This window comes from Felis catus, chromosome A1, assembly GCF_018350175.1.
Source record: "Felis catus isolate Fca126 chromosome A1, F.catus_Fca126_mat1.0, whole genome shotgun sequence".
Lineage (NCBI taxonomy): Eukaryota > Metazoa > Chordata > Mammalia > Carnivora > Felidae > Felis > Felis catus.
In genome coordinates this window covers 153,365,960-153,510,138 of record NC_058368.1, presented here as the reverse complement: position 1 = coordinate 153,510,138, position 144,179 = coordinate 153,365,960, and the positions used below count along the sequence as shown (strand labels likewise).

The 144,179-nt window shown below is 37.6% G+C and overlaps 1 protein-coding gene, 3 long non-coding RNA genes and 1 pseudogene across 10 annotated transcripts in view; 2 read left to right on the top strand and 3 right to left on the bottom strand.

Annotated features, from left to right (window-relative positions):
- The window catches only part of LOC123379097, a 256,416-nt gene extending 254,398 nt beyond the window's left edge, over positions 1 to 2,018 (bottom strand). Inside the window, exon 1 of the long non-coding RNA XR_006583085.1 lies at positions 601 to 2,018. This is a non-coding gene — a long non-coding RNA (uncharacterized LOC123379097). The remainder of the gene's footprint in view (positions 1 to 600) is intronic.
- An 18,278-nt stretch (positions 2,019 to 20,296) lies between these two features.
- On the top strand, positions 20,297 to 21,292 carry LOC111557767 (annotated as a pseudogene).
- Positions 21,293 to 50,309: 29,017 nt separating this feature from the next.
- LOC102899515 lies at positions 50,310 to 107,439 on the bottom strand. 4 transcript variants are annotated; one of them, XR_006583079.1, is made up of 7 exons: positions 107,372 to 107,439; positions 101,472 to 101,591; positions 101,248 to 101,359; positions 98,491 to 98,619; positions 52,510 to 52,555; positions 51,567 to 51,954; positions 50,310 to 50,799 (listed from the first exon to the last, which is right to left on the bottom strand). It is a non-coding gene; the product is annotated as an uncharacterized LOC102899515 (long non-coding RNA). The 4 variants fall into 4 exon arrangements; XR_002744382.2 differs by having other exon boundaries at positions 50,310 to 51,655; positions 51,753 to 51,954; XR_002744375.2 differs by having other exon boundaries at positions 50,310 to 51,954.
- A 145-nt stretch (positions 107,440 to 107,584) lies between these two features.
- ARRDC3 (arrestin domain containing 3) lies at positions 107,585 to 122,179 on the top strand. Of its 4 annotated transcripts, none has more exons than XR_006583077.1 (8): positions 107,585 to 108,103; positions 112,071 to 112,152; positions 114,066 to 114,213; positions 115,200 to 115,302; positions 115,644 to 115,900; positions 116,237 to 116,399; positions 116,634 to 116,826; positions 119,408 to 122,179. XR_006583077.1 is itself a non-coding variant. In XM_011284590.4 (8 exons), the coding sequence occupies exons 1-8, from the start codon at positions 107,824 to 107,826 to the stop codon at positions 119,462 to 119,464; spliced, it is 1,245 nt and encodes a 414-aa protein (XP_011282892.1). In that variant the 5' UTR covers positions 107,586 to 107,823; the 3' UTR covers positions 119,465 to 122,179. The 4 variants fall into 4 exon arrangements, 3 of the variants coding, with proteins under 3 accessions (XP_011282892.1, XP_019692427.1, XP_019692425.1); XM_011284590.4 differs by having other exon boundaries at positions 107,586 to 108,103; positions 116,672 to 116,826; XM_019836866.3 differs by lacking the exon at positions 107,585 to 108,103 and adding an exon at positions 108,132 to 111,181 and having other exon boundaries at positions 116,672 to 116,826.
- LOC123379100 lies at positions 118,941 to 134,003 on the bottom strand. Its single transcript, XR_006583088.1, has 3 exons — positions 132,382 to 134,003; positions 123,638 to 123,821; positions 118,941 to 119,022 (listed from the first exon to the last, which is right to left on the bottom strand). It is a non-coding gene; the product is annotated as an uncharacterized LOC123379100 (long non-coding RNA).
- Between the last annotated feature and the right edge of the window lie 10,176 nt (positions 134,004 to 144,179).

The window sequence follows — 144,179 nt, the reverse complement described above, 5'->3', positions numbered from 1 at the left end:
AATTAAATACACTGCATTTGGGATGAAACTGGATTATATTAGATTCGAACCATGAAAATGTTTTTATCCTTCTTTCCTGAGTTGATGATCTGAACAATGTAGGTTTTTTAAACAAAGAAAAAAATTGCTTTCAACTAATTATGCTGCAATTTTTAAATTTTAATATGTAAAATGTTATTTTTTATCTTTTTAATTCAAGTATAATTAACATACAGCTTTATATTAGTTTCAGGTGTACAACAGAATGATTCCACAATTCCATGCTTTACTCTTAATGTTATATTTTAAAATGCTATTTTTAAACTCTAAAACATCGACTGCCAAACTAAAAGATCCTAATCTAGTTAGACAATTTTAAACAATATGTTGGTATGATAAAACTGGAGAAAAAGTTTTTCTATTTTTCTTTGTCGTAAATTCTAAAATGTGTCACTTGTTAAAAATAAAGGTTATAATATTCATCCCCTATGCCTGACTATACTAAATTTTCAAATACTATCAGAACCCTGTGATGCCATGTCTAGCCCAGTAACAATTTTAAATAAATTTTAAAATTGTCCTAATTATTTGACTAGAAGCAGAATAGTTCTAATTACTTACCCAGCCAGCAACACGGCATCATGGGAAGAGACGTCTATAGTTGTACAGCTTCCTGTAGTGTGAGAAGGTACAGGTTCGGCACGTCCCAGATTTTCCCTCCCCGTCAAGGGTTTATAGTAAAATAGTCCTGACATTGACGTCTCAAAGACCCAACAGCTGAAACCACCCTAACAAGGTATTAACACAGCAACATGCTCCATAAACTGTTACCACCTGGAACGGGGGGGGGGGAGAGAGGTGAGGCATGGGAGCAAGAGACTGAAGAAGTCATTTCACAGTTGGAAGGGACAGGAAACACAATAAGAAGTTAAAGAATATGAATTTAATGGGAGTTTTTTGTCTAATTGTTTTATTTGGGGAACGAAGTCAGATACAGAACAATGTTCAAGCAATGTATTAGCTACTCAAAGCACTTGGAGCTATTTTATATTTTCCCTTTCAGTGAATCACAATCTAGACCTGGGAAAAGTGCCTTTTTTTTTCTGTTGTCTCAAAAAAATTTTGAAACTTCTTTCTTTAACAATATTCTCCAAAATGTTTTATGAAAACAAATAAAAAGGAGGAGGAGGAGAAAGAAGAAGGACTCCAGTATTCAAAACTTGAAGCAAATGAATTAAACAGATAAGGCAGTCTTAATTCTAACCATGACCTACACCAGTGTTTCTCAAACCGTAATAGAATCACCAGGTATGAGAATCACCTGGATATCTTGCTGCACTGCTACTTAGGATTCAGTAGGTCTGGAATGGGGTTTGAGAGTCTACATTTCTCAAAGGGTCCTCAGTGACGCTGATGCTGCTGGTCTGTGGGCCACGCTTTGAGCCACAATGACCTAGAGTTCCCTGAATGTTGACAGGAGTCTCTACTAGATGGATTCATTCCAACAGAAATTGTAATTGGTCTGTTTTACTCTAAGGTGTCTAAAGAAGACTTAATAACAGGCTCAGGCAATTAAGCGTCTGAGTGTTGATTTGGGCTCAGGTCATGATCTCAACGTGAGATTGAGCCTCGTGTTGGGCTCCATGCTGGACGTGGAGGCTGCTTAAGCTTCTCTCTCCCTCTCCCTCTCCCTCCCCCACTCTCTCTCTCAAAAAAATAAAATAGCTGGCTGACTTTACTGTGTGATTTCTTAATTATTTCTCTTTTGTATACTATTGGTCATAGCTTTCATGTTTCCTGTATATTCTGCATATTGGTTATTTGATTATTGATAAAACATTCAAAACTTATTCCCTCTTATTTTAGAAGAAAGAAGGCAGTTTCAAGCTGACTGGTCAGATAATCAGGCTCGCTAACAAGCCAGCACTGGCCACACCTAAAAAAAGCAAAATGTTAGGGGGTGCCTGGGTGGCTCAGTCAGTTAAGCCTCCGACTTCAGCTCAGGTCATGATCTCACAGTTCATGAGTCCGAGCCCCACATCAGGCTCTGTGCTGACAGCTTGGAGCCTGCTTCGAATTCTGTGTCTCCCTCTCGTCTCTGTTCCTCCCCCACTCATGCTCTGTCTCTCTCTCTCCCTCTCTCTCCTTCAAAAATAAAAACATAAAAAAAAAGCAAAATGTTAGGTGAAATGACGTCTCTAGGACTAAGAAAAAAAAGTGTGTACTTATATGGCAGAAATCATATTTGGGGTACTGATTCTTGTTCCTGCTAAATATCCCTGGGGTAAAAATACTGACAACAGCTAAATGCCAACATTCATTTACTCCAACCTTAAAAAAAAAAAAAGAGAGAAGTTGCATAATTTGTATGTGTCATCTCTGTAGAACTTCTGCATGTAGACTATATGGAAGGAAAATTTTTAATGTAGCCTTTTGGCACAAAGTGAGGTTTTGCAAAAAGAGGGGAGAGATTAATCTGTATCTATATTAATCTATATTAATCTATTAATCTATATCTATAACTATACTAACCGATATCTAGATCTCAGGTATATTGGTTTCTTCCTATGTATGCTTGCAAAAAAGAAAACTCTGTGTAATAGCAAACTTGAACAATAGCCTTGATGAGAAGCCCTATTCTCATGTCCTGTGCAGTCCTAAAAATTCAGAACCGTAAGAAAGAAACTCCCCTACAGGCAGTAGGAAATGGATGGAACAACCAGCAGGTAGTAACAATTAAAAATTAGGAAACTTTCAAAAAAGGCTAATTCCACATGAATCCAAATATTCAGTCTTTTCACTGGGAATAAGTATCAACCCATGTGTTTGACCAGAAGTTGTAAAAACTAGCAGCTGGCCTAAATTAGTTTGTCAGCCAGTCATTTTGGTGTCACGTAGGCACAAATATGATATGAAAGGTAAATAGATGAAATAAACTATTGTTGTGTTTATCTTCTTTATTGTTATCAAAGGTTAATGAAAGATGCTATGAAAGAAAACCGATAAGAAAAGGATAAGACCACATGACAAACTAAATTTACAAGAGTGAATAAGAAGAAAGCACTCACACTACTCATGTGGGCAGAGTAGAGAGGCCACTGCAATGGAAGTGTTCCACCAGCGAGCCAGACAGGTGAAGAGCAAAGAATAGCAGGAAATGGAAGGAAGGAGAGAAGGGATTCGTGTATCTGAGCAGGGACAGAGCGATATTAACATTTTGAAATATTAAAAAGTCAAATCAGGGAGCGCCTGGGTGGCTCGGTCGGTTAAGCCTCCGACTTCGGTTCAGGTCATGATCTCACAGTCCGTGAGTTCGAGCCCCGCGTTGGGCTCTGTGCTGACGGCTCAGAGCCTGGAGCCTGTTTCAGATTCTGTGTCTCCCTCTCTCTCTGCTCCTCCCCTGTTCATGCTGTGTCTCTGTCTCAAAAATAAATAAACGTTAAAAAAAAAAAGTAACTGCTTTCTAAAAAAAAAAAAAATCAAATCAGAAATCCAAAATCCTTAATATTTTACCCTAAGTAAAATCTGTGTATTAATGCAAGGGCTATCGCAGGGAAGGGGAAAAAATGAAGTTGGAGTCTTTTGAAAAATCTTCATCACATAATTTAGGCAATGAAATTCTGTGAAATTTAACAAAGCAAGTTATCTTTGAATAGCTGAGTTCCCTTTATTAAACTCACTGAAACTACAGAATCAAAAGAACATCTCATGTATGTAAGTGATGAATCACTGAATTCTACTTATGAAACCAATATTGCACTGTATGTTAACTAACTAAAATATAGGCGGGGGAAGCGCACATCTCACAAACACCATATCACACTGAAGATATGCTGTTCTCATAAATGTGGACAGCACTAGTCACAGGACATGTCTAACATCTGCTTTCTTTTGATTAAAACCACAATTTAAAATACCATCTCAAATGGACAACCCAAAGTCTAGGTCTAAAACTAAAATCCTACTTTGGGGTGAATGAATACATTTTTAAACCAAAATTAATTTAAAATATTAGCCCCAAACAGATACTTATTGAGAATCACTTTCTTTTTCTGCAATATAATGTTCTCCAAAGTAATGCAGTAGAATAAAAGATGTACTTAGGATAATATCATTCATTTTTTAACACCCCCCCTTTTAAATGTACCCCTTCTTAATACTTTTTAATCCACTTATTCGCTGAAAAATAAATGGGTGGAGGGTGCCGCAGGGGAGCACCAAGCAGTAATTTAATTTTAGTCTTACAGTGACATCTAGTGGTGAACACTGGGTAATCTATTGCAATTAAGTGTAAAAATAGAAATTGCTGTGTTGTAAATGAGAGGTTATTTCAATGAGTATCTCCCTATTTCTCCTATTTCTATGTAAGCATCCAAAGCCCTCACCTGACTCTGCTTCTACCAGCCTGTGTGTGTGGGTTTTTTTTAATTTTTTTTAAAAAAATTTTTTAACATTTATTTATTTTTGACACAGAGAAAGACAGAGCATGAACGGGGAAGGCGCAGAGAGAGAGGGAGACACAGAATCGGAAGCAGGCTCCAGGCTCTGAGCCATCAGCCCAGACCCCGACGCGGGGCTCAAACTCACGGACCGCGAGATCGTGACCTGAGCTGAAATCGGACGCTCAACCGACTGAGCCACCCAGGCGCCCCACCCTGTGTGTTCTTTTGAAGACTTAGTTTTATATTGTGTTTAGTACCTGACGATTGGTTCGTCTCTCTTGCCTCTATGAGACAAATACAAATCAAGGCTTGTGTTTGCTCTATTCACGTTCTTTACCCATACCTTATGTTACAAATGTACAACGTGGGTGATTCATAATAAATATTCAACGTGCAGGAAAATTTTTTAAACACACAAGTGCACCAATCCTGCATAATAACAATCTCCTTTTGCTTTCTCCCTCCTTGTGAGCAACTGAGCAAACCTAAGGACAGATTCCTTAGCCTGTCTCTATTCAGCCTTTCTCTCCTTGGCTTCACCACACTGCAGAAGTTAAGAGCATGAAAACTGAAGTCAAGTAGATCTGCATGTTATTCCTATGTCTTAAATATTACCTGTGTGGTCAGAAAACACTGTTTAACCTTCATAGGTTTCAGCTTCCTCATTGAAGAAACAAGCTAGTCCCAACCTCATAGAGATTAAATTAAATGACGTATGAAAAGCACCATAAAGTTTGTGTTATATAAAGTGTTTAATATGTTTGGTAATTTGCTTTGGTAACCTTCTTCTACTAGATACACAACCAGCCAAATGTCTTCCCAATTCCCAAATATTCTGTGTATACTCCACACCATGTAACTTTACCCATGCTGTTCCCTTTGCTTTTGGAATACTCCTTCAAGGGATAACTCAAGTGTATCTCCTTCATGAAGATTCCCTCAGTACGCCTCTTCTGCTCTAATGTCTCCTTTCTCTGCTTTGGAGCAATGATTGAGTTCATGAAATGACTCATCTGGTTTCACTAATAACCCCTCCCCACCGGACTTTAAGATACTTTGAACAAGACTCCAAATCAAAGTAAGTCACTGAACAATTTCATGGAATAGGCACTCAGTAGTCACCAGCCTTTACAACCTTGACAATAGCTGGGAAGTGGATAAGTTCAGATGTGTAGCATCTCCTTAAGCAGAAATATAAATGCTAGCCTTCACTCCAGAGTCAACTCACAGAGCCAGTTTTATTTGATGAAAATGGGATTTTCAAATAGTTGAAGGTAAATGAAGAATAGGGGCCTTCAAGTCATTATTCATGGAAGCTGGTCTCCCTGACTCCTCGTATCAGGTAGAGACCTCTGGTAGCACACCTCATCTCTTGCCCCATTCTCTTTCCATGAATCAGGAGTAACTGAAGCACTTGGTGGGTGGTGTTAATTTATGAAGATCTGTAAGGGATGAAGATCAGAGATTTTGGTTCCTGATGCCGCAAATCAATGCAAACCAGGGATCCAGGCAAATGGAACTCCCGTAAACACCGCCACTTTCCTCCCTTGAAGTGTGCTGTCCCACATGCTATAATCCAAAGCGTGAAGGCAGATGTGGAGAAGTGTCAATGGATCATTTCTAAAGCACTTTCTCCAGGGGCGCCTGCGTGGCTCAGTCAATTAAGTGTCAGACTTTGGCTCAGGTCATGATCTCCTGGCTTGTGACTTCGAGCCCCCCACTGGGCTCTGTGCTGACAGCTCAGAGCCTGAAGCCTGCTTCAGATTCTGTGTCTCCTCTCTCTCTGCCCCTTCCCCGCTCGCTCTCTCTCAATCTCTCTCTCTCTCTCTCAACAATAAACATTTAAAAAATTTAAACCACTTTCTCCAAAAGCTTCATCTGGAGTTGGGGGTGAGGGGGGAAGCAATGTTTTTAAGTCTGTACTTTCTACCCAGTATCGAGCTCTCAACTAAACTCAGGCAAAGGAAGAGTATCAAATTAGCCTTTTTAAACCCTACCAAGTTGCATCCATGACTTTTACTCTTCTATTTTCCGCTTGCCCCAGACTTTTGAACAAAGTACGATGATTTTGAAGAAAGACAGTATCTGTCCCTGTAATTGCATGACCCTGCCTTGCTCTCCTCACCCTATTCCCAGCCTCTCTGAATTCTAACAATTATAACCTGTCACACTGTAGTGCCCCCTCGCTCTGGCAAGAGAAAAGGTTTTGGTGCCAGCATTTAAGCAGGATGTAAGGAAGACCAGAGTCCTTTCTTAGAACTGGACTGGCAGAAAGGGGTTCTTACTAGGCTAAGTCTAGGAGGTAGGACTCTGGGGCTGCCAGCGGGCGTCTTCTCCATTATTTGAAAAGGGTTTCTATGCAGAACAAAGCCTATCAGAGACCAGCAGAGATAAAAGCTGGGTAGGAAAAGAGAGTCCAGAGGTTCTAAGACCCATTCCAGGATGTGGGGTTCTAGTTCCTTTCGCTATTCCTTCAGGCATGTGAGCTATTCCAGCTGTAAGAGCTATGACATTTCCTTCCTGCTCCAAGTAATTTGAATTGAACTTTTTTCACAGATCCAAAAGAACCTTTAACAATTTTAGGATCTCATCATTAAAGGTTCTTTAAGGTCTATTATTATCACACACACACACACACACACACACACACCCTTTTCCTGAATTAGTTCAGCTGGTCTAATGCTTCAAACCTTCAGTTCCAGGAAGGCAGATGTTCTTACCTATAGAGGTAACTATTGTCCCATGACAAATGGAAGAGTATTTAATAGAGTGACACATGAGGAATTGCTACAAACTATCACAACTTTCCATTTAAAAACAGCCCCAAGAAAAGTTGGGAAACACATGATGTTTGTCATTAGTGTCCTAAAACTTCTTTCCAAATTCCTTTTTGTACTTTCAACAACGTGTCCTAGACATTGTGCCTCGACACATTCCTTAATATGTCTGGTTTTAGGAGCAGCTGTGGAATAACAAAATGACTACAAGACGTCTAGAACTCTCATCCTCAAAGTGTCCAGGAAGCTTAATAAAGCGAAAAGCAGAGAAATCCTACTTTGAGTGAACCCTATCAAGAAAATTTGTCTTCATAAAATGTCAGACACTTACTTTATTCAGGGAAACTGGAAGTCAGAGTTAATGGGGATACAGAGAAATTCTTCCTCCAAAGGTTCCTGGCCATGTCTGGGTTCCTTAGGCCTACACAGATGATAACAGGGCACTTGGCCTTGATTCCTCATAGAATATTGAAGCCTCATTTATTTTTTAATTACCATAAACTAAGATTGCTTGTAATGGCTTTTAAATCTGTAAATTTTTATTTAAAAATGCTTAAATTTTGTTTAAAGATAGTAGTTTTGTATTGCCACCCACAGATCTCAGCAGAACAGGGTCCAGAGGGTTTATTCTGTTCTCAATGCTAGACTAGGCCCTTGGGAACTTCAAAAGACACAGGTCTCCCTCTGGTGGCTCAGAGTATGGAACAAATAAAGTCTAAGGCAGAGGTGAGAAACATGGGAGTCAGTCTATAGAAAATGCCAGGAGGCTGCCGTGTACAGGCTATACCCTGGGGAGGTGGTGCTGAAATCTGTCCTTTATTTCCCAAACAACCTGTGCATCCTGGCATCACTTTCTAATTGTCCCACCCAGTGGAGGATTCCTTTTGCAATCTGTCCAGGACAAAACGGGATATACTAAAGGACACCCTAGAAAATGACAGACCCAGTGTTTGAAGTTTCTGCTCTTAACGGTGCAAAGTTGCTGATGGAAGTGATTTGCTCATCAGCTGACCTTAAAATAGGGACAGTCTCCTGGATTATCACAAAGATCCTTTCAGAATAGCCCTGGTAAAAAAGAATCCTAGAGTTAAAAAGTCAATGGGGAAAGTGGGAAATAACTTAGGTAAGTATAAGTAAGGTCATTAAAAATTTACATCTAGAAAATTCCAATGATCATATTTTCAATCAAGAGAAATTAGAAAAATATATATTATTTTCTAACTTGTGAAAACTTCATAGGCATGCATCATGTTTAGAAGGTTTTTTCCTATGTATAAAATAATATACATTAGACATGCCATGGCTCAAATCTTACCATATATTAGCCAGTTTCTATGGTTAAAAAATCGACAAACGTATAAATCAGGGTTCTGTTTAGACGTTTATAGAGGACTAGCATGAACTCAATGAAGAACAAAGTATACACTGAACCTAAGTAGTAGAAATCCAAGGTGTATGAACTTAACCTATAGAACTGGGTCTATAGTTTTCTACACGTATAGCTACTAATGTCTTCAATAAGTCTTACAAATTTAGTGAAAACACTGACACCATTACTATACATTATGTTTAGCCTCTTCTAATACATTTTGTATAGGATAGAGCTTAGTCTGTCAACTATTTCACAGTAGTATAATACAGCTACCTTCCCACCCATCCAGAAGTGACTACAGTAATGCACAGAGGGCTCTGAATTAACTCAGAACACTTGCTTCCTGACCCTATCCCCAGCTCAGCCCTGGATTGTTATACTATGATGAAAACAATATTCCTATACTCGTCTTCAGAATAGAATGTGGCATAGGAGAATTAAAACATTAAAATCATTACAGATGGGAGTCTACAGTGACAATTAGGAAAAATATCATTCCCTTTCACTCAGGAAAATGTTTATAAAACTAAATATGCACCTTTGCTATGACCAGCCAGCCATTCCACTCCATAGTATATATGCAAGAGAAATGAAAACATACAACCACACAAAGACTTGTAGCGACTTCATTCATAATGGTCAAAAACTGGAAACAGGTGTCCTTCAACAAAGGACAAACAAATTAGTCATTACATTTGAGGTAGTACTCAACAATAAAAATAAATGAGCCACAGATACTTACAACAATATGATGAAGTCTCAAAAACATGCTCAGTGAAAATCTTACAAAGAGTGTAGATATGAATGATGCCATTTTTATGAAGTTCTAGAACAACACAATTAATCCATCCTGACAAAAATCAGAACAAGGTGGGTGGCTTGGGTGAGCCTGGGTGGCTCAGTCAGTCAAGCGTCCAACTTCAGCACAGAGCCCACTTCAGATCCTCTGTCCCCCCTCTGCCCCTCTACCATGCTCTTTCTCTCGCTCTCTCTCTCTCTCTCTCTCTCTCTCTCTCAAAAGTAAACATCTAAAAAAAATCAGAACAGCGGGGTACAAGCAGGGATTGCCTGGGAAAGGGTGCAAAGGAAATTTCTGCTGGGGTTACAAGGGAGTATACATTTGCCAAAATCATCAAATCGTAAACTTCAGAAGAGAATTCCACTATCTTTAATCATAACTGAAAAAAAAAACAAATACTAAATTCTAGCATGCATTATGTTAAAGTGCTTGGTTGATGAGGGATACTGATTGGAATCTATACCAGAAAATTTAATTTTGAAATGCATCAAAACATATAGGGTGGATTGATGTATGGATATAGTCTCAATTTTTAAAAGCAACAATTAATGGATATCAAGCATCCACATAAGTAAGCAATTAAAGAGGCAATTTTTAGTTCGAATTTCAGTATTCACCAATCCTATTTGCCCTGTACTGTTGACTGTTGGAACTGGGGAAGGTCTCAAATCATAGCCCACATCTTGTGTGAATACTAACATCCTCTCAAGAAGCTTCATACAGCATGTAAGTCGGTCCCCCAACACTCAAGAATAACCCTAGGTCAAGGAGAATGAAAACTTCCTCAGCTAATGCAGAATGAGAATTTATCAAACTAGAAAGAGCCTTTTTCAAATTCCAGACTTCTTTTAAGTTAGGATAAGATAGCCAAAGTCCCCAGAGTCCTTTAGAACTGATTCTTAAAACAAAGGTCTGGCTCATAAAAAATTATGAGCATATTAAGATGATCTTATTTATCTCCTTGGGAAGGCATAAGACTTCCCTCACAAATGCTAGCAATCCTGAACATTGGAAGGGCAATTTTAAGATCTCCTTTAGCATACACATCTCAACATCTGAAATTGTTTTTGTACACAGTGCATGATACAAAGTTCACATAGTTACAGGATCATCAGCTAACTCTCTTATTCTTTCTTTCATCTCACACAAATAAGGACTCCAAACTTTTCTTGACTTTGCCTTCTTTAGGATTTATTTTGTTCTAGAATTTAAAGAAGGACTGCTCAGAGAAAGACAAATATATGACTTCACTCATATGAGGACTTTAAGATACAAAACAGATGAACATAAGGGAAGAGAAGCAAAAATAATATAAAAACAGGGAGGGGGACAAAACAGAAGATACTCATAAATATGGAGAACAAACAGAGGGTTACTGGAGGGGTTGTGGGAGGGGGGATGGGCTAAATGGGTAAGGGCATGAAGGAACCTACTCCCAAAATCATTGTTGCACTATATGCTAACTTGGATGTAAATAAAAAATAATTAAATTTTAAAAATAATAAATAAGTAAATAAATAAAAACTTAAAAAATAAAAAGTAAATAAGGAAGGACTGCTGTGTCATACAGAATCCAAACAACCCCATCTGGTACTGTGAGTAAAATAATTTTGTGAACGAATAGAATTTGCCCTTGCATATGCCCTTGACCTGGAGTATTTCCCGCTTCTCCAAGGCAGAGCAGTATGGAAATGGCTGGGTTTTTCTCTATGCTAAACCCAAGTCCTTAATAATGTGTCATAAGTCATCTCAATTCTCAGCAGTCCTTTTGTATGAAATGTGGACTAGGAAAGCTTCTTATCAAAAGGAACACAACCCTCCAATACAGACCACAATTCAGAATTTGTCCAAAAATAAGGATTTATTTTTGTAACTCCTAAGATGAACCCCAGATGAAGATCAGAAATAGAATTCTTTCTTTGCTACATGTTATTTTGCAGAATTGTTTATTCTCGCTCTGAAGGCTTTATCTCAAGGGAAAACAAAACCGAAAGTTAAAACAAAGTGGCAGGTGTGACTTTGATCGCTCTCACTGTTGGTCCTTCAGAGGTGGCTAAAATTGAAGAAGTGTCCCTGGCTTCAACTAATTGTCTCCTTCTTAACCTGCTCAACAGATATGTAATATTTCTCAGAGACTTCTTTTAAGATTTGATTTATTCAAAATACTCTTTAGCCTTTGATATTCAAGAAAATGACACTGATACAGAAAGCTCCATGTAAATCATCAGAGGGTCAGAGAACCTAGCTTCACACTAACCTTCCTTATCCTTGAATCAGAAAATGTTCCAAACATAAAACCTTTTTCACTTTTAATCCATGAATCTAGGCAAATGTGCATACCTAACTGTAAATTACTTGGATGCTGTCAGTGCCCCATTGCCCATGCAATTTTGAACCCCAAATGCTAGCCTTCTGCAATGAATTTTCCAGGACCAATTTTGATGGATATAAAACCTCCTTAATCAGATAACAAGGCTAATAACCCCTTTATTTAAGCATGAGTCTGAGAGCCTTATGGGTGGGGTGCAGAAGAGAAAGTTTCAGCAAAATAGAGTAGCCAGGGGCAAATAAAAGTCTATTCCCTCTTTTTTTTCACCATATCCCTTCTTTTAACTATTTAGAACTAACCAGCTCTGCAATCAAATCAAAACTCTCAAATGCCATAAGATTTTGCTGACTTGCTCTTCAAAAAGCACTTATTGAGCTCCTACTTTGTACCAGGGTTGGAAGAAACAATCACTTAAAATATGTATATGGCCTTAAGAAATTATGATCACAGTGTCTGATTAGCCGGTAGAGCAAAACAAGGGACTTTGTTATTATCCTCTCTTGTGCTGAAATCTTCATGGTAAAAATAAATAGAAAAACATTTTGGTAAGACATCTCTAAATTCCCCTCTAGAGCTGAAATTCTGTGATCTTATAAATTTATTATATTTTCTTAGCTGTGTTAGATTTTTTGAAGTTGGAGGAAGAGTGAGAAGCCCAATTTAATATAGTTGAAGTTAGTTTGCCGTATGAAGAATAACTAATAATAATAATCTCAACAGCTTTACTGTAGCAACCCAGCCCACTTTTAGTCTTCTGAAATGTCAAGTTCTAAATTCCTGATGGCTCCACTACTTTCTATTTCAGCTTCTGTAATATCTACTGCTCAATGACTTTGTTCTTATTTCAGTGGTTGGCTTTTGCATATGGCAGCTTTGGCAACATTATAGAGTCTACTAATCGCTTTCCTTTTGGGAGTCTCTATGCTTCTGAGTTGCTTTACCATTTGTGCATCTCACCTTTGAATGCCTTCAGAAAGTCTAACAAGGTCCAGTCTCCTATCTCTTAGGCAGAATATCTCTCTTTCCTGAGGTTCTCATGCCTGACATACCTCCACACAGATCACTAGCCAGGAGAGTGCTGCCTTTCTCTGCTGCAGGTGCTAATCCCTGGTCCAGTTCAGCCGTGCTCCCAAACAAGGTCTCCCCTATGCCGGGCATAAGAAACTGGCTGTGCCTGTGTCCTTCAGAAACAAAATATGGAGACAGGTGGCGTTAAAACAATTACCTAATATACCTGGATGCTATAAATTTTCTCTGACTACACCTAGACCATCATCAATGTAATTCTCATCTGGTATATACATCAGGATAAAATTCAGAAAATTTGGCTGAGCCATCTCTATAGCAATGGCAAAATAAGGAAGTCTTCATCTATAACTTAGAATACTGCCTCAAAAATGTTACATTTAAAAGCAAAAGTTAAAGGAAATAAAATTTTTAAACTCACATATTGCCTTTTCAAATTATAAGCTCAAAGTTATTAAGATAATAAAAATATAGACATGGCTTCTGATGAAAAACCTAAATGTTAAAAAAAATCTAGCCACAAAGATCAGAAACATTTATCAGAGGGGCTTATGTTTCTGATAAATATTTAAGTGTGTAAGGCAGAACCACTGAGAACAATAAATACTTTATAGCTGGCACTTTGTCAAACCTATAAGTGGCTCTGCCTTAGAATTTTACATCATCACTGAATTTACAGTCATTTGATAAGTGGAACAGGACAAGAATTACTTCTTTCTAAATCTAAACCAGGTAATAAATCTAACATCAGGATTCTTCTTATTGTCTGTTATCATCTGATGACAATGCCTTTTACCTTCATTGTCTTGGCAGAAATATGCTATGTAAAATTATAATGTCATATCACTCATAGTGATTTAACACTATCCAGCCCATACCATTTTAATCAATCAAAATTGTCGCTTTTTAGTGTAATGATTTTGTGGTGAATTCCCTGTGTTTAATATGATATATGGTCCTATCTACCCGTTGATTTACTATTCTCTTCCAAAGTCTAACAGCTCGGGAAGCTGTTCTTGCTTTTGGACATCTTTGGAATTAGCAAACAAGAATAATTTGTGGTAATAAAAATGCTAATTTACATGGCAATGAAAGCTGAAAAAAATATCTTAAGTGTTAGTAGCTGCAGCTACTTTTAAGTGCAAATAAAAGATGGCGTTGTGAAATAAAATCACAGAAGACCTGGAGTTTTCCCCTCTGTATCCACATATGATCAAGGCATCTGTAATACCAAAACAACATACCTCAGTACATGATCATTCCTTCCATACAACCATGAAAAATCCGGAATACACAAAGTATTCCCCTTTATTAAATGCAAGCATACATTGCACAAATTTCTTTGTTCTTTAAAAAAAAATGGCAAGGTAGTTTAAAGTGATTTTATTAATATTTATAAATCTTTTCAACTCGATATAAGCTAATAAAAATCAACCCCAGCTCCTACTCCTCAACTATATTATGCATTTAGGATTGGCTACAATGCAGTAACAATCAACCACCAAATCTCAGTGGACAAAACTATAATTTCTGGCTCATGCTATGTTTCCCAAACAGATCCACAGACAGTCATTTAGGGACTCAGTGACTCAGGGACCCATGCTACAGACTCCACATAGGTCACCAGAGAGTCACTGAGGGAGCCCGGTTTATAGAGGTTCTCCCATCTTATGTGTGCACCATCTGGAATGTGTAGCCTCCTGAGACGCCACGGAAGGGAAAGAGAGAGCTGCAGGTCCCGAGCCAGTGATTACATGACAAAATTACAAGTCTCTTGTGCTCATAGCCCATTGGCCAGAACTAGTTACATGGCCCTTCCCAATTGCAAGGCTGAGGGAAAACATAATCCTTCTGTGTGCCTGGAAGGAGAAAAATATGATATGGATGAGCTTAAGAAGTCTAAAACTTACATAGTTTTAAAGAACGAAAAATGTCCAAATTTATTACAGGCAACTCTCCTTGATTCTCCTTGTAGAATCTTGAATCCCACATTGCTTCCTCTGGAACTTATAATGCTATGCATTTACAGAGAAAGTGACCTGTATGACAATAAATAAGTTAAGGTTAACAACTGATTCCATTATTTAAGCTGCAATACGTATTTAAATAAGAGAAAGCAGATATTCTGCCTATAGATTAAGCTAATGAAAGTGCTTGTCTTTAAATTTTTTAAACCTTATTCCATTTGGCAAAGTAATTAAAATAATTTAAAATAAAATGTTTCATTTTGGTGCCCAGTCATTCCAATTCTGGCTTGTTGAAGCATAAACACAGATTTTAAGCACAAAAATATTAATAAGTCTAAGATTCCAATATTTCCATTTAATAGCAGAGTGAGTTGAGCTTTTTTAAACTTGTTAAAGCTCCACACTGTTACCATGTCCACCAGCCAGACCAGGTGCTGTTATTGTAGTTCCCAGTGGGCAGGATCAAGAGCTCCTGGGTTGAGCTGGTTGCCCAAGGCCCACCCAATGCTGATGGGGAGAGGAATATGAGAGCTCATTCATTCATTCAACAAAAAAACTATTGAATGTCTATGATGCACCAGGCATTTGCCATACTCTGAGAATACAGCAATAACTGAAATAAGCTAACCCCCCCCCAAAAAAAAATCTTCTTTCTTAGACTTCACATACTAGTGAGAGAGGAGGACAACAAGATTAAGGGGAGCCATAGAACAAGCAAGCAAACAAATGAGAAAGATAATTCCATGTAATGATAAATGCTATGAAAATAAGTCAAATAAAAGAATAGAGACAGGAGTGGAGTTTGGAGTACTTTGGAGTAGATGGTCAGAAAAGATCTCTGAGGATATGACATTTGAGCTGAGAGAAGGAAGGTATGAAGGAGCCAGGACAGAGAACTTTGGGTTGAAGAAAACCTAAAGGCAAATCTTAAGGCAAGAAAAAGCTTGGCATAAGACAAGAAAACCACCAGCATCACAGGGGTAGGAAATGAAGAAGACTGGTAGATGGGCCAAATCAAGACAGGATCAGAGAAAAATAAGAAAAGAGTCCCCAGATTTTCAAACCATTAATGTAGTGTAGAACAGAAATTTTCATGCAGTGATTAACAGTTGTTATTAAACAAGTTCAGTAGGGTTGCTAGGACAACCCTATAAGTGATGGGGATTAAGGAGTGCACTTGTAATGGGCACTGGATATTATATGGAAGTGTTGAATCACCATATTGTACACCTGAAACTTATATTATACTGTATGTTAACTAAATGGAATTTAAATTTTAAAAAGAGGAAGAAGGGAAGGGAAGGGAAGGGAAGGGAAGGGAAGGGAAGGGAAGGGAAGGGAAGGGAAGGGAAGGGAGGAAGGAAGGCAGGAAGGCAGAATGAATGAATGAAAGAAAGAAAGAAAGAAAGAAAGAAAGAAAGAAAGAAAGAAAGAAAGAAAGAAAGAAAGAAAGAAAAGGAAGAAGGAAGGAAGGAAAAAGGAAAGAAATGAAAATAAAGGAAAAGAGAAAAGGAAAAGAAAAGAGAAGAAAAGAAGGGAGGGAAGAAGGAAATCTCACCAACTTAACTGGTAGAAGGTAGAAAATTAACTTATTTCAATGAATTTGTAATGCATAAATCCTTACTCCTGTTGGGTTTTGTATCTTGTATATGATAAAAGGAATAAAGAGCCCATTTTTACACTCTTCCAAATGAATAGCTAATTGTATGAAAACTACTTACTACATAAAAAATTTGTTCCCATAAAATTTCCATATATTAAATCCCTTATATACTAACTTGAGCTTCTTTTTTTTCCTTCCAGTATATATTTCTGGTACTATACTAATACCGTATTGTTTATTAATAATATATTAATATTTTAATATCTGTTAAAACAAATTTATTCCCACTGTTCATCTTTTACTAACATTTTTGGCTAACCATGTTGTTCATTCTTTCACATTTAAATGGTATAATTTTGTCCAAAGTGTTTTAAAAATATTGGGATTCTAGCTGGAGTTGTATCAAGTGTATGTATGAATCTGGTATTACTGACATTTTATATTATTGAGTCTTCCCAGCCAAGAGAATGCTGTCTTTCAGATTGGTTAAAGGATTTCAACAGATTTTATAGTTTTCTTCATGTAGGTATAGCTTCCTTCTTTATAAGTTTATCTCTAATATTTCACAGTTTTCCTACTTAATGTGGTAATGAAGAGCAAACAAGTCTAAGTCTTAAACTGAATTTTTTAGCTCTTGGATAATTACCATGAGCCATGACCAAGTTCTTAAATGAGAATTATATTAAAGACCTAAGCTAGTGAGATCCCTGCATTAACAAAGACAAGATGACAGGACAATCCCAATTGTTGACCCATTGCAACATCAGGCCAGCAAAAGGTACGAGCGAACCATAGCAAATCCACGGCCACTAACAGATACACACACACACACACACACACACACACACACACAAAGAGTATAGTATTTACCCCATGGGTTTGATTGGAACATTTTACAAGGAGTAATTTTATTTAAAAAAAAAATATTACTTACATAGTTTAATGGTTTAAAATGAAAGGCTGACTATAAAATTTACGTATTTACATTTCACACAATCTTCAGCAAACTGCCTCTGTCTTAATTAGAAATCACAAGTAACTTTAATAATAAAAGAAAATGTTGGTTCTCCACCTTGGATATCAACTTCACAATTTTTAAAAATCTCATTCTAAAAGTCAAAAATGCAATCATTTTCATTTGGAAGATTCTATAATCAAGGATTAATACTAATCTTTTGAGAGACAGTCCAAATGGGAAGAACAGTGCATAAATTTTACTGCCTGTTCTTTCTGGTAATTAGTCTGTAGCTATAATCATTTTGTCTTAATTTCAAGACACATACAAAAACAGATCAATTGGCTAGCTGAATAGTTTCAATCAAGATGTTTTTGATTTTCATGGTATCCAAATACCATCTTTTCTTTTGATATTTTATTATAGCATTTTAGAGTTAGGATGAACTTAAGAGTCTGTATCCCAGGCATTTAAGTTCTACTTGATTTTATTATGTAGTTTTCCAATAAACATGCCATCCAACCAAAGTTGTATTAAGGAGCAGGAGCAGGTAGGCGCTGGACAGCCAGAATGCCAGTCTATAATGAACACCAACAGTTCTTTAAATAAATTGAAAATATGGCACCAGTCAACAGAAGTTTTATACATTACTCCTTACATAACTGTCAAATTATTAGTGAATCCTGCTTCCATTTAGTTCCTCGTTCCAAAAACATATTTTTTCTGGAATATATGTATATATTCTAAGTATTTTTTCTGTATACTTCTATTCAGAAAAAATATATTAACATTATTCATAATCCCTCCTGCCTTTAATGGAGAACGGATCCTTTCAATTGACAGATCTTTTAGTAGCTCTGTGAAAAAAAAAAAATCTCCCTCATTATAATAGCCTCAGACACACTTGAGGGAAATCTCATGTGGTAGACAGAGGCAGTGGTGAAATTCAGAATTTTTACTAACCAGTATAGCAAAGACATCAGCTAACCAGAGTGTCTGTCTCAGGGAAAAAAAAAAAAAAATTAAGACGACTACACATCCGTCTATACCTTTCTCTCTCTAGATTAAACATTCTGGTGACTTTCAAAATGGACTTCATTATCATGGTTTCAAATCCTCTCCTAGTGCGGGTCATTCTCTCCCTCTCCCCAAAGCCACAGCCCTCACTGGTGAAGACACATGTGCTCCCACCAACAGGAAACACAACTGCACTACCACCTCTCCCCCATTCTCTATACCATAATTTTTTTTTTAATTTTTTTTCAACGTTTATTTAGTTTTGGGACAGAGAGAGACAGAGCATGAAGGGGGAGGGGCAGAGAGAGAGGGAGACACAGAATCGGAAACAGGCTCCAGGCTCCGAGCCATCAGCCCAGAGCCCGACGCGGGGCTCGAACTCACAGACCGCGATCGTGACCTGGCTGAAGTCGGATGCTTAACCGACTGCGCCACCCAGGCACCCCTATACCATAATTTTTAAAGGGTTAAAAATTATCCCTTTTTGGCAGCTCATCATCCTGTGGCTTTATGAGTTATATTTCTGTAAACAGTCTTTTAATATTACCTTATTACATTCAAAGTTTGTGTCAAAATACTTAATTAGAAAAACAGACACCTATTTGATGACTCTAAGAGGGAACCTGCCAAAGTCATTTTTCCCTCTATCCCGAAATACATGAATCAGAATACCCTTATGTGTAATATATTTATAACTGCTTAAATTAAAAATTGCTCAAAAGAAGCGTTTTTATACTTACCAATTTAATGAACATTTCCATAACTGTGAGAAGCATCTTTTATACCAATGTTTAATTCACACATCAGTAAGCACTAATGATAAGTGTATCACCATATCAACTTCTGGCAGTTAGGTATGTCAGTGACAGGCATCATAAAATTAAATAGATAACTAATATTCAAAGAGACTGCAATAAAAATATATTGTGGTAATTACCCATGTCGAAAGTGAAGAGTTTTAATCAAACCATTTTCTTGAGTGACCATATTTTCATTTAAATATGAGTTTAAGAAATCACAGAGAAAGTTGCTGCTTTCAACACCAAATTCAAGTCCAATTAGTGCCTTTTTACTGCAATTAATACTGCAGTTATACTCAGCATTCTTTACATCAGCAAAGATAAGTTCTTTCTGGTTTTTCTCTCTCCACCTCACTCTTTCCCTGTTAGGTTTCTGACTAATGTTTGGCAACAGAGAAGAGTGTTTATTTTGCTTGAAAACAAAACCGTTACCATTCCTAATGTCCCAGAGATTTCCTCATGACTGGACAGAATGGATATCTGAAGAGACTTCCAATTCCCTCTATTACTTATGTTGTTGCTTTTAACAGATTCCGAAAGATGCCATCAGTTTTGTATGATAGTAGCTTCCTACTGCAGGCTCATTGAAAACTTGCTCTCCATTAGAGCTCTATTTATGTGAGAATATAAACCTCCTTTTGTCCTCCTATTGAAACTGGATTTTCAGAAACAAACAGTTTTCTTTGAATAGTCTTCATAATTTTCTGGCTACATTTATATCCTCTGGTATTTGCGAGAGGTGATAATTATGAGCATTAAATCAATATGTGCTAGTTTATTGAATTAACCAAGATGATAAAGAAGAATCTTTACTCATGCCCTAATACCATAAAATAGTATAACAAAAAGTATATTAGGGGTGCTTGGCTGGCTAACTTGGTTAAGCATCCGACTTTCAGTTTCACCTCAGGTCATGATCTGGTGGTTCATGAGTTTGAGCCCCACAATGGGCTCCATGCTGATAACTCAGAGTGTGCTTGTGATTTTCTTTCTCCCTCTCTCTCTCTCTCTCTCTCTCTCTGCCTCTCCCCTGCTCGCTCGCTCTCTCTGTCTCTCTCTCAAAATAAATAAATAAACTTTTAAAAAATACATAATATTAAAATGAAATAGCAATGGACTGGAAATGAGAAGACTTGAATTTGAATTCTGATGTCCCTACTTATTTTACAAGCTGTGGGATCATGTACACAATTCTTAAACTCTATAAGCCTTCCTTTCATTATTTACAAAATGGTGGTGAATCTGTTGGCAAAACTGGATGTAGCATGTGAGAGAAAACAGGAGGTCAAGGATGAGTAAACAAATTAAAGGATGATTTTGCTATTTATGAAGATAAGGACGATGGCAGGAAAACAAGGAAAAAAATGGGGTTATTTTGATGTGTTAAATTTGAAATATCTATATTATACAAGCCAAGAGAGCAAGTAGGCAGTTCAATATACAAATCTACAGTTCCAGGAAAGTATCTGAACCAAAGATACAAACATTACTCATATATTAATAGTTACTTCCACTTACTATGCACCAAACAATGCAACAGATCTTATAGTAAGTAATTTATTCCTCGAGACAAACTTGAGTTCACAGTGAGTATTATTATCATAATTATTGTTATTTTCTAACACTTAACACATTATCTGGCTATGTATGTAAGCTACCAAAATGTTTTTTGAATGAATGTTCAGCTTACGGGTGAGGAATTCAAGACTCGGAAAAGAAACTTAACCACATCTAGTAAGTGGCAGAACCAGAATTTGAAATTAAATTTGTCTTGAGTAGACAGTGGGACGTCCAGCTTACAAGCCGTCACCTTCATTTCACACACGTCAAAAGAGCAAATTTTAATGGGCGATGTTGAGAAGGCAAGATGATTTTTGTTCAGAAGTGTGCCCAGTGCCATACCACGGAAAAGGGAGAGAAGCACAGTCTGGGCCAAACCTCCATGGTTTATTTGGGCAAAAGACAGGTCAGACCCCTAGATTTTCGTACACAGGTGCCAACAAGAACAAAGGCATCACCTGGAGAGAGGAGACACTGATGGAGTATTTGGATAATCCCAGAAAGTACATCTCTGGAATAAAAATGATCTTTGCTGTCATTAAGAAGGCAAGGGAAAGAGCAGACTTGATAGCTTATCTCAAAAAAAAAAAAAAAAAAGCTACTAAGGAGCAACAGTTGGCCTCTGCCTTATTTATTATAAAACAACAGCAACAAAAAAATGTCTGATGACTTCTTTCATGTGTCCTGTATTTAAATTGATCTCATACACCAGAATTCAGACCATGAACGGCTGAGAGAATACTTTTTTTGGACAGTGCTGATTTAAGTAATATTGGCTTGTAGTTAAAACATATGATCAGCTTTTTGAACTCTGATAGTAATTCTGGTTCAGCAGGTGCTGTCACTGTTTTCCCCTTCTGAAGATATGACTGGAATTGATAAGCAACGTTCAGCTTTTCACACAGACGGTAAATGTCATCTCTAAACCTATAGGAGATTAGTTTTATATTTAGATTTATATAAGTGGTTATATTAATGTATTTAAATACTGAGGAAATCCCTTCACTGTCTCAGAGAACAGCAAGACTCCGTTGTGTTTCAAGTTGCGTTTGAAAGGCAAGGGCTGATGATAAGCTGCCAATGTCCACTTTATCTTTTTGGTATTAACTATACCAGTTTAATTAAAATTCCCTACATCTAAAGAGTTGTCTTTTGCTTAACGAAAGGCATTTTAGTATGGTTTATGTACAGTATTAAATACAGAATACTTAACATTTCTCACATTTTTATAGGTGATCTATAAGGTCAGATGTTTTTAAGATTCAGTGTGACAAGATACAGCAGCAAACTTGGCTTCCAAATGCTTTACTTAATCAGACCAAGTTATAATTCAGGATTGTCTTCTAAACACCTATTCAAAAACCCAATGGTAGAATGACCATATATGTATGACTGATAATAATGCTTTTGCCAACTCATCAGAAGGATTAAAATACAAAAGATACATCATCAGCACAAATTTGTAAATTATGTGAAAAGGCTTAGGATAATTAAAAACAAAATCACAGATCATTTAAAAAAAAGTTGTCTTCAATTCCAAATGACTATTCTTACCCTTACTGCAGAGGTCATATCAGCCACCAAGCAACTTCAGACTCACTAGTTTATTTAATGCACACAATAAACATTTCAGGTAGGGGCAGATGAGAGACCAACACTCAGAAGCTGAGTAGCTTGACAATGTTATGCATCTGTTCACTATGCCAGGACTCTCTATCACCCATAGCTAAAGATAATCACATAAGTTGACCATGAAAAACCTTCCAATATAAGGATACTTTGGCACACTGATTATAGAAAACCTTCTACTCCTTGCCTTTTTGAAGGCTGGTTCTGAGGTTTTAGTACGCACTATAGTCAATGAGACTTTAAAACATTTTATCATGTAAAATGTAGCAAAATAATCTATTACAATAACCATCTGTGATTTCTTTTGGCTTCTTTGAAGACCCAAAAAGAATGAGAGATGTTTTTCTCTTCCACCTACCAGACAGCAAATGGACATTAGAGTGCTGGAGGTCTGGAGATTCTCTTGCCAAAGGGGAAAGTTAATGGGCTCCATTCAGAAATGCTTCTGCATAGGGGAGCTTGGGTGGCTCAGTCACTTAAGCTTCTGACTTCAGCTCAGGTCATGATCTCATGGCTCATGAGTTTGAGCTCCATGTCCAGTTCTCTGGGCTGACAGCTCAGAGCCTGGAGCCTGCTTTGGATTCTGTGTCTCCTTCTCTCTCTGTTCCTCCCCGGCTTGTACTCTGTCTCTCTCTCATTCTCTATAAATTAAACATACATTAAAAAAAAATTTTTCTGGAACAAAAACAGACACATGGACCAATGGAATAAAATAGAAACCCCAAAACTAGACCCACAAACGTATGGCCAACTAATCTTTGACAAAGCAGGAAAGAACATCCAATGGAAAAAAGACAGTCTCTTTAACAAATAGTGCTGGGAGAACTGGACAGCAACATGCAGAAGGTTGAAACTAGACCACTTTCTCACACCATTCACAAAAATAAACTCAAAATGGATAAAGGACCTGAATGTGAGACAGGAAACCATCAAAACCCTAGAGGAGAAAGCAGGAAAAGACCTCTCTGACCTCAGCCATAGCAATCTCTTACTCGACACATCCCCAAAGGCAAGGGAATTAAAAGCAAAAATGAATTGCTGGGACCTTATGAAGATAAAAAGCTTCTGCACAGCAAAGGAAGCAACCAACGGAATGGGAAAAGATATTTGCAAATGACATATTGGACAAAGGGCTAGTATCCCAAATCTATAAAGAGCTCACCAAACTCCACACCCGAAAAACAAATAACCCAGTGAAGAGATGGGCAGAAAACATGAATAGACACTTCTCTAAAGAAGACATCCAGATGGCCAACAGGCACATGAAAAGATGCTCAACGTCGCTCCTCATCAGGGAAATACAAATCAAAACCACACTCAGATATCACCTCACGCCAGTCAGAGTGGCCAAAATGAACAAATCAGGAGACTATAGATGCTGGCGAGGATGTGGAGAAACGGGAACCCTCTTGCACTGTTGGTGGGAATGCAAACTGGTGCAGCCACTCTGGAAAACATTGTGGAGGTTCCTCAGAAAATTAAAAATAGACCTACCCTATGACCCAGCAATAGCACTGCTAGGAATTTACCCAAGGGATACAGGAGTACTGATGCATAGGGGCACTTGTACCCCAATGTTCATAGCAGCACTCTCAACAATAGCCAAATTATGGAAAGAGCCTAAATGTCCATCAACTGATGAATGGATAAAGAAATTGTGGTTTATATACACAAGGGAGTATTACATGGCAATGAGGAAGAACGAAATATGGCCCTTTGTAGCAACGTGGATGGAACTGGAGAGTGTGATGCTAAGTGAAATAAGCCATACAGAGAAAGACAGATACCATATGGTTTCACTCTTATGTGGATCCTGAGAAACTTAACAGAAACCCATGGGGGAGGGGAAGGAAAAAAAAAAGGGGGGTTAGAGTGGTAGAGAGCCAAAGCATAAGAGACTCTTAAAAACTGAGAACAAACTGAGGGTTGATGGGGGGTGGGAGGGAAGGGAGGGTGGGTGATGGGTATTGAGGAGGGCACCTTTTGGGATGAGCACTGGGTGTTGTATGGAAACCAATTTGACAATAAATTTCATATATTGAAAAAAAATTTTTTTTCAAAGAAATGCTTCTGCTTACAGAGGCCACAGACTCTGGTGAGGGGCCTAGGGATGACAGCTCTATCTGAGAGCATGAGGATATTTTCTCTGATCCTGGAAAAATAAAAGGTATTGGGGATGTATGAGGTGTAGAGACCTCTCGTTTTTTGCACATAGTGCCTTGGATGAAGTGGAAGGTTTTGGAATGGACTTTGGGAGCTAAGTTAGTGGCTCTTCACTCTGCCTAGAACCTTCTCCCCCCAAATATTCATGTGGCTGGTTCCTCACTTTATCCAGGACTCTAATCACAGGTCATGAGCTTCTGAAAGGCCTTCCTGATCATTCAAAATTAGTCCCTCCTGACCTTCTCTCTTTTTTGTCCTTTATTACTTTCCATTTCTAACGTCAACCTGAAATTTTATAACATACATGTTGTACCTATGTATTTATATATTTATTTATGTAGAGGCTTATTGTTCTTCTCCCCCACCAAAATTTATGGCCTTTGAAGGCAGGGATTTGGGGTTTTTTTTTTTCAACATTACATAATACACGGTAAGGTATCAATAAATACTTGTTATGTGATAAATTTACCATATACCTTGAAAGGACATGAAGCATTAAAATGTAATTTTTAGGGCCCCCCAAAATTTAACTTTTTGTAATTTTCAAATTTTTTATTAAATATTGTGTGTGTGTGTGTGTGTGTGTGTGTGTGTGTGTGTGTGTGTGTTTCTTATACATGTTAGGTACAAAGAATAAAAAGAGCAACCATGTATCACTGAAGAATTGGCTGAAGACTTGGAACACTTCAATCTCTTCAAGGCCCCTTGTGAGCCCCTTCCTTATTCCACAGGGAATCACTGCCATGAATTTTTGTGTACTTTTCACCCACTTGCTTTTCTTTATAATTTTGAATGTTTATATCCCTTTAAAAATATTTTATTTTGTCTATTTTTAAATTTATATAAATGAATCATACCCTATGTATTTCCAACTTGTTTCTTTGCCTCAATGTATTTGAAATGAACTCAGACTGCTGCTTTTAGCCATGGTCCCTTCAATTGTTTCTTCATTCCATTGTATGAAAAACACAGCATAGTCTTCGAGTGTTCTGTTGCAGGATGTTCACGTTTTTCCCAATTTTTTGTTATTACAGACAACATGACTATGAAATGCTTGTACACATCTCCCATACACATGTTCAAGAGTTTCTCTAATCTATATGCCATAGAGATGAATTTTGGCATTATAGGTATGTGTTTACTGAACTTCCTAAGATAACACCAAATTATCTTCCAAAGTAGGTATATGCAGAGCTATTGTTCAGCTAGTACACACCAATGTGAATTCGCCATTAGAATATTGAAATAATTTCCACCCTTAAGAAATACTTGCTCCCCTGAGGGCCCCCTATAATTTCCATGACCATAGGATGACTAAACTATCTTGGTTTGCCTGGAGCTGAGAGAGTTTCTGAGACAAAGGATGTTCAGGGTTTTGTGTGTGTGTGTGTGTGTGTGTGTGTGTGTGTGTGTGTGTGTTTATTTGTTTGATTTTATGTTTATTTATTCTTAAGAGAGAGAGAGAGACAGAGTGAGCAGGGGAGGGGCAGAGAGAGAGGGAGACACAGAATCCGAAGCAGGCTCCAGGCTCTGAGCTGTCAGCACAGAACCCGACGCAGGGCTTGAACTCATTAGCTGTGAGATCATGACCTAGGCCAAAGTCGGACGCTTAACACCTAGGTGTCTCAAGGATGTTCAGTTTTAAACCAGAAAAGTTCCCAGCAAACCGGGACAAGCTGGTTACCCTACCTAGGCCTCCTAACCATCAAAGACCATCCTTCAATTCAGTAACTAAAGGGTAATAATGCCTGACATTGGTTAAATATTATGACTGTTGTTTGTTGTTGCACCTGCTTATACTCCCAATAACAGATTATGTGTTTCATTTCTCCCTCTCTTTGCCATCACCTGTTATAGTCCTAATGTTTCATTTTTATTATCCAGCAGTAGAAAATATATTCTCATTTTAATATTTTCATTTTCTTAATGTGATGGATCATCTTTTCATAGGATAACTGGCTATTCATGTGTGTTTACAAAAGTGTTTCACCATGGCAGAGAGAGGCTGATATGACCAGGCTAAGTAAATGGCTCCAGGCTGTTCAAAAATTTCATTTTCAATAGTCTTTTAAAAACCAAAGCTTTGGAGGGGCTCCTGGGTGGCTCATGTAGTTGAGACCTCTAGATTTCAGCTCAGGTCATGATCTCAGGATCATGGAATCAAGCCCCACATCAAGTTCCATGCTGAGCATGGATCCTGCTTGAGATTCTCTCTCTTTCTCTCTCTCTCTCTCTCTCTCTCTCTCTCTCTCTCTCTAAAAATAAAAACAAAATAAGAAATAAAAACCAAAGTTTTAGAAAAATTCTCTGTCCCAGCCTTACTTAGAATGACATGGCTCTGCATCTCCAAATTGGCCATAGTTTGCACCCTAAGCAACTATCACAATGGCAAAAAAAGGTAAACTGATAACCAAAAGCCCTTTCTTCCTTTTTTCACATTGTGTAGGCCACCTGAGCATCCTGTACCATAGTAAAAAAGCAGAGAGTGACAAATTATGGCTAATATTAAATACCTAGCCAAAGCAAGGTGGATAATTAATACATGGATTTTATTTTACTTAGAAACATACAGCAGTATGGTACTATTGCTCCTTCATCTTGTGAGCCATATTTATACTCCCCGCACTAGACTCCTGTGACCACCAAAATAAACACAGTAGAGTCTGCTCTAAATGTGTAATCCATACAATTATATGTCCAAAGTCAGGATGATAACTAGTACAGTCTTGAAAGGAAAAGCAAATGTAAAGGCAGAGACTGAAAATGAAATACCATAGTTGGTCCTCTCATCTTTTAAAATGTTTTATGTCTTGAGGAAAGAGTTAGGCTCAAAGAAGGTAACTGAGAAGGCACCATAGAATTACTGCAACCCATGTGTGGTCTGAAAACAGTGACAAAACCTGGTTTAAAAAAATTTTGCCCAAGTTCCATGGCTGAGAGGAATAAAGCATGATTTTAACCTTGACAAACAATATTTCTGTGGCTTTTACATCCTCTCAAATCATACATTCATGATCTGTTATACAGATCTCATATGTGACTTGTATAATAACAGATTTTTTGCTTGCTTTCATGATGTCCTATTTAAAAGAAAAAGAATTCCTTAGGCAATGTTTATAGTGCATTATTCACAATATTTTGGTACGTAGATAGCGAGGGTGGAGGCAGTAACAGAGCTGGAGTAAGAGAATAAGTGGCTCACAAAACTACTTAGAATAAGCTTACTCCTGAGTAACATAATTTAAGCTTGGAAAAGAACCATCCAACCCCAAATACCTCCTAACTCTTTGTTGCAATGCCTGGACCTCCATCATTTGATCCTAATCATTAGGCCTTGAAATTTTTCAACAAGAGTACCCTACATGTTTCTTTTTAAAGGCAACTATTTTCAGAATATGTAACTCAACAATAATATAGCAGGTGAGAAGGAAATGCCAAAGAAGCTGCATCATTCAACACAGAAGTAAAGTTCTTATAATTCCTATAAATGTTCCTTCTGCCCCTACTCAATGACCAAAGAAGTATGAAGGAATCAAAGGCAAGACCTATCTTCTTTACAGCCCACCCTGATCAATACTAATAATGAGTCATTTCCCTACCAGCCCCATTGCCACTTGTCATAGCCAAGTAATGATCTGTTCTTCACCACTGCATCTTAAGACCCCCAGAGGAGCCCTACCAGCATCCGACCATTCATTCACCAAGCCATGAAGATGGAACATCTGGCCTGCATGTTCTAGTTTGTAGGAAATCTTACACTGACTGTCTCATTTCATAAACACAACAAATGTGGGGTTGTTTTACTTTTTAAATATTATTTTTAAAATATAACCTATTAACAGAAACAAAATATAAGGAAACAGTTAAGAATCAGAAAACTAGAGGGGTGCCTGGGTGGCTCAGTTGGTTAAGCTACCGACTTCAGCTCAGGTCATGATCTCACAGTTTGTAAGTTCGAGCCCCGTGTCAGGCTCTGTGCTGACAGCTCAGAGCCTGGAGCCTACTTCAGATTCTATGTCTCCCCCTCTCTCTATGCCTCCCCTGCTCACACTCTGTGTCTCTCTGTCTCTCAATAATAAACATTAAAAATTTAAAAAAAAAAAGAATCAGAAAACTAGAATCAGAAAACGGTTAAGTGTCTGACTCTTGGTTTAGGCTCATGTCATGATCTCACGGCTTCATGGGTTTGAGCCCCGCATTGGGCTTTGCACTGGCAGCTTGGGATTCTCTCTCTTTCCCTGTCTTCCTGCACCTCCACCACTCATGCTGTCTCTGCCTCTCTCAAAATAAATAAACTTTAAAAAAAATACAAAGGAAAGAAAGAATTAGAAAACTACTTTTTCATTAAAACCTGAATTACTATTCATGCTGAACATCTGAAGAATTTTCATGACTAGCATGTAGCTCATTTACTATTCTGTTATTTTTATATGCCACATCTTTTCATTTAAAGAGCGAAATCCAAAGTCACTTGGAGCAGTAAGAAAAATAAGACAAATTTCTACACACATGTAGACATGGAAACTCATGTCTCAAAAGGAAACTCCTTTTCTCTTTACATGGGCTTTAGATGAGCTGATATTTGGGGGTGGGGCCGAGGCCTTTGGGAGGTAATTAAGTTTAGATGAGGTCATGAGGGTAGTGTCCTCATAATAGAATTAATGCTCATAGAAGAGGAAGAGCTCTCTCTCTGTGTCTTTCCATGTGCACACACTAAGGAGAAGCCGGGTAAGGACATAACCAGAAGACAGACATGTGCAAACCAGAAAGGGGTCTCTAATCAGACACTGAATCTGCTGGTACCTTGACCTTGGACTTCTCAGCCCCAGACCTGTGAGAAATAATGCTTGTTGTTTCAGCCACCCAGTCTATGATATCTTGTTACAGCAGCCCAAGCTAACTAAGACACCATGTTATACAAAGGCAGGAGAATCGTGCAGTTACTAATATCTGTGGTTATACACACAGAGACACCTACACACACATAGGAAAATAAATGTCCCTCTATTTGAAGGGAAGAGATAAGTCAGGCAATTTATATTTTTTTAAAATCAAAAGAATAAACAAAATCACATACATAGGATGAACACTGGGGTGGGGAGGGGGGGGATAAAGGATTTGGCATAAATATAATTAGTCATATCAGCAGAGAGAGGTACAGGTTGGTTTTAGTAAACACAGGGTGGTTTTTTAGTGGAAAGTAAATAAGTGCACTGAGGTACTGTACTAATCACATTTGTTCTAACATTGACCTTATAATAATTAAAAATTGATGCTTGCAACATAATACAGCTGTGCAATCATATTTAAACCTAATCATTTCATAGAGAGAGGAAAGTTGTACAAAAAGGTCAAAAACACTTTAATTTCATGACAGTAAATTTACTCTTTATTCCCAAAGTGAAAATGTCTAATTTCTAAAAGAGCAAACCAATAATTACTTATTATAAAGCTATTTTAGTCAATACTTAATTTCTCTATATTGATTAGTGTTTAGACATTTAAAATGTACCCTACAGCAAGAATATGTGTTTACAATACTATTCTCTCTACTGATGTTTGTAAGTATTACAGGTATCGATTTAAGACATGTCTCAAAAATGCCAAACTTAATAGAATCATATAAAATGGAGTTTGATTCTTTCAAAACTGGAATTTAATTTTTAAATGTTTGAATAATAGTGTCCTTAAAGGTCTCTGTATCATGATCATTGTTTCTTCCATTACATATTTTAATGACGAGTGCTCGATTAAACTGTGCGTTATAAATTCTGCCCCTCTCCCAAAAGTAATATGGAAAGAAAATATAAAAATGATCAACTCTACCACTCACAACTGGAACAAAATGTTTTCTCTTTATTTTATGTACTTCTGATTATAAAATAAGGACTGGGATATTATTCCCCCTTAACTTGCATTCTGTGTAACTTAGAGCTCTTTGCAATAAAACGAAATGATGCTTCATCAGGATGTTACTGGGAGTACCAAGGCAATTTACAAACTTTCTATCATTAAGTCTGAGAACATCACTGTGAGGCAGGTATTAATATAACACTTCTCTCTTGAGGAGTTCAATGCACTTTACATAACTTTACTTTATTAACTCTTCCTCGAGCTGGGCTAAAAGGCTAAGTAAGATACCTAACCATGCACCTCATATCCAATGTGTGCATAAAAATAGAGAAGACTCTATCTGGCAACATACTTTAAATTCGCTTTTACTTCTAATCTGAAATTAAAATTTAAGATAAGGCCAATAGGATCACTCAATATATTTGGCTTTTGTTAATACTGATTTTTTTAACAGGTTTCAATTTCATAAATTTGAAGTCAGAGTTAAACACTTAAAAGATGATTAATCCTATTAATTGTTAAGCAGTAATTGTTTTGGAAGATGGATGAAATTCAAGGGTAACAGTCAACTTTTCCCTCTACTAAAATACATCAGAAATTACAAAAGCAGAATATGATCCTGCGGACAGTCATCACAACGTCTGTAAGTAAATCTATGCCTTTCTTAGCAAGAGTGCAATGATGCACAAATACAGACACCCAGAAGACAGATATAAAGTGAAGGGTGGGGCGCCTGGGTGACTCAGTCGGTTGAGCGTCCGACTTCGGCTCAGGTCATCTCACAGTTCGTGGGTTCGAGCCCCGCGTCCGGCTCTGTGCTGACAGCCCAGAGCCCGGAGCCTGCTTCCGATTCTGTGTCTCCCTCTCTCTCTGTCCCTCCCCCACCCACACTCTGTCTCTCTCTCCTTCAAAAATAAATAAACATTAAAAAAAAATTTTAGGTGAAGGGTACAGAAATACTAATAATAGCTAATAGTGTTTACCCAGTGTCAGCCACTACTTTAATGAATTAACCCATGTAATTCTCATAACAATTCCCTGAGGAAGGTAATTTTATGCCCATTTGATAGATGAGGAAACTGAGGCTCAGAAAGCTGTGGCTGCCCAAGATTACAAAGTTACTAAGTAGCAGAGCTGGGATACAACCCAGGAAATATGAAATACAGCCAATTATCTAGAAAGGAAGAAAGTTGTTCCCAGCAACCCAATCCATGGTATACCCTATCATAGTGTTCCAAGTCCATAATCTTTTTCCATCCAATTGCAACACTTCCCACCTTGAGGTCAACCTCACAATCAACACAGAACAACTGTTCAAGTTTGTGTATTGTGCTTTCAAAATAAGACACTGAGTATTTAGAAAAGGAGACAGTATAGTATGATCAGGTGTACAGGACTTTAACAAGCTGCCATTAGATAATTTATTTCTACCCAAGCTTCATAAAATGGAGATCATGGAATTCACTTCCTGATGCTGTAGTCAGAATCAAACAGGTTAATATTAAGGGTTCAAAACAGAGGCTCACATGTAGTAAGCACTAAGTAAGTGGTTGCTATTATATAAGTTAATATAAAATTATTCATGCCATTCTCAAAACCCTGAAATTCAGAACAATGAAATTTAGCCCATCACAATACTGGTGATAAATTGAACTTAAATGATTGTTTTATCAAATATATGTTCTAGGTATTATGAATGATCTTATTTAATCCTCAGAATAAACCTAAAATTGACATTGGTTATGTCCACTTTTTTAAAAAATTTTTCTTTTATGAGAGGGAGAGCATGAGCAGGGTAGAGAGGCAGAGAGAGAAGAGAGAGAATCTTAAGCAGGCTCCACATCCAGTGCAGTGCCCGATCTTATGACGGTGAGATCATGACCTGAGCCAAAATCAAGAGTCAGACACTTAACTGGATGAGCCACCCAGGTGGCCCATATGCCCACTTTAGATAGGAAAATAAGCTTAGAGATTTTACTTGCCAACTATCCTGACAGTAGTAATTAAATGATCAATCAATTACCTAGATGTTTCCCACAAAGCAGGATGAAAACAAATAAGCAGGGAGATTATTTGACAAACCCTTTCCTCTCAAAAACTAATGGAACTGAAAAAGTTCCTGGACTAAAGTTTCACCTTGTTTAGCTTTTCTATAATCAGAGTAAAGCTGCGCCCAAAGAGTAGTCAGAACAGAGATGATAAAGAGAAAAAACACTGCCCCAAAATATATCCTCCATGCCCAGCACATACAAGGTGCTTCTGCTCCTTCCATCAGAGCCACCAAGGAAAACAGCAGGGGCCAAGGTTAGGGCTTTCACGGGGGACAGTGTTAGGGGAAGGCAGGCAAGAACTCTGTGCTCAAGGGCTCAGGCCCCAGCCAAAGGGACTGGGACACTGTAAAGCAGATTTGCCGCAAATTAGCTTCCCCTGGACCCAAAGATCCTGTAGAAGTCTGCTTTTGGTCTAACTCATAGAAATCTGCAGAAAAAGAGAAGATACATTACATCAGTCTTTTTCTAACCTCCCTGAACCTTAACCTACCACTATTCTTTAAATTGGAAATGTCTTAGTTATGCAAAACAAAAATACCTCCTGCTGAATTAGGATACTATTCCCTTTCCCTTAATGCAAATAAAAAAGTTTTGTCATTTCCATAATATCTACTGTATACAGAAAGAAAATTATCATTTTCATTTAAAGAATATGATTCAGAACTGATTATAATATATAATTTATTACTACAATGACTGAAAAAAGCTTGAAGTGAAAGAATGGAATTTCTTCTTTCATTGGCTAACATACAAGCCAATATGGAGGATGTGGTACATATAATGTAATCATTTATAAAAACAGTCACAAGCATAATGACACAGGATTCTCTTACACAAGTGTGAAAAAAAGTGAAAAATAATCAACCCATTGTCAGCAAAACTTTAACTGAAAATATATCCATATTGGGGCACCTGGGTGGCTTGGTCAGTTGAGCGTCTGACTTCAGCTCAGGTCATGATATCACGGTCCGTGAGTTCAAGCCCCGCGTCGGGCTCTGTGCTGACCGCTCAGAGCCTGGAGCCTGTTTCAGATTCTGTGTCTCCCTCTCTCTCTGCCCCTCCCCTGTTCATGCTCTGTCTCTCTCTGTCTCAAAAATAAATAAACATTAAAAAAAATTAAAAATAAAAAAAAGAAAATATATCCATATTATCTCAAGAATCTCAAAGACCTTGTGTTCCATTACTAACAGGGAGCATGCAACTTAACCATTTCTGCCACATTTAGAATATATGACCTCTCTCGATAACTCAATCAAACTTTTAATAATTGTCATATAAAAGTCAACCTTTTTTTTTTTTTACCTATTTTCAGTCACTCATATGATATGACTGAAACACCTAGAATGATTGTGAGCGCAAACAAGGTACTCCAGAAACCCCTTGTTGATGCAATGGTGATTTTAGTCTATTTTCCTGTCCTCCGACCTTAGCGGAGACAGGAGAAATGCTTAGACAGAAACACTGTAGAGATAAGAGGAAGTTGATGAGGGACAAATGCAGAGTAGAACTGAGGAAAACAATGTGGAATGACTCACTGTGCCCTAGTACAGTATGATCCATTTCAGAAGACGCAGTCAGCCACCAACAAAATACGCATTGTAAAACAAAACTTGCTAAAGCATACACTCAGAAAATCAACTACTTCACTGCTTTCCCACTCAATTCCATGCAAATAATTTCCAAACTATCAATCCCTTTCTAACCCTGACCACTTATGTAACTGTAGAGGTGTATTGGGTGATAAGATGGGATATTCTTTCTCCCCAATTCACTCTGTCCTTCCTCCATGGCTTTACTGCTAGCATGGAAGGCATCTTTGGTACAACCTAGTGAAAACAATTGTTATGGGCTGCCGTCGTGACCCACTGTCACTTTAGTAGGAGAAGTAATCAAAATTAACAAGGAAAACTGTTTACTTGTCTTACAGATTCTTCAGTCTTTTGAATCTAACAATGTATAGAAAAGACCTGACAATGCTCACGCTGGAAGAAGTTAAAGAAGCCTGGGGGAGAGAGGAGAGAACCCACTGGAAAAAGTGAAGTAAGCAACTGGGTAATAGTAGGACTCTCTGGTAATGGAACAGACTTGCCTGTTACCCCCTGCAACAAAGGATCCAACAAAGGGATTAAATTTGGATACCCTGAAAGCACCTCATACTTAAAATTTCTAAAATTAAATTTCCCCGAGAACCAGTTTCTGCTGACTTCCTTGTTTGTTAAGGGTACACTTGTTCTCTCAGGCTCCAAACATGAGTCATCCTGCCTCATTCCTCACCCACCCCCACCATATCTAATTAAACACTAACTTGGGTCTGTTTTTCTCTTCGGCACTTTTTTGCAACTTTCTGCTGCTTTCTTTTCCCATTGCTTCAACTCTAATTTAGTTTTGACCTCACACCTGACTCCCTGACTCTTCCAAACATTCTATCCAGCAGGTGGCTTCAGCTTTGAATTTGAGCTCTGCCTTGATTGGGTCACTATTCTTATCCCAAATATTCGGGGGGCTCCTGGGGGGTTTAGTCAGTTAGGCATCTGACTTTTGATTTCGGCTCAGTTATGATCTCATGATTCATTGGCTCCAGCCCCTTAACAGGCTCCCTGCTGACAGTGTGGAGCCTGCTTGGGATTCTCTCTCTCTCTCTCTCTCTCTCTCTCTCTCTCTCTCTCCCCCTGTCTCTCTTCCCCTCAGCTCTCTGTCTCTCAAAATAAAGAATTAAACTTATTTTCTTGAAAAAAGTATTCCAGATCCCCCCTTGTCTGCTGTACAGATACTGCAAGCTACTTCCAAATACACCTCAAACTGCCTTTCAGTCTTACTTTCTCCTGACTTCCTGGGCACCAGCCATGCTGGCTATAATTCTGTTCCCTACCACACTCTCCTGCCCTGACGCCCCACCGCCATTGCCTTCTCCTGTAATACAGTCTCCCAGCCCCAGCACATTCCAACCACACACACACACACACACACACACACACACACACACACACTTGTTTTGGTGTCAGCTCAGATGTCTTCCATCCCTGTTAAGTCTCACTTCACCTTCCCACAGATCCCCCAACAGAAGTTTTTCCTGCTGCCTTCATTTTACAGCAAAACATATTGCTTCATACCATCATTATTATTTTTATTCAAGGATCTCACTTTCCCTACTAGGCTACCTGCCCTTGAAAGGAAGAATCATGTCTTGCTTGTCTTCTTGTATCTCTCAGTGAATGGCATACTGCCCCTCACAGACAGAGGGTTCAGGAGCTATTGTATGTGAACAAATGCAGAAACAAAATGATTGCTCCATGTATTGTTTTCAAATAGTGCTTTTCAAGCTTTAGAGTGCCATGGAACTACCTGTGATGCTTATTCAGATATTCTAATTCAAAAGATCTGGTCTGAGAAGCAAGGATGTATATTTTAAATGCTTTTTAAACTAAAACTCCATTTGTTTCCATGGAAAAGGTGCTGTTTGTGCAATTTATAGTGTGAGATATTGAGATAGATCCCACACTAAACTATCATTCTAAAAACAAAAAAGCTTTGTAAAACTGCACACCCCAAATCAACAAAACAACTGATGTGAAATAGTAGTAATAAACACAGATATCATCTGGGGTTAGTATTGTTTTAAGGACCAATAATTAGGTCAAATAAATCAAGCAGGGTAATATTTCAGTTGATAGTTTCTACCGAAGATAATTTTCATTCCAAGCAAAAAACTGTTCACAAATATTTACTATAATGCATTACCAAAAATTGTACAAAAATAACCTCTTTCCTTACAGAAAGGGTTTTGGTTGGCAAAGAAATTTCGTTTCCCAAAAATTGAAAAAAAAGTGACTTTAAGACTATAGGATAATAAATAGAAAGGAAAAACCAAAATGATTATCCTTCTGTTTACAATAGAACAGAACCTTTACTTTGTCTATCTTCAGTCTAGCCTCATCTTGCTTTTTTGCAACCATTTCCCACGTGTGCCAAGTTTACTTGCACCTTGGATCCCCACCACAGAATCAGAGTTCTTTAGCCTAGTTCAAGTTCTTAGGGAACTCCCTAGATCTTAGGGAAGACACCGTCCATGCAAGGTGAGTAAGTAAACAAAGAGAAAATTGGAATTTTTCCTTAAGAAGCCCAGGAATTCAGGAGCACCTGGGTGGCTCAGTCAGTTAAACGTCTGACTCTTGATTTCAGTTCAGGTCATGATCTCAAGGTTACTTCCTGAGATCAAGCTCCACATCCGGCTCTGCACTGACAGTGTGGAAACTGCTTAGGATTCTTTCCCTCCCTATCTCTCTGCACCTCCCCCTGTCGCGCGCGCGCTCTCTCTCTCTCTCTCTCTCAAAATAAAGTAAAAGAAAAGAAGAAGAAGAAGAAGAAGAAGAAGAAGAAGAAGAAGAAGAAGAAGAGGAAGAAGAAGAAGAAGCCGCCGACACGGCCATCCATGAATTCAGAAAAAACTATCTTTTCCGTAGAACTTAAGAGAGGGCACCTGGGTGGCTAAGTTGGTTAAGTCTCCCACTCTTCATCTTAGCTCAGGTCATGATCTCCTAGTCGTGAGTTTGAACTACAAATTGAACCCCAAGTCCAGCTCCACATTGGGCTCTGTGCTGACAGTGCACAGCCTGATTGGGATTCTCTTTCCCTCCATCTCTTTGCCACTCCCCTGCTTGTGCTCTCTGCCTCTCAAAATAAACAAATAAAAAAAAGAGAGAGAGAACTTAGACAATATAAATTATATCTAATTATAAATTCTGACAATTTATATCCTATTACAGAAATTTTTTACAACTAACATAAAAAATGAATATTTTACCTTTAAAGCATTAATTCTAGTTCTAGAAATATAGCCAAAATAAATAATCATGCATGTAAAAATTTGTGTATAAACTTTAATTATGATTTTTAATAGCAAAATAACTATAAATGTTAAAAAATTTTTAAATGATTAAATATACTATATTAATAAATCAGAATAGTATATAATCACTAATAGTGCTGCTGTATAAATCTGCTCTATAAAATAATATATAAAAATTAGAAGCCAATTACAAAATACTATATAAAATATTATACCATTTTACAAGACCCATCCAATCATGGAAAATAAACACTAGAAAGACACTCACCAAAATGTCAGTCGTGGTTGTTTCTGGCTTTGCAGTTATTGTTTTTTTTATTTTGTTCTTAACACTTTATTTTATACACCATAATAAATGCAGTATTTTTGTAACCAGTACACAAAGAAAGAAAAGTCTGGATTGTAGTGATAGCTGGGTCACCTTGACCAAATTGCTTAAGCTCACTCAGCCAGAGTTAGTTACTTCATCTAAAAAAGTGGGCCAATAATTGTACCAACTTTACAGGGTTGGGTAAAAATTGAAATAAATGATATAATACATGTAAAATTCTTAGTACTGGAACATGAATAAATAGGAGTTTGAAAATACCAGTTAAAGGGGTTGTATAGTAATTTCAAGTTTCCCCTCTTTTTTATTCTTAATCATTTTAACTATCAAGCCAATCTACCCTTGAGTTCAAACTCTCCTATATCAAATAATTGTCTCACTAACTTGTGGTGGTTTGTTGATCCAAAGAACATAACTATGGCTGTGGCCCAAGCTGGTATTTTCCACTAGCTGCATTACACACTGGTGATTTTAATAAATGGCCATAACAGCCAACAGGGGAAAGAAAAAAATTATCTTCCGAATCCATGCTCTTCGGGAATTCTATGAAGGAAACGCATAATTGCTAGAATTTGGCTGGCGTATTGAACCTGGCACGTTAAGAAAAGGCATGGGACTTCTAATGACAGAAAATGGTCCAGACTTCAGGTTTGTATGTCATCAAATAAAAATAAATCCTTTAAGCAAAGTACTCTAATGAACCCATGTTTTACTTCTGGGTACACTTCAGTCATTTTAACTGGAAAAATATATTGTTATTCTGCATAATTATTATACTTTCATTTTTCTTGGATGTATGTATCACTGTTAATCAGGTAATAATCTGACTGAAAACATTCACAAGATCAGGCATACACTCAGGCATACACTCCCTCCTTCCTTCCTCCATTCATTCACCCAACAAATACTTATCGGTTACTTACTATGAGACATTCATAATGTAGATAGTGAGGGCAGAAGGAAGATCTCTTCTCACAGAGCACAGAACACAGTGCGAAAAGATTATTCAAATGATTTCATGAAAATATGTCATAATAATGTAACTGATGCTACAAAGGAGAGGTGGTCCAGTACCAGGTGAAGAGTACAGGGTGTGGAATTAGAAGCATCAAGCTGTTAAGATGCTGAGAGTTTTAGACCATGTAAGGAGGTTTCTCTCGTATCTCTCTCCTTCCCTCCCCTCCTTCCCTACCTCTCACTCTTGCCCTATGTGTGTGTGTGTGTGTTGCCCATCATCCTGAATGCCCATCATAGACTATCTGTATGAACGCTTTAACTTTGTAAGTTGAAAATGTCAGAGGTGCACATTAGTTTGCCAGAGCTGTCATAGCAAAATGCCACAGACGGGGCACCTTAAACAGAATTTTTCTTCTCATAGTTTCAGAATGCTGGATGTCCAAGATCAAGGTGCTGGCAGGAATGGTTTCCTCTGAGGCCTCTCTCATTAGCTTACAGAAATGGCTGGTTTTTTGCTGCCTCTTCACATGGTTTTCCTCCTATGCCTGCCACCCCTCATGTCACTGTCTCTTTTTGTGAGGACACTTGGGGTGGATTAGGGCCCCACCCAAACACCTTCATTTTAACTCAATCACTTCTTTAGAAACCTTCCTTCTTTTTTTTTTCATTTTTTTTAACGTTTATTCATTTTTGAGAGACAGAGAAAGACAGACTATGAGCAGGGAAGGGGAAGAAAGAGAGGGAGACACAGAATCTGAAGCAGGCTCCAGGCTCTGAGCTGTCAGCACAGAGCCCAACATGGGGCTTGAACTCATGGACAGTGAGATCATAACCTGAGCCAAAGTTGGACGCTCAACCGACTAAGCCACCCAGGGGCCCCTAGAAACCTTCTTTCTAAATACCATTATGCTCTGAGGAATTGGGAGTTGGGATTTCAAAGTATGAATTTTACAGAGACATGATTCAGCCCATAACAGGGTATTAAGGGACAGAGTTGCCACATACAGTTATGACAGTTATATATACTGCACAACTCCAGGATGTGTCACCCACATCACAATTATAAATTTTTGTGTTTTTTATGGAAAATTTTCTCTCAGAAAGCTTTTTAATTGAAAACTTCCTGGAGGAAGATTTACCTTTTTCTGACTTTTGCAAAGGACCTCTTGGGCTAGCAGTGTTGCTCTGTGCTGGGAAACCCTTTTCTGGCCCCCGTTTGGCCCTCCCTCCATGCCTTCCTTGAAGCGTGATTTATTCTGAACGATTAATATAGAAGGAGTTCCATGAAGGTCCTATGTCTGCATTCCCATAATAGAGGCAATGTGGGGTAAGATTAAACAGACAACTTCTAGAATAACATGACCTGGGCTTAAAGACCAGTCCTACCAATGTACGACCATAGGCCTTATTTAACATTTGTGTGCTTATGATTCCTCATGCATAAAAGTGGGAAATGTCTCTACTTTTTCGAGTTAGTGTAAGATTCCAACAAGATTACACCTATTTACAAAGTGTAAGTGATTTATGAGAAGTGCTCCATGATTACAAATGCTTACAGTGGAGTTCTGGGCAGTGGTGATGGCTCCAAACAACATGACTGTAGTTAATGCCACTGAACTGCACCTTTAAAAACCAGTTAAAACGGAAACTTTTCAGGTTATGCATATTTTACCACGACTTCTTTTTTTATGTCCACTGTGATTGTATGGTGAGAAAAAAGGGAAATTTTGCTACTGAAATACAAGGTTGTTTTGAGAATCAAGTAAGATACTGGAGTGCCTGGCACGTGGCAGAAACTTGATAAAAGTTAGTTTCCTTCTCTGTTAGTTCTGGATCGCAACTGCCCCTAATGGTGACAAGTCACCCAGAACGCTCTCTGTAGTTTCTACTTCCAGATAAAAAGGTTCTTCTGAGGGGAGAAAAAATTCTCCAACCCTTGTGATGTTTCTTGTCCTGATACTGCAGATGGTGGCAACGATCCCTCTGGAAGAAACCTTGCGGCTTAGCCTCTGTTATACTCAAATCTAATATACATTGTAAAGTATCATAGGAAATGCTTGACACTATTCAAAGAAGACATGCCATTTACTGTCCATTTTGGATAGGCAACTGTAACATTGGTTTCAAAGTAACAGATTTTTTTCAATGACAGCTCTAGGGAATTTATGTGACTCATGACAAAGTAATTCTGCAGGAGTTGAGGGATTAGAAAGTAAAGTCATTAACTCTTTCTTCAGAGGAAAACCACAATAACCTACAAAGAAGGCACGAAAGATATAAATATGAATTTCATATTTAATATACAGCCAATAGTTTATTTTAAAAGATATATTCATCTTCACCTACTAATCATTCTCCTTGAATTTGACTATTTTTAAAAAAAAAATCAACATATTCTTGATTGCCTGAGTTTAAATAAATCATGCCATGATCCTGAGAACTTGGCAAGAACATCAATGATTTTACATCTGGTATCACACACCAGCTGCATGTTGAGGGAATGAAAAGCTTTTCTATTTCTTTACCTTGCTTCATTAGTGAGTATGTGGTGATGCATGCATTACCGCATGTATTCAGGCTCAGCTCCCCATATGGAGAGGCATCCAGCAAAGCCACAGAACCCAGGCATCATTTGCTATGATGTTGAATTTTCAAAAATACAAAGGTGGTATTTTTACTGAAATATTTTGATCTATAAATGGACATATGCTTTTTATCAATAGGGCTACATAGTTAATGGATATTGGTAGAACCTGTTGCAAAAGTCTCTAATGGAGAAATAACTTTAGCTGTCACAGCTGAACATATGTACAGTATGGTACCCATCTTCAAATCATCATACAGCAAAAAAACAATAATTTCCTTGCCAAATCTACGTCCAACACATTTTCTACTTAGTTCTTGACAACTATACTACTTACTGGAAAAATATCTGCACTGCAAGCTCTGTGGTTATCCAATTAAAGAAATCTTTATGTGTCCTTATCCTCACCACAGTTACTTGCCTTATGTTTGCATATTGTAAGTTTAACAAACACTTGTTCTTATTATTTATCTATTGCTGTGCAACAAATTGCCCCAAAGTTTAATAGCTTAAAACAACAATAATAGTTTATTATCTTTGGGTCAGGATGTTAAGAGTGGCATGGCTGGGCAGTTATGGCTCAGAGTTTCACATGAGGTTACAGTCTAGGTGCCAGAACTGCATTTGTCCTAAGGTTTGACTGTGGCTGATGGATCAACTTCCAAGATGGCTCACTCAGGTGATTGGTAAGTTGTCGCTGACTCTTTTGGCAAGAGGCTATCAGTCCTTTCAACGTGGAACTCTCTAGAAAGTTCCTTAAATGTCCTCATGACATGACAGCTGAATTTGTCCAGAGTGACTGATCTGAGACCACATGGCAGAAGAGGCACTGTCTTTTACAACCTAGCTGTAAAAGTCACAATGCTGGCACTTCCATCACAGTCCATCACAGTCCATCACAGACAAACCAAACCCGGCACAGTATAGAAGGGGACTACACAAGGTCATGAATATCGAAAGTAAAAATCACTGAGGGCCATCTTGAAGGCTGGCTCCCACACCCCTAAATATTTTTTTTCAAATTTGTAAGTTTTCATTGTACATATACTTTTGTTTGGCTGAAATCTGATTTTGCGTATGTCCACTTTTCTGTCTTGTCAGAACATTAAAATAAAAGTATATAAGTAAAAATAGAGGTTCTCAACCATAATAACAATCTAAATATTACAAACACATCCATATTTAAATAAAGAAAAAAACTGAGACATGCCTGGATGGCTCAGTTGGTTAAGCATCCGACGTCAGCTCAGGTCATGATTTCATGGTTTGTGAGTCTAGGCCCCATGTTGGGCTCTGTGCTGAAAGCTTAGAGTCTGGAGCCTACTTCAGATTCTGTGTCTCCCTCTCTCTCTGCCCCTCCCCCACTCACACTGTGTCTCTCTCTTTCAAAAATAAAAACATTAAAAAAATTTTTAAGAAAAAAAAAGTGATCTCATCTAACAGCGAAACTATTTGTAATCCATTGAAAGCATTTACCTAAGAGTAAAACAAAAATCACTTTAAGTCATTGGTTAAAATTAGAGATCAGGAAATTATTTGGAGAGATTTTTCTGTTTTATCTTACTCGATATTCTGAGGTAATACCAATCATTAATCTCAAACTATTTTTTTAAATAAGATAAAGCTTCTGCATATGTTTTATCTTCTGAAAGTTTTTAATTAATGATACATTAAGGGAAGGGAATTATTTGTTTGGCTTTTTAAAGCAATGAAAAGGAAATATTCACGCAGAACTTATCACTAAGTTACTTGCAGAATCTTTAACTTGGTACCGACCTTATTCATTCAACAAATACGTCTGAGCACCTTTTGCTTTGAGATACTCTGGGGATATATAGAAATCTAAACCACAGCCATTGCCCTCAAGAAGTTATACCTTGTTAGGTTGACAAGGTAGGTTTGCAACCTTTTAATGCTAAACATTGTACAGTAATTTTCATAAGAGAGGGGGAAAGTGCAGTATGAGTTAGAAGAGGGAGAAATCAATTCTAGTTGGCAAATCCAGAAAAGCATATGGAATATCGGCATTCGAGGCAACTCTTGAAGGATGAGCAGCTTTTAACAGTGGGAGATAGTAGAGTGGTTACTACAATGAAACGAGAAGCAAAATCAAAGTGTACATGGAGGAAATCATTAAGTTACTAACACACCTCGCCCTCCCCATTATAGGCAAATTCTCCCATTAGTCCCATATTCCACATTCCCACATTTTCCATATTTCAACTTGAGAAGCAAAGTAGATTCTGTTGCTCTAATGACTACTTCCTAGTCCTCTTCGTCCTTCATCCAGTACAACATCATCATTACCTTCCACTGGCCTTTTGGTTCACATTTTCTGAGTCTAGTTTTCCTGACATTCCATCAGCACTATAATTTACATACTATACTTTCAATAAGTTCTTTTTTTGTTTGTTTGTTTGTTTCAATAAACCAGAGAAGGCTTCTATGTAAGATTTAAAATTTAAACTATTCTGATACAGCTATTGTGTCAGATTGTATTTTCCAACAAGACCACAAAAATAGCCCAAGCTAAGGTCCCAGTCTTAGCCAGCATCTGAATGCCACCAAAAGACTGATCTCCAGTGGGAACTCCCTGGCTAAGCCCAGTCCACACCAGGTAATAATGAATGGACTGTTGTTGTTTTAAACCATTATGGCTTCGAGTGGTTTGCTTCAGAACAGTAAATATTAAGGAAAGATTCTGATACCCGGAAGCAGAGCACCGCTAAAATAAAGTCCTAAGACATGTAGCATTATCTGTAGGACCAGATTGTGAGCAGAAAGTGGGATGACATTGAGAAGACTGTTAGTGGAAACCTAAAGAGCCTCCACGGAAGTATTATGGAAGCCTAGAGGGCTTCACGAGGGCTGTCAGCAAGGGCTCAGGCAAAGTAAGAAAAATGTCATTGGAAGCAGAAAAGGCTCACTTGTTAAGCAGAGGCCCAAAGTATGGCAACACTGTTGCCTGTGGTCATGTGGAAGATGAGAAATGTACCTAATGAATTCCAAGATCTAGCTAAGGAGATTTTCAGGAAGTATAACAAAATCACCACCTGGCTTCTTCTCACTGCCGATGATAAAATGCCAAAGAAAGATAAGCTAAAGAATGAACTATTAAACAGAGGAGCCAAGACTTGCTACGCTTGAAAATAAAACTATTTCATACTCTCAGCCTATCTACACAGCAAATGATTCTAAAATTAAAAATAGTTTCATAAAAGCAGGGGCGGCACACACCTGGGTGGCTCAGTCGTTTAAGTGTCCGGACTCTTGATTTCAGCTCAGGTCATGATCTAGTGGTTTGTGAGATTGAGCCCCGCCTGCAGGCTCCATGCTGACAAGGCAGAGCCTGCTTGGGATTCTCTCTCTCTGTCTCTCTCTCTCTTTCTGGCTCTCTCTCTCTCTCTCTTTCTCTCTCTCTCTCTCTCAAAAATAAATAAAATAAACTTAAAAAAATAGTTTTGGGGCAGAGATGAAATCTAGTGCACTATCAGAAAAACAGTGTCTAAAAATGAAACTGAAGGCTTGATAAATTATTTGGTAGGATTTTAGAAAGATCTAATATAGTGCCTCACAGAACCTTCCAATCAGACCAGAAGCTCTTTAAGGATCTTCTCAGTAAAATAATAAGCCTTTAAGAATCTTACGGATGGTCATCCCACAGCAGTGTCATACTGAGCCCAAGTTAGAGAAGTGCTTAGCTTGAAGAAATAAGATTACAAAGTGATACATTTATTTTTTTAATGTTTAGTTATTTATTTTGAGAGAGACTGAGTAGGGAAGAGGAAGGAAGAGAGGGAGAGACAGAATCCTAAGCTGTCAGCACAGAGCTGTCAGCGCAGAGCCTGACGTGGGTCTTGAACTCACAAACTAGGAGATCACGACCTGAGCCAAAACCAAGAGTCAGATGCTTAACTGACTGAGCCATCCAGGTGCCCCAAGTCATACATTTAAATACACACAAACACATTGTTTTTAAAAGAGTTATTCTGGTGGAACCACAGCCAACCTGTACTAAAAAAGGACAAATACCAAATATTAAATAAAAAGAGGACTTTTTACTACTCTCTATATTACATGCAAAAAGCGGGCTGAGAAAGCTGCTTCATTGCAAACTCAGGATTTCTTTTTGGGAAAAAGACAAGGATGACTTGGAGGGCAGAACCAAAGGTCCAAAGGGCAGAGTCAATAGCCATGACAAACACCCACCAAGCAGGTGGACTGAGCCCTAAGCCAAGCTCTGGAAACATAATTAGGGGAAAAAGAAGATTACCCACTCTCATTTAACAGTCCAGACATGAGCATTTCAAGGCCGACAAAGTGGCTCTGCTTAAAAGGTTATCCAGGGATACAATCTTTTCATGCTGTTCCTCTTCCAGAAACCTCCTAGGGTTATCTTCATTGACAGAGTCAACACCACCATATTTACATTGTCACTTGCAGGTAGGGGGAGATAGAGCAGAATGGATGACAAAAAAATTCCTTATTAAAATAGATTACAGAACTTCCACCCATTATTTCTCCTGTCCTCCCATTGGCCCAAACTTAGAGCCACCCTAGCTACAAGGAAGCCTAAGAAATATAAACTGTACTTGAGCAGATATATACTTAATTTTGGCACAAAAATTCTAAACATGCCCTGTGATCCCTCCTTCTTGGTATTCGCACCCTTATAAAATCTCCTCCTCTTGAGTGTGGGTGGGACCTGTAACTTGTAACTATTGGTTAGAAGCATCTAACCAATAAAATATGGTAAAGATAATGGGATGCACATGACCACATTATTTAAACCCATTAAGGCCATTCTGATAGGAGAATCTTTCCCTTGCTATCTTCCAAGATGCAAGTGGCCATGTTGTGAGCTTCCATATAGAGAGGGCCACACAACAAGGAAGTGAGAGCAGTGCTTGTCCAACAGCCAGCAAGGAAATGAATGCTGCCAACAACCCCAAAATCCTACAGGTCAAAAAAACAGAGAGTAGTTCCACCCTTCAACAAGAGAGTAACAAAACATTGGTACCCAACAGCAAACTTAAGGCAGTTAGTAAAAGACCACAATCACAGGGAACCAGCCACTCAGTCTGCCCAGTGAGCCCTAGTCATAGAAGTCAAATTACAATTAGCAGGTGAGCATGTAATCAATATAAAAAAGCTATAGTATGAATCAAATGCTAACCAATGCCACAGTAACTTGTTGTGATGTGACCATGGCACAGTATGGACAGATAAACCCGCAAATCTGACTCCCCAGAACAAGGACTGGATAAACAATGTTAACGTTTTTTTCAGTGACTCTCTTCTGTTTGCCAGGTAAGCTGACCAACCTCTTTCTTTTCTGGATATTCTTGTAATCCGAACATGCCAGGTAAGACCACGATGCAGTTATACACATTGTACGGACTGCACCGTATAGAGTGACCACATATAACCTGACAACATTGACTCTCATGTGAATTTAATATATTTGCATATTTATTATGAAATTTATCTGACCAGATGGAAATCATGTGTTTTGAGGAAAAGGTACCATTTTTGGTAGTTCACATAGAACTCTACAGAGGGTCTGAGCAATTGACTAATGAGAACATTTTCTAAAATGCATTCAAAATTTACTAAGTAGACATACTCTATCCAACAAAAAAGTATACTTACAACATTAAGGGAGGGGAACGAAGACAAGCTTTTAGAGACGTGTCCCAATTGGATATTTTCTTGCTTTCTAACTCTGAATCATATACTTTCTCATCAACCCTCAGCCTCAACTTGGGACTCCGCTCTGGTCCAGGGTCTCAAATACCCTCCTGAAGAATTTCTATCTATCCCCAAATATGAAAAGTCCCACACTACTGTCCCTGTGAGCTCTGATACCTCCAGTTTCCACCTGATTTTAATGTTCATTTTTCTCTGCTCCCGTTTCTGCCTTCTCTGAAAAGAGCAGTGGACTTTGACCCCATCAGCACAAGGAAGAAAGTAGATGCCATGATTCCGTATCAATCTTTCTATACATAATAGCTGCAATACATTTCCTCTTGAATTATCTAAAGGCATACACACTACCTCCAACACCAAGCATATCAGTTCCCTAGGGTTTCCATGACAAATTACCACAAACTTAGATGACTTAAAACAACAGAAATTTATGGTCTCACAGTTCTGGAGGCTAAAAGAAATTAAGGCAGCAGCATAGCCATGCTCTCTCTGAAAGTTCTGGGGAAGGATCCTTTCTTACGTCTTCCTAGAAATCACTCCAATTTCTGCTTCTATAATCACATGGCATTGTTCTGTGTCTGTGTCCTAATTTCCAACTTCTTATAAGGTCATCGGTCATTTGATTACGGCCCAATGTAATCCATCTTAACTTGATCACATCTGCAAAGACTCTACTTCCAAATCAAGTCACATTCACGGATACTGGGAGTAAAGACTTGAACATCTTTGTGGGGACACAATTCAACCCATAACATCATCAAGGACTGATTTTCTTACATAGACAATGTAATCTAGTTTACCTGAGGAAGGTATACTCCTGCTATCAATGCGACTTAGACCCAACACCCAGCTAAATAATAACTTCAATTGATGATGCTACAAAATTTACACCTTTTATAGGACTTGAGATGTTTTTTTGTCTGTATGTTTTTAACTGTCTAGCTCTCTGGAGCTGTTGAGTTTGCAACCTCTTGGATAGAGTCCAGTTTGTAGGCCTGGAACCAATCACACTTTTAAGGTGGCTATATACATATCTGAAATATCCTCTTTTGTGTTGTTCTTAAATTTTAACTCTTAAAGGATAAATTTTATTTCAAACTTCTAAAGGAAATTACCTCATAATAACTGCCACATACTGACAACATGAGCTTTGTGTTGCTTTTTAGATTAATATATAATGGTTCAGTGGTGGAGGTTAATAGAGATGTAGATTTTACCAATTATGAAACAAATTTTTAACGATTAAAGTAATCTGAGGGGTGCCTGGGTGGCCAGTCAGTTAAGCATCTGACTCTTGACTTTGGCTCAGGTGATGATCTCATGGTTCATGAGTTCAAGCCCCACATCGGGTTTGCGCTGATAGTGTAGAGTCTGCTTGGGATTCTCTTTCTCTCTCCTTTTCTCTCTGCCTCTCTCTCTCTCTCTCTCTCTCTCAAAGTTAAAAAAAAAAAAGTAATCTGAAAAGGTACTGGAGACTGGTCTACAGTAGTGAGTAGTCTGCCCCATAGGTGTTTAGTCAGAGGGTCAACATGCTGTAGATTAAAGAGTGCACAGTGACCAGCATATAGCAAGTACTCAATAAATAACAGCTGAAGCAGTAACAGAGAGAAGGTTCATCTGAGATCTCATCCAAATCTGAGACTGTCAGATTGTCTATTTAGAAGAAAGTTATAGTTGCATGTCTCAAGTAAATACCAATGCAAGGTAGCTATTATCATTCTCAATTTACAAGTGAAGAAATGAAGGCTCAGCCAGTTTATGTGATATATGGAAGGTCACACAGCTAATAAAATACAAAACCAAGACTCAATCCAAATCTGACTATCTCTAAAGTCATATTTACCACTCATTACATTATTTCAAAGAACAAAATAACTGATTACCCTTCAGAGACATAATATTAAAAGGATAATAATTTTCAAGTAAGGCCTAGACAAAGATGTCATCAAAGATACATATTTACATTTTTTACTTAAATCAAGGAGGTACTATTTCTCCTCCTTTGAAGAGTTCTCATGAAGGAAAGGCATCAGATGGCTAGATCAGAAGGGTATTTTACCTTTGCTGAGCTCCATCCTTCGGAACAAACCCCAAGAAAAAGTCTCACTGAGGCTTCCAGTGATCACTTTAAAGGAAGTTTGGAGCTATATACCAGAGATTACTGCTGGGAGAATTTGCAAACTTTGGAAAATTGTTCAGTTTATTTATCTCATTGAACTCCTTTTTCCAAAATGATTACTTGAAAACTCATAAAGAGAAAAGGACCGGGGTGCCTGTCTTCAGGCATATTAAAGAAAAGGGAGCTATGTTTTTGTTTTTTTGTTTTTTGTTTTTTTACCAACCATGCCACATGGAGAGAATAAAGACCTTTGATGACCCAGTTGGCAGTGGGAGGGTCTAAAAGAAAAGTTCAGTGTTAAGGGAACAAGTTAACTAAGGTAAGTGGCCAAACTATGTGGCAAAATAAAATTGAAACGACCTGGAGCTGATTGGAGCCTGTCTCAACAAACAGTAGAACACTGCACCGTCTCCAGTGGGACACAGAGATGATTGACCAAAGGACATGCACTCCAGTTGCTCCGTAGGAGTGGTTCTCAAAATGTGGTTCCCAGGCCAAAACATTATCATCACCAGGGAGCTCATTTGATGTGCAAATGATGCAGCCCCATTCCGGACCTACTGAACCAAAAACTCTGGGGAGGAGGCCCAGCCATCTGTATTTTAACAAGCCTCCAGGTGATTACGGTATCCGCTAAAGTTTGCAAACCACTAAGGAAGAAGGTTTGGCTCATTATGGAATTTCACCTCAGGAGGTACTGTTCTGATGCAAGGTAAAAACAAAAACAAGTTTATTAGGAAGTCACTGTGCTGAGAGAGCTAGACAAAATGATTCATTTCCTCAATATTCACCAACAGAAAGTATCACCAAAGAAGGAAGGCAAATAATTCATTGAACAATCATGAGTCATCACTCTCAATAACATCTATACCCTATGTATATTGCTGCACAATCCACATTTGTTTGCTGACAGTTTTACTTGTTAACCAAAACTCACTATAAATGATATAAAAATAGGACTTAAAATTAGTGAAACTTACCATATCAGTTAGCAATGAATTTGGCTGAAAACAACATATGCCTAAGATAAACACATATTATTCATTCCAGTCAGGCACATTAAAGAATAAAAAAAGAAAATTAAGAAAAAGAATCCAGACTCTGGTTATCAGTGAAGTATAAGGCACTGATGTCCTAAAATGAAAGGTTAAGTATTCAAATATACTCATGAACTTATTTCAAATGTGACAAATGCTACTGCTCAAGACACTGGTAAACATGTGTACATTCTAATGAGATGGAAAAATAAAGAAAAAACAGTACACATGTTCACACCCAAAACCATCTGAAACCGTGATGTTTTGTTACCCAGATTGTGTTACATGAATTTTTTATTTAAATTTTTCATAACAAATAACCAATGTCCTTATCATTATATCATATAGAGCCCAATTTCAAACTTTTTTCTTTCTTCAGACATTGAGTACCTCAGAAAAGGAAGAAATATTTTTAAACAAACATTTTTATTGAAGAAAAAGAAACACAAGGCCTCTCTCCATTAGTAGAAATAAATCCCATGAGGCTGCATAAAGGTAGCTAAGCCATAGATAAAAGCAGACTCCCGGCTGCAAAACATTACACAAATGTCAATGATGCTGGATTAATGCCAAAACTCCTCAGCAAGAGGTACTGACAGCATGAGTCACATAGCTTTGCACAGTGAGAGGGAAGAAGAGGCAGTCCTGGAATTCTATCTGCTATAACCATGGTAGGTGACAGCAGACATTCCTCATATTCAAGTGCTTAAAATTTTTCTTTATTACAACAGTGATAACTCAGAGAAGATACTAATGTTGGTGGGGAAGGTGGGGGGTGACACCAGAGCAGCAAATGGTTTCAATTTCGTTCAAACATTTCTCTTTCCAACCTTGCTGTGTTCAGAGACACCTAATTACATCACCATATGTTTCGAAAAGAACATTTTTTCACTGCATCTAAAACAAACATATGGTGAAATGTTTTTTCAGTGTCATCTTTTAAATAAAGTGAAGAAGAATTGACATAGTATATAATACTTCTAATATACAAGAAGTTTGAAAACCTTTGAGATCTGACATCAGAATAGAAGGATTAATAATTTTCTTGACATATTTTTGCATGTTTGATTAATTAATTGGTGTCTTGAGACTATGTCATTTTATATCAAGATCTGAATGTACATGGGTTAATTTAGTAATGGAGATCATTTTAATTGGATTCAAAATTGGGGTATATGTCTCTGAGGATCTTAACTGGTCAGGGTAGTCAAAAGTATTAATTAATGCACTTCAGAATATTAACTTATTTTCTAACTGCTTTATGGTCCTCAGAAGTTCATAAAGTTTTCCTCTCAGCACCAACTTATTATGCCCATACATTTGGGTGTTATAAAAGGTTAGTCAAATGTAAAATGACAAAAAAAAAAGCAAAAAAATGTTCATCATAGGCCTTCTGTTACTGATTTTTAAATTAGTTTACTAAAAATGTACTTGCAGCATCTGGAAGAAAGTCAACTGTGTGTTTCTTGGATAGCTAAATCTACTTTCTATCAAATAGCAATGCATCAGCCAGCATTATCAAATTAAGCCATTTAAACAATGATTTTTGTCAATCTGTTTTGGAAATATATGTGTCAAAACACATGTCACGTGGTTTGGAGGTCAGAAAACATGACAATTAGTTGTGGCTCTTCGAATGATTTTTGCAACTCTGACCAAGTTACCTGGTCTTTTTGTGTCAGGTGCCCTTATCTGTAAAACGCTGCTGCATTCTGACGCTGCCATGGTTCATTAGAGTCTGGGTCTGTGAAGCCTGCAGAGAGAAGAGATTGGGCCTATTTGCTAACTCTCTTGTGCTTATTGAGATACTACCAATCACTTAAGGACACCAAGTACAAGGTATTGCACACCCTGCAGTTTGCAGATGTGAGGTTTGGAGAAATTCTGTAGCCATGTCAGTCCTAACAATAACCGGAAGCCAGCCTCACAGTGCTCCAATACGCATCAGTGAATTCCAATCTATTCCAAGAAACCTCCTGAGGTAAGGCAAGTGGTCCAGGAATACTTTCCAGGCAACATGCAAGGGATGCTGGGCATACCATGAGTCCTGCTCTATGAGAAAACAAAGCATAGTCCTTTATGCACATTGTCCTCTGTTTTATATTCTTGTTGCATGGGTGAGTAAAGGCTCTTCATTATTATCTAGAACTAGAGGGAGACAAAGCCTCACCAGTATTTGACGTGGCCTATAAGGCCCTACATTGTTTGACCACCTGCTTACTTCTAATATCACCTACCTTGGCTAGCATTGGGGATCCCCTCACCCTCCATGCTCCAGTCAGAACAGCCATCTTGCCCTCTGCTTCAGGACCTTGGTACCTGAGGCTTCCTCTAGAAGGCTCCAATTACATGCTCCACACGCTCCCACACAGAATTGATCTAGTAAGTCACTCAAATCTATTAAAGTATCACTTTCTCAGAGAACCCTTCCATGATCCCCAAGTCTAGATCAGATTTGTTTGTGATGGACGCTAAACAATGTGATCCTTTCCTTGACTTACCTACATTTGTAATTATGATTCATTGATGGGATTATTTCAGTAATGTGTGTCTCTACAACCCAATGGTAACATCCATGAGAGTGTATAGTTTGAGCCTTCTACTTACCAGTTCTGTCATTTAAGGTCACAGTTGCAAACATCGGAAACCAATTCTGAAAGATTTACAAGATGGTAGAGGTAGAGGTTAAAAACGTATGTCTAGCACCAAGCTCCCTGGGTTTGAATCCTGACTCTGCCATTTATTACTCTATGGCCTTGGACTCGTTCCTTAACCTCTGTGTGCTTCAGCTTTTTCATATGTAAAATGGGGATAATAAGAGAATCTACCTATTAGAACTGTAGTGAGGATTGGATGAGTTTATTCAGATAAAATGCTCAGTAAGAAGAGAACAAAGCAAATATTAAATACCCAATAAATTTAAGCCATTACTGTATAAGCAGAAAATAAAATGCATTAGTATTTATTTTAAGGGTTATTAATATAATAATTAAATACTGTCAAAAGGTTATTGGGTAATAGTCTATGATTCTGGAAAAGACAAAACCCTAGGAATAGAAGACAGATTAGGGCTTGGGGTAGATGAAGAGTAACTACAAAGAAGTGGTATGAGGAATCTGAGACATGATGGAACTGTTCGATAGCATGACTGTGGTGGTGAGTCCATACTTCACACGTCAGAATCCAGAGAAATGTCTACCATGAAGAGTGAATTTGTTGCATATGAATTTAAAAAATGAAGTTACTTAACAGCTCATATTTTTATCACTGCAATATTAGAGAACCAGACCTAGAGACTGAGCAAAAATTATTAAAAAGCAAGTCCACACCGAGAATCACAGCCCAAAGTAGTTCCATGGGGACAAAGCACCACCACTGCTAGATGCTGGACACCAGAGGACACACTACCACTATCAAGTAGAGCAGGGAATATGCTAAGCTCCACTGGGTCTCACTGCCCCCGTGTCCCTAACTGCCCTTGAAGACTGGATACTAAAACTTCCATGGCAACCACCGGCCAGCTGAGAGGATTTTCTGCCCTTACTTCTTGGGCCACTAGCTGCCGAATGAAAGTCAATGTGGGTGCAAAAAAATTAGCCAAGCCTAGATCACACAGACATATCTTAGCTGCAAGGGAGGATGGATACACGAGTGTCAGTTTCAGTTCTATAATTACAGGCAAATGCCACCCCCAACCACATTAATAAGGTAGAAAATCATCCTGAACAGAGGGATGGGTTCAGACGCTGGGAATCCAAAATAAAAACTAATACAAAAGAAATAGGTCAATGATAGTTTTCAATAAACACTTATTGAATCAGATTTATAACAGAGAGGCAAAATTAGGACTTTCAGAAAAGCAGTTCTTATTAACAAATAACTTAAGTGGTACCTAAGTTTTTCCTGTCCAATTTAAACATAAACCAGCATTTAATAGGAAGCAGTATGTTCTAGTGGAGAGGGAACCAGGCGACCAGAGATCTTGAATTCACAAACACCCTGCCCCCCTTTAAGGCTTTACTCTCATCTCTACCAAACAAAAATTGTTTGATACTACACAAAATTGTTGTGATGCTGAAACAAGGGGAAAATGATGAAAGTTTTTAAAACTCTAAAATCCTATGTAAATTTATTAGGGGAAAAAATGGCACCTTTAAAATGATTTTAGTCTCTGTGTGCTGAAATGGTAAGGTCTCCAAGCTTTGTTTGCTGGAGAAGAAATCACTATCATTCTGCTCATATTTCCATGGCAGCCCACGGGACAGGGCACACTCCTCTGCCATGCTCCCAAGCCACCTCTCCACCTGCTTCCCAGCCACTCGTCTGTGTCTCAGGAGAGGACGAATTGTTAGTGTCATCGGCCTCATTCCTGGATCAAATTTTACTGGTGGCAGGGCTACTACTCTTAAAAAGCTAGAAGACTTCCACTGGCTTTCTATCGCTTCCTGCTCCTATGCTGTCAGTTCACAGAGCAGAGCCTGGCTCAGGCACAGGCCAGCCATGCGTATCCATGAACCAGCTAGGTAGCAGGACTGAGACAGGAAGCAGGGAGCAAAAAGAAGTCTGCTTAGACTTCTTGGTCTCTCCCTCACAGACCACTGTCACTACATAAGGCAAACTTCCTTCTAAAGATAAGGGCACTTGCCCAGCTATCCTGTTTTAGAAGTCATTAACTGTAATTTGCTCCCCTCTTCCTCCCCTCCCCGATTGAGGTATTGTTTCTTAGTCAAGAGTCCTTGAGACTACACCTGGAACTAATATAACGTTGTATGTTAATTATAGTGGGCTTAGTAATCATCGTCGTCGTCGTCGTCGTCGTCGTCGTCGTCATCATCATCATCATCTCCAACTCAGAAAAAAAGTCCTGGAGAGAAGGTGGATCAGTGGTGGGGTTTAGTATTAAAATTCCACCCAAAATAGCAACATTTTTTAGATGAAGAAAGGAAAGCTTTATAACAATATCTATAATTCTGTTTCTGTCGAAGTTAAAATATCCCCAAACTCTTTGCATGTCCTTATATGATTATGAGAAGAATTTTGTAAAAAGTCAGGAAGGATGCAAACCAAACTCTAACCATGCCTGCCATTCAAGAGGAGAATGGGATGGAGAAAGAGAGGGAAAACGTGAAGAGAGATGTTGGCTTTTTCCTCTGTATAGTTCCATATATTGTTACATTTTTACAATGAGCAGATATCCATATCTTATGTGTAAGGGTTTTAAAAGACAAGGTTTACTAGTTTTTAATACGCAGAAAAATAACTTGCTATTGAATGTCAGAAATCTAAGAAACAACAAATCTTGTACACAAAGGATTTCCTTAAGCAAATGTACGGCCTTATCTAAAACACAATCTCTCCACCTACCCACCCCCTGAAAAACCGTAAGAACTATAGAAATTTGTAAGAAAAGCCAGTAAAGATATGTTACAAAATAATTCCTATTTTAGGTTTTACCCTTGGTTTGCTTTACTTGCTGTCACCTCTGTGTGGGCCTTTCCTAGAACCAGAGTGTCAAACAATAGCTATTTTGAGTGGTGGATGAAGGATTATAAATTCTCTAAGAACAAGAGAGGCCATAGTTTGCCAAAACAGGAAATGATGTTTGTCTTCTCTACTCAGGGGGTATTTGTACCTAATGCTACATACCAAATATATATGTATATACACATATATTCATATACATACATACATATATATATGTATATACATATACATATACATATGTATATGTATATATATTCTATATGTACATATATGTATATATATTCTATATATACCTAGACACAGAGCACACATATGTACACATATATATTAATATAATTCACACAAAATGATACATGAATCCTTGGCATCAACACAAATGTTGTAAACTAGGTAACAACATTTTAGATACCATTGATTGAAGACAATGCTGGCCAGTTAAATACACTGTCATTTAACCTGTAACTTACTAGGTAGGTATAATGACCTGAACTATATCCACCCCCCACCCCTTCATATGTTGAAGTCCTAACCCCCAGGATCTCAGAACATGACTCTATTTGAAGCTAGGGTCTAAAGTGGTTATTAAGGTAAAAATGAGGTCATGTGGGTGGGCCCTAATCCAATATGACTATTGTCCTTATAAAAAGAAGAGATAAGGCCACACACATTGAAGCAATACCTTGTGAAGACACTGGAGGACAACAACCATCTTTTTTTTTTTAATGTTTATTTATTTTTTGAGAGACAGAGAGACAGAGTACGAGCAGGGGAGGGGCAGAGAGAGAGGGAGACACAGAATCTGAAGCGGGCTCCAGTCTCTGAGCTGACAGCACAGAGCCCCACATGGGGGTCAAACCCACAAACTGCAAGATCATGACCTGAGCCAAAGTTGGACACTCAACCGACTGAGCCACCCAGGCACCTTGACAACAACCATCTTTAAGCCAAGGAGAAAGGCCTTACTTGGACTTCCAGCCTCTAGAATTGTGAAAATAAATTCCTGTTCTTTAAACACCCAGTCTACATAGTTTATTATGGCAGCTTTAGTAAACTAATACAGTAGGTTAGTTATTTTATCCTACTACCTGATTCTTCTGAGATTTACTCAAGTCCTGCTAGTGTAATGGATATCTGTTTTGGTAACAGTACCCTGTTCTTTCTAAGGGTTTCTATTCCATGGAGTCCTGAGAGGTCTACTACAACAAAGAGTAAGCACATGATCAAGACTATGCGATGTTAAAATTACTCCCCACTGCAACTGGCCCAGGGAAGACTTCCAGCCCACGCTTTCAATCAGCCTTTCTCTCTTAGGATATAAAACCTGAGTAGAGTCACACAAGGTGGAAGGACTTTGTCAACTCTAGTACCCTAAACAGACTTTCCATGAGTTTTTACCATAGAGATCCCTGAAGCTACCCTGGTTGTTGACCTTCCTAAGGCCTTACATTTTTAATTTTTTCTCTGTTTCTGACTCAATTCATTTCCATTTTTGGCCTAAGCTCACTAGACACAGTCTTAGTTCCTTAAAGCAAAAAACACCTCGGTGATACACATATTATTTTGTACAATGGAGTCTCTCACATGATAGTCTCTTAATAAATGGGATAATTGTATATTCTTGGGCTCCTTAAGGAAAAATGCTTAAAATATACTGCAAAATAGAACCCTTCATCACACCTATCCAATGTGACGATGCCATTTCACGGATGAGAAAGTCAAAGAACAGATGCTAACACACAGACAGACTTTTGCAACACATCAAACAGAACTTACTAAGAATATTAGGGGCAAAAAAAACAACAACATGGAATTCTGCATTGAACTGCAGAAGTATACAATTTTCTCAACAACCAGGTACCTGTAGCACACTATGACACAGCTAATCACAAGCTGGTGAGTAAATGAGTTCCAGAGTTTTGCAATGATAACTTTGCCCTACTGAACTCTCACACAAAACCCAATGGTTTCTACAGAGAATCCACTTCATTACCAATCATTACTTAATATCATGACTTGGTAATACAATTTTAAGATCATTTTCAATAGTACTGTTTCCTGATATCCCTACACAAATAATACGCAAAAAAAGTTATATTTGCCAAAGCAGTGATTTACCACAGTGGGAACTACTTATTCTGCACTTATTACTTATATCACTTGCACTTTGTTGGCATAAAGTTTATAAAAAAAAATACTCTCCCAATCCCCTATCATTTACAATTTTTAAATTGCCTAGATCCAGATAATACAATTAAATCTCTGAATTAACATAACCCTTTTCTGCTTAAATTTTAAAACATCAATATAACTTTCATTTACTTTTCCATCCTCCTTCAATATTAGAAATTAAATTTCATTAGATGGCTTTTTTTAAATACCTGGGAGATTTTTATTTGAGGTCTCTGCTTTTCCGTACCCAAAGAACTACTACAATACCTTTCAAAAGCTGCATAAGCCACAACTTAAACCGATTTGATCATTCATGAAACTGGTATCATGCACACTGCCAGCTTGCTACCTTGATTAGTAAGTATTAGGAATGACCTTTTTACATTCCAGGGAAGTAAATCACCTCCTGAGGTCAGTTAACTAATGGAATCAGCAGGAAAGCCTTATTATCATATCCTACACCTAAGGAAGTTTGCAGGTGTCCCCATTACTAGCTACTGAGCTAACAGTTATTTGCCCAACTGCAAATCTAGAAATCAAACTCTCTCCTTTCCTCTCTCTCCCGCCTCTTTTCTCCCTCTCTCCCCTCTCATCACCTCTTCCCCCTCCCACACCACCCCCTTTGGCTTCTGAATGTTTTCATTTCAATATTCTGGATCAGTCCATTTCAACTCAACTTAGCTTCCAAGTAGAGACAAACACAGGAAGAGAAAATGGCTATGACTTATGAGGTCCTAAAAGCCTCTGTGGTGCTTTTTCTTTTATGTAACAGTTAACAATGTCCCCAAATTCCCACACTAATTACCCCAGGAGAAGTTTAAGGCCTGGTCTCTCCAGATCAACGCTGTGAAAGTATACACAGCTGCAGTGGAAAGGTAGCACATGAATTGCCATTAACACGGTAGGCAATCATGTACTAGGGAAGAAAAACCCAAACAGTAAGCAGTATAGACAGACATTTAGCCCTGACATGAACCAGTCATCAGTAGAACCACAGATTTAAAGACGGGAGTGAAGAAATAAGATAGTGTAAGGAAGTTATGATCTGGAAGGAGGTAAGGAAAAGTCTGCACACTACAGTAAACTGCCTCAGTGAGAATGATAGGGGCAGACTCATATTTGTATGGTCTGTAGAGTTACATACTTTTTTTTCAAATGGCACAGAAGTATTTGTTTAGAATGAGAAAATAATGATGTATTCATTTTTAACAGCTGACAAATATGACAGACTTTCAATATTGTTTTTCCACATTTTTAATCTGCATACTCCTTGACCACTTCTTCAAATGACAACAATTAAGTCATATTTTCTATAAAAAGAATACAAAATAATAATCTTCTAGCACAGTGGATAGATTTCAGGGTTGTTGTTTTGTTGTTGTTGTTTTTTTTTAAAATCACTGCTGGATTCTAAAAGTTTCTTTTAATTTCACAATGCCTGATCTTTTTCTAATCCAACAAAGCCTCTTTTTCCTATATGATTAGTTTCCGGTTCTATACCTTTCAAACATTGTTTCTCACCACAGCCTACATACCTTCAGTGCCAAGAACACATTCACACCGCAACACGCTGCCCGGTCTCGCACCTTCAAATCCAGCTGCCACTGTCAGAAGCAGTTTTACACTTCTTATACAAGTAATACACTGTGTTTGTTTATGAGCTCACACGGTGAAACACAGAACACACATCAATTTTTGCATCATAAAATTTCTCTGTAACCAAGTTATGAGATACAGAAGCATTGAGAGTATCAGACAAATCTACACCCACTTTTAATTGTACATTAAATGGAGTAAAGAACATGAATTTGCTGATAATTTCCTCACCAGAGCACTTGCTTCTTGTGTGATTTGGCTTCCTTCCAGCCCTTTTTAGATAGTAATGCTGACCAAACTATCCTGTTATTCAGAAAACTCAATGAAACATTAGATCATATTTATTTCCAATAATTAAATTCATACCCAGCTGCCGAACAAGAAAAGCATTCTTTCTGACGCAAACCAAAATCAGTTTTTAAAAGACATTGGTCACAAAGAGTGCATGTAATGAACCAGAATATTCCACATTTAAAGCTACACATAGTCATGTAGACAACTATGGATTCATTAATTTGCAGGCAGCAAGGGGAAGTCCTATTCACATTATTTCATTCTTGTAAAATGTAATGTTCTACCATAAACTAAACAGTTTACTAAAGAAGTGATAATCATCCCAGAGTGCCTAATATAGAAGCCCGATTTAAAAACCACAAAATAAAAACAATATTTCCATAGACTTAATTGAAAGCATCTATTCACCCTATTCGTAGGATAGCTATGAAATTTTTGATTTGTGTCACAATGACTTTATAAAATTAAAACGTTATATGGGTTTTTTACTCTGAATTTAATAATTTACTAAAATGGAAATCTAACAATACTTCTTTATCACTCATTTGGTCCTTTAGGAAATTCCCAGAGAAAAGAAAGTTTAGAAGTTCAAGACAAAATAAATATGTTTTAAAGCTTGCTTTAATTAAAAACAATCGTAAAATGTTAAAGACAGCTGTTTTCAATCATGGATGCATATTAGAATCACCTGGGGAGTTTTTAAAACAACTACTGTCCAGACCACACCCCAGACAAATTAATTAGAAATTTCTGCATATAAGACCCAGGTACCAGTATTTGTAAAGTCCCAAGTGATTCTGGTATGTATTAAGAATTACAAACAATTGCTTTATAGGGACATCTGAGTGGTTCACTCAGTTAAACCTCCGACTCTTGATTTTGGTTCAGGTCACAATCTCATGTTTAGTGGGATCAATCCCCACGACCTGTTCTGCTGCGCTGACAGCACAGAGCCTGCTTGCGATTCTCTCTCTCTCTCTCTCTCTCTCTCTCTCTCTCTCTCTCTCTCTCTCCCCACCCCTACCCCTCCCTCAAAATAAATAAATAAACTTTAAAAAAAAGAACAATTGCTTTATACTATGTTATAATCAGCTGGCAGGCAAGAACAGACAACACATTTAAGAATATTTGTTATGATTTCATTCAGAGGGAAAAGCTATACAAAGTACCAAAGTGATTTGGTACCCAGCCTCTCCAGATGGCAAGAGGTCCTCAAAGCAGGAATAAGAAGGGTAAAGATTATTTCAATGTGGCTCTAAGACTTTTTGATAAGACTTCAGAAAAACTGACCCTCTCCACTAGACAAACAGGCTTCTATGATGAACATGGGCTTTGTCTCACATACCCTGACAGGCAGGCAGGCCAGGGAGGGACCTCTTACAGAGATTTGTGGATGTGGCTTTTATTTAACTGAATAAACCCCAGCAAGATTTATAGAAAGCCCACAAAACTTTTAGAAAAATTGTACTAACAAAAGCACCCCCAACTTAGACTAAAGGGGATGAGGCAGAAGAGCCCATAGTGCTACCACTGTTCTACAGACGGTTGGGAGAGGGCTTCTCTGGCCACCGCCATACGGGCCATGGATGAGGAGGAATGACACAGAGGGAAGATCTGGTGCCCAGATAGATTTCAGAATTGTTACTGGTCAGAGTACGTGTTTCCTATGACTACCGTAAAAAGTTAGCACACATTTTTTTTTAATGTTTATTTATTTTTGAGAGACAAAGAAAGAGCATAAGCAGAGGGGGGGCAGAGAGAGAGAGAAGGAGACACAGAATCCGAAGCAGGCTCCAGGCTCTGAGCCGTCAGCACAGAACCCAACATGGGCTCGAACTCAAGAGCCAGGAGATCATGACCTGAGCCAAAGTCAGACACTTAACCGACTGAGCCACCCAGGCGCTCCAAAAGTTAGCACACATTTAGTGGATAAACACAAATTTATGATCTTACAGTTCTCTGGATCAGAAACCCAGTATGAGCTTTACCAAAATAAAACCAAGCTTTCAGCAGGGCTCTGTTTCCTTCTAGTTCTGGTTACTGGCAAAATTCAGTACCCTAAGATTACAGGAATGAGTTCCCTATTTTCGTGCTGGCTGTAAATGGAAGGCCTAATCCAGCTTCTAGAGGTCATCACATTCCTTGGCTAATAGCCTCATTCTCCATCTTCAAAGCCAGCAGCAGCCTCTGGCTGGCTCACTTTTCTGTCTTCCTCTTCCACTTTTAAGGATTCAGGTTACTAGATTGGCCTACCTGGACAATCCAGAATAATCTTCCATCTCAACTCCTTAACTTTAACATATCTGCAAACATTCCTTTTGTCATGTAAGGTAACAATACTCACAGGTTCTGGGAATTAAGATATGGACATCTTTGGGAGCCTTTTTTCTATGTACGTTGACCACTATTGATCACTAAGTGCTATAGGCTTTCTGTTGTCCTTTTGAATGGGAAGGTCTACTTTGGTGATCTTATCTCTCTGTTCTACCAGGGTACATGTAAGGGTGGCAACAGGAAGGGCTGGCGTGGCAAAGAGGGACAGATAACTGCTCTTTTTAATGCACAAGTCTTCAGAGAAACTGGATCTGAACTCAAGGAGCTGTACCCAAACAACCTCAACCATGTATGAGGAGCCTCAGCCACATCTGGATCTGATTCAGATGAAGAGCTCTTTAATTTTGAACTGATGCTGTAGCAGAATAACATTTTGTAGGACCTTGGAATATTTTGCATGTGAGAGGGATATAAATAATCTGCAACCAGAAGGCAGCCTGTGGTAGACTGAAGATGACTGATATTTTTTGCTACTGCTCCCATGACAGGTGGAATCTACATCCCCTCCCTTTAAATCTTGTGACTGCTTTGACCAACAGAGTAGGGCAGAAGTGATGCAATATGACTTCCTCAGCCGATTATTGTGCCTGTCAATACCAATGCTCAAAAAACATGTGTCAAGTGAGTGGATAAACAAAAAGCCTACCCTTTGAAGGAGTCAAGGAAGAATATTATCTTAAACATTAATAATTGTGTAAGGTCATATAACCACTTATTGGAGACTTATTATGTGCCAGGCAGTATGCTATGTGCTTTAAATCATGTATCATAATTTTATTATCTGCACTTGATAGATGAGAGCAGAGAGATTAAGAAATGTGAATATAATTACATGGTAAATGGCTTCACAGGTATTCACACCTGGGTCCCTGTAATGCCAAGAGTCTCCTTCCTTTCTTTCCTTCTTTCCTCCTTTTTCTTTCTTTCTTTTCTTTTCTTTTCTTTTCTTTCTTTTTCTTTCTTTCTTTCTTTTTCTTTCCTTTTCTTTTCTTTTCTTTTCTTTTCTTTTTCTTTTTTCAATAGGGAGAGTGCGAGCAGGGGAGAAGAGCAGAGGGAGGGAGACAGAGAGAGAATCTCAAGCAGGCTCCAGGTCCAGCACAGAGCTTGATGCAGGGCTTGATCTCCCAACCCTGGGATCATGACCTGAGCCGAAACCAAGAGTTAAGACTCTCAACCAACTGAGCCACCCAGGTGCCCCTCTTTTCTTTTTAAATTCCTATTAAGTTATTCACATACATGGCAAAAACAAAACCACAAACAACACAAATCAGTGAAAAAGAGTCGAAACTATGTCTCCCTGTCATCACTAATCCTAGTCTCTATTCCTTTCCACAAAGAAAAGCACCACTGCTAGTTTCCTGTGTATCATCCTAAATACACACTAGGGCATTTTTTTTACACAAATGGTAGTATTTTTTTTAATGTTTATTTTTATTGTTGAAAGAGAGGGAGTGCAAGCAGAGGAGATGCAGACAGTGGTGGTGGGGGTGTAAGGAGAGTACAGAGGATCTGAAGCGGGCTCTGTGCTGACAGCAGAAAGCCTGATGTGGGTCTCAAACTCATGAACCAGAATATTATGACCTGAGCCAAAGTTGGATGCTCAAGTGAATGAGCCACCCAGGCACCCCACAAATGGTAGTATTTTAAACATAATAATTCAACTTTTTCTCATATAACCATGTCTCCAAAATCTTTAAACAATATACTGCATCCACACACACACCTACAGAGGTAAAACCTGGGAATCTCAAAGTAATTTGAGGCAGTCTGTTTGTTTAGACAATAAAGCAATTCACGTTGCCAAAACAAGTATTTTATTCCTCCATTTTTTTTTCAGATATTGAAAAAAATATCTTAAATATCTTACAGATATTTAAGATTTAAATATCTTACAGATATTTAAGATTTAAATATCTTAAATATCTATTCCATACTTCATAATAGTTTAGGGGCATCAAGTATTATGTTCATTAAGAAAATGAAAAAACATATGATGTAATTTAAACAGTAATATTAAAATTTTATTCAAGATATAGATGCCTATAGAATCTTGAACAAAGGATAAATGGAAGAGGTTTATGTCTGACACTATCTACTGATTTTTACTAACCACTAGGGAAATAATATGAGACATATATAAGGAAAACACATGGGCATTTTCCACAGGGTTATGAAATATTTATTCTTAAACATCCTGTACCTATAGCTAATTATCATATGGAAAAAATTATCTTGGCCATCTCTTATGCTGTGTTTGTTTCCATCTATTATTGATGCAAAATAAAATTTGAGTGTTCTAAAGACACAGCAGAGAAGTTTTATTAGTAAAAAGAAGAAAATAAAAAATTCACAAAGGATGAAAGGAAGATTTTACAATATGAAAAATTAATTCAGTACTTCAAGAATAACTCCCCTGGAATAGGCATTTATGTTGAAAAATATGAGAAAATTATCAAACTGCATCTTTCAGGATCAATTTGGCTGATAAATGTCACACATAATAAAACTATCAATTAATAAAACCTGTCTTTCCTTTAGAAGTAGGGAAACAAATGGCCCAAATGTTTGGTTGTAAATTTTTCATCACACCTGAGTAGCTTATACATCAAGGTGACACACTAAATAATAGATATACACAAATAATTCACATTTGTCTTAGTATGGATTTCACCCAGAAACATACTCTGCATCAAGGATTCTCGTGCAAGTAGCTCATTTGAGAGGAGATCCCAGGAAAAACTGTGGTGGGGTGGGAAGTCAGAGAGGGGTGTTTTATCAAGTTAGCACTGTGGGCAATCAGACTTGATAGCCCCTAAAAAAAAAAAAAAAAAACTCTGTTGGTGTTGAACATGCCTAACCTATCAGTATTTATCCACTAATTATCATGGTTGAGGACTGATCCCCAAAAATGTTGATTGTGGACACTTTAGATCTGCTGAGAATACAGGCAAGGGTGCTCAGACCCAGAGAAAGCCCTCAGTGACAAGGCCTTTGCACTACAGGGGTGTAACCTGAGGGAATATGAACAGTCTTGACTATAGTATTTTAAACCAGGGGCAGGCAAATGTTTTCTGTAAATGTCCAGAAGGTAAGTATTTCAGGCTTTGCAGGCCATTTGCAGCTGCTCAACTGTGCAGTTGTACCACAAAAGCAGTCATAGAGAATACACATACATGAACATGGCTGTGTATCAATAAAACTTTAGTTATAAGCACTGTCATTTGAATTTCATATAATTTTCATAGGTTACAAAATGTCACTCTTCTTTTAATTTTTGTCAGCCACTTAAAAACTCAAAAATTATTCTTAGTTTGCAGCTATACAAAACAGGTGGTAAGCTGTATTTGGCCCACTGGCCACAGTTTCCAACTCCTGTTTTAGTCTACAAAGATATTTACTGAACCTAAATAAAATCCCATGGGAGATAACATTCGATTTGTAAGAATATCATATAATATTTAATAACCAACCTAACATAAAAACTGCCCTAATGTTTTGAAAATAGTTTATTCCCATATTAGTTTATTGATCTACAATGAACTTACTAATGAGTTGTTAAAGGGAACATATGCATGAAAATCCACATGACATAAATGATCTCATGTTTGTTCAAAAGCAGAGAGGTCAGGGCGCTTGGGTAGCTCAGTCGATAAAGCTCAGGTCCAGCTCTCGCAGTTGGTGAGTTGGAGCCCCACACTGGGCTCTGTGCTGACAGCTCGGAGCCTGGAGCCTGCTTCAGATTCTGTGTCTCCCTCTCTCTCTGCCCCTCCCCCACCTCTCTCTCTCTCAAAAATAAATAAACATTAAAAATTTTTTAAATAAATAAAGTGGATAGTTCATCTAACCTGTTCTTGTAAGTCACAATCTCATATCTGATGACTGAAAAAGAAATATATATATATATATACATATATATATATATACACACACACACACACACATATGAATTCCCTTATGACAGAGAGTTTTTCATCAGTCTTTACTGCACTATACTAATCTTCATATTTAAATTAATTATGAAGTAGGGGCACCTGGGTGGCTCAGTCGGTTGGGCAGCCAACTTCGGCTCAGGTCATGATCTTGCAGTCCGTGAGTTCGAGCTCCATGTCAAGCTCTGTGCTGACAGCTCAGAGCCTGAAGCCTGTTTCAGATTCTGTGTCTCCCTCTCTCTGATCCTCCCCCGTTCATGCTCTGTCTCTCTCTGTCTCAAAAATAAATAAACGTTAAAAAAAATTTTAAATTAATTATGAAGTGTACATAACATAATCTAAATAAGCAAGTTCAGAATGTCATTTTATAGAAGGAACTTGGGTGAAATGCTTGGAAGGCAGGGCTAATCTTGGGCTCTGTTTGCATAAGAAGCATGTTATTTTTCTTTAGGTTACAAATTTGGGATTAATATATAGGACAGAGGGAAGAAATGCTGTATATCACAGAAAGGTATAAAATCTCCTCCTGAAAGTGTCTCTTTATGCCAACACTACACAAGGCAAAAGAGAGAACTTAAGTGCAAATCTTCCACACAAGGCATTTTAACTTGGAGAACCCATATGATGTCTCTGATCATCATTTATTTTTTAAAATAGTCATTAAACACCATAATGCAAAAAGCACCTTGCTTGATGCTGGAGTCAGTCAGATCCTGCTTTGTAAGAGCCAAATATTTAAAAGAAGATGTGGGGTATGAATATTACTGAGCCATAAAAAATAAAAATCTTGCCATTTGCAATGACATGGATGAAGCTGGAGAGTACCGTGCTAAGTGAAATCAGTCAGTCAGAGAAAAACAAATACCACAGGATCTCACTCATATGTGGGATTTAAGAAACAGAACAAATGAGCAAAGGGAGGGAAAAAAGAAAGCGAGTGGAAAACCAAGAAACAGACTCTTAACTATAGAGAACTGATGGTTATCAGAGAGGGGAGGGGGATGGGTGAAACAGGTGATGAGAACTGAGGAGGGCACTTGTGATGGAGAACCAGGTGTCTTGTGGAAGTGTTGGATAACTATATTGCACACTTGAAACTTATATTACACTGTATTGTAACTAAGTGGCATTTAAATAAAAACTTAAAAAATAAATTTAAAAAATGAAAGTCCAATATTTAGTGGACAGATCACAATTCAGTATCAGTGGTCAATTAAACATATGCACAATGAAGTGTGGGATCTCAGAAAAGAGAGTGACCATCAAGCCTTACACAGAAAATATTTCAGGTAATTCCTGAAGGATAAGCATGGCAGGGCATGTTGTGAGAAAGAGTTTAGAATTTCTCCTGCAAACAAACAGATGAAAGTTCTCTTAGATGGACTGTGACAAGGAGCTATAGCATAGGCAGCAAGGGTATGATAAGTAATCAGATTGAGAGACATATCTGAGCTAGCATTGGCTGTACTTCACTGATTAGATACAGGATGAAACAGAATAGTAGTCAGTGAGGACTCACACTGCTAGCAGATTTAGTGGACCAGGTGAACTGTGTTGACATCAATTAAGATATATTATACAGAAAGAAAAGAATTTGTGAGAAAATCACAGTTTGCCTTTGAAAAAATGTTTAAGTTACCTGCATTATACCCAGAATACTCACAGTAACACTGCACCTAATATTAAAAGAAATGTCTGGGATAAAGGGTTAGATTTAGTAGTCTCTATTCCATGGAGAGCTATAAGAGAAAATAAAAGAGGCTGAAGACAAAATTCTGGTAGACACAAAATAGTTCCTGTTTGTAAAATGGATATAATTGTGGGCTCCAGAGAAAGCATTCAGAATTCACAGGAATCCTTTAAGAGGTTCTGTTGAACATTATTTGTTGATTCAGCCAGTATCTATCATATTTATTCTAAGTACCAAGCCCGGGGCTAGGTCCTCACAAGTTTGCAGCAATGAACTAGAAAGAGAAATTCAGTGAGTCATGGAACTTAGTCTATGTGAAGACAAACTTAACAAGTAAACAAAGCAGTAAAATAAGTCCAGACTGTTCCAAGTACTAGGAAGAAAATGAACAGAGTACTATGATATAGAGAATAACAAGGGATGTACTTTTTTTTTTTAATTATGGCTTGTCAAGACCAAATTTCTCTGAGGAGTTTTCATTTAAGCTAAGACCTGAAAGAAACAATGGAGGAAACATTCTAGGAAGATGATAGCAAGTACAAAATCCTTTTTTAAGGAAGAGCTTGATCCATTCTCAAAACTACCAGAATGCCTGCATGACTAGCAAATGGGAAGCAAGATAGAAATAAAGATGGAGGCAGGGGACAGATCATATAAACTCAGGTAAAATATGAGGCTAAGATTTGAGAGAAGAAAGAAAGAAAGAAAGAAAGAAAGAAAGAAAGAAAGAAAGAAAGAAAGAAAGAAAGAAAGAAAGAAAAAGAAAGAAGTTTTTTGATTTTATTAGCTATATTGATAGTTGTGTAATTTTCGGAGAAAATAAATACCCAAGAAAAGATACATTTGGGGCTAAAATCTAGAATTTTATTTGTGCATATTAGTTTGAAGTATGTACAGGGTGCCAAGTGGGAATGTCAAAAAGGCATGCGGGTATACAAGTCTAGAGTTGAGAGGAAAGGTTTGACTGAAGAAATACTTTGGGGGTTATTTGTCCTATTTGTGATATTGTAAGGTATGAGAAGAAGTGAGGTTCTCCGAGAAGAATGATACATCATTCAGTGAATGTTTGCTAAATGAATGAGTGAATAAATTTATATAGGTCTTTTAAATCAGGCAGATAAAGATTCAAATCTTGACTGTGCCACTTGTGAGTTGTGTTAACATTGGATAAACAATTTAACCAAGCTAAGCACAATTTTCTCATCTGTAAATATGGAAACAATAAAAAATGCCTCACTTGGTCATTTTAGAAAGTTACACCTGTAACTTGTAAAACTTTTTATACGTGTAAAACATTAGCAAGTTACAGGTATAAAGTAACATTTAGAAAGTTACAGGTGTAAAGTACCTAACAGTGCATGGCATATAACAAATTCTGATAAATGTTAACTCTTCACCACCTCACTTCCCCAATACCCCAATGTCATAGGTGAAACTTCTTACTGTATCTTTACCAAAGCCTTGTATGTGCCAAGCAGCAAATTATCTCCTCTCCCTTCTTTTTCTTCCTTCCTTCCTTCCTTCCTCTTTCCCCCTCTCTCTTTCCTTTCTCTTTCCCTTTTCTTTCTATTAAAACTCATTGAGCATCTACTTAACATTTAATGCTTCCTTTGGTTACTGAAGACACAGTAATGAACAAAAGTATGGTAGGAAAGAACACAAATGACTCTGCCTTTCATTGTCCCAAAAGTAAAATTAAATCAAATACCTACATACTCTAACAATGATAAAAGTCAGTCACTACAGAAGAAAAAGATCGAAAAAAATCTGTTAAATCAGTTTTTCTAGGATAACTTCATAAATGAGCAATTGCAATCACTCTGTTAAAATAAAGTTACCTTTCCCCCAAAACATTCACATTTGTGTCCTTAATGTCTTAGACTTAATTCCTGGGACAGTTAAAACTGAGTTAACACTGCCTAATATGAAGGGTGGCTGTGGGGAGTAAAGGAGACCACCTACCTAAAAGATCTTGCACAATGCTGAGTACAAAGGAGACACTAACAAAGTTATTTCCAGCTCCCTTCCCCTTTTTCTTAGTGTAGTTAAAAAATTTCTGATATTAAACACACAAATACACACACACACACACACACACACACACACACACACACACACACCTAGCTCAAACTTTTCTAGATCTGAAAAAATTAATTTAAATTTTATTGAACAGAGACAAATATGATTTATTTTTTGGAAATCTTTTATACTAAGAAAAAGGTGATCACTTTACTGTGTAAGTCTCTCAAAACCAAGTATAAATATCAAAAACTCAGGACTGAAATTCTGTCATGTAACTAGTTTATACTGTACAGAAGTATGTCTTAATTTTATGTGCACAAGTTCTTTAAATTGCACTTGAAAAATTTTTACTTATTTAATTAATACTATTTATGAGCAAGTGTAAAGTTATTCACAGTATTTCTTGAAAAACAAGGTCACAAAAGGGAATCTGAAAAGCTGGTATTTGGCCAGCAGATGGCGCCAACCTCCCAAATATCTTTTTGCTAGGCAAACAATACAGTATTCAAAAGTTAATTTAGAGCTCTGAGGTTAGTTGCTTCTTCTGTGTTTTTGTGGTATATGTATAACCATCCTAATTATTTCCTATGGGTCAAGACTCCTTTATGGGATTCTATCAGATTCCTGCTTTAGCTGTTCATATTTTTTTTTAAAAAATTGTTTTAACATTTACTCATCTTTGAGAGACAGAGAGCAAGTGGGGGAGGAGCAGAGAGAGAGGGAGACACAGAATCTGAAGCAGGCTCTAGGCTCTGAGCTGTGTCAGCACAGAGCCCGATGCAAGACTCGAACTCACTCAAACTCACTGACTGTGAAATCAAGACCTGAGCTGAAGTAGGACACTTAACCGACTAAGCCACCCAGGTGCCCCATAGTTATTCATATTTTAATCTGTTGAGTTTTCAAGATACTTTTTCACTGCCAGAACTTTACCACATAAACTCGGTGAAGAATTTGTTCATTAAATGTTAGGCCATGAATGAAGTAAAAATTAAAAATGTTAAATAAAATTGCTCCCAGATGTTAAATTTTAGTTATTTTAAATCCACAGTAACATGATAGAAACTGATTCAAATCAGCTTTCTCAAAATCATTAAGGTTTATAGTAGGAAGAGGAATTTTAGATGTATTAATGAGACTTGAAAATTTCATTCTTGAGGACTGCATAGCTGCTTCTTTTCAAAAGAGTTTAAACTTCATATGTGTTTTAGTTTTCAACTTGCCAATTTCAATATACTCAGGTGTGTTTTTTAAATCTGTCCTACATGTTCCTGCATGTTGCTATGAGACTCTGAGTCTTTATTGTTGATCTCACTGAAAAGATTCAGGTTTGATTTTTAATTCCAGCATAATTAATATACAGTATTATATTCATTTCAGGTATACAATACAGTAATTCAACAATTTCATATAGTACTCAGTGCTCACCAAGATAAGTGTACTCTTAATCTCCTTTACCTATCTCACCCATACCCCCATCCACCTCCCTTCCAGTAACCATCTGTTTATTCTCTATAGTTAGAAGTCTGCTTTTTGATTTGTCTCGTTATTCTTTTTGTTTTTTTCTTAAATTCTACCTATGAATGAAATCACATGGTACTTACCTTTCTCTGACTGGTTTACTTCACTTAGTTCTATCCATAATACTCTCTAGCTCTATCCATGTTGTTGTAAATGGAAAGATATTTTATGACTGCATAATATTTCATTGCAGATAGATAGATAGATAGATAGATAGATAGATAGATAGATAGATAGATAGATAGATCACCTCTTCTTTACCCGTTCATTATCTATCAATGGACATTTGGCTGCTTCCATAATTTGGCTACTGTAAAACTGCAACAAATGACAGGATGCATGTTTCCCTTTGAATTAGTGTTTTTGTATTCTTTGTGTAAATATCCAGTGTGGGATTACTGGATCATAGGGCAGTTCTAGTTTTAATTTTTTGAGCAAACTCCACACTGTTTTCCAGAGTGGCTGCACCAGTTTGCATTCCTACCAACAATGTACAAGTGTTCCTATTTCTCCACTACCTCGTCAACACTTGTTGTTTCTTGTGTTTTTTACTTTAGTCATTCTGACAGGTATGAGGTGATATCTCATTGTAGTTTTGATTGGCATTTCCCTATGATGAGTGATATGAGCATCTTTTCATGTGTCTGTTGGTCATCTGGATGTTTTCTTTGGAGCAATGTTTGTTCATGTCTTCTGCCCATTTTTAATTGGATTATTTGTCTTTTGGGTGTTGTATAAGTTCTTCATATATTTGGAAACTAACTCTTTATCAGATAGGTCACTTGCAAATATCTTCTCCCATTCAGTATACTGTCTTTCAGTTTTGTTGGTTGTTTCCTTCCTGTGCAGAAGCTTTTCATTTTGAATGGAGTCCCAAAATGTTTTATTTTTCCTTTTGTTTCCGTTGCCTCGGGGACACATCTAGAAAGATGCTGTTAGGACTGATGTCAGAGAAATTATTGACTATGCTCTCTTCTAGGATTTTAATGGTTTTAAGTCTCACATTTCGAACCTTAATCCATTTTGAGTTTATTTTTGCATCTAGTGTAAGAAAGTGATCCAGTTTCATTCTTTTGCATGTAGCTGTCCAGTTTTCCCAACACTATCTGTTGAAGAGACTGTTGTTTTCCCATTGCATATTTTTGCCTCCTTTGTCAAAGATTAAGTGACCATATAATTGCCGGTTTCTTTCTGGGCTATTATGTTCCATTGATCTTTATGTCTAGTTTTGTGCCAATACCATACTGTTTTGATTACTACAGCTTTGTACTATATCTTGAAATCTAGGATGGTGATACCTCCAGTTTTGCTCTTCTTCAATATTGCTTTGGCAACCTTTTGTGGCTTTATACAAATTCTAGGATTGTTTTAGTTCTGTGAAACATACTGTTGGTATTTTGATAGGGTTTTCTTTGGGTAGTATAGACACTTCAACAATATTTGTTCTTCCAAACCATGAGCATGGAATGTTTTTACATTTCTTTGCCTTTCAATTTCTTTCATCAGTGTTTTACAGTTTTCAGAGTACAGATCTTTAACCTCTTTGGTTAAGTTTATTGCTGGGTATTTTATTATTTTTGGTACAATTGTAAATGGGATTGTTTGCTTAATTTCTCTTTCTGCTGCTTCATTAGTAGTGTATAGAAATGCAATGCACTGATTTTGTTTTTTGTTTTTGTTTTGGGTTTTTTTTTTTGTACATTGATTTTGCATTCTGAGACTCTACTAAATTCATTTATCAGTTCTAATAGTTTTTTGGTAGACTCTTCATGGTTTCTATATGTAGTATCATGTCATCTGCAAATACTGAGTTTTGCTTCATCTTGCTGATCTGGATGGCTTTTATTTTCTTGTTGCGGGATTGCTGTGGATAGGACTTCCAGTACTATGTTGAATAAAAGTATGAAGAGTGGACATCATTGTCTTATTCCTGACCTTAAAGGAAAAGCTCTCAGTTTTCCCCACTGAGTAAGATAATTAGCTGTGAGTTTTCCATATAAGGTGAAGATTCTTTATTTTTAAATGTAAGAAATAACATATATTGAAATGGTGTGCATTTAAAATTTTAAATGAATTAAATTATGAATTTAATAAGGAAATAAAGAAAATTATAAATTTTTATCATTTTTTTAATGAGGTTTATATAGGTATCAATAGGTTATGCTTCTATAATCTACAATCTCCAAAATTTCAGTGGACTAAGAAACAAGGGTTTACTTCTCATGCACACTACAAGTCCATTGCAGGTTATTTGGGGTTCTTTCATACTACACTCATTTCAGGACCCAAGCTGAAGATCATTCACCAAGTGGAATATTCCTGGTCTCTATGGCATCAGGAAAGAGGTAGTAAATCTACACTGGCTCAAAAGCTTCCAGCTGGAATTAACACATCATTTTCACTCACATCTAACTGGCCAAAAGAAGTCACATGCAAATACCTAAGACCTGGAGATCTGGAAAGCATTAAGCTAGAAATATATAGTGAAGAGTCACTATAATTCATAAATATTCAATCATTATACCCATATATATAACACATATTCAGGATTACTATAACATAAAACACTTTATATGAATTTTATGTCCTTACCACCAAATCCTCTTTGTATTAAAGGAAATGCAAAAAGTTCTTTCTTTTACAGACATTAAGGCTACCTAGAGAGAAAAAAAAATATTTGAAAAAGAAAATTCTTATGCAACTAATGCCAGAGGTTTTAATAAATATTCTCATACGTGCAAAGGAAGATGGGTGAAGAGGTACAGGTGTTACATAAATAAGACGAACTGAAGGAGAGGAGGTTTGATCTTGGCATTACAGGAAGTGTGGAATTTGTAATGAAGTAACAGGAGAACACTAGAGACAACAGAATGACTATGAGAAAAGACAGAGAAATGGGAAAAACATGACTTTTGAGTATGCATTATGCAAAACAACTGAAATCATTATGTTTTCCTGAACTGCAAAAATGTTAAAAGAGAGAGCGAGAGAGAGAGAGAGAGAGAGAGAGAGAGAGAGAGAGACTGTGTGTTTCTGAAGTGGGGAGAAGTAGGAGGGGTAGGAAGAAGGCAGCCATAAAAGTTACCAACTTGTACTTTTCCCAAGAAAGATCTTTTTTAAAATTCTGTCATCAACTATCACTATTTTATGAAGAAATACATTTTACCAGAAAAAGCAGGAAAAATCTCAAAAATTTACATTTGGATAATTTTAACTGCATATAACTCTAACCACATTATCTGTATTTTTATCATTTTACTGTGGTTGCTGAAAACTTTGTCACAAGCCAGCTTCTGTGAGTACTGGTCTAAAAAATGGAGAGTCCAAACTGAAACTAATGACAAAGTAAGAACACCTTCAAAATGAAGCTGAGTGATTTCATCTGGCCGGCAATAAATAACTACTGGTTGTCTTTAAGTAGAGCACTAACCGAAATTGGGGAGTGGAGATGGAAGGGGGACCTTAGAAGAGAGAACTTCCAAAATGACCTGTAGTAACCCAGAAAGTATAGGGATCTGGATTAGGAGGCAAACAGAGGAAAAGAAAAGGCAACAAAGATGAAAACCCAAGAAAAAAACCTTAAAAATAAGCTGATTCCCCTAAACCCCCATGCCCAGAAAAGTTAGTTTCGGGGTGTTATTTTTTTTTCAATATATGAAATTTATTGTCAAATTGGTTTCCATACAACACCCAGGGCTCATCCCAAAAGGTGCCCTCCTCAATACCCATCACCCACCCTCCCTTCCCTCCCACCCCCCATCAACCCTCAGTTTGTTCTCAGTTTTTAAGAGTCTCTTATGCTTTGGTTCTCTCCCACTCTAACCTCTTTTTTTTTCCTTCCCCTCCCCCATGGGTTTCTGTTAAGTTTCTCAGGATCCACATAAGAGTGAAACCATATGGTATCTGTCTTTCTCTGTATGGCTTATTTCACTTAGCATCACACTCTCCAGTTCCATCCACATTGCTACAAAGGGCCATATTTCGTTCTTTCTCATTGCCATGTAATACTCCATTGTGTATATAAACCACAATTTCTTTATCCATTCATCAGTTGATGGACATTTAGGCTCTTTCCATAATTTGGCTATTGTTGAGAGTGCTGCTATGAACATTGGGGTACAAGTGGCCCTATGCATCAGTACTCCTGTATCCCTTGGGTAAATTCCTAGCAGTGCTATTGCTGGGTCATAGGGTAGGTCTATTTTTAATTTTCTGAGGAACCTCCACACTGTTTTCCAGAGCGGCTGAACCAGTTTGCATTCCCACCAACAGTGCAAGAGGGTTCCCGTTTCTCCACATCCTCTCCAGCATCTAGAGTCTCCTGATTTGTTCATTTTGGCCACTCTGACTGGCGTGAGGTGATATCTGAGTGTGGTTTTGATTTGTATTTCCCTGATGAGGAGCGACGTTGAGCATCTTTTCATGTGTCTGTTGGCCATCCGGATGTCTTCTTTAGAGAAGTGTCTATTCGTGTTTTCTGCCCATTTCTTCACTGGGTTATTTGTTTTTCGGGTGTGGAGTTTGGTGAGCTCTTTATAGATTTGGGATACTAGCCCTTTGTCTGATATGTCATTTGCAAATATCTTTTCCCATTCCGTTGGTTGCCTTTTAGTTTTGTTGGTTGTTTCCTTTGCTGTGCAGAAGCTTTTTATCTTCATAAGGTCCCAGTAATTCATTTTTGCTTTTAATTCCCTTGCCTTTGGGGATGTGTCGAGTAAGAGGTTGCTACGGCTGAGGTCAGAGAGGTCTTTTCCTGCTTTCTCCTCTAGGGTTTTGATGGTTTCCTGTCTCACATTCACATCCTTTATCCATTTTGAGTTTATTTTTGTGAATGGTGTGAGAAAGTGGTCTAGTTTCAACCTTCTGCATGTTGCTGTCCAGTTCTCCCAGCACCATTTGTTAAAGAGGCTGTCTTTTTTCCATTGGATGTTCTTTCCTGCTTTGTCAAAGATGAGTTGGCCATACGTTTGTGGGTCTAGTTCTGGGGTTTCTATTCTATTCCATTGGTCTATGTGTCTGTTTCTGTGCCAATACCATGCTGTCTTGATAATTACAGCTTTGAAGTAGAGGCTAAAGTCTGGGATTGCGATGCCTCCTGTTTTGGTCTTCGGGGTGTTTTTTTAATGATTTGTGTAACAGAGTCAAGTGTCTAACACATCAAAAAGCTCCATCCATCTTGAAAAAATGCTACATAAACAAAACTATAACTAGACAATGAGAAAGGAGAGTATTTCAACATCCTCTACGGGTGGGGCCTATCACTTAAACCTTCATCTAGCCCTCATCGGAGCCACCCAGGCACCCCTGAAAAAATAAAATCTTAAAAAAATATAACCGTAGTGATTTTTTTCTGTTTTAATTGTAGAATATTTCAGGCCTATCACAACATATAGAGAGCAATAATAGAAATATCTAAGTACGTCTCTCCATGAGCTTAAAACAAAACAAAATCTAATTTGCTGTGCACTTCCATACTCATGCTAATCCTATCCTCTTCTTCTCATCCCAGAAATAAACAGTCTCAATTTGATATTTGTCATTATGATACTGCACAGTTGCTCTATATTTCATAATGTAAGCATCTATAAATGTGCAATATTGTTTAGTACAATTTAAAACTTCATACACATGGTATTCTATTGTACTATCCTTTCTCACTTTGTTACTCAACTTCACGTTAGGATGTAGCCACAGGTTGACACATACAACTATAGGTCATTCATATATTTTCCATCGCACACTATTTGCTTATCCATCCTCCTATTGTTGGACAATTTGGTTTTTTTCTATACTTACATTATGAACAATGCTGCCATCAACCTTCTTGTCCCAATCCCCTCATATACACGTGCAAGACTTTGTCCAACCTCCACATCTTGATGCACACCCTCTCACCAGTAGTATTAGTTTTTGTAGATTCTCTCCCTCACCAAAACTTTTTATGAAATTTTCTGATTTTATGCCAGTCTGACAGATGTGAAATCGTGTTGCACTAAGGTTTTACTTTCCTTTTTCCTAGTTACAAATGAGATTAAGCATCTTTTTTTGTATCAATGGACACGCAGTTTTTGTCATATGTGAAATGCCTCTTCATAGCTTTGCCTGTTTCTCTACTGGGTTGCTGATTTCTTTAGTATTAATTTTGCAAGATTCTTTGTATATTTAGAATTATCACTTGAAAGTCAGTAATAAGCACAAGCACTGCAAATATCTTCTTTCCATTTATGGCTCAAATTTTTACTTTTTACTGCTTTTTTCTAATGTACATACCAGGAATACGTACCAAGCAGCTTCATCTCTTTTGCTTTATGGCTTGTATTTTTTATATCTTATGTCTTATTTAACATAACAATCACACCAAACTATGGAGAGAGCCCAAATGTCCATTCACTGATAAATGAATAGAGATGTGTGTATACACACACACACACACACACACACACACATTGGAATTACTCAGCCATCAAAAAAATTAAATCTTGCCATTTGCAACAACATAGATGGAGATGGAATGTATTATGCTAAGCAAAGTAAGTCAATCAGAGAAAGACAAATATCATATGATTTCACATATATGTGGAATTTAAGAAACAAAACAGATGAACATATGGGAAAGAGGGGAGAGAAGAAAGGGAAAAAACCACAAGAGACTCTTAATGATAGAGAACAAACTGAGGGTTGATGGAGGGAGGTGGTTGGGAGATGGGCTAGATGGGTGATGGGTACTAAGGAGGGCACTTGTGATGAGCACTGGGTGTTGTATATAAGTGATGTATCGCTGTATTCTACTTCTGAAACCAATATTGTACTGTATATTAACTATTTTTAAAAAGAAAGAAAAGAACAATCACTATTATCAAGGCATAAAGAGATATTCTGAGCTTTCTATTATTTTTAAGCAGCAGGGAACTTTCAAAGAGCAAAGCTTTATCTAAATCTTTATCACTTATCTGAATTGTTTTTCTATAGGTGAATATAAATTTTAAGAAATTTTACAACTACGTGTTCAAAACATTGAGAAATAAAATTTATATAATATATATATAAAATATATATAAATATATATAAATATATATAAAATAAAATATAAATATAAAAATAAAAAATATAGAAAATATATATAAATATATAATAGGTCTATATTTTATCTTCACCAGCTTAGCCCCACAAATTTTAATATAAGACTGATTCTCAAAGAAATATTTCATATTCTTGGGGCGCCTGGCTGGCTCAGTCAGTAAAGCCTGTGACTCTTGATCTTGGGGCTGTGAGTTCAAGGCCCACGTTGGGTGTAAAGATCACCCCAAAAAAAGATAAATAAACTTCAAAAAAAAATTTCATATGCTTATGATCATTTCAAGTCAAAACAATCAATTCAAGATTTTCCCCTTTCCTCTGGGATAGCAGTCAACATCATGAACCACTGTCAACAATGGTACAATTTGTTAAGAAAGAGGGAGAAGAAAGGAGAGGGGAGAGAAAGAAAATGAGAGGGAGGTGGTGAACATGGGGAGAAGCCCCTCTGCCCCACACACAGCACAGTTCAGTGCTCACCTTGTTTCTTGTCTCCCTGGTTCATCTGTTGTTTGCTTAGACTCTTTTTCCCATATGTCTTCTCAAATATGACAGCCCATTTGAGAGCCAACTTGTGTGACGATAAAGTGTGGTGCCTCTGTAGCTAGACCACTTTTGTTGAGCCCTGGCTCTGTCACTTTCTAGTTATGAGACCTTGGGCTTATGATTTAACCTCTGTCTGTACCAGTTTCCTCACAGGTAAAATGTAGATAAAAACAACTCCCACCTAGAGGTGCATGGGTGGCTCAGTGAGTTGAGCCTCCGACTTTGGCACAGGTCATGATCTCATGGTTTGTGAGTCTGAGCCCCACATCAGGCTCTCTGCTATCAGCAAAGAGCCCACTTTGGATCCTCTGCCCTCCTCTCTCTGCCCCTCTCCCACTCATGCTTTCTCTCAAAAATAAACAAACATTAAAAAAAAATGACTCCTACCTAACAGGGTTGTTGTGAAGAAAAAATGCATATAATTACTACTTCTTATCATAAGTACCATTTTTCTGCTTGTAGGATTTGTTCTTTCTGCCTAAAGTCTTGCACCATTTTCTATTAATAATTAGAGTTCAGGGATTTTATCATGACATACTAAGTATGTTTTCCCTCATCTCTCAAACCTAGAACTTGGCAAGATATTAGAATCTACAAGCTAATTTCTTTCTCCATCAAATGGAAAGTAACTTCCATATTTGTTTAATTATTGTCTGACTTCCTAAAAAAAAATTGTCTGACTTCCTTTCTCTTCTTCTACTAGAACTCTCATTACATGTATCTAACTGCTTCCCTCAGATTCCCATCTCTTTATATTTTTACTCTGCCTTTAAGATACGTCTTGGCGTTGATTTCTATTTGACTATTCCAGATTTTAACTGTGTGCATCCTCTTTCCAAATTCCTCTAATAAATTATTTATTTGAATTTTTTGTCACAGAAATTCTCATTTATGCTGCATGTTTATTTCTTTGGGTTTATTTCCTTCTTACTTTTGAGTTCAGGATTTCCTTTGACTTCTCCAAAAAGCTCTATTACACTGATTATTCTGCCTGATCTTTCCCTCTCTGGCTTCTTGCCCCCTTGCCCCCTTGTCATTTTTCTTTTGGCTCAGAGGGACTCAATTCTAGCTGGTAGAGAATGCTGCAGGTGAAAGGCTAAGCTCTCTCCTAGGCAGAGAAGCCGGCAAACTGCCATTGCCCAACTGAAGTACCTCAAGGAAGCTTCCATGCGATCTGTCCCTGCTGAATCCTCCAGCCTCAATGTCAGGGAAGACTCAGTCAGTCAGCCCATAAAACTTCTTCACTTTTTGGAAGCCAAGAAGACTGGATTTACTCCTGCTGAGCCTGTAATGACCTTGTCCCTCAGTGATCCAAAGTGTCCCCTGAATTCACTGCTTTCTGGTCCTCAGCTGCCTACTCATTCATTGGGCCTCACTCCTCACCTGCATTCATCTCTTAAGAATTTGGTTCAGGAGAAGCCCATAGACTGGAATTGGGAGTGGAAGTGAAAGAAAGATGTTCTAGTCACCCTCTTCCCAATATCTTTTTATGCAATTTATAAAACTAAAAGGAAAAAAGCTAGAAAAACACACAAATCACAAAAGTGTGCAAGATATCATTTTTATGGGTAGGCATATTATTTCTATAATTTCCAAATATTGTGAAACAAATATTTATCATTTAATAAGCAAGAAAGTCACATGTTATTACTCATCTTAAAGCCAACTGTTGGTCACTCTTACGCCATTTTAAAAGTCTAAGCTTTACTAATAATATAATTAATGATAATTATAATAATATGTAATACTAATAATAATATAAATTCCAGCTAGTTAACATGCAGTGTAATATTAGTTTTAAGTGTACAATGTAGTGACTCAGCAGTCCATACATCACCAGATGCTCATCACAACAAGTGTACTTCTTAATCGCCATCACCTATTTCTTACCCATCCCTCTACCCACCTCTCCTCTGGAAACCATCAGTTTGTTCTCTATAATTAAGAATCTGTTTCTTGATTTGTTTCCTTTTTTTTTTCTTTGCTCATTTGTCTTGTTTCTTAAATTCCACATATGAGTAAGATCATTGGTATTTGTCTTTCTCTGACTGACTTATTTACTCAGCATAATACTCTATAGTTCCATCCATGTCATTGCAAATGGCAAGATTTTGTGCTTTTTATGGCTGAATATTTCATTGTATATATACCACATCTTCTTTATCTATTCATCTATTGATGGGCACTTCCATAATTTGGCTATTGTAAGCAATGGATCACTTTCATAATTTAGCAATGAAAATTTTCTATTTCAATATATGAAATAATATATTGAAAAAAATGGCTAAACATAACGATATTGAGCTCTATATATCCTTAACTTTGAACTTGTTCCTCTCAATTAAAAACTCCAGATGCATGATTGAAAAATTTAAAACAGTACAAAAGGTACACAGTGAAAATGAGGCTCAGGTCCCACCCAGAATCTCCCATCTCCCTCCCAAGTATTAACAGTTTCTTGAGTGTCAGTCCCCCCAAAAATTTATATATTAATACAAGCATACATGCACTTAAATATCCTTTTAAAAAATGCAAACATACATTACACAGTGTCTTGCACCTTACTTTTTTTTCAAGCAACAATTTATCTAGGCAATCATTTCATATTTTCTTATTTTCTGTGCAGTGTTCCATTTCTACACAATCATTAAATGGGTTTCATACATCACCGATCACCCATAAAGATAACTTTTTTTTTAAAATAACAAGAGTTAACACTTGCAAAGCACTTACTATGTGTCAAGTACCTTCTATAAAATATGGATTATTATCTCCATTTTACTGATAAGGAACTGGGGTCCAGGTTTCACAGATAGGAGAGTCAGGATTCAGAAAAGATTTATTTTAATGTTTATTTACCTTGAGAGAGACAGAGAAAGCGAGAGCAGGGGAGGGGCAGAGAGACAGCACAAGAGAGAATCCCGAGAGGCTCCATGCTGTCAGCACACAGACCCACACAGGGCTCGAACTCACTAACCATGAGACCATGACCTGAGCTGAAATCAAGAGTCAGAAGCTCAATGGACTGAGCCACCCAGGCACCCCCTGATTTTCAGCTTTATAACTTGAAAATGTATTTAATTCAGTCATTATTATGCTTCTGTGAAGAAAAAAGATACCACAAAATGGTTCTATTTTACCAACTGCTACTATTCCTGGAATGATTTAGTTTTGCAGAATTCTTTTCCACCTCCACATGTCCTATCTTGCCTGATCTGCACTCAGCAGGACACTGGTACTGCCCTGCAGTGGGCTCAACTGCTGAAGCTGAGCCTAGCAATACTTCCATTTCCCGGGCCATCTCCTTATGTGAAATCTTGATTTCCTCTTCTCCAGCTCCGGAAACTCTTCAATCTCTTTCCTTTCTTTTTTTTTTTTAATTTTTTTTAATGTTTAATTATTTTGAGACAGAGGGAGACAGAACATGAGTTGGGGAGGGGCATAGAGAGAGGGAGACACAGAATCTGAAACAGACTCCGGGCTCCAAGCTGTCAGCACAGAGCCCAATGCGGGGCTCGAACCCACCAACCATGAGATCATGACCCAAGCCGAAGTCAGACGCTTAACCGACGGAGCCACCCAGGCGCCCTTTTTTTTTTTTTTTTTTAATCAATCTCTTTCCTTTCAACGTAAGGTTAAAACACGCAGCTCTTCTTATAGGGTGGTAGGTACTAGACAAAGTTATCTGACTACAAGTGAAAGCAAATTTGGGTGGCCAGCATCTCTAGGCCATGTGCTTGTTTTCACTGTAATCTCTGGCTGCCTTGAGGAAAGAGCAGCAGAGCTGGTTCTGGTGGGGGGCCTGACAGTGGCTCTAGGGCCAGTGTGGCCTCAGGCAAAATGAAAGCCACCATTTCGTATTCCCCTTCCCAAAGGAGACATCACTAATTGATCCCTGTACTCCAGGCTGCTGAGACCTATTCAGGATTCACAAGTGGCAGGCACTTGGAGTGACTACCAGCGAGGTTACACTATCCCCTCCCTGGCTGATGTTAAACCACAGATGAGGCAAGTTACATTCTTCCACAGTGACGTTACTTTCTCATTATATACGTAAAGTGGTTCAAATATTTTCTTCTTATTACCTCTCCTATTTTTTTAATTTGAGTTTTGATAAGCATAATATTATTACTTTATTTTATTTAGGCCTCAGTCATAGACAATTTGTCTTTTTAATTATTTGATGCTGTTAAGTGTAATCTTACACATTAGTTACTGTTTACTTAGTTTAGTTTAGTTACTGTTTAGTTACTGTTTAGTTAGTTACTTTAGTTACTGCATTACAGTTAAGTTACTGAGTTCTCATAGTTAATCCAAATAAATCTATTTAACTTGTCTGTGGTCAAGGCTTTGCTGATGACCGGCTTAATTTATCTGTGATCTCACTGGTAGAATTCTGTTCAAAGACGCACATTGGCAGGAATATCAAACGGTAGCTGCATTTGCTGTGAAATAATATTGTGCATTTCTATATCTTAGAAGGATAAAGTTTTTGTTTATTATAAGCATATAACTAACCATCCAACATACCCTAGATTCTGGACACGAGAGGATAATGTCTGAGCCTAAAAAGGTGAATGGAAATTTGTATTTCATTGTAACTGAATGGAAACATGTCTATATAATTGGAGAATATTTATCAAGTTTTAGCAAAAGGACCATAGTCTAGAGGATCTTGGTTCATATAAGGCCCTAGTTTACCTCATAATGGTGTTGCTTCTGGAAGGCACTTGCCCAAAATATTAGCTCAGAGTCTGACCCTGGGCAACAGTGGAAAGACCTGGGCTGTGGAATTAATCACTGCTCACTGTCTTACTAGCTAAGACAGGTTATACTAATCCTTAAGTGCTTCAGTTTCCTCATCTGTAAGACGGAACTAATATCCCCTAACTTCCAAGGATGAAGTCATAGAGATTAGAAATAGATTAAAAAATTTAAGAGAAAACTTTACTGGTTATTTACAGAGTTGTTGTTTCTGATGCCTTTATTAGAACTGAAGCTACAAAGACAGCGCTACACAGGCCTGCACCTGAGAAGTGCCCCCAGCATTAATTAGCAAGAAATCCATAGTGAATGGTTGCCCTCCTCTCTAGTTTGGATCTCTGACTTGGGCTCTCAGTCCCAGAAATTGGCATCTTCCTTCCAGGTAGAAATGCCTTCCCAGATGTTAACCTTTGGAATGTATACACAAAATATTTTTTTCCATTCTATCACCTAGGTGTCCATTGAACCTTCCCTGTCACTCCAGACCCTGCAACTGCAAATGCTATCTTGGTACTTTATTCTCTTTGTAGCTTTTTCACTATTGACATTACACTCTAAGTATAGAAGTTAAATTGCTCATTATTTGACCCTAACGTTAAAAATACAAATTCTGAGGCGCCTGGGTGGCTCAGTCAGTTAAGCATCTGACTTCAGCTCAGGTCATGATCTTGCGGTTTCTGAGTTCAGGCCCCACGTCAGGCTTGGTCTCGGTGCTGACAGCTCAGAGCCTGCTGCTTCGAATTCCATGTCTCCCTCTCTCTCTGTCCCTCCCCTGCTCATACTCTGTCTCTCTCTCTCTCTCTCTCTCTCTCTCAAAAATAAACATTAAAAAAAATTAAATTAAGGAAGGCAATTTGTCTCTTTTTCTTACCACTGGATCCTCAGTGCCTAGAACAGAGGCCAGAACATACAGTAAATTCAATAAATAAGTGTTAAGTGAATAAATCATCTATTTAAAAATTGTACTCACTCTGTTCAGCTGAACATAAAACTCAGTTATGATTCAAGAACTACTAAATAATTCACTTACAAAAAAAATTATTGGGCAATGTTGATTACACCAAAGATTTTGGATAGGAAATGGAGAAAGGATTTATATTGGCACTCTTCATTAAAATTGCTCAACCTCACTCATAACAACAACAAAAAAGCCTGAGTTGTCAGAGCCTATGAAGAGTGAAGAGAACTTCTGCAGGAAATGATGGGAGAGAGAAGGGAGGTATCTGGCACAGGCCCGAGAAGACTGAGTTAAGTATTAATGTGGGAGAGGAGCAGTGATGGGAGACGTGTTACATAAAGGGGGTATCATTAAATATTTAAGGATAATGTGAAATACATTTCTCACTGTCAGAGAAGGGAATTAAAAATATGGGAAGGGAAATAACTAAAATGAATCATGTGATGTTGGGTAAGAAATGAAGTTATAGTATCAACTCATAGTTTTTAAAGTTTATTTATTTATTTTGAGAGAGAAAGAGAGCACGAGTGGGGAAGGGACAGAGAAAGAGATAGAGAGAGAGAGAATCCCAAGCAGGCTCCACGCTGCCAGCACAGAGCCTGACACATGGCCTGATTCCACAAACCGTGAAATCATGACCTGAGCCAAAATCAAGAGTCAGACACCCAACTGACTGACCCATCCAGGAGTCCCTCAACTCATAGTTTTTAATACAGAGAAAGGCAGGAAGTAAGGGAGGGAGGGAGGGAAGGAGGACAGGAGGAAGGAATTGTTTATTAAGAGGGTCTAGGAACAAGACACCTCAAAAGCAAGGACACGTAGCACCATATCTTGGCTTCTAAATACCATTCTCCATGAAAAATGTCCTGAAGAAATGGATGACTCCAGGTCAGAGACAAGGAAAGTACAAGATAAGCCTGGAACATCTCTGAATGAGAAAGCAAGGAAGTGCTCACAGATGATGGAGAAAAGTCAAAAGGACAGAACAGCCAGCTTGAAGGAGCTCCCACTGACCAAATCTAGGACAATTTGATCATCAAAATAAATAATGATAGAAAAAGACTATGACCTACTGAATATAATAGAAACCATGGGTCCACAATGACATTACTAAAAAGAAACAAATTGATAACATTGAAATTTTAACAATGAAGCTATATACATAATTTCAAAGTACTTTATAAAACACTAATTACAAAAGGAAAAGACTAAATTTACAGTAGAGAAACTTGGCAGCCAACAATTTAATGAAATGATCAGAATAACATCATCAGTAATGCACTAAATCAAAATTGTGAGTCACCTGATAGGTTGCAATGAGAGGAACACAGCATCATTTCTGTTATATTCCTGCCAAACATGTATAATCTGAATTGAGTCAAAAAGAAATGTCAGGCAAACCCAAATTGAGAGACATTTTACAAAATATCTGGCCTATAATCTTTAAAAGTATCAAGATCACAGAAGTGAAAGAAAGCAGAAGGAACCATTTCAAATTGGAAGACACTAAAGAGGACCAGCAGCTAAGCACAACACATGATTCTGGACTGTTTACTTTTGCTATAAAGGACATCCTAGGGATAATGGACAAAACATGAATGGAGTCTGAGAATTAGACTGTACTAATGTATCAAAACTAATGCTCTCATATGGATGAGTTTTATTTTGGTTACGCAGCAGAATGTCCTTGCTTGTAAGATATACACCCTACAGTATTCAGGAGTATAGGGTCATGATGTTGGTAACTTATTCTTACGGGGGCGGTGGGGAAGCATTCTTTACACTTGTAATTTTCCCCTAAATTTGAGATAGTCTGCAAATTTTCTTGAATTGAACTAAAAAAAAAAAAAAAGTGCTAGAGCCAAGATGCCATTTGTCTCCTCTCAGGTTTGTGGAAATGTAAAAGCTTGACAATACATTGTGCTGGCAAAAATTTGAGAAAAGGGGGACTTATCTCTGTTGGGACTATAAATTGGTACAACTACGTAGGAGGGAAATGTAGTAATGTTTATCAAAACAACAATTACATATATCGTCTCCAACAATATCACTACTGGGAATTTATTCTATGGGTATACATACACTAATGCAAAGTAAGGTCTATATACATTTACATGTTGCAGTATTGTTATTAATGGAAACAATCACAAACAACCCAATGTCCATGAATAGGTTAAATTAATTATTGTTCTGTACCTTAATTTTTTTCTCTGTACTACATATTTTGGATATCTTTCCTATCAGTGCATAGTGAGCTTTGTAATTCTTTTACATTGTTCCAGTGTACTCCATTTAATCTATGTACCATAATTAATTTAACCTATTTATGGACACTGGGTCTCATAGAATAAATTCTCAGTAGTGGTATTTTTGGATAAGATACATGTAGCTGTAGTTTTTTTTTTTTTCTTTTTCTTTTCTTTTTTGTTTTTTTTCTTTTCTTTTCTTTTTAAGTTTTTAACTCCTGTTAGTTAACATACAGTGTTATATTACTGTATATGAGTAATCATATATCACTATGTGTTTATCACAACAAGTCCATTGACTGGACTCTCTCGCTCCCTTATTTTTTTTTCCCCTTTGCTTGTTTGTTTTGTTTCTCAAATTCCACATATGAGTAAGATCATATGGCATTTTATCTTTCTCTGACTGGCTTATTTCCCTTAGCATTATACTCTCTGGCTCCATCCATGTCCTTGCAAATGACAAGACTTCATTCTTGTTTATGGCTGAATAATATTCCTCTGTGTGTGTGTGTGTGTGTGTGTGTGTGTGTGTGTGTGTGTGTGTGTGTCTGTCTCACATCTTTATCCATTCATCAGTCGGTGGATACTTGGGCTGATCCCTTATCTTGGTTATTGTAAATAACATTGCTATAAACACAGGGATGCATGTATGTATGAGGAACCTCCATACCGCTTTCCACAGTGGCTGCACCAACTTGCATTCCCACCAACACCTGTTGTTTCTTGTGTTGTTGATTTTAGCCAATCTGACAGATGTGAAGTAGTATCTCAATGTGGTTTTGATTTGCATCTCCCTGATGATAAATGATGATGAACATCTTTTCATGTGTCTGTTGGCCAACTATGTCTTTTTTGGATATGCATTTATAATTTTTTGAATATTCTTTTTTTATTTTATTTTATAAAGACAGTAAGCAGAAAGGGGGGAGAAGGAAAGAGAGAGAGAATCTTAAGCAGGCTCCACGTTCAAACTAGGGCTCCATCCCATGACCCTGGGATCATGACCTGAGCTGAAATCAAGAGTCGGATGCTCAACCAACTGAGCCACCCAGGTGCCCCTGCAATTGTAATTTTGATAAACATTATTACATTTCCCTCCTAAGGAGTTGTATTGATTTATACTTGAAACAGAAATAAATGCAAGTGCCTATATTCTCAAAGTTTTACCAACTCAGTTATTATCAAACTACCCACCAGTAGCTTATCAAGTAATTTTTCTAAATACATTCTTTGCCCAAGAGAAACTTTAATGAATGGGATATCTTCCACCTCATGAGGTATTTATTTACTCACTAGTGGTGCCCCTCTATCCACAAACATACCATTGTCTACCCTGTGACCTTTTTCTGCTCTTTGATTTTGGTGGGTCCTGATATACATGAGCCTCCATCCCCCTTATCTGATGTTGAACTAAGCAGCATCTATCTCTAAATAGGCAAAAGGCTCTGCCCAAATTTGGAGAAACATTTAAAACTAGTCAAAACTGAGGATTTTTGGCTCAAAATCAGGATGAGAAGGATAAACCCTGCCCAAATGGAATCTAGTTCTGATATATTTTCCCACCTTTCTAACTAAAGCCAAATGTTTGAATATTTCCTAAATTACCTCTGAAATTCACTGCATTATTTTGCCTTTTAAATGCAGACAAACTTACATTTTCATTGTTAATAGATTTAACACATGCTTGTTTTTCAGTTTGTCATGGGGTGTTGTGAATCTCCACTGTGACTCCCAATGTGCTCTATTTTTCGGTGGACTGACATAAATCTGCCTGGGCTACACATGTACGAAAGAATTATGGGAGCTACAAGTGGTCAGAATGCCCGCTGCCACAACTTTTTGCCATTATTTTGTTCCTTGACAATGATTCAAGGGAGCCAGGAAAAAGAATCCAGGATATTAGTGAACAGTTAACACCAAGAGGACAAAAAGTGAAATCTTCTGACTTGACTATATTTCAAAATAATACTCCCAGTACCAAACATTTCAGTAGTGCATTTCAGAATCCACTATAGGTGTTAACCCATTTGATTTCTATAATTTCAGTGAATAATATTGATTCCCATTCTTTAAGTCAGGAAATGAAAACTCAGAGATGATAACCACATCTCCCCAAATCACACAGCTAGGAAGAAACAAGCCTATAAAGTATCTGAATTAGGCTAATCTTCAATGATCTCAGAGTAAATCTCTGTGATTATTAAGTTTAATAACTCTATCAGTAATGGATATTTCTAAATTCAAATGAGTTTAAAATTTCATGAGGCTATCTAATGCCTCAAGAACAGTGTCTACGGAGGCTGGGAATTCCAGAAAATAGGAGCTAAAAGGTTAATTTATTCTAACAGAAGGATGATTAACACAAGGTAAGATTACCTATCTCTAATTAACCTAGTCCATTATTGAGTTCTTAACAAGAAGGATATGGATAGCAGAAATGTCACTCAAAAAGAATTCAGCTGAGAAAGTCTGAAGACAGTACTGCTCTGGGAATGATAATCATTATACTTGTTAGCCATTGGGAATGCTTAAACCATCTTAATATTTAAGCCAGAACCTAAAATACTTCTTTATTCAAACCTCTCTGTTAAGGGGACTATGAGGCATAAGATTAACAAGTAATCTTTGAAAAGGTCTCAAAGGAAAATATGTTTATTGTTTTTAAATAAACATCAGTCTTGCTTATTGTATTCAAAGCCCTACTAATAAAAAGTTAAACATTGTTACTAAGTGAGATATATTCTTGACTGATCAATGATTTAATAATAGGCCTAACTCCTCTCCCTCACTCTGACATCTATCTTACACCTGCTATATTCCAAGAGAAAGTCAGACAAAACACCTATAATATTTTCACTAATAATACTTCTGATGATCTTTGAAAATCAATGCTACTCTAAGCATACCTAACTTAAAATCTTAGGTACTGAAAAATTTGGTTTGCCATATCCTGTGGGTTAGTTTGTGTTTTGTTTTGTTTTGTTTTTCATTGTATAACACAATGTCATGTAAGAATGAAGTATATCATTTACTTTAGTTTTGTGCTATTATAATGGCATGTTGATGGGATTTTTCTTGTTGTCTTGGAATTGGTTATTCTAATTGAAATATGATGACAAAATTGTATAAGGATTCCATACTTTTAAAGGCCTCTCCAACCAATGAGGCCAAAAGTCTCCCTGAGGACTTATTCAGAGGCAAAGGAACCACCTCTCCAATTGCCAACCGGCATAACACCCCTAAGTGGGCAGAAAAATAGTTCCCCTCAACCCACCAGAAGTCAAGTAAAGAGGGAGTTTCAGTGAAATACAGAAAGTGATCACTGGCAAGGCAGAAAGCCTGACAGCCTACTAGTTAGCTAAATATTTAGAGTCAGGGAACTAGAGACCAACCTGAAGCCTGCCTTCAAAGTGCAGTGAGCCCTATAAGGGAGTATGAGGGAGAATGTGACCTGTGTCTTTTGGAACTTGGGAGCATATCTGAACACCAGGAACTGTGCCTCCTTCTTTTCTGGAGATTTTGAAGGAGGACTTGCTGACTGAGCCCAGGAGAACGGGACAAAAAGAGAGCACGTTATAGGGAAATTAGGAAAAAGGTGGAGGAAGTCTCCAACTTGTTCCCAGTTTCTTTATCTATCAGAGAATGCAGAGGAGGACTTCCGGGTTTGACTCAATACAAAAGAATATAGAGAAGAGAGGAGAAAGCCCAGGCCCTAACGTTACCTGACAGCTTGCTTTTTTTTTGGGGGGGGGGGGGGAGATATGGACCAAAGGCAGGACTAAAGGAAGACATGGGTGCCTCCTCTGCCATATCCTCAGAGAGGTAGTGCACCAAGGTGAAGCTAAATAGCACTAAAAACTGCACAAACTTATGAGAAGATCATCACATCCTCAGTGACCACCAGCAGCAACAGAATCATGCACATTCTTGGGGGGAGGGGTACTTCCTCATCTTTAATAAGCAATCCCAGCCATCTCTTATATTCCTCCTCCACAACAAAGGAGTGACATGCTATAGAGGGAAATGAGAGGATCATATTTGAATCAGATTTGAGCCTGGATTTTTACACTGGAGTGAAATTAGTTTGGATTTGCTTTGTTTTTTTTAATAACTGAAAATGATGACAAAGATGCAGAAATGCTCAGGAAATTGTCTTGGGAGATTTCTACAAAGCACTACTGGGAATTGTGATCGGAGAAAAATAAAAACATTATTATGTTAATATCCACGAAGTAGAGTCTACTCAATAAAACTGTTTATACTAACATGCTGACTTTCTAAAGCAGGTTGGGAGGAGTTTTTGGGGGGAGGAAGGGGGTCACACATCATCTCAAAAATAGTGGACAATAAAAAGAACAATAACAAAAAAACAAGTCAACTCTTACATGCAGGAATTAAGAAAGGAGACATTAAAAGAATAAAAAAATCATTCAGATTTGATTTTATTGTATAAGTTGAAGAACCCATACTTACTTGCCTATGTCTTTGTTAAAAGGAAACATTTTTAGTAAAAAATATCTGGGATTTGTATAAGACCTTTGAAAGTTTTCAAGGTACTGGGTTTGAGGGTTTTTTTGTTTTGTTTTGTTTTGTTGTTTTGATAACATACAGTATAGTCTTAACTTCAGGAGTAGAAACCAGTTATTCATCACTTACATATGACATCCAGTGCTCATCCCAAAAAGTACCTTTCTTAATGCCCATCACCCATTTAACCCATCCCCCCACCTCCCCTCCAGCAACCCTCAGTTTTTTCTCTGTGTTTAAGAGTCTCTTATGGTTTGCCTCCGTCTCTGTTTTGAATTTTACCTTATGAGAAAAGACTAAAGTCTCATTATTCACTTTCATATCCAAGGTGTATGTCATGAACCTTAGAAAGTATTCAAACCATGATTTTCAAATCAATCTATCACCTTCTACCCTCTTCTCCCTTCTGCTGTCTTATCTTCAATTCATTGAAGATTTGGGGGAGGGGGGATAGTTTTAATTATTTTCATAAGATACGTGTATTATTTTTGTAATTAAAAAAATAAAACAATGATTAGCATTCTATTCATCATCTTCCTCTCCTATGTAATTATGCTTTATTCTATTTAACAACTATTCATTTCAACATTCAACAATTATTTCCTTCAGGTCAACCTCTCTAGCCGGTATCTTCAACTTATTTGCGCCATGTTTTTCTATTTAAATGTTTGCCTGATAAAAATTGCCTTCTCCACTCCTAGCACTGGGGCTAACGGTTGGTATCTCAACTCATTTTCGGTTTCGATTCTCAGATCTTCCATAACACTCAGAAATTTGTTTGTTTTGTTTTGTTTTTGCTCATTTCACTTTTTCATTCTCTACAGTGATTTCAGAACGCTCTCCACTGTCCTCAAACCTCCAACTAAATCTTAGCATGACTGCACAGAGAAAGTAACAGCCATAAGATAGAATGTCACTTCTCTTCCAGCCAGGAAACTCTCAAACCAACCTGCATTGAAGCTTTCTCCCCTCCCAGTCTCTTGAAGTGAGAATTTGGTCTTTTCACATTCCTACAACTAATCCTGTCTCTTCTATATCTTTAAACTTGCCCTCAGATTGGCATCTTATCAAAAACAGGTCTTTCCTGAATGAATAACCTTTTAGCTACCACCCTATCTTTTTCATTGGCAGCTAAATTGAAATTGTTGCATATCTGCCCTGCTTGTGGAAGAATCTGGGGGGAGTAGGAACAGCATGGGAGTCAGAGCCCACCTCATAGAGGGTAAAGATGTCCTCACACAAAGATCAGTCTAGTGTAGACAGGCCAAGCCTGAGTAGGATGAGGATTTGTCCATTTAGAGGGGCACAGTGTCGATGGCAGAGCCTGCACAGGGGAACAGTGCATCTACAGAGGAGAGGGGATGGCAGTAGAAAGAAGAGACTGATTACATACAGAAAGATTGGGCAAATAATCAGACCACTGGGAACCAGGTTTCTCAGCAGCAAGGAAGGGGGTTACATATATGAAAAGGGAGAAAAATAGAATAAATCCTGAAGAGACAGATTAAAACTAATAATATCAGTATGCATTCATGGTTTAATAGATAGATGGATAGATGAAATGCAAATGTGTGGACATACATTGATATATACATGTGTCTCTATCTTAGCTCTCTCTAACTGAGAAACTTTGAAGCACCACACTCCAAAAACAAAGAGCACACCTAGTGTCCAGACTTTGTTTTCTAAATGTTATTTTCCACTAAAAAGACTTGAGGCTAAAACGGCTAATTCCAGGACCAGGGTAGGGAAAGTACAAGGTGACCTTATTCTATCTTATGTCAGAAAGGAAGAAGTCAAAAAGTGACTTGAGACACGTCAAGAGAATACATAAACCACCTTCAAGGGGCTTCCATTAGCTAAACTGGGAACAGCTTGAACATCAAAATATATGATAATAAAGAATTAAGACCCATATTAATCACCAGTACTATAAATAAATAAATGAATAAATTGAAAGTTTCATAAGAAATGGGCTATTTGCAAAGTCTCAAAGAACTTCCTTACAAAGTACTTAACTAATTACCAAAGGAGGAAAAATTTTAAAAAACTAAATAGTTGAATTCTGAAGAAGAAGACCAAAGCAGGAGGCATCACAATCCCAGACTTTAGCCTCTACTACAAAGCTGTCATCATCAAGACAGCATGGTATTGGCACAGAAACAGACACATAGACCAATGGAATAGAATAGAAACCCCAGAACTAGACCCACAAACGTATGGCCAACTCATCTTTGACAAAGCAGGAAAGAACATCCAATGGAAAAAAGACAGCCTCTTTAACAAATGGTGCTGGGAGAACTGGACAGCAACATGCAGAAGGTTGAAGCTAGACCACTTTCTCACACCATTCACAAAAATAAACTCAAAATGGATAAAGGACCTAAATGTGAGACAGGAAACCATCAAAACCTTAGAGGAGAAAGCAGGAAAAGACCTCTCTGACCTCAGCCGTAGCAATCTCTTACTCGACACATCCCCAAAGGCAAGGGAATTAAAAGCAAAAGTGAATTACTGGGACCTTATGAAGATAAAAAGCTTCTGCACAGCAAAGGAAACAACCAACAAAACTAAAAGGCAACCAACGGAATGGGAAAAGATATTTGCAAATGACATATTGGACAAAGGGCTAGTATCCAAAATCTATAAAGAGCTCACCAAACTCCACACCCGAAAAACAAATAACCCAGTGAAGAAATGGGCAGAAAACATGAATAGACACTTCTCTAAAGAAGACATCCGGATGGCCAACAGGCACATGAAAAGATGTTCAGCGTCACTCCTTATCAGGGAAATACAAATCAAAACCACACTCAGGTATCACACCTCACGCCAGTCAGAGTGGCCAAAATGAACAAATCAGGAGACTATAGATGCTGGAGAGGATGTGGAGAAATGGGAACCCTCTTGCACTGTTGGTGGGAATGCAAATTGGTGCAGCCACTCTGGAAAGCAGTGTGGAGGTTCCTCAGAAAATTAAAAATAGACCTACCCTATGACCCAGCAATAGCACTGCTAGGGATTTATCCAAGGGATACAGGAGTACTGATGCATAGGGCCACTTGTACCCCAATGTTCATAGCAGCACTCTCAACAATAGCCAAATTATGGAAAGAGCCTAAATGTCCATCAACTGATGAATGGATAAAGAAATTGTGGTTTATATACACAATGGAATATTACGTGGCAATGAGAAAAAATGAAATATGGCCTTTTGTAGCAACGTGGATGGAACTGGAGAGTGTGATGCTAAGTGAAATAAGCCATACAGAGAAAGACAGATACCATATGGTTTCACTCTTATGTGGATCCTGAGAAACTTAACAGGAACCCATGGGGGAGGGGAAGAAAAAAAAAAAAAAAGAGGTTAGAGTGGGAGAGAGCCAAAGCATAAGAGACTGTTAAAAACTGAGAACAAACTGAGGGTTGATGGGGGGTGGGAGGGAGGAGAGGGTGGGTGATGGGTATTGAGGAGGGCACCTTTTGGGATGAGCACTGGGTGTTGTATGGAAACCAATTTGTCAATAAATTTCATATATAAAAAAACAAAAATAAAAAAAAAATAAAACACACACCAGATTTCAGAGACTTCAGATGAACAAAAGATGAAAAGATCTCACTCATAATTTTATACGAATTATCTGTCAAATGATAATATTTTGAATATTTGGGGTTAATAAAATAGATTATTGATATTAGTTTAAAAAAAAGGGGCGCCTGGGTGGCGCAGTCGGTTAAGCGTCGGATTTCAGCCAGGTCACGATCTCACGGTCCGTGAGTTCGAGCCCCGCATCGGGCTCTGGGCTGATGGCTCAGAGCCTGGAGCCTGTTTCCGATTCTGTGTCTCCCTCTCTCTTTGCCCCTCCCCCGTTCATGCTCTGTCTCTCTCTGTCCCAAAAATAAATAAATGTTGAAAAAAAAAATTAAAAAAAAAAAAAATCTAAATAGTTGAGAATCCTGAAAGACACATGCTTAAGCAAGTGACCATTAGTAACGGGACAAATCAAAATTGTGTGTCATCTGATAGGATTCACTAAGGAGAAAACAGCATTACCTTTGAGGTACTCCTGTCAAATCTATTAATTCAGTCTTTTTCAATTGTATCACAGAACACACTATTTCCTCTACCATCTCAAGAACAGTACATAATTAATACCATTCTAGATGTATTGAAAGAAGTTAATTTTTTCATACAATAGATGCCAATTGATGTTGGTATCTAACTCTCTCCAGTTGGAAAAGGCCCGGAGGTACATTCCATAAAATAACTGGTCAGTAATCTTTAAAATGTCAAGGTCACTAAAGACTAGAAAAGACTATTGCTGCTCTCAACTGAAAGACACTAAAGAAGTATTACAACTTTATGCAACAGGTGACTTTTAACTACAGCCTTCCATTCTAAAGGACAGTATTGAGACAAGTGGCAAACATGACTGGGATTTGAGGATTAGATGGTAATAACCCATGACCTGATTTTCACAGTTGTATTATGGCTATGTAGGCACATGTCCCTATTGGTAGAAAATACCTAGTAAAGTAGTCAGGAGTGGTAGAGTATCATACTGGCAAATTACTTTCAAATGGCTCTGGGGGGAAATAATGGTTGTGTACATGCCTGCAAGTTTTTTTTCTTTTTTTTTTTTATTTGAAATTTATTGTCAAATTGGTTTCCATACAATACCCAATGCTCATCCCAACAGGTGCCCTCCTCAATGCCCATCATTTACTTTCCCCTCCCTCCCACCCCTCCCATCAACCCTCAGTTTATTCATTTCTTGTTTCAAAATTTTAAAAATCAAAAAAATTAAAAATGAACAAAAATAAAACTGAACAAAAGTAAATTCATCATCATCTTCACTCCTCCGCACGTTCCTCATCTCAGCAGATGGCTCCACCATTCAGTCAGCAAGTTGCCTAGTCCAGAAATCCAGGGTCATCCTTGACTTCCCTTCCCTTCACTAATATACACCCAATTAATGTGTCTCCCTCTGAACCCAGATCTAATCATGTACCAAGTTCTGGTGATTCTACATCCTAAATATCTCTTGAACTTAATCCATTTCCCTTTAGTCTCTCTAATAGTATGGAATTCTGGCCACCATCCTACTGTACTGTATTACCAAAACAGCCTCTTAAAATAATCTACAAGCCTCCTCTAATCTATTTTCCAAGATCAGAGTTATTCTAAAACATAAATCTGTTCATGTTATTCCTCTTAAAAACTCTTCAATATTCCTTATTGCTTCTAGAATGAAAACCAAACTCCTTATACTGCCATATATTTTGGTTTGCCCAGGATGATTTTTATTTCTATTGTACAAACACGGTTATTATTGGCCTCTCTTGCACTCTCAGTAGAGTCTCAACTAGGACAATGAATCATATGTTCTGGAAAGCTATAAGGTTCTGACAATTTGGTCTCTGTTTACTTCTCTAGATTGATCCTGACTTCTCTCTCATTTCTAGTAAATCTCAACTCTTCTGGGAAGGCTCTGCCTGAGCACTGGATCAGGATTCAGTACCTTTGCTAGACATTTCCTAATACTATGCAAGTCCTGTTAGCAACATATATCTATTGCACACATATCCTTATTTAACTATTTGCTTATATTTCTCCTTAAATTGTAAATTCTGTAAAGGTAACTCTACCACTTGGGGGTGTGAGCTTGAGCAAGTTACCAGATCTTTCTAAGCCTCAGTTTCCCCATCTTTAAAATGAGGATAATTGCATTATTATTATGATCAAATGATATAAAGCATGTAAAGGCTTAGCCCACCATACTCACCATTTTATGTTTTAAGAATTATGTAAAGAGTCAAAAGTATTTTTTTCCCTCTAGAGCTTCTTAAAATTGTTTTCTTTTCATAACCAATCTTTTGATTTTTTTTATGTACCCTACTTATCACACAGATAGACTGTTTCTTCTTAACATAAATCTAACAAGTCTCTTCATGATAGAGTTATTTCTCATTTTATTTATTTGCTTCTTTAAAAAAACGTATGTTCTGGGGTGCCTGGGTGGCTCACTTGGTTAAGCGTCTGACTCTTGGTTTCAGCTCAGGTCATGATCTCACAGTTTCATGAGTTCAAGCCCTAAATCGGGTTCTGTTCTGGCAGTGCAGAGCCAGCTTGGGATTCTCTCTCTCCCTTTCTCTCTCTGCCCCTCCCACACTCATGCTGTCTCTGTCTCTCTCTCTTAATAAATAAATAAACTTAAAAAAAAAAAAAAGAAAAGGTATGTTCTAACAGAAAGTTATCTTGTGAGAAATGAGATAATACCAGAATCTATTAGCACTGCTCAGGCATGGAATATTTCTTTCCTCTCTGTCCTAGTAAGCACATGTAAGTCCTCACAGGAAACTGAACACATACACTGTATGGTAAATATAGTATTATAAGAAAATATGCTTTTGAAATATTATAAAACAGTGAAGGCCAAATACATAAATTTGTAGAAAACAGTGTTTCTATCATTTTAATAGTTGTCTCTTAATAACTAAACAATGTTTGGGAGAAAAAGCCCTATTGAAAAAAGAGTAATGATTCAATTAATTAATGGGCCCTACACTGACAGATTGAACATTGTATACCATACATTGAAAGCTCTTTTGAGTCCCATAATGGATATTGTGTTTCTTTTATAAATTTTAAACTAAAAGTTCTGGCTGCCAGAGATGAAAATTTAAAATTAATTACATGATTGTAATTTCTACTCACAGACCACACTCTTTCTCTAAATTTAACTATCATGTTGTACCTTTGTTAATTGTACAATTTTATCATTGATCTCCTTTGTTTAGTAAAATATGCAAGATAGCGGGGCGCCTGGGTGGCTCAGTCAGTTAACCGTACAACTCTTGGCTTCAGCTCAGGTCATGATCTCACGGTTTGTGGGTTCGAGCCCCACATCAACCCCAGAATCAGGTTCCGTACTGACACTACAGAGCCTGCTTGGGATTCTTTGTCTCCCTCTCTCTCTGCCCCTCTTCCACCTGCTTTCTCTGTCTCTCTCTCAAAATAAATAAAACTAAATTTTAAAAAATATGCAAGATAATACATTAAACACATCCTCAGAGCTTTTCTTTCAATTATTAAAGGAAAATTAATTCACCATTCAGAAGTTAAATTTATACACATAAATTTAACCCACAGCCATTTAAGAAACAAAACAATCAAGCAAAGGTGAGAAAAAGAGAAAGGCAACAGACTCTTCACCACAGAGAACACACTGATGGTTACCACGTGGGAGGTGGGTAGGGCGAGGAGTTAAATAGGTGATGCGGATTAAGGAGGGCATTTGTGATGAGTACATAACTAGTGTTATGTGGAAGTCTTGAATCACTGCAACATAGACCTGAAACTAATATTACACTCTGTTAACTGACTGGTATTTGGATAAAAACTTTAAAAAAAATGTAATCCACAGCACTTACCATTGCTCATACTTTCTGCTCTCTTGTAAGAATCCAGAACGTTATATCTCATTTCCATTCATAAATCCACAAAGTTCTGTTTCTCCACAGCAAATATTGTAGTGTTTTCAATCTAAGTATTTCACTGTTCTTAAAAATAAAAAAAATTTTGAAAATATATGCAAAATAATTTTTAAATAATATATATTTTCATTTTTAATATTTTCTTTTTTTTTTAATGTTTATTTTTAAGACAGAGAGAGACAGAGCATGAACGGGGGAGGAGCAGAGAGAGAGAGGGAGACACAGAATCCGAAGCAGGCTCCAGGCTCTGAGCTGTCAGCACAGAGCCCGACGCAGGGCTCAAACTCATGGCCGTGAGATCATGACCTGAGCCTAAGTCGGATGCTTAACCGACTGAACCACCCAGGTGCCCCAATATATTTTTTCAATGACCAGGTTTTCAAATACCTGACTGTCAAATTTCCAAACTTATAAATGAAAAGTGTTTGTCTTCAGAAATGTTTTTAGTGATTTTAATTTCTAAGATAGGTATCACCTACACATAATCTCAATATATATATAGCAAATAAAATATTACAAAATCAAGATCTTTGATTTCTATGATCTACTTGCAAATCTGTTCAAAATACTTCTATCAAATGGCAGATATGAAACTATATTAAAAATATAGATAAGCAAGTTTCATTTAAGTTTCCCAAATTCTTATAGTCAGGTATTTTGCTCTCTGCTATGGCACACAACAGCATTTTTCCTAAGCAATCAAAAGCAAGCTGGAAGATTCTTTGTTCATTAATTGTAAATAATGTATCCAATAAAAGTAGAAAAATGCTGAAAAGTGATATATGTATTTTAATATGATTATTACTTTAAAACCATAAAACTTTACTTTAATAAAGGCAGTAATCTTTACTTTAGTAAAGGCAGTTTACTTCAACTGGGATTGGACAATAAATACATCATGATGACGACCTTGAGGCAATCAGCACATACTTATAAAATGATGGTTTGACCTTATATCTTATTTTCTTTTAATTTTTAAATTTTTTTTAATGTTTATTTATTTTGAGATAGAGACACAGAGTGCGAGTGGGGGAGGGGCAGAGAGAGGGGGAGATATAGAATCCGAAGCGGGCTCCAGGCTCTGAGCCATCAGCACAGAGCCCAACACAGAGCTCAAACTCTTTAGCTGTGAGATCATGACCTGAGGCAAAGTCGAACGCTCAACCTACCGAGCCACCCAGCTGCCCCTGAACTTATATCTTATTTTTAATTCATCAGCCTCATGTGGTTTCATGTGGGTATCTAGAAAAACTTCCCATAAGATTCGACAATCTTTCAATGGAAAATTGCTTAAAGATAACATTCCTTTATCAACTTACCACATATCAGTACACAATTTATTAAGTGTGTATTATGTGCCAGGCACTATGCTAAGTACTGCAGATATAAAAATGATTAACACTTGAGCCCTAGATAAGAGTACCCCTGAGGGGCGCCTGGATGGCTGAGCCGATTAAGCCTCCGACTTCAGCTCAGGTCATGATCTCACAGTTCATGACTTCGAGTCCCATATCAGGCTCTGTGCTGACAGCTCAGAGCCTGGAGCCTGCTTCGGATTTGTCTCCCTCTTGCTCTGCCCTCCCCCACTCGCACTTTCCCTCTCTCTCTCTCTTTCTCTCTCTCTCTCTGTCTCTCTCTCTTAGAAATAAAGAAACATTAAGAAAAAAAAACTAAAAAAAAAAGTGAGAGCATGGAGTATTATGGAAGAGACAGTAAAATAAACCACACAAAATATTGTTAAGAAACAAAGTTTTTAAAAGGTGTTGTGAGGGGCGCCTGAGTGGCTCAATAGGTTAAGCGTCAGACTTCAGCTCAGGTCATGATCTCACAGTTCATGAGTTTGAGCCCCACGTCGGGCTCTGGGCTGACAGCTCAGAGCCTGGAGCCCACTTCAGATTCTGTGTCTCTCTCTGTCTGCGCCTCCGCTGCTTGCACTCTGTTTCTTGCATTGTCTCAAAAATAAGTATTAAAAGGTGTTGTGAACAAAGAAGAGGAACACATAATCCAAACTAGGGAGGAGAGGATGGTTACAGAAGCCTTCTTGGAGGCTTACTGATAAATAAGTCTACTGCCTGGCTTTCAGCATGGCCTACTGATTAATAGAATTGATTCAAATCCTAGTACCATCTGTTACTAGTTGTGGGAGTATGGACAAGTTACTTCATTATTCCAAGCTGGCTTCCTTGTTCATAGGATGGATACAATAGTATTTACCTCATAGTGCTGTTAAGACGACCAAATAAGATAATGAGCAGAAAGCACAGTGGCTGCCATAAAATATGCTAGTATTCTGATTGTTTTAACGGTGATCTCTTTGTCTCTCACACACACACCCCTCGCCTAGCAAATAAGCTCGTGCTTTCTGGATTTCTTGGCCAATGTATGTAAGTCCTATATACCTCTAAAAGAAAATCTTGTTTCATCCCATCTAGCCTGCCCCCCTGCCCCATTTTCAGTTATCAGACAGGCTTCCTGATCCCATGAAAAGTCTCCCTGACTTTCTTTAGTCATGCCTGTGCCATGTCCACTCTTTGAATGTGAGCCTGACCACTGAGAAAAGTCTTGAGAAGACCGTAACTCTGTCATCCTTCTCTGTCTCCATATCCTCCCAGAGACAGATCTCTTGCCCTTCACCCTCACACTACTCTCTGAAGATTTGGTGATTTTTTGGTGATTTTTCAAGAGTTCACTTACCAATGTTTTGGTGATTTTTCAAGAGTTCACTTAATTGGCTTTGTCCTCTTAACTATTGGCCACTGCTGTCTCCAAGCCAGCAACCAACACTTCATTTCATTTAGAGTGATCACTGCAGAGACAGAAAAAAATAATGTGATTAGAATACAAAATCACTGAAGTTCATGACAATGAGAAAGGCTTGTGCTAGAAACAGTAAGAGAATGACCATTTGTTCTTCTCACCTTATCCTTTTTAGGATCATGACTCTATTTGACAATCATTCCCCTGCCATTGGCCACTTATTTATCAAGAGACTCTTTCTAAAAGGTTCTTCCCTCCTTCCTCTTCATTTGCAGAAAAGCCTAAGGGGAGAGGTCAGGCTAAGTTCAGTATCTTCTTATACGTTTATCTTTCTAGAGCTTCTACCAAGTTTCACCAAAACAGATTGAAATAATATCAAAAGAAAAAAATAAATGAAAAATTAGAGTTAAAAGGCTTCTCCCATTCAAGGGACCCACTGGCAGAAATAAAGTATTCCTTATCTGTAAGAGTGTAAAAGATGATTTGGACATTAAAATTAGTAGGTAAAATTCAATCTACTCTAGCTTCCTAATTTTGTCTTTAACCCGTATGTTACAAAATTATTTTGACTTTACTAAAGCATTACTCCCATTTTCTAAAGACAAAGATACACTATATTATTTCAACTTGTAAATTACTCACATATTTTTTTTTTTTAATTTGAGAGAGAGAGAGAGAGAGAGAGAGAGAGAGAGAGAGAGAGAGCATGAGAGCAGGAGCAGAGGAGAGGTTCAGAGAGAGAGAATCCCAAGCAGGCTCCACGCTAAGCACAGAGCTTCACACAGGGCTCAATCCAACTACCCTGGGATCATGACCTGAGCCACCCAGGTGTCCCAATTTGTAGATTATTCATGATTTAATTCTGTTCCTCACTTCAGATGCTTTGTGCATCTTCACAACAGCATGTGTACCCCATATCCACAAAACTCTTCAAAGAGTTTTGAAGAGTTGTATGTTTCAAAGAGATATATGTTTCAAAGTCTAAAATATTAAAGCATTAAGGTCCTACAAGATTCTCCACAGCAAAATAATCGGAAATTCATCCACTCTACAAAAACCGATTATCAACTGACTATATCAATTACATATCAATTTTATATCAATTTGGGGCAGAAAATTTCAGTTGCCTCAAGTTTCCACTGAAATGCATTGATTTAAGTAGCTTATTCATAAACTAAAAGAAAAATGTTCATGTTACAAAAACAAAAAATATAAAACCAATTCCTGATTAAGCCACATGTGAATTTACTAAGTCACAGATTAAATGTGTGATTTCAAAGCTTAACTATCATGTAACTTGTTTCCTGACTCTGAAACAAAAGATCATTTGAAACACTTAGAATTCTGGATGCAGCAAACTTTTAAACTGCCTTTCCTCCTTACAGCATTTCTCAACAAACTCTTCCTTCATCATGGCTACTTCTTCAATGGGATAACAAGTAAAATTCCTCAACAACAGAAAAAATAGTAACAGGAAAACTAAGCTGATTCAAATGAATGAGAAGAAATAATTCTTTTTACAGTTTTTAAGTATGATAACATAATAATAAACAACAATAAATAAAACTAACCTTACATAACAGACCCTTGGAAAATGCTTCCATTAAACAGTATTGAAAAAATAGTGACAGTAAATAATAAGTTTCGGGTTTTAAAAATCATCAATAATAAGGATCCTCTTCATCAACAGAAAAAAATGTAGATGACTGGAAAGGCAATATTCTCTAAGTGAGATATCGAATATGAAATTCCATTTAGCAAAATATGAATTTGAGGTAAAAAAAAAACTGAGAACTTGTTGCATTCACTTATACTTTCAGCTAAAACTCAGTAATCATCAGAAAATGTTAGCTATTATAGATTTTTTTTACATTCATTACATAAAGTTGTGCCAGGTCAAAAGTCATAAAATAGTTCAAAAAAGAAACAGCAGTTCTGATTCTCCCCATAGGCCCAATGCCACTCAAGCCTACATGAATAAACTTTACCAAGTCATCTAATTTAGCAGGACCTAAGTGTTACAAATTCATTCAAGAGATTTTCCCTTGGAGCCACTAATCAAATCTGTTGTCAGAGAATTCTAATTGACATGAATCATTGTCTTTACTTTGCCAGCAATGCAATAATGCAATAATGCTCATTATTAATAATTCTTTATTAGTTGTATATCTAGATGGAAATGTAACAAAATGTTAACAGTGGTATATCTGGGTGGATAGAATTATGGATGACTTTACTGTAAATTAAAAAATCAAGGGGTACCTGGGTGGCTCAGTTGGTTAAGCACTGGATTCCTGATTTCGGTTCAGGTCAAGGTCTCATGGCTAGTGAGATAGAGCCCTGAGTTAGGCTTTGTGCTGATAGTGCAGAGCCTGCATAGCACAGAGCCTGCTTGGGGTTCTCTCTCTCTTCCTGTGCCCCTACCCAGCTCATGCTCACTCTCTCTCTTTCCCTTTCTCTCTCTAAATAAATAAAATAACCTTTAAAAAAAAAAGCATACTTTAAAAAAAAAGGACATCAAAAATAAAAGATCAACTGGTGTTCACATAACACATACTACATCTTAATGAGGAGGGAGAACAGAAATAGAAATTTGGAACTGAAATTTATGATGAAATTCAGAATACATTTGAATGTCTATTAAGTATGAAGAACATAAATACACCATCTAATTAACTATCAAATATAAAAAACTCACTTATTTTGTTAATAACATAGCAAATCTTGCCTCCAGTCTTTGCTCCAAAGTCATTGTATTTTGAGGATGTTAAAGAGTTAAGTCAGAGTCACAAAATCCTGAAATATGAAATTAAAACAAAAAGAAAACAAAAACCAAACACCCTTAGTTCTACACTACGTAAGACAATCAAGTGTTAGTTGAAATAAGGATTAAACATGGATTTCTTTTTTTTTTTTTTTTTTTTAAGAATAGGTCTGGCTACTGGTGTGGCTTTTCTTACAATCATACATGAAAACTTTCTGTTGAGATGGCTTGGTGTTGTTTTTTTAATAATATTGAGCACTATGACATATTATGTAAAAATCTCCAGACTTGGCAGTAATTTTTACTTACCACATGAATACAAAATATCTTGATAGTGATCATCATTTGTCAGTTTTAGATAGAGTTCTTGAGCTTGAGTTTAATCCTTTGTACAGTAAGATGGAACAGCCATTGAATTTAAAATCCAAGGAACAAATACCATAAAGAGGGATTTCTACTTAAGCTCTGAAGAAGTTGTAAAAAGGGAAGGGGGAGCTAGTTATTCTGCCTACTTGGAATTTTATTCAGTTGTGCCCAACTGAGTCTAGTAGAGGGGTTAGAAGACGGGAAAGGAGTTAACAGCAGTGAGATGTTGTTCTGGGCACAGAAAACAGCATGCAACTGCACATTGGCAACAGCGAGACAGGCTAACAAAGGGGACAGAAGATGCACTTGACAGGAGTATAGAGAGTCAGCAGAGGAGTAGGAGGAGAAGGCATACGAGACGTAGGCTGGAGTGCAGTAGGAAAGAGCCTTAGTGGTAAAGACGAATAGCTTAAACTTAATGCAAAATACAATAAGGGCCCAGTAAGACAAGTCCAGAAGACCAAGAAAACACCTAAAGTACAACATTTCAAGTTATCTCAAAGGCAGAGTTTTAGACAAGGAGTTTTGAAAAGGGGAGGTTACAAATGCCACAAGAGAAAACATTTAGTCCAAAATTTAGTCCAAGTGTTTTTTTCCTTTTAGACACAAAAACAAAGGGACATCTGGCTGGCTCAGTTGGAAGAGCATGAGACTCTTGATCTCTGGTTGTGAGTTTGAGCCCCATACTGGATGCAGAAATTACTTACATAAATAAATTTTTAAAAAACTGAAAACACAAACAGGAATTTAAAGGTGCCAGGGTTGTTTGTTTGTTGTTCGTTTGTTTCTGGTGTTTCCAGAGTTTGAACAAATAGGAGGAAGTAAACAAAATGAAGCAAGTAAACTCAAGTTTAGACACTTAAATAGTTATATGACCAAATCCAAATCAAAGAAAGGTGATAATTAGGATAAATGAGTAGAATCTTAAGTAAAAGTGACAGGGGATAAGAATTTCCTGGCAACTTGTCAATTAGTTTAAGAGGTGTTTAGGAAGTGTTTATGAAGACACAGAGAGAAAATAAAGAGAAACAGCAAAGTAAGTAATAAAGACAGTAATTTATAATATCCTAAAAGCTTCTAAGAGAAGGAATAATGCCCTATAGCCCCATGAATGAATCATTTAATGTGGTAAAACAATTTTCCAAACTACAAGTAAATCTCTTAGGGTTCTTTCTGATTAAATGCAATTCTAGTTCATTTAAAAAACTGATTCTTATTTTTTCAGATAGAAGTTATATTACGACAAGAAAATTTTTACTTAAACTTCTGAACAATTTAGCCATTGTTCACGAGCCCTGAGGTATTTAAAACAAATTTAGTAATGAAGGCCTCATTGTGTACTGCACTTTTAAATCCATTTCTTGCCCAATGTCATTTGAATGCTTCACAAGTATCATTTGACCCTAAAGCTGAGAAGCTGACATTTTAGCAAATTCACCATTTTACCACTAGGTGGCAAAAAAACCCAAGTAGTATCTGTTACCAAAGCTAGTACAAAATTCCAAGTACTTCAACAACCAGAATGAATTTCCACCAGGTGTCAACCAAGAGGGAAAAAAAAGAAAAAAGGCTATGTTTCCCACTCAGATACACAAATTCAGTTTTAAGCATAGCCATCTAAACTTTATTAGAGATAAATGGCCTGCCCATTAACTCTCCAAATAATTTGTATATTTATATATAATGCTGAGGCCAAGATAACTACCTTGTCAACTAAAATCCAACAAAATTGTTTCTTCCCCAAAAAGCAAGAAAACAGTAAACCACTGAGAACGGTCAAAAATCTTCCAGTGTATTTAATTATGAATATATAGTTCCAGATTCATATTTTTCCATCTACATTTCTCTTAGAAGCAGCTCTGTTGATTGCAAAAATCTAGAAAAGTTTATGCTGTTATGCCTTGAATCCCAGTGTGAGTTTATGAAAACATTGCCATTTGTTACCAAAATGTTCACAATATAAATTTACTTGTCTTTGATTAAGAGGATTACAATGTTGAACAGTCTAAGACCGTTGGACTTGTAAAAATTAATATGAGAACTTTACAAAATTAAGTTCTATTTATATACCACATCATGCTTTTTAAAAACCATCTTACAGGCTTCACTAATTTCTAACAAAGATTTTCGATTCCGTTGTGAACATGAGGTCAGTTAAAACACTATGTCATGTTGCCTCTTATAAAGTGGTACTTTTTAAGGCCAAACTCTATTTTTAATCCTCTGGACACAGGAGTTGTAATCATGTCATACCCTGCAAATCTAGCTGTAGGTGGTGTCTTTAAAAAGCCTCTTTTCTTCCTTCTAGGAAGTGGTCAGGCCTTTTCCCCCCTGGCGTCATCATGCAAACAACTTGGTTGCTTTTCGTTGCTATCTAATTAAGAGATGGAAGAAAAAGCAGTCGAGGAGTAAGCAAAACCTATTGATTAAAAAAAGAAGAAGAAAAAAAAAAACTATTGATCATAGTTGCCTCTCTTTCTTGCTCCTTCTGGTCTTCTCTTGTAAGGTTCCTTTGGCCTCGACTGAGTTCCCTTCCACTCTGCCTACAACGCAGTGGTCTTTTAAATAATCCAAGCCAAGAATGCTCTTGTCTAAGAACATTGTTTCTTGTCTAGTTTTTATTACGTTTTCTTTTGAAATTCGTTAGATTATGCTCGGCAACCAGCCGCTTGCCCAACCGGTTTCTCCCCTTCCCCCATCTCTCTTCACACATCACTTTTTCCTCCTTCCATCCAAGTAGTGGGCAAAACCCTGCAGCGCCGGTAACACTTGCTTCGGTCTGGTCACTCAGCAGTTTACCCCTACTTGGTTTTGCAAACATCTCCCCACCCGGCGCCTGACCCCCAGTGCCCCACTCTTTTATTATCTATTAGAGTGTGCTCGGTAAGGGGCTCCAGATAGCACGTCGAGGGTTTACGGTAGCCTGCCTACCAATAGGAGCCCACAATGAAGAGAAGTCAGGTTCAGCCTCCCGACAGCCCGTGTCTTCTTCCCTTAGCTGTACACCTACTGTACCCGCGAGCGAGCGAGGGAGCGAGCCGGGCGCGGGAGGGGACGCGCAGGGAGGGCGGACAGCAGCCGCGGCGTGCGCATGCGCACTGGGGTTGTTTTTCACAAAGCTGCTCTTAAAGTGAGCTGGCAGCCTCCAGCCGCCCGTCTTTGTAAGGAGACCACTGAGACTAGCAGAATCGTGGAGCAGCAGCCTCTGTGCTGCCCTGACTTTTTAAGAAATCTCAATGAACTATTTGTAAAGAATCACTGATCTTGCCTGCAAGCTTTTTGCACGGCAAAGACATCGATCAGTGTTAGGTGAGGATCACATTTTATATGTGATCTTGACTTTTTTTGTCTTACATTATATTTTTATAGATTTTGTTATAAACATGGTGCTGGGAAAGGTGAAGAGTTTGACAATAAGCTTTGACTGTCTTAATGACAGCAATGTCCCTGTGTATTCTAGTGGGGATACAGTCTCAGGAAGGGTGAATTTAGAAGTTACTGGGGAAATCAGAGTAAAATCTCTTAAAATTCATGCAAGAGGACATGCGAAAGTACGCTGGACCGAGTCAAGAAACGCCGGCTCCAATACTGCCTATACACAGAATTACACTGAAGAAGTAGAGTATTTCAACCATAAAGACATCTTAATTGGACACGAAAGAGGTAAGTTTTTATATTATACAGAAATCATTAGACCTTGATTTTCTTTGGAAAAGTACCTTTTCAATTTTCCTGAATTCGTGTTAATTCTACTCCTGGCATAACACATAGCAGTTTGATAAAGATTAGCAAAGTTGGAAGATTGGGATTCTCCTTGACATTCATCGTGTGTTAAGCCGTAATGCATGCAGGCATCTGCAAAGTGACTGCAAACTGCACTTATTCAACTACCTCTGTCTATACCCGGCTTGGTCTGTGCCATACGCACTTGGAATACATTTCTATCTTACTTGTAAATTCTACTTAAATCTCATTCAATAATTTTACTAATAAGTTTTCAAATGAATTGCTAAAATCTGCAGTCCAGTATTCGATTTTTCCCCTTGTACTCTGCAACCTTAGATCTTAAAAAACTAAGCTTCAGTGAAGAAATGGAGTAACATTTTTAAGTGGGTAAATAGGTGGTTTTCATTTTTAGTATTGACACGCAAAATATTTTAAAGAATTGATCGTTGTTCTTTGATAAAGGATTTCTGTGGCTTATTTTGACATATGGCATCAACACCCCACGTGTTTTTTCCCTATTCTTTCCAGATCCTTTATAATTTACATCAAGCATTCTCTATTTTAAAGGATAGTGTCTATCATTATGATAGGTTTCAAATCAGTTTTAGAAGCCATTTCGGGTCAGTAATTTTCTTTTCCGAGTATGATGCCTAACTTTGGAACGTGCATTCAATGAAACCGGTGCCAGTCAAATGGAATTGAAAAGTATTCGGCACATTGGATTTGATTTTTGGTTAGAAAGGGAAGATGAAGGGTTGTCAAGGGGAGAAGGGGTCCTAAGGTTTCCAATCTATTGTTTAAGTGGTTACATTGTGGAAATATAGGAGACTCTAAGCTTGTTTTTCTAAGTTTCCACCCTTTGTTAGAAGCGGTTCAATCCTGTTTCGGACCAGTTCTGGGGGGTGGTGAGGAGGGGCGCTTGTTCTGCTCTCAGCAGATTGGTTACACGCGTCAGGTGGTGGCGATGACTTAATTCCTAGCCCAAGAAGAATATAATGTTAAAACTGGTTATGTAATTTTATGCTTCTCCTTTTTCATGCAGTATTTAGTTCAAATGTTGACGATTTTGAAAAAGTACAGGACATCTTTACCTTTTTTAATATTAAAAAATATACATCCTTGAGGAAGTGCTAATTGAACTAAGGCAAGTGTCGAAATGAAGGATGCTTGGGAGTTACAGCATTTAACTCATTTTTTTTTAATAGATTAAGATGAAATCGGTTCTTTGGTTGGGTTTTCACGGTTACACACAGGTCATTTGTATTCTGAAATAATTTCTAGTTAATCCTTCTGAGCAGTAAGACTGATGTTAAATGTAAATGCCTAATGACAGCTTTGGTATTTGTTGAGAAGCAGGCACACGAGTTTGTGTTTGAACCTTTCTGGACATTGCAGCTTTTTATCAAACGGTTAAGAAACAAAGGTTTTTAAGGAGCTGAGGTTTGCAGTGGGATAAAAGTAGAATAACGACTTATGGGGGCAAACGCAGTTTGATTAGTTACTCGATGATTTCACGGTAAAGAAAACTATGTACCCCGTACCCCAACGAGATGCCCCTCAACCCCTGCAAGGCGCGGACGAGCTCTTAGCTGGAATAGTTTCAATGACTTAAAAGTGGGACCTCTCAAACTAGCCTGGTAACTGAGACCCCGCCCCGGGCGACCGGCGATAGGCGGAGCCGCGTTTGTTAGCCTGTTGCTAAGGCGATGCCAGGCTCTGATTGGATTGGGCGCGGGCGGGTGGGGAGAGTGGGCTCGCGCCGGTTGGGGCGAGGCTTGGAACCGGCGTGCGCCGGTAAAGGTCCCTCCAGAGTGGCCGCCCCCGCCCGTACTCGCATCCCTCCCCGAGCTTGTGGAGGCGCCGTGGTTCATGTCACGGAATGTTGTCGCCCCTCACCTCGGCTTGCTTGGGGACCCCAAAGAAAACGATCTTGGGTTTCAGCAGAGTAGAGGGGGAGAAGCTCCTGCTGCCCTTACAGGTGCCGAACGGCCCTGGGCGTAACTTCAGCTGACAATTCTATTCTGAAGAACTTGGGTAGGCAGGGTTAGCAGGACCCCGTTTTCCTGTTCTCGGCTGGAAGATGTCAGCTGGCTTCTGTAAATGCTCATTCCCTGAGCTGAAACAAAGCGTGTTGTGGACCTATGCAGCCCCCAGACCGGCTACCTTGATTTGACCTGAGGGACAGACCGTAAAGGCTGGCCAGGAGAAGAGGGAAAAGTGCCACTGACAACGAAAGCTGGGGTCGGGGCCTTGGCGAGTATTCCCTGGCCCCTCCCCATTGTTTCCCGGGGACTATGCAGCCCTGCCCACCCCCCACCCCGCCCCAGTTTCCCTCTCCGCAACTGTAAAGGTGTCAGGGTGGCCCGAGCCAGATCGAACCGGTCACCGGCTGGGGCGTGTAAAGCGGAAGCGCCGCGGTGCGGTCGCCCCGCCCCCAGCCCAGCAGGGTAGGCTGCGCGAACGCGAGCGCGAGCGCCGCGCGACGTATGCCGTATGTATAGCGGGTCGCGCGGGCGGCGGCGGCGCGCGGGCGGGCCGGCTGGGATCTGCTCGCGCCGGTTTAGGCCGGTCCTCTCCTGCTCCGGTCTAGTTCTTGATTGACAGCCCGGCACTTGTTTACCACGGCGCGGCCGCCGCAGCTCGCCTCAATGAGACTGCTGAGCTGGCACAAAAAGGGAGAGAGAAGGGAAGAAAAGGAGAGGGAGGCAAACTTTGGGCGCCTTCGAGGGGAGCGAGTGTACATGGCCCCCAACTCACCAGCCAATTTTCAGTGCTGAAATTCGTTCAGAGGATTTGCACAGGGGACGAGGAAAATAGTACTGAGATATGAGGGAATCATCGTGGGTTTTGAATAAAAGTATCCACATATAGACGCGCTTTTTTCCTTTTCTCCCTGTGATGTAAGGGAAGCATCACGTTTTTTGTGTACCTTCGATACTTTTTGGTGAGGGAAAGTTAAATGATTTTACCAATCTCGTCTCCTCTCATGGTAAATGATGGTGTCTACACTAAAAAGTACGTTAATAATAAGACATTTATGTAATTATAATATTTAGAAGGCTAAGAAAAGTCATTTTAAGAATCCAGAATCCCCGCCCGTATTTTCATTACGTATATTTATTGTGGAGAAATTTTTAAAATAAGCTCTTTGGCCAAAAGAAATTGGTTATAAAATGAAAGGTCATACATCTGGAAATTGGAAACAACCTAATTGGAGTTCATTTTTGAAAGGATGTAGAACGTGTTTCCCCGTAAGCAGGCAACCTTTAAAAGATCTTAAAGCTATTTAAGGGTTTTTTTAATATATGTCTGCACATTTTTAGCTGTCGCTAGGACAAACTGAGTGTGGTCATCATTTTAGGGTCAATAAATAATTTTTATTTTTAGCTTTGAAACTGACATTAAAATCACTGTTCCGTTTTTCTTTTTAACGTCAACATTTGACAAAGTTTTCTAATGGTTTTAGAATTATAACATTCATTTCATCTGTATCAAAACTGACAGACTTGAAAGGTTTACCCAGTTTTTATTATATGTCTCATAATCTTAAATAAACCATTGGAGACCAAGATAACATCTTAGTGTGAAATTTGAGCTCTTCCTCTTTTTGTTGAGCATGTACTGTATTGGATGCAGATCCTGTAGAGTTGGCTCATATACCATGAAAATACTTGCCTTTGGGGTAGAAGTGTTAATATCCCCATCTTACAGATGAGGCAACTGAAGTCTCAGGATTTGTATTTCACCCAGGGGAAGTAACCAAAGTAAGAATTGGCATTAAGACCTCTCAGACTACAAAGCTCGCGGCCTTAATTGTTATAGGAGTATCTTTAAAGTTATGCCACTGTGAGGAGTGTGCAAAGGTTTAACGTCAAGCTTTTTTTTCCTTTTTGTTTGTTTTAAGATGATGATAATTCCGAAGAAGGCTTCAACACTATTCATTCAGGAAGGCATGAATATGCATTCAGCTTCGAGCTTCCACAGACGTAAGTATTATAACAGGCATTCTTCATAAACCTCCATTCTTTTAAAATTAAAATTATTCTAAATTTAAATATTTTTAGTTTAAAAAAAAACCCTTTTCATTATTGAATGTTGCTAGAGGAAAACAATACACTGAAAGAAGTAGCTACTTTTTAATCTAGCCTGGCAAAATTATAGAAAGCAAAGCTCAATTCTTAGTACTTTGTCTCAAGATCTGTGAGGTTTTTAAAACTTGAATAGTATTTCACCTAACGTGAGTGAATTAGAAGATTCTGCTCAAATAGTAACCATTTTATAAGTACTTTATTTATCATCAATTGGTACTAGCAGAAACATAGAACATATCAAGTCTTTTCTGCTAATGCTAACCAACAGCAGTAAACTAAAAAGATAAAAATAATTAGGAATAGATTAACTTTAGAAGTGATGTTCTTTAGATACGGATTCAGCTTCTGTGCAAAGAGCTGATTGAAAAGGTCCCAAAAGAGATACTATATGATCTGAACTTAAAAGGAAACACCCATCATGTACCTAAATATAAGGCTTGGAATATAGTATGGAAGAAGAAAACAAAGTGGTTTATTCTTAACATAAAAATAGATCGTTAAAAAATAAATACTCCCCTCAATTTTTTAATATCTTTGATAATTCTAGTACTTGAGTTACATGCGAATAGTTCATAAATGGTATTTTTCAGAATATTCTATTTCCTCCATGCCCTAATCTACTTTTTAAGAGACATACTGCAAGTGTGAATATAATGCTAATACTGGGCCTGAATATTTCTCAGGGTGAAGGTAATTTAATATTTATATGTTTTTTAAAAATCTGTAAACCAAGGTCATTAACTTTTTTTAATGTTTATTTATTTTGAGAGAAAAAGAGGGAGAGCGAATCCAAAGCAGGCTCTGCACTGTCAGCTCAGAGCCGGACATGGGGCTCAATCCCACAAACCGTGAGGTCTCGACCTGATCCAAAATCAAGAGTCAGATGTTTGACTGAGCCACCCAGGCACCCCAAATCAAGGTCATTTAAAATAAAGTCTGGAAGACTAACATAAATACTGCATTTTATTTTTCTGTGCTATACACGTTAATACGGGAGTCTAAAATACAAAAATATCTGTAAAAACAACACTACTTCTCATGCCAATCTAAGTTAGCACTGTACCTTATACATAACTGAACCCTGGGCATTTTTCTAAGGAAATTATGAAAGAAGAAAAAAAAAAAAACTAAGCCTACCGAAATAAAACCTTCCACAATTAATAAAATTTGGGAGAATTGAAAAACACTTCTGATTTTCTTGACACAGATTAACAGAAATGTTTCTTTTTCTTTTTAAACCTATAAAGTTAGAAAACGTGGCCAAAAAGAGTTAGAATATGAGTAAACTAGGAAATGGGAAACCAGCTTTTTAGAGTTTCAGTAGACCTATAAAATGCAAGTTTTTTAAAATTATAACAAATGGCCTATGCCTTTTCTAGACCTTCTTAATTAGTTACTACAAAAAGAGATTTCTAGCCAGTGGGTAGAATTTCTTAATAGAAATACTTAAACCATTCTTAACTTCATTTTTAGATTAAACTTTGATCTTTCAAGAATTGTTCATTTCCAAACTTGCATAATTTTGCCACCAGCATTAAAAGTAGCTTCTTCTTAGTTTAAAGGGATTGTATTCTTCTGGCTTTTTTAAGCAAAATTACTATAATATTAACTGTTAGCTATTGTCATTTGGAAAACAGAAGATTTTTTTCCCCCAATGACTTATCCCTTTGGAAATTAAAAAAATTCTATGTTTGATACCTCATTGATAATAAACAGTGCCCTGTAGTAACACTTCTATATGCTGACCTGCTGTATAATTATTAAAAAGAGGTATAAAATTAATATATTGAACTTTATATTCTGCACAGACCACTTGCTACCTCATTCGAAGGCCGACATGGCAGTGTGCGCTATTGGGTGAAAGCCGAATTGCACAGGCCTTGGCTTCTACCAGTAAAATTAAAGAAGGAATTTACAGTCTTTGAGCATATAGATATCAACACTCCTTCATTACTGGTAAGAATTGACTGAATTCTTCATTCTTGTTTTCAGCATATAAATATTAAAGAATAATCACCTAAACTATGCAATACGTATAAATTTTAAATTGTGATTTATTTTAAAATTCATAACTATTTATTTTTTAATATTTATTTTAAAAATACAGTCAAGAGCACACAAATTAGCGAAAAGTATGCTCATATTTTCTGACACTGTAATAACTTCAGCATATGGTATGAAATAACTCTTATTCAAAAGATAACAATAACAAAAAATAGATCTGTTCCTTGGATAATTCTAGCAGAAGAGGAACAGTAGTATCAGTTATTATTATAAGACCATATCACTTACCATGAAAAGATCATAATCTAAAATTCACATTGCATTCTTCCAACATAGGGATAGTTGTCAAATGTTGGGGAGATTTTGTCACTTTGATGAAAAAACAATTCCATTTTAAAAGCAATTCTTTTTAATTGCATTTTTCCACAAGATTCAAATTTGACTTTAAAAACTTTATTTGGTTTAAACAAATGATAACATCTTCAAGCAAATAACATTAAAAATGAGAGTTTTCCTTTTTTCACATAATTAATTGATTGTTACATTCTTAAAGAAAGATGTTAACATTTGGGATTATAACCAAACTGCTTTCTAAGCTGCCTTTTTTTTTAAAGGCAGTTTATGTGGAAAGGGTTTTTTTGTTTGTTTGGATGGTTAGTTTTTAATTACTGTATATGTAAAACTTTGTTTATGGAATGTGATGTTAAACCTTGTACCCCTTTTTTTAATTGAATGGAAATTTATATATAAACAAAAATAGTTGTATAATTCAGGAGCCATCAGTTAGGTTTTTTTTGAAGTACATTTGGATACACTTAGAAAAAAAGCAACACTGCTTTTAATTTTAATTCTCCAAGAATTTGGGATTTTTATATTAAAACATTGTTACTGTCCCAATTTCATGCATTGATCTTTTTCTCCAAATTTATTTCTTACAGTCACCCCAAGCAGGCACAAAAGAAAAGACTCTCTGTTGCTGGTTCTGTACCTCAGGCCCAATATCCTTAAGTGCCAAAATCGAAAGGAAGGGCTATACCCCAGGTACGTATGAGATGGCTTCCCAAGGAAAACGATCCTTCATTTAGTTTTTATATATAAATTTATGGAATGTCTCTAAATGCAAACATAATATAGTATTCTTTAGTAAAATAACTCAGTTTTCTTTCATAAATTGGAATGTAGTGTCCATTTTTAAATAGCTACTGTAAATGAGTAGTTCTTTTTCATAATTCTAAATTACTTCCTGCTTTTGGGACAGTTTTTTGTCCATGTAGTCCATGTAGAGCAATGAGCTTACATTTTAAGTTCTTAAGAATCCATTTTTGGGTTTGTTTTACCTTTTTCTGCTTTTTTAACAGTAGATACATATTTTTTTTCTCTAGGTGAATCAATTCAGATATTTGCTGAGATTGAAAACTGCTCTTCCCGAATGGTAGTGCCAAAGGCAGCCATTTACCAAACACAGGCCTTCTATGCCAAAGGGAAAATGAAGGAAGTAAAACAGCTTGTGGCTAACTTACGTGGGGAATCCTTATCATCTGGAAAGACAGATACCTGGAATGGAAAGTTGCTGAAAATTCCACCAGTTTCTCCCTCTATCCTCGACTGTAGCATAATTCGTGTGGAATATTCACTAATGGTATGTATAGAGTTAAGGGTTTGTTGTTGTTATTTAGTATTAAAGTCATGAGGATATTATTTTGTCTTATATCCAGGATTTGATTTTTATATTCCATATATGATATATAAAAATATATGTAAATACTAAATTTGGTTTATAATTAATCGTTTACCTCACGTGTAAACGTACTATACAGTATTATACGTAACTAGAGAAAAATTTCTAGTATGTTTTACGTATATATAACTAAGAAACAAAGTAAATGAAGGCTTCAACATTAAAATTGGGTTATTAGTTTTTAAAAAAGAAATAATACTTGGAATTCTAAGCCTAACATCTTTTTTCAATGTTTAGGTATATGTGGATATTCCTGGAGCTATGGATTTATTTCTTAATTTGCCACTTGTCATTGGTACCATTCCTCTACATCCATTTGGTAGCAGAACCTCAAGTGTAAGCAGTCAGTGTAGCATGAATATGAACTGGCTTGGTTTATCCCTACCTGAAAGACCTGAAGGTAATTTGATAATGCATGTTTAAGCTTAATTTCTTAATATTTTCAAGAACATAATTTTGCTTCTAATATTTTATAGATACACTTTTGTCTATACCTGCAGACAGTAGATGTGTCCCTAATGTTAGATTTAAAACCTACATCCCTGTAGTTTTGATCACAAAACAAAAAATTATTTTTTTTATCTTGACATTCTTTTTTAATATCTATTATTCTGTGTATTTTGACATGCATAAGAACATGCTGTTCGAATTGCGTGTATCTTTTTCCTTCAGCACCACCCAGCTATGCAGAAGTGGTAACAGAGGAACAAAGGCGGAACAATCTTGCACCAGTGAGTGCTTGTGATGACTTTGAGAGAGCGCTTCAAGGACCACTGTTTGCTTATATCCAGGAGTTTCGGTTCTTGCCTCCACCTCTTTATTCAGAGGTAAGCACTAGCTTCTCAAGTATGAAATAGGCTAGCTCTCCTGGGAAATACTATTGTAGACTTTTTTAAAAATGTAGTTCAGTTTTGATTAGCATCATATTTATAGAAAAATAATTTAAAACAACAGGATTAAGCATTAAATTATGGTTGTCCAGATTTAAATAAGTTTCATTCTTAACTTTAATAAGTAGGACTCATATTATTGGGGAAACAGGGATAGTGGTCCAGTCTCATGCTCACAGAATGTCAGTTAAAGGAATAATTCATTTTTTTAAGCTTATTTATATTTATTTTGAGAGAGAGAGAGAGAGCAAGCACATGGAGGAAGGGGCACAAAGAGAGCTTTACAGAGAATCCCAAGCAGGTTCTGCACTGTCAGCGCAGAGCCTGATACGGGGTTTGAACTCACAAACCATGACATCATGACCTGAGCCAAAATCAAGAGTCAGATGCTCAACAGACTGAGTCAACCAGGCACCCCAGGACTAATTCATATTTTAAGCATCAATAGAAGTGGCATTTTGCAACCATAAATTAATTCAGTAGCTTTAATTCATCTTACTCATCAGCCTTTTCAAGTTTAATTCTTGCATATTTTAACAGTCATAGGGGAAAAGAACATGTGCAAAAACATGTTAGACAAACATTTCTATTCATCTCCCATTGATGACCACCAAGCATGTAGGTGAATAAAACATGGCCCTTACTTGAGAGAAGCTCATAGACTAGTGAGAAGAACAAATTTAGAGATGAAATATTCCATAATAGTATGATAGGAATGTATGCAGTTCATTTGAGAACAGTTCATTAGGACTTGGGAATCAGGAAAGTCTTCCCTGAGAAGGTGATTATTAAGTCAGATCTTCAAAATAAGTAGTCCTCAAAAAGTAATACAGTCCAGGCAGGAAAAACAGCATGTGGAAGGCAAGGAGGCAGGGTAGAAAGCCAGCAATTTCGGGATACTTCAGAATATATCTTAATATATGTTTGAACAGGGCGCCTGGGTGGCTTTGCTGACTTGGCTCAGGTCATGGTCTCACAGTTTGTGAGTTCGAGCCCCATGTCAGGCTCTGTGCTGACAGCTCAGCGCCTGGAGCCTGCTTCAGATTCTGTGTCTCCCTCTCTCTCTGCCCCTCCCTTGCTCGTGCTCTGTCTCTGTCTCTCAAAAATAAATACACATTAAAAATTTTTTTTAAAAATACATACATGTTTGAAGGGCTTTAAAGTTGCCCTTGATACCAGTATAATACTAAATAGTTTTGTAAATCACTGGAATCAACCTAATCCTTTTGGTTATCATAGTTTAGCAATTTTACTATGTATTATTACTCTCAAATAAGACATAATGGGATTGTTTCACTCTGCAAGAAATTGCTCCTTTTCTCCCTTAACATCATTGCCAGAAGAGTGTGTTTTCCTTTGAATGTGGTTAATAGGAGATCCACTTTACTCATTGAAATGTAGAATATTTAGAATTTGTTTTTGTAAATTCTTATGGTTTTCTATCCTACTATTCTATTTCATAAAATTTCCCTTACAATGTTAAAAATGTTCTCCCACTTACAGATTTTATTACATTTCTACACTGATGTTTCTGTCTTAAGTCAGTCACTACTGATTTGATCTGAGGCCTTCTGGCTGTACAACAGGCATTTTAAAAGAATGACAATCTAAGCAATTTGTAGTAAAATTCTACTTCCTTCTTTTAAAGTGAACTAAGATAATTAAGGGAATTTAAAAACTTTTAAAACCCTAAATTGGTTCAAAGTGTGATTTAATAGCCGCATGGGGGGAGGAGTTCTAGATTGTATTACAGTGATTTTTTTTTTTGTCTCTTTTAAGTCATTAAAAGGTAGATGCTTTTTTTCCTCTAAAAATGTGTTTTACCTAAAGTTTCTGAGGCACTTTGGACTGTGCCACATTTAAATACAAGTAAAAATGGGTGTTGCCCAAACGATGTCTCACAAAAAGGAACGTATTAAAGGCAGCTATTTGCCTTCCTATGTCAATTCTCTTTCTAGCTGAGAAACAGCTGAAATATACTCACGTTGCTTAAATGTATGTGCATATGAAAGTCACTGTAGAAATAGAGAAGGTGGGAAGACTGTAGAGCATTTTGGGTTCAGCATTATTTCTTGATACACACTGTTTTTCTAGGCCCTCTGGGGTTTTACACAACTGCATTCTTCTCAAAGCCTAGAAAAGAGAGGAGTTGACTTTTTTGTAAAAGGATAAAAGGGATACTTCATAAAAGGAGATCATTGCTATGAAGATGTTTTCCATTGTGTATTTGAGTCTTCGTTCCTACTAAGTGCAGAGTAAAACCCCATTCTCTGATAAAATTTCACCATTACCTTTTGGAAAAGAGAACTATTTGGGCATACCTTTATAAATTTTATTATTAACCTAGTAATTAAATCTAAGACACTTTATAGATAATACTAGTATCCTTTCTTCCCTTAAATGCTGCGTATGTTCTTTCTGATTAAATTCCTCAGTGGTACTCAAAATGTTAGTCATTAGCTGCATTTTTACTAGACCTTATCAAATAACTATTTTTTTTTCACTTTTCTTTTTATAGATTGATCCAAACCCTGATCAGTCAGCAGATGATAGACCATCCTGCCCCTCTCGTTGAAGGAACTGTGTTAGATCAACTTGATGTGGGTTCTGAACTGTATCTCTTCCCAGCTGGGGACAGAGAAGTATCTTGGAGACACGTTTTCAGAGGAAGTGGAATTGCTTTTGCCCAGAAAAATGGCAGATACATGAAACAACCAGTGATCATGCTTTAGAAGCCTACAGCAACATTCTGGGACTGCTCCAACATGCTTGAAGATCTAAGCTTTTCTCCTTTAAAACAGGCACATATTAAGAGCAGTCTTCTTAGCCTATGGTCATACGTGTCAAGACACCACGTTGTAAAGAGGGATGATTTCCTTCTTTTGATTTGAAAATTTGCACATGCTCAATGCTTACATTGTGCAGTTCCGATGTCACTACAGCTTTTTTTTTTTCCATTTATGCCAGACTCTTGATACTCTTTAAAAACTTGTTTGTGGTCAGCACAACAAGGAACAAAAGAAAGCTTTGAAAAAACTTTAACATGAAAAAAACGCACTGACTTTTTTTTTAATTTAATATAGCCTGGACTTTACCTGCGTATGCACATGCTCAGAAATGTCCTACTAGGCTGACCATGTATCACCTCTTCAGCTTGGATCCTATTGTGGATTTATTTACAAACATCAAATGCCTTCAAGCCAATCCTTCTTGCTGTATGTTTTGCAGCCTACTGTAGTAGATACGCAACAGATATGTGGGAAAAGAGATAAGAGGAGGAAGCTAATAAGAGACTTTGTCAAGATTGTATACCTTCTTGGTTTCTTTTAAGAATTTGTTGCCTTTCTACTATTACAGCAAAGCAGCATTTTGTTACTGACTGCCTAAAATCACTTAATCTCAGGTGAACGCATCACTTGCCAAACTGTTGGAATGCTATTTGTGTTTTGTTGCACTGTTGAGTTATTTTTTTGTTTTGTTTGTTTGGTTGGCTTTTTGGAGAGGGAAATTTGGAAAAGGGACATACACAAAAGTGATAACCCACCCACATTCCCTTTTTATCATTACATATAAGAAGAAACTAGCAGAGCTAAGAATGGAGTAAAGAAAGGCAGTATGGCAGGCACCAGCAAAGAGTTAAGGGCTTGTTGCTCTTAAAAATGATTGTTATTTTTATTATTTTAAGAGTATGAAAATTTTCCAGTCACTGGAAAGGAGGAGAAAGTGCATTTATTTTTGTACGGAGTTACTTAATTACCTCCAAAACACCTATGTTGGAAATCATTTTTGCTGGTGCAGAGTGTTTTAATGAGCAGGAATATGTACACACACACATACACACACACACACACACACACATACATATTAGAGAGTTCAATTTATATATTTCGTGTCCTGCTCAAGCTTCTCAGAGCTTGAAAACCCAAGTTTATTCTAAAAGTGTATAACTTCAGAATTACAAGTATACTAGAATATGTGCTGGGATGATAACTGTTTTATATTTTTGTGGGGTTTTTTTTAATGAAAGTATTTTTTCCATTACCTGAAGAACATTTTGCTAAACATGAGAAACAACTCACTTTGAGTATATATAGATAAGAGCAACCACATCAGTAAATTATAGTTTATATTAAAGATAATTTACAGTTGGCTCATAACAAATATACCAGCATTCATGATGACACTTAAAAACCATTTTCCAAGGTACCAAGTTTACCGATCGTCTTACTTTGGAAGGAATTCAGCTCTGATGTTTTTAATGAAAATCAGCATCTATGATATTGCAACATACGTGTGAAATGGGTGTTACATCTATCCTGCCGTTTAACCCCACAGTTAATAAAGTGGCTGAAAATAATAGTAACTCTGGCTTGGTGCTTGACCTGGTTAAATACTGTCTTAAAGCTTCATACAAAACAAATAGGCTTTTCCATAAGTGGCCTTTAAGAAAACATGGAAGACAATTCATGTTTGAAAAATGCTGACAGGGTGAAGAAAGCCCAGCGTAAAAATGAATCGCGTTTTAGGTGATTCAATAAAGGGTTTGGGCTCCCGTAGCAAACTAATACTAGATAATAAGGAAATGGGGGTGAAATATTTTTTTATTGTTGTTAAATCATTTTGTGAATGTCCCCCTCAAAAGAAGCTAATGGAATATTTGGCATAAAGGGCATTTGGTGGTTTTATTTTTGTTTGGGGGGGGGGGTGTGTCTGAAAAATCCCTTTTCTTTTTTCTCTTATGTCTAACTAGGGAACAATTGTTGATATGCATAGCATTGGAATACTTATCATCATATACTCTTATAAATAACACATGAAACAAGAATGACCAATATTCTAATAATTGGCACTGGGTCACAAAATAAAATGTGATTAAATTTTGAATCTATAAAACTTTATCAAATAAAGTTTTATTTTCCCCATTAAAAGTTATTTCTTTACTTATTTAGAGGCATTACTTTACTCTTTTCTAAATATTGGTCAATTCCTGACATAAGATGTGAGGTTCACAGTTGTATTCCAGTATTCAAGATAGATTCCTGATTTTTCAATTAGGAAAAGTAAAATCCAAAATGTTAGCAAAACAAAGTGCAATATTAAATGTTTGCTTTATAGATTATATTCTATGGCTGTTTGTAATTTCCTCTTTTTTTCCCCCTGTTTTATTTGGTGCTGAATATGTCCTTGTAGGCTCTGTTTTAAGAAAACAATATGTGGGAAATGATTTAATTTTTCCTATTGCTCTTCCTTGTGGAAAATAAAGTGTTTTGTTTTTTTCTTTTTTGTAAAATTGTTTGGAGATTTATTTCAATCTTAATCATGTTAGTAATTCGTCATGCTTGCAAACATTAAGACTACAATTAAACCCTGTTTTAAGCCATGCTAGGTAAGAATAGTTTCTAGATATCAAAGAAAATCACTGAAGACTTACAGGAATTTTTAATACTACTTATTAGTGTTTGCCTTAATAATTCACCAAGTTACGGATTTTTTTTTTATGAAACATAAGTTTGTTAAATAATTTCAAGTCCTCTATATGAACCAAACTTAACCAGGTAAAGTAGTTTCACTTTGAGGTACCAATTCCCTCTTGCTGTGAAGTATCTAAGTTTCTAGTACTTCAAGAGCACTTACATTTAAAAGGTGTATTAACTAACCTTACAAAAATATTTTTCCTAAATTTTAAAATAACAGTATTTTTCTTAATGTGTGAATTTTAGTGATTCATAACATTATAGGTACTTTGGGGATCACATTTAGAAAAAAAAACTTAAGTATTTATACATATACAGATTAGCTATCAAGTTGTATATGATTGCCGCATATTCTCAAACATATGTACACATAAAAAGTGTTTTACAAAGAAGCGTTTAGACATTATACATTTATAATTAATTTTATGGAAATAAGAGCAAGTAGCACCTAGGTGACTCAGTCAGCTAAGTATCCTACTCTTGATTTCAGCTCAGGTCATGATCTCATGGTTGATGGGATCAAGCCCCAAGTCAGGCTCTGCACTGACAATGCCAAGCCTGCTTGGGATCCTCTCCCTCTTTCTGCCCCTCTGCACGCTCTTCCTCTCTCTCTCTCTCTCTCTTTCTCTCTCTCTCCTCTCAAATGAACATAAAAAAAAAAAAAAAAAAACCCTATCTACACAATGTCTAGACAATAAGGAATAAAAATGACTGAGGAGAGAGGAATAATAGCATGAAAAAGAGAGTTCTGTTTTGCTTTCTGTAACTAGATGTAGCCTTGAACAGGATGTGTGAATTTTGATGTCTTCATCCACAAAGTAGAAAGTAGCTATCCAAAGTCCCCTTCATCATTGAAGGCGCAAAGTTGTAATATATTTTTAGGTAAAGAAATAATGCTCTAAGTCCATTACAACATTGGAAGTTAACCATGTTGCTTCTAAATTGGCATTAGAATACTTTGAGGCTGAGTTAAGTACATGTCTCAAGTTATATACAATTAATTGACTGTTACTTGGCTTTGCTTTTGCATTGTCATCTATACTTAACCAAACCCTATCACTAATTAGGATTTACTGAATGACAAGCTCAGTATATTTATCAGGATTTTTTTACTGTAACAGGAAGAAACTCAGACTAGCTTAAGTGGAAAAACAAATAAAAGTGCATTAAACAGTAATTCCAAGGATGAACTATATATATTAAGCACATTTGGATCCAAAAATCCAAATAATGCTCTGGAAACACACTCTTGTCTCTCATCTCTGTTAACTTACCCTTTTTCATATTTGCCTTATTCTTTCATTTTAGATGGGCCAGGAAAGATGACCCCAGCTTCTATAGCTCCTGGAAGAAAAGCCATCTGGACTCTCCAAATCACTTGTTAAGGGCGATTCTGATTGGTCAGTATCTGGGTCATGTCTCATGCCACATAGAATGGGTTTCCCAATAAAAAGAAATCTGTTTCCAGAAGAAAGGAGAAAAGAGGTTACTATATATTCTTGCTATTTCAAGTGTTGTCCAAACCAGCAGCAATGGCGTCACCTATGAGTGCATTAGAAAAGCAGAATATCAAGGTCTACCCCAGAATACTGACCCAAAATTCCTGTTTACATGGTTCTCAGGTAATCTGTAAGTACAGTAAAATTTAAGAAGCTGTGTAGCGCACCAAAGAGACAAAGACAAAACAGGCAACTTTGTTTTCAGGAGTCCCAAGCTGTAACTGAGTTGAGGATTTGGAGTACTTGATAAGTGAAAAATAATTGTGGCATTTTAAATCTCAAAGCCTGTTTATGGCTTGATATTTTTGAGATATAACTTTCTAACTATAATAATTGGTGGCAATTACACCTCCAGAATTCCTATATCAACAACAGTATTTCTCACAACATCCATATCTGAATGATGAAATATTTTGCCTTTTTATGTCTTGATTTCAAAATCAATAGGAGATACATTTTTCAATACATGAGAGAAAAACTTACTGATAAAATTAATTTGACTTAACTTACTGATAAAATTAATTGGACTTTTGAGGAACTAAATAACCAGGAAATGCTGTGGTAAATACATGAATATGAAAAGATGACTTCAAATCCAAGACAGCTAGTAGTATAGAAAGCGAAACACACCAGCCCAACTGGAAATAGAACCAGTATCACTGTCTTTACTGAATAGCACAAAACTAACATATAAGGACAAGAATATATTATTTTCAAACCAGCTTCACAGACACCAACTTTGGCAGATGGTGTCAAGATATTATAAAGCCAAAAAAGGGGGGAAACATTGCTTTAGAATAGGTTCTAGCATTTGTATGTTAAGGTGTATAGCCTAATGTGATTCAAGAGAACAAGTTTATGACATACTAGGAATTTCTGATACATTGTAGCTAATTCTAAGTAGAAATGGATTTTCCTACTTCTAAATTCAAGACTTACATAAGTTCTCAACATCAATTTCCAATCCAAACAAAATGATTATTACCTCTGGCACTGGTAGGTCTCTGGGAATGTTAATAAAGTTAAAATAGTGTATTAAAACATCTTGGTATAATTTAGAGATTTATTTACTAGTTACACAAAACAGTCTTACCAGTGAACAAAAGAATGTGAAAGATTAAAATACATTGTCCTAAGATGATAAATCTAACAGTTTCTTCTAACAACTGATGAAAGTCAAATTATTACATTCTTATTACTTTAGATGACATGAATTTTTGCCAAATGAAAAGCTATCTGATCCTTACTGAATATAGGAAAGTATATGAATTAGATCATTTTTCTCTAATGAATTAATAGTGTAACTAATGATAGAAATGCAAAAAAATTGTTAGAATAAGCATCCAGTTTCTGCTTTTTTTTTTTTTAAGAAAATCAACATTTCTACCTTCTAGTGCAAGGCACACTTTTATAATGTACACATATACATGTGTACATTCTTAATAGGTCTGAATCCCAAAAGGTTAGTACTCAAGATGTTTAGATCAAAAGGAAAATAACAGGAAACTAAGATATAACACACGCATCATGTAAACAAACAGGATGCTAGCAGCCCACAAAAGTATATCCAGAACCCACAACAACAAAATCGCACATGCATTCTTCCCCAAATTGTTAATTCCAAAATTAAAACAGCAAAGAAAAAAATGTTCACTCCGCTCACTATTCTTCCTCCTATGAGGAGAGTCAACTTTAGGAAACCCTTGTGAGGAACCAGCCATAACAGTGCATGCTGTGTAGAGAAGTAGTGGCCAAATGCCTCAGACTGATAAGCTTTTATGAGTGCCTTGAGCAGACTGACCAGGAAAGCCCAATGAATTCCTTCATTACACTGTCCTCTGTATTAGTTTCCTACTGGCTGCCTTAACAAAGTACTTTAGACCAGGAGAGTTAAAACAACTAAACTTTGGGGTGTCTGGTTTAAGCATCCAACTGTGGCTCAGGTCATGAACTCATGGTTTGTGAGTTCAAGCCCCATGTCGGGCTTTCTGCTATCAGCACAGAACCCGTTTTGGATCCTGTGACACCCGCCCCCCTTGCCCTCCCCTGCTCATGTTCTCTCGCTCGCTCGCTCACTCTCAAAAATAAAATAAACATAATTTAAAAAAAAAATTTATTCTCTCACAGTTCTGGTGGCTAGAAGTCCAAAATCATGGCAGGGCCATGTTCCTTCTCAAGTCTGGAGAGGCAGAGCTTTCCTTTTCTTGCTTCTGGTGGTGGCTGGCAATCTTTGGCAGTCCTTGCATTATAGATGCATCACTGGAATCTCTACCTCTTTATCTAATGTCCATCTTCTCCCACTGTATCTCTGTCTCTTCTGGCTTTCTCCTCTAAGTCTCTCCTCTTCTTATATAGACATAGTCATAATGGATTAAGGGCCCACCCTACTCCAATATGAGCTTATATTAACTATTTATATCTGCAATGACCCTGTTCCAAATAAAGTCATATTCTGAGATATTGGGGATTAGAGTTTCAACCAATCTTTTCGGGAGATGCAATTGAATGCATAGCAACTTCCTTTCCTCCAAAAGAGAAAACATGGTAACAATGTAGTACCTATAAGGAAAAGCTACCTATTTAGAGGAAATACAGTTAGCCATTATTTCTCACTTTATAGAGCAGATTTAGCCCTGAGCTGTAAAACCACTATAAATCAAAGGAAACATTCCCTCCCTCTCCCACCCCTTTTCCCTGATGAGATACTGTATTGGGTGAGCACTCATTTGGGAGACAAGGAAACTAAGTTCTGGTCCACAGACACTAAGTGGCTAAATGAACTTCAACAAGTCATCTGACTTTCCTGGGGTTCCATTTCCTATTTCCTAATTGAACAAACTCTAAAAAAAATAAACTGCTCTTGCAGCAATACCTTTCTATTCAGAGAACGTTATATAATTGAGTTAAAATACCATAACCTTGTGCCCAGAGTCTGGACTTCAAGACTTTATATTGTAAAACTTGTAATTTCCCTATATTTAAACCAACATGGTAGCTTAAAACTTAACACAACTGAGTTTCACTCTAGAAAAGAATGTATGTAAGCTGCTGTTTTATTTCAAAACAGTAAGAGCTCACCATATTCTTTTATAGCTAGCCATGATATCATCCAATAACCATGGTGTTTTAAAAAGTGCATTGTTGGGATCCTGGCTGGCTCAGTCAGTTGAGCATCCCACTTCAGCTCAGGTCATAATCTCACGGTCCATGAGTTTGAGTCCCACATCAGGCTTACTGCTATGAGGGCAGAGCCCTCTTCAGATCTTCTGTCTGCCTCTCTCTCCGCCCCTCCCCGACTCATGATCTCCTAAAAATAAACATTATAAATAAATACATAGATATATTAAAAATAATAAACAAAATAAATAAATAGTGTATTATGTCAGGAATTAAGAATCCTAGACCCCCATCTTCCTCTAGCAAGTTGATCCCCTTGTACATATCAGTGACCTCCCTGGACCTCTGTTTCTTCAATCTTCACCATTTAGAATGAAACTTTACCATGGCTTCTGCAGTTTCTTCTAGTCAAATAGTCTACTAGGCTACCTGTTATTCAAAGGGATGACATTCATCTGAGACACTGCTTTTAGAATGCCACATAATCAAGCTATGGGCATACCTTGGAGATATTGCAGGTTCAGTTCCAGACCATATCAATAAGGTGAATATTGCAATAAAGCAAGTAAAATAAATTTTTTGGTTTCCTAGTGCATATAAAAGTTATATTTACACTACACTATAATCTATTAAGGATGCAAAGCATTGTGTCTAAAAAAAAAAACCAATGTGTACACCTTAATGAAACAGTAATTTATTGCCAAAAAAAAAAGGTAACCATCATCTGAGCTTTAAGCAAGTAGTAATCTTTTTGCTGGAGGATGGGCTGATGGCTGCTGACCAATCAGGCTGGTGGTTGCTGAGATTGGGGTGGTTGTGATAAATTCCTTTTTCTTTTTTTCTTTTAATGTAAACTCTATGTACAACATGGGACTCGAACTCACAAGAGTCACATGCTCTACCAACTGAGCCAGCCAAGCGCCCTTGGTTGTGGTAATTTCTTAAAATAAGACAGCAATGAAGTTTGCCACATCAACTGACTCTTCCTTTTATGAGTCATTTTTCTGTAGCATGTGAAGCTGTTTGATAACATTTTACCTATGGTAGAACAATTAAAATTGAAATCAATCCTCTCAAACACTGCCACTTCATCATCAACTAAGTTTATGTCATATTCTAAATCTTTTGTTGTCATTTCAACAGTCTTCACAGCATCTTCACCAGAAACAAATTCCATCTCAAGAAACCATTTTTTTTTGCTCATTCGCAAGAAGCAACTCCTCATCTGTTAAAGTTTGATAGTGGCTGCAGCAATTCAGTCATATCTCCAGGCTCCACTTATAATTCTAGTTCTCCTGCTATTTCCACCACATCTGCAGTCATTTCCTCCACTGAAGTCTTGAACCTCTTGAAGTCATCCATGAGGGTTGGAATAACTTCTTCCAAACTCCTGTTCCTGTTGATATTTTTACCTTTTCTCATGAATCACAAATGTTCTTAATAGTATCTAAAATGGTGATTTATTTCCAGAAGGTTTTCAATTGACTACCCAGATCCATCAGAGCAATCATTATCTTTAGTAGATACATACAGCGTAATGTAATTCTTTAATAACTAAGACTTGAAAGTTGGGGCTCCTGGCTGGCTTAGATGGTATAGCATGTGACTATTGATCTTGGGGTTGTAAGTTCAAGTCCCACATTGTGTATAGAGATTACTTAAAAATAAAATCTTAAAAAATAATAATACATCTCTGCATACACACACACACACACACACACACACACACACACATACACACACACACAATTACTTGAAAGCTCCACATGGTCAGCACAGAGTCCAATGAGGGGCTCCATCTCATGAACCATGAGATCATGACCTGAGCAGAAATCAAAAGTCAGATGCTTAACCAATTGGGCCACTCAGGAGTCCCTGGAGTGGCACTTTTTAATTTGCTTCCAGAACTTTTTCTTTTCATTTACAACTTGGCTAACTGTTTAGCATAAGAGACCAATCTTTTGGCCTGTCTTGACTTTTGACATGCCTTCCTCACTAGGCTTATTTATTTCTAGTTTTTGATTTAAAGTGAGAGACCTGTAACTCTTTCATATTAACACTAAGAGGTCATTGTAGAGTCATTACTTGGCCTACTTTCAATAATGTTGTATCTCAAGGAATAGGGAAGCCCAAGGAGAGGGAGAGGGAGAGGGACGGGGAACAGCCGGTCAGTGGAACAGTCAGAACACACACAACATTTATCAATGAAGTTCACAGTCTTATAGGGGTGTGGTTCGTGTTGCTCCAAAAGAATTACAACAGCAACATGAAAAATTACTGATCACAGATCACCATAACAAATATGATAATAATGAAAAATTTTGAAATATTGTGAGAATTACCAAAATGTGACACAGGGACAGTGAGCAAATGCTGTTGGAAAAATGGCCCCAATGACTTACTCAACACAAGGTTGCCACCAACCTTCAATCTGTAAAAAACACAGTGTCCACAAAGTGCAATAAAGTGCAGTGTAATGAAATGAGGTGTGCCTATACGTAATTTGGGATTCATGTGGTTATTTAGGCAAAAATCTCTCTCTTACTTAAGGTAACTAAAATCTTCCCAATTCTAACATGAAGATATGTATTTTTACCTATAGCATTGAACAACTGTAATATATACTCCTAATGCTAAGACATAGATATAGATCTAAAATATTTCATGACATGACTAGTAAATAAGGAATATATTTGGTTTTCTAAAACTTATCTAGCAAACATTAATCCACAGAGTAGCCAAGTCTTGGTTGGTATAAGGGTCAGAAGAGAGTAAAACTTCTAAGATCTGGCTCTTATTCAGGAGCAACTGCAAAGTCACCTGCCTGCTTACTTATGGGAAAGATACCAGTGACTCTGGTTTACATAAATGGAGGGAGGAAGGTGGTAGGCAAGCTGAAACATTCCTTTGAAGGGAACTTGAATATTTCTCTGTTCACCTTAATGTTGTTTACTTCAAAGATAATCTCCAATTTAGTGTTAACACTAGATTCTCTCAAGACGAAAAAATGAACCGGGGATATTTCCATTTGGGACAAGGCTGCTAAGGTACACAGTAGAAAAACCTGGAGAAAAACAGCCGTATAAAGTTTGGACTACAATCCCCTCTTATTACATAGTGAAATTTTCTTCCAAGATACCCTGGGCTCAGCTCTAATGGAATACAACATAATAGAGTTTTGTTACCTTAGGGTATTATCTATACCATTCTATGCCTCTTTGACAGTTAGCTTTCTTGATTCAATAAAGAAGAAGAAAATTGGTCCAATTTAAGGAAAATCTATTAACTTGTTTAGTTCTCTAAGGTACTATTCTTCAGCACATTGAAGCACTAGCTAACAAAATAACATCATAGAAATCGAAAAGATCTGACCAGGTAGAACTGGGAGTATATATTCTTAAATTAGGGGAGAGAGTGTATGTCTGTCTGCCTTAATCTTCTTCCTCATAAGCCCATGTAGAGTGATTTGTGGAACTATGGCACATGTGTATTTTGCCTTGGCTTGTCATATAAAATACCATCCTATAAAGCTCCTATAATATGCCAGGTACTATGCAAGGTCTCTTCATGTACATCTACCTTATTTATGCTTACAGTCACTTTCAAAGACAGCTGTTACATGTATTTTTCAGTTGGGAAAACTGTTTCCAAAAACGGTTAAGCAACTGTCTCAAATCATACACCAGTCAAATTAAAGACTAACGATTCACATCCAGGACTATCTGGATTTAAAGTCCTAGTATTTTATGGATACCTGGCTAGCTCAGTTGAAAAAGCCCCGAACTCTTGATCTCAGGGTTGTGAGTTTGAGCCCTACATTGGGTGTAGAGATTACTGAAATAAATTTTTTTTACTATTTATTTATTTTTGAGAGAGAGACACACACACAGAGTGAGTGGGGAAGGGGCTGAGAGAAAGAGAGACACAGAATCCAACGCAGGCTCCAGGCTCCAAGCTGTTAGCACAGAGCCTGATACGGGGCTCGAACCCACGAGCCGTGAGATCATGATCTGAGCCGAAGTTGGTCACTTAACCGACTGAGCCACCCAGGCGCCCCTGAAATAAATGTTTAAAAGCTTAAATAGGGGTGCCTGGGTGGCGCAGTCGGTTAAGCGTCCGACTTCAGCCAGGTCACGATCTCGCGGTCCGTGAGTTCGAGCACCGCGTCAGGCTCTGGGCTGATGGCTCGGAGCCTGGAGCCTGTTTACGATTCTGTGTCTCCCTCTCTCTCTGCCCCTCCCCCGTTCGTGCTCTGTCTCTCTCTGTCCCAAAAATAAATAAACGTTGAAAAAAAAATTAAAAAAAATAAATAAATAAAATAAAAGCTTAAATAAATAAAATCCTGGCATTTTATTATAACATTAAATATATTATTAAATATATTAAATATATAATATGCATTTAAATTAAATATATTATTAACTCCTTATCTGACTCAATTCTTTCTCTTCAGAAAGCCCCAAGATAGCATAAAATTCATTGATCCACACCAGGACTCCACAAGAACTAGACATTAGAATGGCAAATACTGCTAGTAGAAGAGAAGAGGTTGGAGGATCTAAAATATTGGGTACAGTTGTGGGCAGCTCTGAGCTCCAAAGGGAGGAGTGAGAAATGCAAAGGCAGACCAACCACACGTTGTCTTCACAAAGGTAGACCCAACCGTTAGCTGCTAGTACAGGGAGAAAGGTCACTGAGAGCAGAACTGCCAAGAGAAAGCTGAGGTAGGCCCAGGAGAAAGGACCTGCTTCCAAAGGGAAAACTAGGTCATAGTGCAATGCTCTCCCAGGATCCCTGCCCACTGGGAATGCCCCAGTGAATGTACCTGGACTAGTATGACAGTCAGATGACTCCTCTGAAAACCGAGCTAATTAACCCCTTCATGTGATGGAAGGAATATTTCAGCTTATCATTTCTTCAGTGTATAAGTAATAAATGATGATCAAACAATCAATTAAATGGAAATGGGAAAGCTGCTGGACTTTAAAACATCTCTGATGCATAGTAGACATTGTGGATTTTAAACTTCTAACATTCATCCATTCTATCATCAACCAACAAATGATCATTTCACATGACACTTAGTTCTGCGCATGCCCTGAGAAAATCAGAACTAAATCCATCAAAGTTTCAATAGTCTCACACCATCATGCCACTTGCTATGGCTAGATACTTCAGGGAAATGATGATTGTTAGCCCTTTTCTTTCCAGCCATCTCTCTACATATTTTCTCAAAGAGATCATTCATTTCCTTAGCTTCATTATCAACCCCATGATAAAAACTTTCTAAAAATGATTATTTCTAAAATAATCCTCATCCTTCTGCATGGAACCAATCCCACCCCCATAACTTCCCTCTTTATGGAATTTCTGATCTCTGTTCAAAGTTCCATTCTCCTCACCGTTTCAGTCCATGTCTCAGTTATGAAGTCCCCTCTATGCCAATCAGTTACAAAACTTTCTCAGTCTTTTCTGTAAGACCTCCATGGTACCTGGCCCTTTCCCTCAAGCCCCAATGCTACCCTCCTCATCTGGGTGTTTATCCTTTCACACACTTCATACTTCTCTCCACCAATTCCAAAATCCTAGCTTAAGCCTCAAATTCTCCATACAGTTTTTGGGCCATTCCAATCTTCAGTGATCCCGGCCACTCTGGAGTTCTCCCAGCATTACTCTACCTCACAGCATTTGTTCCAGTTTATGATTGCCGCCCAGTGAATATTTCATCCTGCCCCACCCAACCCCCAACCATCACAATGCCCAGTCCCCCTTGGACACAGAACAGATGCTCAAAAAATACTTGGGCAATGATTAACATCTCAACAGTGCTATCTGCTGAATCTGTTCCCCCCTCTAATTAATATGGTGAAGCCCTAATGCCCAATAGGACTATCTGAAGATAGGACCTTTAGATGGGAATTTAAGGTAAATGAGGTCAGAAGGGAGGTGTCCTAATCCGGTAGGAATATGGCCTTAGAAGAAGAGGATAAGAGAGTTCTCCTCCTGTTTGTCTCTCTGTCTTTCGCTGCCATGAGGACACAGCAGAAAGGCAGCCATCTGTAAGTCAGAAATAGAGCTCTCACCAGAACCCAGCCACACTGGCATCCTGATCTTGGACATGTCAGCCCCCAGAACTGTGGGAACATAAATATGTATTGTTTAAGGCTCCCAGTCTATAGTATTAAGGTTTCATCCTCATAAAAGAAAAGAAGGACTACCACATGAAGTACTTTTTTTTTTTCTATATGTGAGGTAGCAACTCAGAGGATGATCATACTTAACGAAGTTTCTTCCTAGCGGTGTAACTTCTAAAGAAGGTTCTCTGTCCAGCTGTCTACATCTCCTTCAGTGTAATAATTTTCCCCACCGCACCCTTTTAGGCATGAGGTATGGATGAGCTAATAAAGAATAAGCCCTGGTTAGCTCAATCTTGTCACACTGGCCACATTTAAACATTTAAGGATGGGCAAATGACCCAGTGTTGACCAGAGATGTATACAAGACTTTTGTGAAGATTTCTGGGAAATTTCCTTGCTCTTGCCAAAAAGTGATCAGGACAGATACTGTCTTTGCCACAGGAACTACTATATGTGGAATTGCTTCAGGTGTTTATTTACAGTGTAGGAAGCCAGGCTAAAAATGAAGCAGACAATCAAAGAGGGGCAGAGCTGAAAGACTCAATGGGAAATAGAATTGTAGTCTTGATCTGGTTATGCCTGAAGCCTGATCTCCCACTGCACTCTATTGAGCCAGTAAATTTCCTTCATTGCCAGTTTGAATCCGGTCTTCAATTACCCACAACCGGAAATATCTTTCTTATAGAAGGGAAAGCCAAGCTAAGCCCATTAAAATGAGGATATTATTATTCACAGGAGAGAATTCAGAACTTTTCATTCTTTGTGTCTCAATCTGACCCAATTCATACCTGAAATGCTTTCTAAGGACATTTGTAACTACTTTACAATACTGTATCTTTCTGTGAATGCTGGTCCATTCACAGCCTAAGGCACTGTGAGTACACTAAATTGACATTACATTAATTTGTCCTCTCAGAACAACAAACTAGAGCCTCTGATCGAACAGATAAAACAACAGAATAAACATTTGAAGATGCAATGCAAAGGCATATCTTTAGGAGGACCAAAACTCTACTAAGAAGAATTGAGGACTAATCATAAGACGACCGAAAAAAGCCTGGGTCCTACAAAAAAAAGCAGAAACAGAATCAGCAGCATAAAAACTGTGGAAGACAATGAAGTAGCAGGAGGTCCAGAGCCACATATTTTTGTTATGGTTGAGGTAACACACTTTAGCTAAATTCTGTTTCGGGTTCCAAGCCTAATTAAAAAAAAAAAAAAAAAAATCATTCTCAGTAGAAAAATTCAAAGAAGATCTAACAACCACAGATTAAGATCTATGAAGAAAAGTTTAAAGCCAGGATAATATAGCCCAGGGATCACAATACCAAATGCTTTCAGTGACCGGGCAGGTACTGTGTATGAGCAGACTGTGTGTAGTGGGGAGTGGAGAGGACTGAGAATTAGTGCTCTGTTCAAAGTGCACAAGGGGTACTCCGCTTCAGTTGATTCTTGTCCTGTAGAAATATTAGCCTTGTGTTGTCAGATTTTCTTTTTTTTTTTTTTTCGAGAGAACCTGGAAATGTGAAGGTGCCTGGGTGGCTCTCTCGGTTAAATGTCCAGTCTTGATCTCAGCTTAGGGTCGTGAGTTCAAGCCCCACATTGAGCTCTGTGCTGGGCATGAAGCCTACTTAAAAGAAAGAGAAAGAGACAAAGAGAAATTGGAAATGTGTGTATATAGGGAGTATGTGTGTAAAATCAGCTAATCAGGAAAATAAAATAAAATAAAAAAACACTGCTCAGTCCAAAACAAGGGAAAAGAAAAAAGAAAGTCAGTGAGCCGTTTCTCTGAGCTATTCTGTAGAGAAGTCAACTTAAAGGTTTTTCCAGCTTTTTCTGACCACAACCTAAAATAAAAAATACATTTTATGTGGCAACCTAGAACAAATATACAAAATAAACATAATTGAATTAGAGAAAAAAAGTTATTTTAAGGGTTGCACTTGATGGGGAACCTGGGTGGCTCAGTTGGTTAAGCATCCAACTCTTGATCTCGCCTCAGGTCATGATTTCACAGTTCATGAATTCAAGCCACACACCGGGATCCACACTGAAAGCATAAAGCCTACTTGGTATTCTCTCTCTCTCCCTTTCTCTTTGCCCTCCCACCTCTCTCTCTCTCTGAAAATAAATACACTTTTAAAAAAAGGTTGTACTTGATATTTTTTTTAATTTTGTTTTATCTTATTGCATTATACTTTATTTTTTTAAAGCTGGTTGTGACTTATTAAATAGATTTTATAACTCAAGAATAGATTATGATATAAAGTTTAAAAAACACTCCTATTAAATTTTTCTTCAAATTCCTCTATGCATTTTTTAAGTTTTTTTAGAGTTTATTAATTTATATGTGGGGAGAGAGAGCACAAACAGAAGAGGGGCAGAGAGGGAAGGAGAGAGAGAATTCCAAGCAAGCCCCAAGCCGTCAGCCCAGAGCCCAATGTAGGTCTTGATCTCATGAACCGTGAGATCATGACCTGAGCCAAAATCGAGACTGGGTGGGACTCTCAACCTACTGAGCCACCCAGGCCTCCCTCTTCTATACATTTTTAAAAATGTATCTTTCCTTCTCTTCAAAGAACAGCACAAGAAGGGATACAAACCTGTAAATGTTGCTTGAGGAGTGTAGGTCAGCAGAGATGACAGTAATAGCTACCAGGGGTTGAGCACTTTTCCAGGAGTATGGTTCAGCCCATGTGCTCTAGGACCACCCTGCAGGATTCTAATCCCAGCACGGCCACCTACAAGCTGTGAAACCTTAGCCGAGTTACTTAACCACTCTGTGTCCAGTTTCCACATCTGTAAAAAGGAGATAACAATGATACAAATGCCTCATGAGGCTTTTGTGATGATTGCTGTAAACTTAAAGCTGTGCACGTATAAGACAATGTATCACACATAGCAAATACCATAGTAGAAGTGTTTGCCATTGTCATCAGTAGTACTTCATAGAAGTTATATTATTTAGCTTTCCAATAATCATCAGGAACAGTATAACAGAGCCGTTAAACAGTCCCATTTATAGCCGTTAAATAGTCCTGTTTATACTTCAACAAAGAAGTAGGTAGGAATGGCTACCTTTCATTCAGGGCATCCATCCTTCATAGGTGACTCAGGGGTGAACCCTAGTTGGTAAGGTGATCACAATAAACCTTCTCCCTTTGCCGGTGATGGCTTAAGAAAGAGCATGTGAATTACTTCTGGCCAATGAACCACATGGCATCCAGGAAGTGTTTCTCCCTTAAAGTAAAATGGAAGGAGAAAACATCCTATCTTCTTCCGCTGCATGTTGTTATGTCCAGATGTGATGCCAGAAAGGGCGGCATGCCTTTAGCAATCATGAGGGAAACCAGTAGAGAACAAAGGGAAAGGAACACTCGCGTATACAAGGAGGAAGAGCACCATCCCCATTAGAGATGGGGAAGGTGAGGGATAAAATAGGTATAGGAAGTTTTCAAAAATGACACTCAGGGGGAGCCTGAGTGACTCAGTCGATTAATCTCACTTTCTTGGGGTCTGTGAGTTCAAGCCCCCCATAGGGCTCTGTGCTGACAGCTCAGAGCCTGGAGTCGGCTTTAGATTCTGCATCTCCCTCTCTCTCTGCCCCTCCCCCACTCATGCTCTGTCTTTCTCTCTCTCTCTCTCAAAATAAACATTAAAAAAAATCACACTCACAAAGTTGTCCATTCTTTACCCATTATGCTACAACAGCCCTATCCTAAAGAACGTCAAATTTTTTGAGTTTATTTTTATTTATTTGGAGATAGAGATAGAGAGCTAACGGAGGAAGGGCGGAGAAAGAAGGGAGACAGAATCCCAAGAGGGCTCTACAATGATGGGCTCAGCGGACTCAGTGCAGAGCCTGATGCGGGACTTGAATTCACAAACCGTGATATCATGACCTGAGACAAAATCAAAAGTCTGACGCTTAACTAACTCAGCCACCCAGGTGTCCTGGAACACCGTGTAAAAAAAAAGAAATGTTTATTTATTTTGAGAGAGAGAGAATGGAGGAGGGGCAGAGAGATAGGGAGAGAGACAATCAATCCCAAGCAGCCTCCACACTGTCAGTGCAGAGCCTGACACAGGACTTGATCCCACAACCATGACCCGAGGTGATATCAACAGCCGGATGCTCAAACGACTAAGTCATCCGGGTGCCCCAAAGAACATCATTTTTTGTTAAATGTCCTGAAGATATGGGAAACATTTCCAGAATCGGTTGTCCACCTCAAGACCTTTAAGGTTAGTTAACATGGTCATTTGTTGGGGGTAGGTAGGTTGTGATCCTGTCAATATGTACAGTATTGATATATTTACTTTATGCCATACTCTGCTACTTTGTACATGTTGATTACTTTGCAGCTATTCTCTTCTTATTACATGTCTATAGATTAGTTTCTCTCTAACTAGGCTGTCGATTCCATAATTATTCTGATGAACAACCTTAAGCCAAGGTGTTATTGACTAATAATAGATTAACAAATCCCTGTTTCCAGACTATGTTTTTAACATGCGTCTTCACTAAGAGAATTTAAATACTCTGTAATTACAGAGACTCTGGCAGGGATATAAGACATATTAGGGGTGCAAAGTGACCATTTTGACCCCCAAAAATAACACCCCTTAATCAGCTGCCTTGGTCTCTGAGTCTGACATTTTTCTTCTAAAACCTAGCAGGCATAATATTCTCCATGGCAACCTCCCTTATTATTCCAGTGAATGCAAGAATACCTAAATAAAAAATATTACATAGGCATGATGTTTAAGTACTAAGTCACAGGGCACCTGGGTGGCTCAGTCGGTTGAACGTCCAACTTCAGCTCAGGTCATGATCTCCCGGTTCACTGACAGCTCAGAGCCTGGAGCCTGCTTTGGGTTCTGTGCCTCCCTCTCTCTCTCTGCCCCTCCCCTGCTCACACTCTGTCAATCTCTCTCTCAAAAAATAAATAAACATTAAAATAAAATTCAAACAAGAAAAATGTACTAAGTCATTTCACAAAGCTAAAACAACCTCATTTGGTTTTTTGAATCAATATTTTGATTCTAAGAAACACACTTTTATTTCACATTTTAACAAGTCTTAAATTGGTTAGTATCTTACTACCTTTGTTGATTCCAGCTGGAATCATGATGCACTTGCCACTGACTGTACACAAACTTTTAGTTATTTCTGGAGGCAACACTGAAAACTCTAAACCCATGTCATCTTAGGACCTGTTGTGTTGCACTCGTCCAAAAACCTTCTGATGATACCTTTTGGTAAGATGAAAAAAGCCACAGGGGCACCTGGGTGGCTCAGTCGGTTAAGTGCCTGACTCAGGTCATGATCTCACAGTTTGTGAGTTTGAGCCCTGTGTTGGGCTCTGTGCTGACAGCTCAGAGCCTGCAACCTGCTTCAGATCCTGTGTCTCCTTCTCTCTCTGCCCCTCCCCTGCTCACACTCTGTCTCTCTCTGTCTCCCAATAATAAATAAATGTTTAATAAAATTTTTTTTAAAGATGAAAAAAGCCACAAGCATCAAAACTTATAGTGTTAGAAGCTTGGGAGCAAAATGTAGAACAATCAGAGTAAAGTTGTCTTTTTGAAAATGTTGCATTAACATCCATAGGCATTGATAAATGCAATTCAAGAGTAAATCTGAAAAGCTGGACTCCAAAGAAATTTTCAGAACACCCTAACTAATTATTTGGTTTCTATTTTCCTTTTTCTATATACAAAAGTAAAATACAACAAAATGTATATCTAAGTCTAAAAGACCTCTTTCAAATGTCTTTAAGGTCGTGAATTTAAGCCCCACATTGGGCATAGAGTTTACTTAGTAATAATTTTTAAAAAGCCAACCTAAAAAACCACACATATCAAAAGAGAGCAATAATTCTACCTTATAAAAAGAACTAGGTCATAGTTTAACTGGCATCATTTTTTCTTTTTTTCTGTTTTTTTCTTAAGGTCATGTTTATTATTTCCAAATAAATATCCACATATTCTAACACCATTTAGTTTTTAAAAAGCTATCCTTCATTGAATTACCTTAGTGTCTGTGTAAACAAACAAAAAAATCAGTTGGTATTTTGAATGTGGGTCTATTTCTGGACTCTTAATCTTAGCCATTGACCTAGATGTCTACATATATTTCTTTTTTTTAAGTTTTTATTTTAATCACCCAGTGCTCGTTACGTTAAACGCACTCCTTAATCCCCATCACTTATTTCACCCATCCCCCTACCCATCATTTTTTTTCTTTCTTAATGATATCTAAAATAATGGTGCATTTGCAAGTCAAAGACATCTTGAAGTCTATGAATATGTTATTCACAGAAGAGCAAACAGGATGAGAAAGGCTAAATGGCTTACACACACACACACACACACACACACACACACACACACAGTTTCCACAGGACTAGAAAATGCATCTTTTCCATGCACTGCAATATTTGCCTCTCCTTTGATGAGTACCTGGGCATGAACTAGTTTCCTAAGGTTCTCTCTAATCCAAAGATTCAATTTGGAGAGTATATTTGCCACCCGTAGACTGTTATGTGTATTGTTTCTATAAGACATAGTGCATATGAAATGGAAAATGACATGGCAGGGGTAGTTTTTTCTCTTAATGTAAATCACTCTGAAGGAAGAACTTGATTGTCCAGATTGTAGGCAGGGACTGCAGTCTGTAAGACACAGATTGTATATGTTAGAGGAAAAGCCACATTGCGCACACGTGCTCTGTCTGCTATGACACGTATGCTCCGTGGGGTCCTATCGGCCCCTGGAGAAAGTTGTGCGCTTTTGCTAGGCTGACGTGCAAAACACACAGTGCAAAATGTTCTGATGATCTGATGACTATGTTTCAGAGTTTAGCTTCAGTGATCAATTGTGTAAAGAACAGATCAAAATCTTCCAAGATCTTAAAATGTGAAAGTGCCTTAAGGGAATTCTAGTGTGATCCCACAGTGTTTGTTAGCTCAGATTCTTACGAGCTCCTGCTGGACTTGCAAGTAAACATTTCTCTGAAAGAAAAAATACCCCGAGGGAAAAGTTGGACACAATATTAAGAGTTCCTGGACTGTGTGATGGTGCTGAAGTACTTGGAGTTTAAGAGATGAGTCTAGCAAAGATTATATACCTCTTAGTCCACATGGAGAATGCAATGCTTTAAATTAAAAACAATAAATCTTCCTAAACTCCAGTTTTCTGCCAATAATGATCTGGAAACTGAAACACAGATCATTCATTTGAACAGATCTATGAAAGGGAAAGGACAAAATCCAAGAGAATTTTTCCTGTCATGAAGCCTTTGAGAGCAGTTTGCCAAAAGGACAGTTTCTGGTTACACTGACTATTGAAGTGGGGTCTTTAGGAAGTGGGGGCAGGGACAAGAGAAAGCCTCATGGATTGTAAAGAGACAAACAGATGGGCTCTCAATCAGACCAATGCCATTAACACCTTATTCTAATTTGATTTTACCTTCTTATTTACTTATTTATTTATTTATTAAATGTTTTATTTATTTTTGAGACAGAGAGAGACAAGAGTGTGAGTGGAGGAGGAGCAGAGAGAGACGGAGACACAGAATCCAAAGCAGGCTCCAGGCTCTGAACTGTCAGGACAGAGCCTGACGCGGGGCTTGAACCCACAAACCTCGAGATCATGACCTGAGCCGAAGTGGGACGCTCAACTGACTGAGCCACCCAGCGCCCCTGATTTTACCTTCTTTAAAGCAAGTTATAAACTATTTAACAAACTAATTTAGAGTTAGATGTTGTGTCCACTGTGATCTCAGCAGCTAGTTGAATTTAGAGATTTTTAGATGATAATTTATTCAACACAATTTCTTGCCAGTTCTTAATTATAAAGTGTTACGTGGAATCTCTAATAGCCTTAAATATGAATTATTTTTTGTGTGAATCTAAAATATTCAGGCCCTGTACCAAAACATCGACTTAAGTTCTTTCATTTGTACCCCTCCTTCAAATAAAGTAATTTGGTACCTATACCAAAATAAATAAATTTTTAAAAAAATAAAATAAAATAAAATAAAATAAAATAAAATAAAATAAAATAAAAAGAGGCGGCTGCATGACTCAGTCGGTTAAGCATCTGACTCTTGGTTTCAGCTTAGGTCATGATCTTGCAGTTCATGGGATCGAGCCCCGGTAGGGCTCCGTGCTGAGAGCTTGGGATTCTCTCTCTCCCTCTCTCTCTTCCCCTCACCTGATCTCTCTTTCTCTCCCAAAACAAATAAATAAACAAACTTTAAAAAAATAAAATAAAAAACAAACTTAAACATAAAATAAAGTAATTCAGGCCCTGTGTTCAAGAAGAGGAAAAAATAATCATCAGCTAAAACACTTCTAAGTTATTGTCAGTGTTTGTTTGCAATTGGCCTACTTCCTCTTAAGGAAATGTTATATAAATAATCAGGAACATATCTCAGTTGTTCTGGGAGATTATGTCAGTTAAAAGAAGAAAACCTTGAGAAGTATCTTTTTATGAAGTTTAGGCAGAAAAAGTGTTTTTAGGAGTTCCTGGCTGGCTCAGTGGGTACACATGCAACTCTGGATCTCGGGGTTGTGGGTTTAAGCCCCACGTTGGGTGTAGAGATTACTTACAGATAAAATCTTTCTCTTTTTAAGGGTTTTTTGTTGATGTTGTTGTTGCTGTATTTTTCTTTCCTGTAGTGATAGAAGGCTTTTAGAAAGCATAGTTAAAAATAATGCAACATAAAATTTGATAATGGACAAAACCCCTTTTCCAAATCAGTTCCCTTTTCCCTTATTATCCATACAAATTGAAATTTTATTGTAGAATACTTCCAAAAGCATTCAGTTTTGCTGTGATTTTCATCTCAATTATTTTCGGAGAAGCCAGTCTGGGAATTTTGAACATTTCTGAGATCAATTTCACACAAATGAATATCTATGTTTCGTAGAGACCAGTTTTCAAATGGGTCGATTTTGCATCTCCTCTACCCTTGCCAAACTCCAGGGGACATTTGGCAACGTCTGGATACAGTTTTGGTTGTTACAGCTGGGGGAGAGGCGGACGTGCTACTGGCATCTGGTGGGTTGAGGTCAGGGCAGCTGCTAACCATCCTACAACACACAGCACAGCCGCTACAACACAGAATTATCCCATCCAAAATGTTCATAGTGCTGAGGTTGAGCAACCCTGATACAGACATATCTTTGTTTCTCTTTATTTGAAGAATGTGAAGATCTGTGTGCCCACAGATCCCTTGGGACACAATGTGGTGCACAGAAAGAGAAAACACTTTATCACACACACTTTCTGCCATGTGCACTGTTGGCACCCTAGACTATTCCACCATGAATTCTTGCTTGGACTTCAACAGCCTCCCCACTTCTGCTCCTTTTATTCCATTCCCTCCAGAAGCAGCCAGAGTTGCTTAAATGACAGGGGGTCTCCCTTGCTGTAGGCCACATTAAGGTCAATACCATCTGAGGCCCTGCAGGATCCCCCTCCTGCCTCCCTCTCTTGCCTAAGCCACACTGGCCTTTTAGCTGCTCCTTTGGCCCTCAGCCTTCCAGTTTTGTCCCCAGCCCTCTTTATTCCTTTTTATCTCACAGATTAATCTCAGTTCCAGGAAGTCTTCTTTAATCCATCTGCACTAGATGAGCTCCATCTGCTAGAAACCCCACAGCCCCTCTGTACTTTTTTCTTCATCATCTTCGTAATTTGCAGTATATGCCTGTGTATTTTTTTTTAATTTTTTTTTTTTCTCAACGTTTTTATTTATTTTTGGGACAGAGAGAGACAGAGCATGAACGGGGGAGGGGCAGAGAGAGAGGGAGACACAGAATCGGAAACAGGGTCCAGGCTCCGAGCCATCAGCCCAGAGCCTGACGCGGGGCTCGAACTCACGGACCGCGAGATCGTGACCTAGCTGAAGTCCGACGCTTAACCGACTGCGCCACCCAGGCGCCCCTCTGTGTATATTTTTTAATAACACCTATCTATGCCAGTTGACTGTAAGTTTGTGAGTGCAGTCACTACCTAATTTGCTTGTTGTTACCCGGCCAAGGCCCAGCCCAGTACCTGATGCAGGAGCTCAATTAAATGTTACTGAATGATTTTTTGCCTTCTAGGATAGTTGGTTGACACAACTGACCGGGTTGGAATAAATGTCTCTTATGTTTATCAATTTGCCAATATAATGCATCTACTTGATATGGAAGGGGAAACACTGAAAGGCATAGTTTACGTGAGAAGAACTTAAGTATTAAACTGCTTTGCAACATAAAACAACAATTTACAAGGTTTGGAGACAGGGGTGACATGGGAGGGGCCAAAACTGGGGCCTTAAAAATATATAACTTGGGGCACCTGGGTGGCTCGGTTGGTTAAGCATCTGATTTTGGCTCAAGTCATGATCTCACAGTTAGTGACTTCAAGACCTGAGTTGAGCTCTCTGCTGTCAGCACAGAGCCTGCTTCAGAACCTCTGTCTTCCTCTATCTCTACCCTTCCCCCAAGCAGCTTGCTCTCTCTCTCTTTCAAAAATAAGTAAACATAAATATATATATACGTACATATATAAGTAGGGGCACCTGGGTGGCTCAGTCGGTTGAGCTAATGACTCTTGATTTCGGCTCAGCTTATATCTCATGGTTTGTGAGATCCGGTCTTGAATCAGGCTCCTCACTGACAGCACAGGGCCTGCTTGGGATTCTCTCTCTCCCTCTTTCTCTGCCTCTCCCCTACTCATATGCTGTCTCAAAATAAATAAAAATAAAACTTAAAAAAGGTTATATATATATTTATATAGCTATGTATTTATATATAACTAGAAACAAGATGTTCAGGAGACATAGAAATTCTCTGATAGGAATTAACCGCTAGATTTTAGGAGTGACGGTAATGATGTTGAAGTTGTTTCCTGTACTGTGGAGCTCTGTAACCTTTTACTGTTAATACAAATTCCAATTCCAATAAAAGCCTTTGTGCACTTGACCTTGTACCAGTGGTGCTTTGTGAAATGGGAATAATCCAGGTTGTGTCCAATGCTGGGAACAGGATGGAAAAAAGACATTGGAGAGG

What these genes read in the sequence shown, in the direction of transcription:
- ARRDC3 (XM_011284590.4), top strand. Translation starts at nt 107,824, where the DNA reads ATGGTGCTGGGAAAGGTGAAGAGTTTGACAATAAGCTTTGACTGTCTT. An exon ending in AGCTTCGAGCTTCCACAGAC is followed by an intron (nt 112,153 to 114,065) that starts GTAAGTATTATA and finishes TATTCTGCACAG; the next exon opens with ACCACTTGCTACCTCATTCG. An exon ending in TCAACACTCCTTCATTACTG is followed by an intron (nt 114,214 to 115,199) that starts GTAAGAATTGAC and finishes TATTTCTTACAG; the next exon opens with TCACCCCAAGCAGGCACAAA.